The following is a 144,179-nucleotide window of genomic DNA, read 5'->3' as shown; positions in this document are numbered from 1 at the left end:
CTGAATTCTACCAGTAACCTGAATGAACTTGGAAGAGGACCTCCCAGATGAGAACCGCAGCCTCAGTTGACACCTCGATTACAGCCTATGAAGCCTGAGCAGAGGGTCTGGCTAAGCTGTGCCCAAACACTTCACCCATGGAGAATGAGATAGTAAATGCATGTCGCTTCAGCTGCAAAGTTTGTGGTAATTTGTTATGCAGCAATAGAAAACTAAAACAGGACAAATATTGTCAAATTCTGCACAGTGGCTGATTTTTGCTGAGAACTACAAGCATGCCGAGTTAAAAATTTCCATGAGAAGACAGTTTTTAATTATCTGGGTATCCAAAGCATCAGAGTACTTAAACTTCTTTTTTCAGGAGCAATAAAACATTGACTTTTCTCACTCAGAAAACTCAAAAATAGCTGAACAGATTTTCTTTAGAACTTTCCAAAAATAAAGATTTTCTTCTGGGCTGAAATCAGTCTGAGAAATGTTAATCTGGAAGGAAAAAGAAGTTTAAGTAGTGTAAATACAATAGCTCAAAATAGGCTGCATTTTTCTGACCTATGGAGAAAATTGCTCACTGTTTAGAACAGCAGAAATGCTTGATTACTGTAGTTGCATGCAAGGTACCAGAAGAAGCCATATGCTTGGTAATATCTTAGTCACTGCAAAGAGTAGATGTAGGGACAAAGATTGAACCATGAATAAGAGATCATCTTTTCGTCCTTACTAAATGAAATTCCAAAATACACTCACACATCCAGAAGGGATTTTGTAAGGTTGCACAGTCCTTATTTATGGCTTTAAACAAGATTGTGATTAATTCAAAATAACAAGATATACTTTTTTCAAACTCTTCAGAAAGTAAATCAGTTAACTATCCTGGGACCATATTTCCTTGTCTGTAAAACGAATGTTTGGTCTAATCTCCAAGGTTCTTTCCAGCTCTGTGATTCTGTCACAAGCTTCCTCCATCATTTTATCTACCCAGTTTGTTAATGTTGTTACGTGAGGCTGAATAGGAAAAGCATCCAGTACACTGAAAGCACTCAACAAATGGAAATTCTTTTTAGTAAAGTATTAAATCAATGTTGGCTGCTGCTGCAGTTAGTGTTGCAAAACCTTCCTTCGTAAGTCTGATTTTTCCAAAACTTTTCATCACCTTTCCAAAGCATTCCACTTGACTTCTCTTTAATTATGGAGCAATTAAAGACAAAACCAGTCCTCTAAAAAGGATTAGCTATAATAGGAGAATTCCAAAAAGAGTCTTAACCTTGACCTCCACTTATATCTTCCATTCACAGTTCCTTGTAAGTTTCAATGCTATATTGATTCCTGTGCTAGATATCTCTGCCTGGATGACTTGCCTGCTCTTCAAACTCAACTTACCCCAACCTACCCCAAATATATTACTTTTCTTCCCCAATCAGCCCATCCCTGCCAGATTTCCCTATTTTCATGGTGTGTCATTGTCTAAATTACTCAATGGTAAAATATTTGAATCATCTTTTTTTCTTCCTTGTCTGTCATGCTTCTTATCTATACATGCAAAATCCTCCTGACTTTTCCTTTTATTGAAGATCAATAACATTTTAATTTTGTAAAAATGTGTTGAAATCATACCTTTCCAAGTCATTGGGAAAGTGTTTTACACATTTTCCTTTCCAATCTGACTACTGCCACTCTAGCTCGAGCTCTTTATACCGGGGGTATTGCACAGCCCTTCCGCTGCCTCCATTTCCCAATGAAAATATGAATTCTTTGAGAACAGGGACATATTTGCTAACCCAGTGCCCTGCACAGGCAGACATCCTATAAACATTTGTTGCTGTGGATGACAATGACAACAGCAACTCAATTATGAAACAAATATTCTTAGGTAAATTTCAGACTCTAAACGTCAATATGTTGACACTTGATGAATTCTTTTTTTCTTTAAATTTAATTTTATTTATTTTTTTATACAGCAGGTTCTTATTAGTTATCCATTTCATACATATTAGTGTATATATGTCAATCCCAATCCCCATTTCATCACACCACCACCCCTCCACAGCCGCTTTCCCTCCTTGGTGTCCCTATGTTTGTCCTCTACGTATGTGTCTCAATTTCTGCCCTGCAAACTGGTTCATCGGTACCATTTTTCTAGGTTCCACATATATGCATTAATATACAATATTTGTTTTCCTCTTTCTGACTTACTTCACTCTGTATGACAGTCTCTAGATTCATTCACATCTCTACAAATGACCCAATTTTGTTCCGTTTTATGGTTGAGTAATATTCCATTGTATATATGTACCACATCTCCTTTATCCATTTGTCTGTTGATGGGCATTTAGGTTGCTTCCATGACCTGGCTATTGTAAATAGTGCTGTGATGAACATTGGGATGTGTGTGTTTTTTGGAATTACGGTTTTCTCTGGGTATATACCCAGTAGTGGGATTGCTGGATCATATGGTAATTCTATTTTTAGTTTTTTAGGGAACCTCCATGATGTTCTCCATAGCGGCTGTATCAATTTACATTCCCACCAACAGTGAAAGAGAGTTCCCTTTTCTCCACACCCTCTCCAGCATTTGTTATTTGTAGATTTTCTGATGATGCCCATTCTAACTGGTGTGAGGTGATACTTCATTGTAGTTTTGATTTGCATTTCTCTAATAATTAGTGACGTTGAGCAGCTTTTCATGTGTGTCTTGACCACCTGTATGTCTGCTTGGAGAAATGTCTATTTAGATCTTCTTCCCATTTTTGGATTGGGTTGTTTTTTTAATATTGAACTGCATGAGCTGTTTTATATTTTGGAGATTAATCCTTTGTCTGTTGTTTCATTTGCAAAAGTTTTCTCCCATTCTGAGGGTTGTCTTTTCAACTTGTTTGTAGTTTCATTTGCTTTGCAAAAGATTTAAAGTTTCATTAGGTCCCATTTGTTTATTTTTGTTTTTATTTCCATTACACTAGGAGGTAGATCAAAAAAGATCTTGCTGTGATTTATGTCAAAGAGTGTTCTTCCTATGTTTTCCTCTAGGAGGTTTAGAGTGTCCAGTCTTACATTTAGGTCTCTAATCCATTTTGAGTTTATTTTTGTGTATGGTGTTAGGGAGTGTTGTAATTTCATTATTTTACATGTAGCTGTCCAGTTTTCCCAGCACCACTTATTGAAGAGACGGTCTTTTCTCCATTGTATATCCTTGACTTCTTTGTCATAGATTAGTTGACCATAGGAGTGTGGGTTTATCTCTGGGTTTTCTATCCTCTTCCATTGATTTATATTTCTGTTTTTGTGCCAGTACCATATTGTCTTGATTACTGTAGCTTTGTAGTATAGTCTGAACCCAGGGAGTCTGATTCCTCCAGCTCCATTTTTTCCCCTCAAGACTGCTTTGGCTATTTGGGGTTTTTTGTGTCTCCATACAAATTTTAAGATTTTTTATTCTAGTTCTGTAAAAAATGTCACTGGTAATTTGATAGGGATTGCATTGAATCTATAGATTGCTTTGGGTAGTATAGTCATTTTCACAATATTGATTTTTCCAATCCAAGAACTTGGTATATCTCTCCATCTGTTTGTATCATCTTTAATTTCTTTCATCAGTGTCTTACAGATTTCTGCATACAGGTCTTTTGTCTCCCTAGGTAGGTTTATTCTTAGGTATTTTATTTGTTTTGTTGCAAAGGTAAATGGGAGTGTTTCCTTAATTTTTCTTTCAGATTTTTCATCATTAGTGTATAGGAATGCAAGAGATTTCTGTGCATTAATTTTGTATCCTGCAACTTTACCAAATTCATTCATTAGCTCTAGTAGCTTTCTGGTGGCCTCCTTAGGTTTCTCCATTTGTAGTATCATGTCATCTGCAAACAGTGACAGTTTTACTTCTTCTTTTCCAGTTTGTATTCTTTTATTTCTTTTTCTTCTCTGATTGCCATGGCTATGACTTCCAAAACTATGCTGAATAATAATGGTGAGAGTGGACAGCCTGATCTTGTTCCTGATCTTAGAGGAAATGCTTTCAGTTTTTCACCATTGAGAATGATGTTGGCTGTGGGTTTGTTGTATATGGCCTTTATTATGCTGAGGTAGGTTCCCTCTATGCCTACTTTCTGGAGAGTTTTTATCATAAATGGGTGTTGAGTTTTGTCAAAAGCTTTTTCTGCATCTATTGAGATGATCATTTGGTTTTTATTCTTCAGTTTTTTAATATGGTGTATCACATTGATTGATTTGCCTATATTGAAGAATCCTTGCAGCCCTAGGATAAACCTCACTTGATCATGGTGTATGAACCTTTTAATGTGTTGTTGGATTCTGTTTGCTAGTATTTTGTTCGGGATTTTTGTATCTATATTCATTAGTGATATTGTTCTGTAATTTTCTTTTTTTGTAGTATCTTTGTCTGGTTTTGGTATCAGGGTGATGGTGGCCTCATAGAATGAGTTTGGGAGTGTTCCTTCCTCTGCAATTTTTTAGGAGAGTTTGAGAAGGATGGGTGTTAGCTCTTCTCTAAATGTTTCATAGGATTCACCTGTGAAGCCATCTGGTCCTGCACCTTTGTTTGTTGGAAGATTTTTAATAACAGTTTCAATTTCATTGCTTGTGATTGGTCTGTTCATATTTTCTATTTCTTCCTGATTCAGTCGTGGAGGGTTATACCTTTCTAAGAATTTGTCCATTTCTTCCAGGTTGTCCATTTTATTGACATAGAAATGCTTGTAGTAGTCTCTTAGGGTGCTATGTATTTCTGCAGTGTCTGTTATAACTTCTCCTTTATCATTTCTAATTTTATTGATTTGAGTCCTCTCCCTCTTTTTCTTTATGAGTCTGGCTAATGGTTTGTCAATTTTGTTTATCTTCTCACAGAACAAGCTTTCAGTTTTATTGATCTTTGCTACTGTTTTCTTTGTTTCTAATTCATTCATTTCTGCTCTGATCTTTATGATTTCTCTCCTTCTGCTAACTTTGGATCTTGTTTGTTCTGCTTTCTCTAGTTCCTTTAGGTTTAAGGTTAGATTGTTTATTTGAGATTTTTCTTGTCTTGAGGTAAGCTTTTATTGCTATAAACTTCCCTCTTAGAACTGCTTTTGCTGCATCTTTAGATTTTGGATTGTCGTTTGTCTCTAGGTATTTTTTGATTTCCTCTTTGATTTCTTCAGTGCTCTCTTGGTAATTTTGTAACATATTGTTTAGCCTCCATGTGTTTGTGTTTTTTACGTTTTTTCCCCTGTATTTGATTTCTAATCTCATAATGTTGTGGTCAGAACAGATGCTTAATATAATTTCAAGTCTCTTAAATTTACTGAGGCTTGATTTGTGACCCAAGATGTGATCTATCCTGACGAATGTTCCGTGTTCACTTGAGAAGAAAGTGTAATCTGCTGTGTTTGGATGGAATGTCCTATAAATATCAATTAAATCTATCTGGTCTATTGTGTCATTTAAAGCTTGTGTTTCCCTATTAGTTTTCGGTTTGGATGATCTGTCCATTGGTGTAAGTGAGGTGTTAAAGTCTCCCACTATTATTGTGTTACTGTCAATTTCCTCTTTTATAGCTGTTAGCAGTTGCCTTATGTATTGAGGTGCTCCTATGTTGGGTGCGTATATATTTATAATTGTTATATCTTCTTCTTGGAATGGTCCCTTGATCATTATGTAGTGTCTTTCCTTGTCTCTTGTAGCATTGTTTATTTTAAAATCTATTTTATCTGATATGAGTACTGCTACTCCAGCTTTCTTTTGATTTCCATTTGCATGCAATATCTTTTTCCATCCCCTCACTTTCAGTCTGTATGTGTCCCTAGGTCTGAAGTGGGTCCTCTGTAGACAGCATATATATGGGTCTTGTTTTTGTATCCATTCAGCAAGCATGTGTCTTTTGGTTGGAGCAGTTAATCCATTCACGTTTAAGGTAATTATCGATATGTATGTTCCCATTACCATTTTCTTAATTGTTTTGGGTTTGTTTTTGTAGGTCCTTTTTTTCTCTTGTATTTCCCACTTAGAGAATTCCCTTTAGTATTTGTTGTAGAACTGGTTTGGTGGTGCTGAAATTCTCTTAGCTTTTGCTTATCTGTAAAGCTTTTGATTTCTTCATCAAATCTGAAAGAGATCCTTGCTGGGTAGAGTAATATTGGTTGTAGGTTCTTCCCTTTCATCATTTTAAATATGTCATGCCACTCCCTTCTGGCTTGTAGAGTTTCTGCTGAGAAATCAGCTGTTAACCTTATGGGGATTCCCTCGTATGTTATTTGTTGTTTTTTCCTGCTGCTCTTAATATTTTTTCTTTGTATTTAATTTTTGATAGTTTGATTTATATGTGTCTTGGTGTGTTTCTCCTTGGATTTATCCTGTGTGGGACTCTCTGGGCTTCCTGGACTTGGGTGGCTATTTCCTTTCCCATGTTAGGGAATTTTTCCATTATAATCTCTTCAAATATTTTCTCAGGGCTTTCTCTCTCTCTTCTCCTTCTGCGACCCCTATAATGTGAATGTTGTTGCATTTAATATTGTCTCAGAGGTCTCTTAGGCTGTCTTCATTTCTTTTCATTATTTTTTCTTTATTCTGTTCTGCAGCAGTGAATTCCACCATTCTGTCTTCCAGGTCACTTTTACGTTCTTCTGCCTCAGTTATTCTGCTATTGGTTCCTTCTAGTGTATTTTGCATTTCAGTTATTGTATTATTCGTCTCTTTTTGTTTGTTCCTTAATTCTTCTAGGTCTTTTTAAATATTTCTTGCTTCCTCTCGATCTTTGCCTCCATTCTTTTTCCAAGGTCCTGGATCAACTTCACTGTCATTATTCTGAATTCTTTTTCTGGAAGTTTGTCTATCTCCACTTCATTTATTTGGTTTTCTGGGGTTTCATCTTGTTCCTTCATCTGGTACAAAGCCTTCTGCCTTTTCATCTTGTCTTTCTTTCTTTGAATGTGGTTTTTGTTTCACAGGCTACAGGATTTTGGTTCTTCTTGCTTCTGCTGTCCAGCTAATAAGTGGATGAGGCTCTCTAAGAGGCTTGTGCATGTTTCCTGATTGGAGGGAAAGGTTCTGGGTAGAGCTGGCTGTTGCTCTGGTGGCAGAGCTCAGTAAAACTTCAATCTGCTTGTTTGCTGATGTGTGGGGCTGAGTTCCCTCCCTGTTGGTTGTTTGGCCTGAGGCAACCCAACACTGAAGACTACCCAGCTCTTTGGTGGTGCTAATGGCGGACTCTGGGAGGGCTCATACCAAGGATTACTTCCTAGAACTTCTGCTGCCAGTGTCCTTGTCCTCAAGGTTAGTCACAGACACCCCCCGCCTCTGCAGGAGACCCTCCAACACTAGCAAGTAAGTCTGGTTCAGTCTCCTACGGGGTCACTGCTCCTTCCCCTGGGTCCTGATGCACACACTATTTTGAGTGTGCCCTCCAAGAGTGGAGTCTCTGTTTCCCCGAGTCTTGTCAAAGTCCTGCAATCAAATCCCACTAACCTTCAAAGTCTGATTCTCTAGGAATTCCTCCTCCCATTGCCGGACCCCCAGGTTGGGAAGCCTGATGTTGTGCTCAGAACCTTCACTCCAGTGTGTGGACTTCTGTGGTATAAGTGTTCTCCAGTTTGTGAGTCACCCAACCGGCAGTTACGGGATTTGATTTTATTGTGATTGCGCCCCTCCTACCATTTCATTGTGGCTTCTCCTTAGTCTTTGCATGTGGGATATCATTTTAGGTGAGTTCCAGTGTCTTCCTGTCAGTGATTGTTCAGCAGTTAGTTGTGATTCCGATGCTCTTGCAAGGGTTCCAGTGTCTTCCTGTTGATGATTGTTCAGCGGTCAGTTGTGATTCCGATGCTCTCACAAGAGAGAGTGAGATCACGTCCTTCTACTCCACCATCTTGAACCAATCTCGACACTCCTGATGAATTCCTAATTAGCATATTGGCAACTACATTTCAAAGCTGTATTCACAGGGCACTTCACAGTTTTTCATCAGTTTTTGTCAAGATATTCTCAAGCGGTAAGTGATAAAAAAAAATTCCCTATTCTTTTTTTCTAAATTGAGCAAAGCAAAATATTTTTATGAGATATATTAAGAGTATACAGTATATTAATTAACACGAGAAATTAAAATAAATTAGTTTTTTTTGTCCCCTGTACCAATCGCAATAATTCTCTAGCATTTTTTCTATAGGAAAGCAAATAGTGACTTATTTGATTTAATTGAATTGCTGGTAATCCTCGATGATTGGGAGAGTCTCTAGCCTTCCACTCAAACTGATTTTTTTACTTTTATACCCCTCAAAAAGATAATTTTAGTGTGTCTTTAGTGTCTTATTTGGTTTTTGTTTATTGATTTTTCTGATTAAAATAATGCAATTTAAACCCAAAGTAAGTAGTAGGCATGAAATAATAAAAAACAGAAAAAAAAATAGAAAATAGAAAACTAGATAAAAACAATAGTCATTAAAACTGATAAACCTCTAGCCAAACTGATCAGGAAGCAAAAAGAGATACATTTTGATGATATCAACAGGAGAGGAAACATTGCTATACTTCTTATAGACATTAAAAGAATAGTAAGGTTATATAAACAGCTTTATGCCAATAAATTCAATAACTTAGATTAAACTGAAAAAATTCTTTAAAAAAGCAAATAATCCCAGTTCACTCAACAACAAGAAGAGATAACACAAATAACTTTTTATGTATGAAGGAAATTGAATTTATCTTTAAAAATCCTTCCCCAAAGAAAACTCCAGGCCCAGATGATTTCATGGATTAATTCTACAAACTATTTCTTGAAGAAATAAAGTTAATTTTACACAAACTATTACAGAAAATAAAAAGAGGAACACATCTCAACTCCTTTTAAATCTAATACTGTCCCCAAATCAAAACCATTAAAGTAAACTATGAGGAAAAAAAAAAAGTACAGATTGATTGACTTCATAACATAGATGGGAAAATTCTCAGCAACTTTTTAGAAAATCAAATTTCAAAGTATATAAAAATGATAATACATCATGAAAAATTGAATTTAGTGGTCACTTTTATAGTCAAAAGTAATCAATGTAATTTACCATGTTCATAGATAAAAAAGAAAAGTCAAATAAATAATCATCTCAATAGTTTCAGAAAAAGCATTTTATAAAATTCAATACCCCACACATGATAAAAACTCTCGGGAAACAAAGAATAGAAGGGTGCTTCCTCAACGTGATAAAAAGGCATCTACAAAAACCCTTATTTCACTCCATATACAAAAATTAACTTGAAATGGGTCATAGATCTAAATATAAACATTAAAGCTAGAACTATAAAAGTTCTAGAAGAATAGAAAGAAAAAAAATCTTGGTAATTTAGACTTAGGCAAAGATTTCCAAAATAGGACACAGAAAGTATGAACTATAAGAGAAAAAAATTGATAAGTTGGATTTTATCAAAATTTAAGTTTTTCTCTTCAAAAGACACTTCAGAAAATGAAAAGTCACAGACTGGGAAAAATATTTGCAAAATGTATATCCAATAAATAACCTTTTATATATCCAGAATATATAAAGAACACTAACAACAAGAAGAAGAAAACAACCCAATAAATAACAGGGAGATGAGATTTGAATAGACTTCACCAAAGAAGATACACAGATTTCTTAGAAGTGCACAAAAAGATGCTCAACATCATTAGTCATTAGGAAAACATATTAAAACCACATTGAGTTACCACTTCGAACCCACTAGATTGGCTAAAATTAAAACAATTAACAATTCCAAGTGTTGGTGAGGATATGGAACAACTGGAACTCTCATGCATTACAAAAGGAACAGCCACTTTGAAAAAGATTTTGGCAGTTCCTTACAAAGCTTACACTTACCAAATAATCTACTAATTCCATTCCTACATATTTACCCAAGAGAAATGAAAAATATGTCCACACAAAGACTTGTATACAAATGTTCATAGCACCTTTATTCATGATGGTAAGAAACTTGAAACAACTCAAATATCCAATAACTGGTGAATAAAAAACCAAATTGTAATTCATCTGTATAATAGACCACCACTCAGAAACACAAAGAAACAAAGTGACGATACATCCAACAACATAGAATTGCAGAAGTAATTATGCTAGACACAGAAGCCTATACAGTATACAATTTTGTTTACATGAAATGTTAGAAAAGGCAAAACCAAATAGTGACAGAAAGCAAATGGGGGCAGGGAGTTAGAGGAAGGGAATGCAAAGGGGCACAAGGAAATATTTTAGTGTAACCGAAATATTCTATACCTTGGTTGTGGCAGTGGTTACATGGAGATAAACATTTGTTAAATTTCATCAAATTGTACATTTAAAGTGGTGAATTTTATTGTATGTAAATTATACCTCAATAAAGCTTCTAAAAGTAACACATACTGATTACAGATAATATTGTTGTATTTCCCAACTTATAGATATATTTTCTATAGGATTTTAAAAACTAAAAAATATGTAAGCTTTATTTTCTACTTTCTAACTTACTCTCCAATAATAAATATTCCCCATGTTACTAAAAACTTTGGAAACATTTAGTGCATGCATGATAGCCCATTTATAAATATGCCACACTTAATCATTCCCCTATTGGTGGAAATTTAGATTTTTAATTTTTCTGTATACTAATATTCTGATATACTTTGTGTGTATATCCTTGTATATTTTTTGGATTTTTTTCCTGATAATAGATTTTTCAAAGGTACAATTTCTGGTTCAAACTATAAGAACATTTTAAGGATCTTAAACATACTGTTAAATTGTTTTCCAGGAAGACTATACTGATTTAATTCTCACTAGCAGTATATGAAAGGACCAGTTGTACTGCACTCTTGCCAGAACTGAATGTTATTGTGAACTATTATTTGAAATATTTGCTTAAACCTTCCACTTCAGCTTGATACTGGTTTGTAACTCTTCCCTGTACTTTTGTTCATATAGAGTCAGTCCATAATTCACCCTGCTGTGGGTAGGGTTGATTCAGTCCATTCCTGAGGATTTGTGACATTTGCAGACCCTCTGGGTACTGTGGGTCTATTCTGACATCATCTTCCTGATATTCCAGAGCCTGAGTCTGACTGTCTCCGTTTCTTGCCTCTATCTGACTAGTTATCTCTTAATGTGCTTTTGAGTCTTCCATGTTTATATCATCTCTAGTGCTTAAGACTTTAACATGGCATATCTTAGCTACTACACACGGCATCTCTTTTCCTGTGGTGTAGCTCAGCACATAGTATAATTCATCTTCCATGTAGTACAGCTGTGATTTGTTCTTCATTCCTATTTACCACCCCATCCTTATCTTTCCCCTTAGTTCTCCTCTCATCTCTCCCAGCTGGCATCTCTTTCCCAATTACAAGCAATGATCATATAATAGAGACATGAAGATAGATAAAAAATAGAGCTGAGCCTTATCCTTTCTGTGGCTAGGCTGGGTCAAATTTTGGCCCATCTTCCCTACTCCCTTCTCTGCTGGACTTAGTGCTCCCTTCTTCCTCCTGCCAGGTTAATCCTATGCAGGTTCTGAGTTAGTACTGACCACTGCTGGCTCAGTTCCATCAGGCTTCAACTGGCTCTGGAGTTGCTTTGAGGCAGGACAACTTTTTATTTCTGGCTCAACCTGTGAGACTCAGCTTGGGTATCATTTCCTCTGGATTAGAGCTCCCAGCGTGGCTTGATACCCTCCCTGTGTATTCCAGTGGCACCTCTGCTTGCCCCTATTACTATACATATCCCACGTGATTACAATTGCCTGGTTAAAAGGCAATCCAGCCTACCAGAAATGGGAGCTCCAGGAGGTCAGGGACTAGCTCTTTTATCTATATATTCCTGGCAATTTGCACAGTCCCTGGATTTCAGTGCAAGTTCTATATTTCCGCTCTTGTCTTCCAACAGTCTTCTCTTCACACAGCAGTCATGCTGATCTTTTAAAACATAATCATTCTTTCTCTCTAATTTATTAATTTTCAGAGTTAAGTGGTCTGTGTCCTACTTTCCTGCAGTGGCTACCAATGTATAGATTTTTGTTTCGGTTGGTGGTTTGTGATTCTCTGCATGTTTTTTTTGTTTGTTTGTATCATTATGAACTCACAGACTTTTAAAATATGTTCAATATGAGTCAGTCAATTGCAGTTGCTATTGTTTTTGATTCTCAAATTGCCCCATCTTACACCTGTGGGAGCTCCCTCATACTATCTCCTACATCAAATTAGATCTTTATGACACAGCCCTGCCCCCTTTTTTTGATAGATTCTTTTTTTATTGGTACCACAAGGCTTATCATCATCTTGCTTATTTCCAGCCTCAGACTTGGAATCAGCCCTTTCTCCACAAAACCCTGGCTCCTTTGAGGGTATAACGTTACTTACAGGCCGCAACCTGGACATTATGAATATTTCTTGACACTTGTTTGTCATTACTTCTAGAATTTTGGAGTGGACAAAGGTAGGGAATATGCACTTATCTTACCTGTCCTGTATAACTACATTTCAGAATAATCAAAAAAGCCCTAGTTGATGAGACACTTTGTACCTTTAGAGAAGAATTGTAATTATTAAATGTATAAGGATTAATAAAATCAAAACATCACCATTTGCAACCACTAATGAAGTAATTGATTCAGGCAATGAACATCAACAGATGCTAAAGCCATTAGGGGAGGATGATAAGGACCTTCACAGTGAAAGGATCAGGCTACCCCATGTGAACCCACTGATCAATTTTAGCATGTCTTAAAATGAGACAACCAGACATTATGTACTGCATGATGTAATGCAATAAGAAATACACTGCACCACTTATGAAATATTCTTGCCAAAAATGTGAAACCTGAATTTAATCAACACTTAGGTCTAACCTTTAGTTTGCAGAGCAGTAGGAGAACAAATAGACAAATTAAGAATTTGGTACAATTTACAGGACAACTAACCTAGTTTATTAAACAATTCAAAGAGCGGAAAAAAAAAGGGGGGAGGAGTGGGGTCTCTTACAAATTAAAAGAGACTTAAAAGGCATTATAATCAAATGCTGCAATGATTGGACCTCATTTGTGTCCTGATCCAAATAAATCCATGTAAAACTCTTTTTTTAGATAATTGGGGAAATGTTAAAGTACATTTAGAATTAGATGTTACTAATGAATTTTTGTTAATTTTGTCAGGCATGATAACAGAATTGTGGTTATATAGGAAAATACCCCTTTTAAAAAGAATATATAAGCACAGGGAACTCTACACAATACTCTGTAATGGCTTATATGGGAAAAGAATCTAAAAAAGAGTGGATATATGTATATGTAACTGATTCACTTTGCTGCACATCAGAAACTAATACAACATTGTAAATCAACTATACTCCAATAAAAAGTTTTTAAAAATTAAGATGTTTGTATGGCAAAAAAAAAAATCACAGTAAAAAAGTTCAAAAGACAAAAAAAAGATCCTATCTTAATCCCTGCGCACCTAGATCCTGTGCTCTGCAACAAGAGAAGCCACTGCAATGAGAAGCCTGCACACCACAACAAAGAGTAGCCCCCACTCGCTGCAACTAGAGAAAGCCTATGCGCAGCAAAACAGACCCAATGCAGCCAAAAATAAATAAATAAATTTACTTTTAAAAAACCAGATAATCAACAAAGACCTACTGTATAGCACAGGGAACTCTACTCAATATTCTGTAATAACCTATATGGGAAAAGAATATGAAAAAGAATAGATGTATGTATATATATATAACTGAATCACTTTGCTATGCACCTAAAACTAACATAACATTGCAAATCAACTATACTCCAATACAAAATAACAATTTTAAAAATAATTTTAAAATTTAAAAAGTAAAAGGAATATATATTGAAATATATACAGTTAAGATGACGTGAGACAGATTTGTTTTAATAAAGCACCAAAAGGGAAAAAAAATAAGAAAGGAAAGGAATAATAAATTAGGGGAAAAGGAAGGAAGGGAAAGGAAGGATGGAAGGAGGGGAGGAGGGAAGACAGGCAAAAATATTGACTAACTATCAAATCTTGAGGTGGGTACTCAGGAGGGATATTTAAATTGTTCTCTCTATTTTGGTGCATAGTTAACATTTTTCTTTTAAAAGTTTTAAACATACATTATATTAGATCATTTCCCTATTTAATTTCTCAATTAGACACGATTATTATGTGAGTGTATCTACTGGGAGGGGTGGGCAGATAGGAAGGCATTCAGACATATATAAAAAACAAAGAGAAAATCATCCATGGTCACGTTGTCCAGTAATAACCAGCATTGCCATTGGGGTCTATTCTCTTCCAGGCCTCCTTCACATTCATGCCAATGATGGTTACTATTCTATGCTATCAGTTTAAATGGCTCATCCTTGCTGTTTTAGTTGGCATTGCTTTCATTACCAGAGAGACAGAATATCCTCTCATAGGTTCATTGAATATCCTCTCATAGGTTCTATTTATATTTCTTCTTTTATGAATTACCTGTTTTGAGGGACTTATCAGCTATATTACAAACTTCTTTTTCTGCTATTCCTGCATAGTTGAATAGAAATGTGCACCATGCTGTATAACCATTAACAGGAAAAGGTGAAGGAGCCACTGAAGTTTGGCAGCTCTGAAGATTTAAGTGTCCTGTGTCTCAAGACCCAGACCAGCCTCAGTGATTCTCCAGGAAACTGTGTTGCACAACCCAGAGAGCATCATTCACCTAAAGACAATGTGCTACTCTATTCAGAAAGTATAAATAGGGAACTGGTTCAAGAGTCCCAGTTTTTCTTGGATGAAAACCTCTGTAGGAGATAAAATATAAAACAAAGCTGGCAGGGGAAGAGTCAAGATGGCAGAGTAGGAGGATGTGGAGTTCATGTCTCCTCACAACTAGGGCACCTACCAGGCATTGGTGGGGGGCCTCAGACACCTAAGGGGACTGGAGGAATCCCCACACAATGGGGCCAGGGGTCAGGCCTGAGCTCCTGTGGTGGGAGTGCTGAGTCCAAACCACTGGACTAATTGAGAACCTCAGACTCAGGGAAAATTACTCAATGTGGGGTCTCCCAGAGGTCCTCATCTTGGCACCAAGATCCAGCTCCACCCAACTGCATGCAAACTCCAGTGCTGGATGCCTCAGGCCAAACAACCAACAAGATAGGAACACAGCTCCACCCATAAAAAAAATGAGATGAAAAAATTATGTTACAGATGAAGGAACAAGATAAAAACCTACAAGACCAAAAAAATGAAGAGGAAATAGACAACCTACCTGAAAAAGAATTCATAATAATGATAGTAAAGATGATCTAAAATCTTGGAAATAGAATGGAGGCACAGATCAATAAAATACAAGACATGTTTAACAAGGACCTAGAAGAACTAAAGAGCAAACAGACAGTGATAAACATCTCAACAACTGAAATGAAAAATACACTAGAAGGAATCAATAACTGAATAACTGAGACACAAAAACAAATAAGCGACCTGGAAGATACAGTGGTGGAAATAATGGCTGAGGAGCAGAATAAAGAAAAAAGAATGAAAAAAAATAGGACAGTCTCAGAGACCTCTGGGACAACATTATATTCACAAATATTTGCATTATAGGGGGCCCTGAAGAAGAAAAGAAAGAGAAAGGGTCTGAGAAAATACTTGAAGAGATTATAGTCAAAAACTTCCTTAAGATAGGAAAGGAAAAAGTCAAGTCCAGGAAGTGCAGAGACTCCCATTCAGGATAAACCCAAGGAAAAACATGCCGAGACACATGTTAATCAAACTAACAAAAATTAAATTCAAAGAAAAAATATGGATTTCATTTTGATGAAAATATAAAAAGAGCATGTGACAAACCACTATTTCATTATTAAAAGATTTTGCTCCTCCTATTTAAAGAACATTAGTTTCAGAAATGTGGTTAGAGTACAAACAAACTGTCATCAGGTATCACTCAACTTCAGCCAAATGTGGCAGGATCCTTTGCTGCTCTGAGTTTTACTGTTAAGGTGTCTCTTCTACATTCTTGTATTTGTTCTCTTTGTTTTCCATTCCATGATCATGTTCTGCCCTTGTCTCCAAGATTCCATTCTTAAAACCATTCAGTATAAAAGAGATTACCCCCCTCCACTCCTTTTTGTCTTGGATCTTTCTTTTTCTTTTGGTGTTGACTGCTGGAAGTCAAGATTCTAGGAAAGTTAATTGATTTCAGGAAACTGTGATGCATTTCCGTGAGGTTGTGGCAGGTAGAAGATAGAGAACTATAGAGGAGTCAATGGATTAAGATAAAGAAAAGGTCAGCATCTAAGTGCTTGAAAGAAATTGGCACAGGAAAAGAGTTGGGAGAAGCAAGGGTGATTGAGAGAGAGCCAGGAAGAAGAAACTTACTGAGCATCTACTCATGTCATATATCTTATTGACATGACCTCATTTTATCCTCATAAGTCTGGGAGATAGGCATGTTATCCATATTTCACAGAGGAGGGAATGGCAACTCAGAAAAGTTAAGTGCTAAATATCACACAGGTTGTATATGTTGTTAGCAAGAATCAATACCAGTTCTGTCTTGCCTTTAAGGCCATGATCTTCCTAAAATTACACTCACTCCCAAAGAAGAATAGAAAGAGAATATGGGTCATGGAGAAATAATGGATTCTAGGATATCAATTCCTGCAAAGTCATAAAAGTGGCACTTCTTCAAAGATATAGTAAGAGCTCCACAGAATTATCTTTAACTTTTACCATTTTTCCTTGAAAAATAATGATAACAGGGTTTTCCAGACTGTACAAATGGCAAAATTGGGCACATCTTAAGTAAAACCTGCTTGGGTATCCAGGATATAGGATTATTTTAATTCCATAAGATTTCATTTCCAGAATGGTCATAGTCTGGAAAAAAAAAAGAGGAAAAGTAGGAAGTAGGGTATACGTATATGGGTTATAGCTCCTGGGAGATATTGTGCTGAAAAACAATTTAAACCGTGGCAGCTGTTATTGATTTTATCTGAAATGCCCTCACTAATCTTCCTCATCTGCCTGGAGAACTCGTATTGATCCTGAAAAGCCCCACTCAGCTATTACCCACTCCATGCCTCAGAGTTAATCAATCCCTTCTCTATATCATTTCTTTATCTCTTCCACTGTGGCTCATGCAGTGCAGCTATGTCATTCTCCACGCTTTTCATCTATGGAGTCTTCTTACCTCCTGATACAAGAATGTCATCCAATTGATATCTTACAATCTCTTCAGAAGTCCTACATCATCCTGTGTGTATTTCATGTCCATAGGGAAAATCCAGCTCATCCCTAATCTGAACAGCATCTCTTTCTGACCATAATCCTTCCAGCTTTCTCTTTTTAATACACATTCTTCCACCTCAATGAGCCCTCTGATCCTTGCTTAGATTCTGTGATCTAAAACTCTCACTACTCTTTGGTTAATAGTCTCAACTCCCATGCCAATTTATGAATCCATTGCACCTGCCCTGAAAATCATACCACTGGATCAATCCAATCACTCATCACCTCTTTCCTTTGGTAACTCTCTTCTCCTTAGCTTTTTATACATGATTTCCTCATACCTATCTTCCTACTTCTTCTCAATTCCCATTACAGACTTCTAACTATCCCTTAAATACTGCCATTCCCCAAAGTTCCATGCTTAAACTCTATTAACATAGTGCACATTTCTCTTCAGTGCTCACTCACATCCATGGCTTCAGGCCCTTTCTGTATACTGATGATCTTCTAAACTAGACCTTCAACTTGGATTCCTCTTCTACTCTATAGAACTATGCATCCAACTTTCTACTGTACACCTCCACGTGAATGCCCAATATATGCTTTAAATCCAATACATTCAAAACCGTTCACCATTATCCCCTCACCACACCTCAGTGAATGACATCATCTCTACTCATTTGCCCAAGTTAGAAACCTGGAACTTGTTTTGGATTCCTCCCTCTCCCTTGTCTTATCAAATTCAACATCCAAGTTCTACTTGCTTAGCATATCCTGTATCCCTCTCCTTCTCTACACTCTCACTCCCACTGTTATGCCTAAGTTACTAGAACAGACTCTTAAATAGTCTCTCTACATATAATCCTGCCTTCTCTACCACACCACCAATCTATATCTGATACCATCATCTTGAATTACAAATTGGATAATGTGACTCTCTGCCTCTCTTCAAAATCCTTCAATACAGCCACTAGAGGAGTTCAATTACTTTTTAATTATTGAAGTACAATTAGATAAAATAAAAAACAGAAGGGTCAACATGGCTAGAATTTAGCACTGAAGAATAAAATCCAAACTCCTTCGACAGAACACGGGAACTTTTTGAGCTCTCTGACAATCTTTCCAACCACATCTCTTCCCATTTAGCCCCCATATCTATGCCCCAGCCTTGCTGAACTATTTTCAATTGCAGCAGGGTTCCCCATGCCATCTTCTCTCCATGCTAGTGTTCAGGTGTTTCCCTCTACCTAAATGCCTTGTTATCTCCTGCTCATTTTTCATGTCCCACTTTCCAGAAAACTGATTAGTTTTCTCAAGGTGAAGTGATACCACAGGAGCCACACACATTTTTATGGCAGCATACATCATATTGTGTAATATTTTTCTGTTCATTTGTCTGTATCCCTAACTAGGTGCCAAGTTCCTTAAGCAAATACCTTAGGCCTTACAGCTTATATCTCACTCATCTCTGAATCCCGAGCACCTAGCTTTGTACCTGGTTCATAAAGACCTTGCAAAAAGTGGGAAAAAAAAAAGAATGAACTATTCAAAACATTTTTATTTCTGTTCTTGGTATTTATTGCTCTATTACAAAGCATCCTAACATTTAGTCACAGATGTAGAAAACCAACTTACGGTTACCAGGGGATGAGGGCGGGGGATAAATTGGTAGATTGGGATTGACACATACATACTATTATACATAAAATAGATAACTAATAACAACCTGCTGTATAGCACAGGAAACTCTACTCAATACTCTGTAATGGCATATATGGGAAAAGAATCTAAAAAAAAAGAGAGTGGATATATGTATATGTATAACTGATTCACTTTGCTGTACACCTGAAACTAACACAACAGTATAACTGAACTATACTCCAATAAAAATTTTAAAATAAAATAAAATTTAGCAGCTTAAAACAGTTAATTATTATCTCTATGGTTCTATAGGTTGACTGGCTCAACTGGATGATTCTTGCTCAGGGCCTCCCATGCAGGTACATGGTAGCAGGGGCTGGAGTCATCTGAAGGCTCAAATGGGCTCAACAAACAAGATACCTGGATCATATGGCCAGCTATTGGTAGGAAGTTCAGCTAAAACACTGTCTTCTGAAGCTTCCATATGTGGTCTTTCAATGTGGCTTGGACCTTTCACAGTATGGCAGGTGGGTTCCAAGAGCATCCCAAGAAGAGTATTCCATGATACCCAGGTGTAATGCGTAGGAATTTTTATGACCTTAGACATGCTGTGATTTTATTTCTAACTTAGTCTATTGGTCAAATAAGAACTTAATGCCAAGCCCAAATTCAAGGGAGGGCAAATTTGACTATCTTCTGATGTGGAAATGGCACATAGGTGCACAGAAGGAAAGAAATGATGATGGCCATCTTTAAAAGTAACTTAACATGATTTAGAATGAAAAACAACTTTAAATAATGCATTAAAATGTGTTCCTTTCTAAAACTTATATTTTTCTTCAATTTGGTCATTTCACTCTTGAGAAGTATTTCCACTTGTGGGGTAAACAGTATTATGTGAAAAGATAACTATTAATGAAGTACCTAGCACTTCACCAGTTCTATAAAAAGTTTGAACCTGAAGGCTAAAATAAGATTAGGGAATGATTTGTATGTCTCCATTATCATTTCATTCTTAAGTGGCCCTTACAACATGAATATTTGAGAAGTGATATTGTAAGCTATTCAGTTCTCAAGTTTTCTCTTTAATTCCTTTGACTTTACAATTCTGGCATTTTGATCTATAAGAAGATTTACTCCAGAAAACAAGTTTCTTTTGGAATGTTAATTCCTGGAAAACAAGACTCTTTTTTTTTTTTTAACTTAAAGTTACCTTCACTATTGTTAAGAGGTGAATGAGTATCTATTGACTATGATGCAACAAAATAACAGTATTTAAACAGTGATAGAATTCTGTATTCAATAGTACTTATTTTTCATTTAAGGATGAACTTTTTAGTAGTCATTGAAGTCTGCTCCTGGTATGGAACATGACTACTGTTTATACTTTTAGAGTCACGGCTTAGGATGGGAAGTAAAGAATCCATTATCCCTTGTATGAGAGCATATGAACACCCTGATCTAGGGCTGGATTAGATTAGACTGTATTGCAATTTTAAAAGGGAAAAATATAATACTTAAAACAGCCATGATTGCTTTCTAAAAGAAGTGACATAATTCAATATCAATAATTCTTTATAATGCTCCCTTTCCTTTATGGGTACTAGAGAAGAGACGAAGCAAAATAGAAAATTTCAGTCTCTACAGTTTCGGGTACCACTGAAGTGTGAGGCAGGAGTAGCTGGTCGTGGCTGGGCAGACACATTGTAGAGTCCATGGATAGGAGAGCATGGAGCAGAGATGGAGAAGGTGGAGGGCTCCCCCTAATTAAAGGAAGAAAAGGTTCCCTCACTGCTGTGATGTGCCCCAGAATCTGGCCAGTGTTTATTCATCCTTCATGCTTCGTTTCATCCCTTACTTTCTACAATTCTGTTAAGCTTCTCTCTTCTGTGTTAATAGGGTGGGGGCCTGAAAGATGGAGAAATAGGGTATTTACAGAGAGAGGAGGACATGGAATGTACAGTGTAAAACCCCTCCATCATCTCAAACTTTCGATAAAGTCCACTATACAAACAAATGTCTTGTGTGCCTGAAGTTTTCAGGGGCTAAAGGGGTCAGGTCCCACAGCCTGGGCAATATGATGCAGGAACGTTATGTATGGAACAGCAAGATGCAGCCAGAAGTGATGAGAGGGAATGTAAGTGTCATCCTAACCACCCCCCTCCTCCCTTTTCCTTCCTCCACAGACAATTCTTTTGGAAGGATTGGGAGGGACTGAAGGCTATCACTGCTTATAGATTAGGACTGGAAGCAAACTCATTGAATCTTAATGGCCAGGGTAACTCAGCTGACATGTGGTCTACGTGATTACTTATTTAGGTCTAACTCTCTTAGACTCTGCATTCCTTAAAGGCAGAGATTTGGAGATCATTTGTCTCGAATCCCCCATGCCTTGCTTGCTAAAATGTATACACATACGATGCTAAGTTTTGTTGTGGTTGAAAGATGAAGGGAAGGAGGGGAAAACTTCATGATTCTTTGAATAACTAAAGAGTTTTGGCTCCAAAGACCAATTCTTAAGCTCTAAAATACTACTTTAGCATCTTATATGATGGAAACATCTGTGAGAAAAGTTTCCCTAAGTTACTGATGACAAATCTTGATTTTTAAATAGGCAAAAAAAAAAAAAAAAAAATCCGGAAGTTCTCCTTAGCTAGTCAAATTCAGAAGGCATAGATTATGCATGAATATTAACTGGCCTAGAGTTAGAAGAAATCAGCTATGACAAAAATAGAATGTTAACATTAACAAAGACTCCAAACTAAAGCCCATAGTGTCTACATAATACTTATTTACTGCTGTTTCCATAGGGAGATCATTCTTGTGATATTGGAGTAGTTTGAAAAAAATACTATTTGAACTTCCCTCATGGTGCAGTGGTTAAGAATCCACCTGCCAATGTGGAGGACACGGGTTTGAGCCCTGGTCCGGGAAGATCCCACATGCCGCAGAGCAACTAAGCCCATGCACCACAACTACAGAGCCTGCGCTCTAGAACCTGCAAGCCACAACCATTGAGCCCACATGCCACAACTACTGAAGCCCACGCACCTAGAGCCCGTGCTCCACACGGTGCAAGCCCGTGCCCACGCAGAGCAGCGAAGAGTAGCCCCCGCTTGCCGCAACTAGAGAAAGCCAGTGCGCAGCAACAAAGGCCCAGTGCAGCCAAAAATAAATAAATAGATTTAAAGAAAAAATACTATTTTACATGCAAATTATTTTATGACTGGTATGTGTGAACAGGCAGAGGAAGATGTTGATGTTGTACTTGGACCTATCCACAGTGAAGCTATCAGAGCCCTATTTTTTGTCATTATCCTCAGTTGATGAACGACATGACCCCAATGGGATGCCATATACTCAGGAGCACTGTAAAGTGCTTCTAGACTTGCAAATGGTCCCACACATCTCATTCAATTGGACAGTTTGTACTTTAAGCTCAAGGAGGTTAAGAAGAACATGGTTTCCTTGTAATGAATTGATAGAGGCAGCTGATGCCAAAAAAATCCAAGATCCAACTGCCACATGAAACTTTTAATAGCATTATTTTCTGTGGAGACCCTAATGCCAACGAATTGGTCAAAGGCAAGCACATTCCTGTGAAGGTATCAAAGTTACCCTCTTCAGAGTGGTGTCTGTAAAATCAGTTTGAAAAAAGCAAGTTTATAAGCAATTTGGTTATTACCTTTATTGTCAGTGAACCAAAGTCACTCACATAAAGAAATGGAATTGAAAAAATTTTAATCTGTCTACTGTGACTCATGCACATAACTCTACATTTCTTTAGAGCCTAGAAATTCTGGGTTTAGTTCAGAAGGCCTCTGTATCTGAGTTGCCTGTGCTAAATTAAATTATTCATTTTTCTCAGCTGCTCTACGTTCTTTATCTCATTTTATCCTATTAGCCCCCAACACTTCTCTATTTATCTGGGTCCTATTCAACCTTCAAAGAAGGTTCAGTCTTCCAGTTACCTCTACAGAATGACCTCTAACCTTCTCCAACATCTTTACCATTGAGGGATTATTCCCCCCTCTGCCTCCTAGTAACCACAACCACTCATGCAACTCATTAGTCACTGGGCAGGAGGTACCTTGTAGCGTATGGTTCTCAGCTGAAACTTAGGAGATGACCACTGCTCAACTCACTCTAAGGCCATGCCCACTGGGACTGGGAGAATCTGATTACAGTATGGAAGCAAAAAATCCCAAAGTGGCTGTATCTTCTGTGTTACCAAACCCATGCTGTTTTTCTGGCGTGTTGCTAGAAAATAAACTTTGTCTGGCAAACTGCCAACCCCTTGTCTCAGGAGAAGATAAATGAGGGTTTCAGCTACCCATCTTTCATCATTTCTGGTTTTTGTTAAACCCATTATTATACATAACCAAAATTAAGCTCTTAAAAGGCTAGTGTACTTAACATAACTGTTCTTAAGCCTGAATTGTTTCACCATTAACAAGAGTCATATAAGAAGACTCAGTTTAGACCACGAGATCCTAGAGCTTGAAGGGAAGTTAGAGATTTATGTTTCCAAATCTTTGTTTTAATACAAGAGGAAATCAGGGCTCAGAAAGCGTTTAGAATTTACCCCAGATCCCAAACCAGGACCCAGATCCCGGGGTCCTATTTCTAGTCTACCGTACTCCCTTTATACCTTTCTGCCTCTTCTCAACTAGAGAATTCCTCTGACAAATGGATTTCCATTCTTCTATTTTAAGAGAGGATTGTCACGGTTGAAAAGATCTTGAAATTACTCATATCACTTCCTAAGAAATCATTCCTGTTTTCTTTGCTCCACCAGAGGTACTGACAAGGATCACAAAGGAATTCTGGAGGTAATATGATAAAGTGTTCTCCCACCAGGAGAACACAGACTCTGGAGTCAGACAACACTGTGCAGGTCTGCACAGTCCTCTTCAGGGTCAAATGGATTAAATGTGATAATGCAAAGAGCCTTCAACACACTGTAGGTCCATAAATGATAGTTTGCCTTCCCTTCCCCAACACCAGAAACCAATTGTGACAATCAAGTGAGAAAACCAGCAGGACACCACACTGCTGGAATTGAAAAATAATAACAATGGTTAAAATAAAATGTTCTGTTTTTAAATAAGTGTGCATGAACAATAATATAAAAAATTGAAAAATCTAGCTTGGAGACTTGTTTATTCTCTTTGAGCACTAGTCTTTTCTTATTACACTGTAAATTGAGAATGGGTAAATATTTCACCAAGGACACAACTGTATATGCTGAGGATACATTTTCCAACGCTTGAGTTTCCATTAGAGTTTCCATTTCTCAACTTAATGCCTAAGAGAGCAGCTTGACTAATACATTATATCATTTGTGAGTTCACTTTTTAAAGATGAGTTTGAAAGATGGAAAATGAGATTTAGAAGCTAAGAGAATGAAGAGACTTAGAGCAAGAAATCTGTGACTCTGTAGCCCTAGATTATCCTGATGTATTAAATTGACAATTTTTCAAATTTCTAATCTACCTTCTTCTTTGCTCTTCACTGACAAGAAAATCATTTATACAGGAAAACTTTAAAATATTGGTTCTTCATTTGTATATTAATTATTGGGTTGGCAAAAAAGTTCGTTCAGGATTTTCCATAAGAAAAGATGTTACATCTTATGGAAAAACCCGAACGAGCTTGTTGGCCAACCCAATAGTTAAGACAGTAAGGACAAAACTGTAGACTTTCTGGAAGCATAAGAAAACACTAGGTTTTCAAAAAAAAAAAGAAAAAGAAAATACTAGGTTTTCAAACATGGAGAAGTGGAAACAAGAGTGATTTTGAGTACCTACTTTGTGCTAGCTGCTCTACTAGGTAATTTTGAATGTGTCAGTTTTGAGCCATTACCATTGCATGGTAAGTATTATTAACCTATTTCACAGATTGAAACCTTACAGGACCCTATGGTCCTTCTCCCCCATGTCCTCTGCCTGCCTTTTACCTGTGGAAAAAATTTAGCCAAAGAATAAGTTTAATCAGAGAAGTGAGAAAATGCAGAAACAAAGGAAGTCAAAGGAGACCAAATAATAATAGTTTAGTCATTAAGCATAGTCAAGGACATTTAGTTCCTTCTCAAGGGCTACAGATAATATTCTGAGCCATATCCTGTGAGCTGTTTTATAGATACTGAAACCCCCACCAGGCGGAAGAAGTTAACTACATGATGACCAGACTATAGCCAAGATATAAGCTGCCACAATTCTGAGAACTGGCCTCAAGGAAATGGGAACAAACCAACCCTGGAACTGAAGATTAACTGTACCTAAAACAACAAAGATGATGTTGATCAGACCACAGATGACCAATTTCAAGATGACTGTCAGAGCTGACTGTGCTGTTTCTGCATGTAGCTCCCTCCCTTTGTATAGACTTGCCCACTGATTGTCAGTTGGGTGGTTGTGGGGGAGTCTGCCTTTGGACAGGAGTACACCCTCCCCACCAGTTGCCAGCCTCCAAAATAAAACAAACTTTCCTTTCCACCAACCTTGCCTCTTTATTGGCTCTTGAGTGGTGAGCAGCCAGACCCCCAAGTTGGTTACAAGGTGAGATGCAAAAAGTTTGGTTGACTTACCCAAGATTACATGGATGGTAAAGAGTGGAGTCATGAGTCTTACCTGCCACTGTAGAGCCCTGCCTTTCTTACAAGAGGCAATGGAAATGCATTTAGATGTAGAGTCAGAAGATGAGGTTTAGGACCTAGGTCTTTACTTATAAGTATTTAGAGTTTAGTCAAGACATACCACTTAGTGGGGTTTAATTTCTTCATCTATAAAATGAGAATGCTTAGCACCTACCTCAGAGGGTGTTATGATCTGTGGAAGTGATTTTTAAACTGCCAAAAGCCATTGAAGGAGGGGTGTCTGAACAGCAGTGATACCCTCCCTTGCTGCAGTGAGCCAACATCTCCCACCCACTTCTCAGAATTGACATGAGGAGTCATTGGACACTGGATGTCAAAGTCAATGTAAACCCACGCAGCAGCATGAAAACTTTAGTTATCAGCATTCTTAGGAGACTTGCAGAGCTCAAGCACTAAATAAAATAGTTCTTATACATTTGGTTTTTCTAAGGTAATTAGGATAGCTTTTCAGAGTTTCAGAAACCCAGAGAGTATCTTCAGACTGTAGTTTAGGAAATGAAGACACTTGATGATCTAATAGAGCAGAGTCTTTAGTCAAATATACCCTATTAGATCTGTGAGGAACCATGGAGATTATGCAGAATCTAACCTTCATTTTGCAGATGAGGAAATTGAGAAGAAGATACATAGCTAATGTCACAGAGTTGGGACAAGAACTCATGGCACCGGACTCTGAGTTTGTGCTCTTTTCCACTGCATTAATTGTTCCTCTAACTTCATTTAGACTCAGGAATGTCATTGACAACAAAGTTAATGACAAAGTATTAATTATTAAGTCTATGAGTACAGATCTAGATGGGTTTACACTTACTGTGTGACCTTGGGAAAGTTGCTTCATATTTGTGTCTGTGTCCTCATCTGTGAAGTGAGTTATAATAATACTGATTTCAGAGGTTATTGAGAGGATAATACAAGAAAAGTTCTTAGCACAGTGTTCTTACTGTGCCAGTAACTGCTCAACTCTTGTCAGTTATTATATAATCACCAATAATGTACATGCCATAAAACCCATAATATGACTATCTGTGCATCCCCCCAAACAAGCAGGGAGCCTATCAGGACACAGCCTGGAGGTAACGGGCAGACCCATTGGTGGTCAGTCTGCTTATTTCCATTTTATCAAGAATGTCAAGCAATTGTAACATGAGAGGATGAGGCCAGATTTGGAGGGAGTAGAGGAGGTGAAACACTCATTCTGAGCATTTGAGCCCAAGTCCCAGTTTTTTAATCTACAGATGGGGATATTAATACCCATTCATTTTCATTTTGTGGTATTCAGAGCTGTCAACTTCAATAAAAATTGTATTATAAACTATTCATTGTTATATAAATGTAAAGCAGAGAGCAGAAATGATAGTGGTTTTCTCCTTGTGCTAATAAGCCACAGTTTCTCACCTGAGTGGCTTTTCCTTTCTTACACTCAGGCATCCGGGAGATTTGATGTCAGGAATAATGAGTTAGCATTCTATTAATTACATCTGTTCTCATGGCCTCGAACTTGAGTGTTTGCTCGCCTCTAACAAAGAAAAAGCTGTCCTTTCCTTAGAACATGAGATCCTTTCTAAATAAATTACGAAAGTCTTTTCAATAGGCTACTTTTTCTTCTTACGTAGGAGCATAGATCTGGGATTATCTTAAAGCCACAGTAGGCAGCTACCTGCTTTGTGTACTGTCCTAATCATTTACCCTTTGATTTCATGTTTCTTTCAAAAGCGTCAAAGCACTAGGCAAATATTACTCATCAAACTGGTCTGATAATGTCCTTCTACATTTAGCACTTCTTTTTCTTTCTTGGCCCAGTCACATCTATTCTCAGGGCTATGACCCACATGAGCTGGAGGGCTCTGGGCAGAAATGCCACATTCCAGCTTTCAGTGGACAGTTCAAGGACTCCAGAGCTTCTTTTCTGGCTGCCTACACCATTTAGTATTTTCTTTGCCATTGCCTCCTTCTGTTGCCATGGTTTCCTCGTAGTTGTCTTAGAGTAGGTGCCCATCTACATCTCTGCTGGGAGCTTTAATCTTTAAGGACCTGAACTGCAGAGCCCATGAGTCTGTACTGGGTAGGTGTGTTGGTGTCTAACTAATTGAATACAGCTTTTTAGGTTCAACAGGAAGAACCTGTGGCCAGTGTTAACCTCCCTCTCCCCCTAAGCATTTTCCACCAAGCCCACACTTTCCTCCCAACCTCAGCTCTTGAATTCATGCTGGTTGATGTGGATGTATGAGTTATAAGTAGCTGCCCTGTAAGCCACTCCCATTGTCACATTTCAGACTTCCCTACCTTCTCTGCTTTCCCATCCCCCATTCAATCTCCCCCTTCACATATCCACAAATCCCAGTAACTTCTGGGAAGCAGCTGGGGGAGAAATGAGGTAGCAGAGAGGTGCCAACACGGCCCTTGGAGACTGACCAGCTATTTATCCACTCCACACGCATAGTAAGTGTTCTCTGCTGATAATTCTTGCTTCCATTTGACTAAGCGAGAATTGGAGGGTCTAGGAGCTAAAGGGACTGGCTGACTCCAAGATTAGGCCACTTTCAGAAGAAGCAGAAGTCGACTGATCCACAGCTCTAATCACGATACTAATAGTTAATCTAGTAAAAAGCAAATATTTGCCATCCCACAGGTGAAATACCCCTTGCTTAATCTTTTTCTTCCCCTTCCTATTTCCCAATATTTCATTACGGCAAACTTTTCTTAACTCGTAAGATATTCTTGCCTACGGTTTGGTTTTCACTAAGGAAAGTACATTATGATAAAATTTACCTGAAATTAGTATCATAAACACAGCAGCATAATATCACTGTATGGGGCCGCCCCTGAGAGCCTAACCAGTGAGGTATACCTGAGCCTAAGATAGTTGTACACCTCTTCCCTTTTGTGGCTTTATTCACTTTCAGTTCGGCGGCTTACTGGAATAACTGCGATAATTAAACAGAATTTCCAGGCCCTCTAGATTATATGCAGAGAGATGCAAAAGGTCATGCTTGAGTGGGAAAAAGTTTTGCTGATCAGTATGGCTGGGTAACTACACTGCCGCATGCCAAACCTAATGAAATCAGTGCATCTGGTCAAAGACTCACCACTCTCCTCTATCCCATACCCTTTTAAAACCAGTAATACTGATGGCAAAGAGGCAATAGAAAGCATGAGTTTACAATGGCAGACTCAGAGGTTCAAATCCTGGACGGGAGAGGCCACAGCAGTGAGAGGCCCGCGTACAGGAAAAAAAAAAAAACAAAAACAGAGAACAGGAGTATTTATTTATTTACTTACTTACTTTGGGCTGTGTTGGGTCTTCGTTTCTGTGCGAGGGCTTCCTCAAGCGGGGGCCACTCCTCATTGCGGTGCACGGGCCTCTCACTATCGCGGCCTCTCTTGTTGTGGAGCACAGGCTCCAGACGCGCAGGCTCAGCAGTTCTGGCTCACGGGCCTAGTTGCTTCGTGGCATGTGGGACCTTCCCGGACCAGGGCTCGAATCCGTGTCCCCTGCATTAGCAGGCAGATTCTCAACCACTGTGCCACCAGGGAAGCCCCAAGTAGTATTAAAAACAATTACAGGTGACTGCCTGCTACCCAGGGCTGTGCCCTCAGTTAAAAAGAGGACTCCTTAGGTGCCTGAACCTTGCCCTGAATCCCTCAAGGAAGAGCATTTCCTACTTCAGCCGGTCTTCCTCAACTGACAATCACTCCACACATGGAAAGTAATTCTCACCAATTAGCTATCCCAATGCTAGGACTTCAATTCCCTTCATTTAGCTAGGGCTATTTCCAAAGACAAATCTTCCTTTCCCTCATAGAAATCCAACATTTTCCATAATTTCTTCCATTTTTCATTATATCTTTAAGGTGTTACTTTGCTGAACAAGAAAAGTAACTTTGCCCATGACTGAGTCTTTGCTCAGATTTAAATAAGGAATCCTCATTGTTTTATCTTGTCATTGACAGAGGGCTTAAGGATCCTACGCCTTTATATACTACATAAGGGTTTTACACCCTTACCGATTAAAAAAAATCCAAAAGAGATCATAATGTTGAAAATAAAAGTATCGGCACATCTTCATTTACTTTTTCATTCTGCAAATACTTACTGAACATCTAAAATGAACAAGGAACTTGGCAGAGCAAAAGGAATACAGTGAGGATTACGCAGTGGTGAAATGGTCCTTCTCTTTAGACATACAATCTGGTGAAGGAGACAGATAGACAGATGGATAAATTTACAAGTGCTATACATCACTATAGAGTAGGCTATAGTCACATGCAATGATAGCGGGGAGAGAGAGAGATTTGTTCAAGACATAGAAATATCATGTGCAACGGCCCCAAGGTATGAGCGTGCAAAGACCACTACAGAAACTAAAAGGAAAATAATATTGTCTGGCTAAACATCAAATAAAAGCTGACATACGGCAAGAGATGAAACTGGATATGAAAATAGGAGGTTTAACATGCTCCAGGCCTCAGTAGATGGAAGATCTTTTCCAGCTAAAGATGTGTAACAGAGCTTTACCCACTATCACACACAAGTGACCTGAGGACTCTCACCCATACTGCCTAATAGAGGGGCAGCTCTTTTTCATTAATGAATCTGCAGGAATAATACCAACTGATTCAGTGGGGGGGGTTTGTTTGTGGGGTTTTTTTTTTAGTAAGACATTCTTTGCAAATAATTTAATTTCCAACAAGGTATATTACTTCCATATCAAGAAATGGATTTCAGTTCCTTAAGGCAAGAGACTTCTTTCCTGAAAAAACATAAGATATTCAAAGGGAGGAATTAGTTCTTTTCTAGCCTATGAGTAGTTCTGTCATATGTGGTCTATGAGGGCAGGGAGTAGAACAGTGGACATGCCATGAGTAAGATTTTGGAGCAGGCCCACTTCATCCAATGCCATCTGTCCAGCAGGGGATCAATAATATAGATCCAGGAAAAGAAGAGCTAAGCCTACAATGGCCTGTAGCATTCACTCAACTTGTTTTCAAGAATTATATAGCTTTCTTATTAAACTTTTTAGCCACAAATAATAATAATAACAATACTTTTTAAAGCATTTTGTGGATTAGGAAGTGTTTTCACATGCATTATCTTACTCATTCCTAATGAGAACCCAGTGAACTAAGATTTCTCATCCCATTTTTGCAATGGGAAAACTGGTTCTGAACAAGTAAGTGACTCACCATGAGACTCTAGTTGATCAACGATCCATGATGAACCAGGGAATCTTCACCTGTGTTCTGTTGACACGAAAGACTATGAAGACTGACTGGTGTGGTGGTTCTTGCTAAAAGTTTTAAAATAAAAATGAAAATGTAATCATTCTGGCTCTTCTTTGGCATCTGTTCCTCATACATTAAATGTGTTATTTAACCAATGATCTCCACTGCCTCTCAACAGCAGAAAGTTAACCTTTATACAGAGTCTATTTCAATATTTCATGAATCCAGACCTAGCATCGAAAGATGATTTGGTCATCGTTTCATCTAGCACATCCTCATTTTCCCTTACATAAGATGAAAATTAACATGTTAATCATCACATTTACTTGAGTATTTGTTATTTACAAGACACTGTGCTGAGTGCTTTTACATGGATTATCTTGTTTTGTACTTAACACAGCCTTATAAGGTAGGTTCTGACTACTTATCCCATTTTCTAGATAGTGAATATGAGGCTTTGAAAAAGTGAAGACTTGCCCAAGTTTTCATAGCTAACAAAGAGGTTCGGCCAGAAATCAAACCAAGGCACTCCAGGGGGCAAAGAGTGCCTGCGTTCTCAAAGTCCAAAGTCCCCTCCCCAAATGGCAGGGTTCCATGAAAAATAAAGGCAGCCTTTGCAATCAATGCAATTTCAAGGTTATGTGTGCAATTACTGACTCAGGGTTGTGGGCGTAGAACATGGTGCACTTTGCATTTCAGTTAGGACGACAACTTCAGTACATTTCGCAGAGATTTAGATTAGCGCTGGAATTGCTTCTGAGGCTATGCACTATTCAGATTCAAAGAAAGACTCATTGTTGGGTAGACAGATGACTCGTGCTACTTAATCAGTGAGAGAGATGGAATAGCAAATACCCTCCAAGAGTGTCTCGACTAGCCAGCCTGGTGATCAAGGCCCCAGATTTGTGAGATTCAGGAGAGCAATCAGTCAGCAGAGAAAAAAGAGAGTGAAGTGGTCTGTATAGGGATTATATGCACAAGTCTGGCTTCGTTAAGATGTAGCATTAATCAGTCAAGCAAACTCACCAAAACTGCACTGACATCAAGTTTACGTGCAAAAGAGAAAACAGTTACCCAGCAACTCTTAAAATGGAGAGGAAGGTGCTGTTCATTTGCACATTCTATTGTATTGTTTGCCAAATAACATATCAAATTGCCCCAGTATTCAAAGAAGGTCCCCACTGAATGCTGGCAGCACAGGAGGGAGCCCTGAAAGGACCTGGAAAGGAGCCGCCTTGATATCCTCGGGCTTGGCCACTTCCTCAGCATCCACTGCTGAGGCCATTGCCCACAGGACTTTGGATCCTGGGCACTCTGAAAGGGAGAGAGAAAGGGCAAGAGTTTTGACATGATTTTAAAGAAATTATCCAGTTGGGTAGATTTTCAGTTCGGTTGAACATAGGCCGCAGTTTTAGTCAATCTTCTTAACTGTGTTCTTTTCAAAAACTGAAAGTTAAAAATAAACCTTAAAAAAAAAGAATCCCACCATCATTTACACAAAAAGCTTATTTCAATGTGGCTATTGTTTGCCTCCACCAAAGGGCACAAAGCAATTACTCAAAGGGATAATTATGGGGATGGGAGGGACTGAAGACCTGAGCCGTCCTGAAGCCTTCCACCTCCAAATTCTTTCTCTGCTAGAACCTAAGCAATCTGTCTATAATCACCAAACTCAAATAATGAGCAGGATAGGCCCAATGTCATGTTGGAGATAAATGCTGAAAACATCAACAACATAATAAGGTAGAATCTGATTTGTATTAACATAATTGTTTTTTTAAAGGTGCCATAAGCCATTGAGAAATAAGGTGAGATGCATCCATTGGAAAACAGGGAACGGAGCTCTGATGTGATAAACTACACTGTTCTTGGTGCAAGGTTTGAATTCTGAGTTGGAATCCCAGCTGCTGATATCACCTTGTGCCAGGTCACTACTGGGCTCTGAGCCTCAGGACTCCCATCTGTCAAATCCCATTTGTAAAATGGGGTTTTTGTGAGGATGAAATAAGGTAACATAAGAAGTACATAGTAGGGCTTCCCTGGTGGCGCAGTGGTTGAGAGTCCGCCTGCTGATGCAGGGGACACGGGTTTGTGCCCCGGTCCGGGAAGATCCCACATGCCGTGGAGCGGCTGGGCCCATGAGCCATGGCCGCTGAGCCTGCGCGTCCGGAACCTGTGCTCCGCAACAGGAGAGGCCACAACAGTGAGAGGCCCGCGTACTGTTAAAAAAAAAAAAAAAAAAAAAAAAGTACATAGTAGTTGGGAGGCGGTTCTGAGCAGAGAGGACGTTGGGGGAATGAGGAGGCTGCTGGAGAGGGATGGTCCAGGGGCAATTTCAGATCTTAAAGGACCAGATGCAGGATACAGTGCTGTGAGCCGAAATAGGACAGCTGGGAGGGGGCGCTCGTTAGAGGGATAGATTTAGAGATGGTCCCACAGCGTGACTCAAGGCCTCTGGATGCAAAGGTGCCCTGCTAGGTAGTTTTCAACAGGAATCTGTGGATCAGACTAAAGTGTGACCACCAGGAAATGAAGACACGGGACGAGCCCTGGGGCATGAATGTCTAATGTCCGGCATCAGCCCCAGCCAGAGGAGGAGAGTGAGGTTGGTCCCTGCAGGACCGCTAGCCCGCCTCGTCCACAAGCAGCCTCTTGCTGTGAAACAAAAGCAGAGACAGACTGAGGGAACCGAGGAGCGGTTTAATGGAGGAAAAAATAAGGAAACCTCAGGGACTCGCCATTACTCATTGATTTCTAGGTATTGGCTGGCTGCTGGCCTCAGAGGGGCACAGAGAGGCTCCTGGCGGATGCTGTGAGCGGGCAAGGTTGGGGGACCCTAAATGCACAGGTGATGGGCCTTGGAGCTGACTTGCTTCATGAACCAGTAGCTCCTACAGGTGCTGCTGGCCACGTTCGAAGGTGAGCGTGGTTGCGGAGGAATAGGACCTGGCCCGCCAGACTGGCACCAGTGGGAACCCGCGCGGCGCGAGAGGCTGGGCAGGGCCCTCTCTGCGCAGCCGCGGCGGCCCGTGGGAGGAGCTGCCTCTGCCCCACGCCACGTGTCCGCTCCACGTCCCAGGCCCCGCCTCTGCCCCCGAGGGCCGCCCTCCCTGGTGAGGGCCATGGTAGAGGGCCGCCTTGGATGCCTTCACCTCCCAGCCAGGGAAGGGCGGCAGCAGCGGAGGAGGTGCGAGCCGGATGGAAGCCGGGCTGGGATCGGAACGCCCCCCTCCCCCGTCGTCTGGAACCCCACCGCGCAGTTCCACAGTGGCCTCGGAACCCGGAGGGCCCGGGCCTGCGGCTCTGCCACTCAAGGGCTGTGTCACCTTGGAAAAGTTACCTAAACCTCGTTGTGTACCCCAGTCTCCTCCTCTGTCTCATGGTGATCCTGAGTCCTGACCCGACTGGATGGCTGTGAAGTTTAAATGAGGTAATAAGTGCTGAAGGTTCTTTTGAGCGAGGTTTCTTTTACTTAGAAGGATTTTTAAAAATTTGGAAGGCTCTCTAAAAAGAATACTTGAAGTCAGCATCCCTGGGTGCCTGGCATTGCGGGGCGGGGTGGGGGGGAGAGTTCATGAGTGGACATCAGGCATTGCTGGCGCCCCTCCACCACCCCTTCAAAGCTGCGAAGCTTTGTGTCTGTGTGTATAAACCCCGCCCCGCCCCCCCACCACCAGGGACAGGGCCTACTGAGTGAGATACTCAGAGGGACTCAAGAGCGTGGATGCCCAGGGGGGTTCGCGTGAAGTTAGGACTGGCGCTTCTCGGACTCAGCAGTACTGACACCTGTGGCTGGATCATTCTTTGTCATGGTTGGGTTGGGGTACGCTGCCCTGTGCATCGTAGGATGGTTAGCATACCCAGCCCTCGCCATGAGATGCCAGGAGCATCCCCTCCGATTTGTGACAATCAAAAACGTCTCCAGACATTGCCAGATATCCTCAGGGAGGGGAGTTGGAGACAAAACCGTCTCTGGTTGAGAACTACTGCTTTGCGGCGGTCCCTGTGGGGTGAGCCCTCAGAAAGCGGCTGTTAGGTGCTGTGTTGAGCTTAGCGAGATTACTTTTCTGAACCTGGGTGGTCTCTGCCTACTTCTTCTGTGCCCCATCTGGAGGCTCCCATGAAGCCATGGCAAACGTTTTTTCAAAGTTGACGTACACAGACTTTTCAAACCCCAGCCCTTTCAGATATGAATTACTGGTTCCTAAAGCTGGTTGGGCAGCTGGATCGGCTGGAACTCGGTTTTTATTGTGTTTCTTTTCACTCAAACTCAAATATTTTTAGAGCATTGCACGCAGTGCTCTAAGTCACTCAGTCCTTTACTGTTAATTGACACCTGAGCTGCTATTAAAATTAAACAATTCTGTGGCAAAAAAAAAAAAAAAGAAGTACATAGTAGGGCTCCAAAATCATCTTTTTTAATAATTTAAGTGGCCAAGTTACAGAAGTAAAATGCAGGCAACTGAGTCATAGAGTTATAAAGCCACATGCAAAAAAAAAAAAAAGTAGTAACTACTTAATTAGGTAAAACATTTTTATAAATTTAATTTTATTTTTTTATACAGCAAGTTCTTATTAGTTATCCATTTTATACATATTAGAGTATACATGTCAATCCCAATCTCCCAATTCATCACAGCACCACCCCCCCCTTCCACCGCATTCGGCCCTTGTTGTCCGTACATTTGTTCTCTACATCTGTGTCTCAGTTTCTGCCCTGCAAACCGGTTCATCTGTACCATTTTTGTAGGTTCCACATATATGCGTTAATATACGATATTTGTTTTTCTCTTTCTAACTTACTTCATTCTGTATGACAGACTCTAGATCCATCCACGTCTCTACAAATGACCCAATTTCATTCCTGTTTAAGGCTGAGTAATATTCCATTGTATATATGTACCACATCTTCTTTATCCATTCGTCTGTCGATGGGCATTTAGGTTGCTTCCATGACCTGGCTATTGTAAATAGTGCTGCAATAAACATCAGGGTGCATGTGTCTTTTTGAATTACGGTTTTCTTTGGTTATATGCCCGGTAGTGGGATTGCTGGATCATATGGTAATTCTATTTTTGGATTTGTAAGGAACGTCCACACTGTTCTCCATAGTGGCTGTATCAATTTACATTCCCACCAACAGTGCAAGAGGGCTCCCTTTTCTCCACACCCTCTCCAGCATTTGTTGTTAGTAGATTTTCTGATGGTGCCCATTCCAACTGGTCAGAGGTGATATCTCATTGTAGTTTTGATTTGCATTTCTCTAATAATTAGTGATGTTGAGCATTCTTTCATGTGTTTCTTCGCAATCTGTATGTCTTCTTTGGAGAAATGTCTATTTAGGTCTTCTGCCCATTTTTGGATTGGGTTGTTTGTTTTTTTAATATTGAGCTGCAAGAGCTATTTATATATTTTGGAGATTAATCCTTTGTCCGTTGACTCGATTGCAAATATTTTCTCCCATTCTGAGGGTTGTCGCTTCATCTTGTTTGTAGTTTCCTTTGCTTTGCAAAAGCTTTGAAGTTTCATTAGGTCCCATTTGTTTATTTTTAAAAACAAAAATAAACAAATGGGACCTAATGAAATGGTAATTAAAATGGAAATAAAAACATTTCCATTCCTCTAGGAGGTGGATCGAAAAAGATTTTGCTGTATTTATGTCAAAGAGTGTTTTTCCTATGATTTCCTCTAAGAGTTTTAAAGTGTCCGGTCTTACATTTAGGTCTCTAATACATTTTGAGTTTGTTTTTGTGTATGGTCTTAGGGAGAGTTCTAATTTCATTCTTTTACATGTAGCTGTCCAGTTTTCCCAGCACCACTTATTGAAGAGACTGTCTTTTCTCCATTGTATATCCTTGCCTCCTTTGTCGTAGATTAGTTGACCATAGGTACATGGGTTTATCTCTGGGCTTTCTATCCTGTTCCATTGATCTATCTCTGATTTTGGGCCAGTACCATATTGTCTTGATTACTGTAGCTTTGTAGTATAGTCTGAAGTCAGGGAGTCTGATTCCTCCAGCTACGTTTTTTCCCTCAGCACTGCTTTGGCTATTCGGGGTCTTTTGTGTCTCCATACAAATTTTAAGAGTTTTTGTTCTAGTTCCATAATAAAGGCCATTGGTAATTTGATAGGGATTGCATTGAATCTGTAGATTGCTTTGGGTAGTATAGTCATTTTCACAATATTGATTCTTCCCATCCAAGACCATGGTATATCTCTCCATCTGTTGGTATCAATTTTAATTTCTTTCATCAGTATCTTATAGTTTTATGTATACAGGTCTTTTGTCTCCCTAGGTAGGTTTATTCCTAGGTATTTTATTCTTTTTGTTGCAATGGTAAATTGGAGTGTTTCCTTAATTTCTCTTTCAGATTTTTCATCATTAGTGTATAGGAATGCAAGAGATTTCTGTGCATTAATTTTGTATCCTGCAACTTTACCAAATTCATTGATTAGCTCGAGTAGTGTCTGGTGGCATCTTTAGGATTCTCTATGTATCGTATCATGTCATCTGCAAACAGTGACAGGTTTACTTCTTCTTTTCCAATTTGTATTCCCATTATTTCTTTTTCTTCTCTGATTGCCATGGCTAGGACTTCCAAAACTATGTTGAATAATAGTGGTGAGAGTGGACATCCTTGTCTTATTCCTGATTTTAGAGGAAATGCTTTCAGTTTTTCACCATTGAGAATCATGTTTGCTGTGGGTTTGTCGTACATGGCCTTTATTATGTTGAGGAAAGTTCCCTCTATGCCCACTTCCTGGAGAGTTTTTATCATAAATGGGTGTTGAGTTTTGTCAAAAGCTTTTTCTGACTCTATTGAGATGATCATATGGTTTTTATTCTTCAATTTGTTAACCTGGTGTATCACATTGATTGATTTGCGTATATTGAAAAATCCTTGCATCTCTGGGATAAATCCCACTTGATCATGGTGTATGATCCTTTTAATGTGTTGTTGGATTCTGTTTGCTAGTATTTTGTTGAGGATTTTTGCATCTATATTCATCAGTGATATTGTTCTGTAATTTTCTTTTTTTGTAGTATCTTTCTCTGGTATAGGTATCAGGGTGATGGTGGTCTCATAGAATGAGTTTGGGAGTGTTCCTTCCTCTGCAATTTTTTGGAAGAGTTTGAGAAGGATAGGTGTTAGCTCTTCTCTCAATGTTTGATAGAATTCACCTGTGAAGCCATCTGGTCCTGGACTTTTGTTTGTTAGAAGATTTTTAATCACAGTTTCAATTTCATTACTTGTGATTGTTCTGTTCATATTTTCTGTGTCTTCCTGGTTCAGTCTTGGAAGTTTATACCTTTTTAAGAATTTGTCCATTTCTTCCATGTTGTCCATTTTATTGGCATAGACTTGCCTGTAGTAGTCTCTTAGGAGGCTTTGTACTTCTGCGGTGTCTGTTGTAACTTCTCCTTTATCATTTCTAATTTTATTGATTTGAGTCCTCTCCCTCTTTTTCTTCATGAGTCTGGCTAATGGTTTAACAATTTTGTTTATCTTCTCAAAGAACAAAATTTTAGGTTTATAGATCTCTGCTATAGTTTTCTTTGTTTCTATTTCATTTATTTCTGCTCTGATCTTTATGATTTCTCTCCTTGTACTAACTTGGGATTTTGTTTGTTCTTCTTTCTCTAGTTCCTTTAGGTGTAAGGTTAGGTTGTTCATTTGAGATTTTCCTTGTTTCTTGAGGTAGGCTTTTATTGCTATAAACTTCCCTCTTAGAACTGCTTTTTTTGCATCCCATAGATTTTGGATTGTTGTGTTTTCATTGTCATTTGTCTCTAGGTATTTTTTGATTTCCTCTTTGATTTCTTCAGTGATCTCTTGATTATTAAAATATTGTTTAGCCTCCATGTGTTTGTGTTTTTTACGTTTTTTTCCCTGTAATTGATTTCTAATCTCATAGCATTGTGGTCAGAAAATATGCTTGATATGATTTCAATTTTCTTTAATTTACTGAGGCTTCATTTGTGACCCAAGATGTGATCTATCCTGGAGAATGTTCTGTGTGCACTTGAGAAGAAAGTGCAATCTGTTGTTTTTGTATGGAATGTCCTATAACTATCAATTAAATCTATCTGCTCTATTGTGGCATTTAAAGCTTGTGTTTCCTTAGTAATTTTCTGTTTGGATGATCTGTCCATTGGTGTAAGTGAGGTGTTAAAGTCCCCCACTATTATTGTGTTACTGTCGATTTCCTCTTTTATAGCTGTTAGCAGTTGCCTTATGTATTTGGTGCTCCTATGTTGTGTGCATATATATTTATAATTGTTATATCTTCTTCTTGGATTGATCCCTTGATCATTATGTAGTTTCCTTCCTTGTCTCTTGTAACATTCTTTATTTTAAAGTCTATTTTATCTGATATGAGTATAGCTACTCCAGCTTTCTTTTGATTTCCATTTGCATGGAATATCTTTTTCCATCCCCTCACTTTGAGTCTGTTTGTGTCCCTAGGACTGAAGTGGGTCTCTTGTAGACAGTATATATATGGGTCTTGTTTTTGTATCCATTCAGCAAGCCTGTGTCTTTTGGTTGGAGCATTTAATCCATTCATGTTTAAGGTAATTATCGATATGTATGTTCCTGTTACCATTTTCTTAATTATTTTGGGTTTGTTTTCGTAGGTCCTTTTCTTTTTTTTTTTTTTTATGGTACGTGGGCCTCTCCCGTTGCGGAGCACAGGCTCCAGACACGCAGGCTTAGCAACCATGGCTCACAGGCCCAGCTGCTCCGCGGCATGTGGGATCTTCCTGGACCGGGGCACGAACCCGTGTCCCTTGCATTGGCAGACGGACTCTCAACCACTGTGCCACCAGGGAAGCCCTGTAGGTCCTTTTCTTGTCTTGTGTTTCCCAGTTAGAAAAGTCCCTTTAGCTTTTGTTGTAGAGCTGGTTTGGTGGTGCTGAATTCTCTTTGCTTTTGCTTGTGTGTAAAGCTTTTGATTTCTCTATCAAATCTGAATGAGATCCTTGCCAGGTAGAGTAATCTTGGTTGTAGTTTCTTCCCTTTCATCACTTTAAATATGTCATGCCACTCCCTTCTGGCTTGTAGAGTTTCTGCTGAGAAATCAGCTGTTAACCTTATGGGAGTTCCCTTGTATGTTATTTGTCATTTTTCCCTTGCTGCTTTCAGTAATTTTTCTTTGTCTTTAATTTTTGCCAATTTGATTACTGTGTGTCTCGGCATGTTTCTCCTTGGGTTTAACCTGTGTGGGACTCTCTGCACTTCCTGGACTTGGGTGGCTATTTCCTTTGCCATGTTAGGGAAGTTTTCGACTATAATCTCTTCAAATATTTTCTTGGGTCCTTTTTCTCTCTCTTCTTCCTCTTGTACCCCTATAATGCAAATGTTGTTATGTTTAATGTTGTCCCAGAGGTCTCTTAGGCTATCTTCATTTCTTTTCATTCTTTTTTCTTTATTCTGTTCCGCAGCAGTGAATTCCACCATTCTGTCTTCCAGGTCACTTATCAGTTCTTCTGTCTCAGTTATTCTGCTATTGATTCCTTCTAGTATATTTTTCATGTCAGTTTTTGTATTGTTTATTTCTGTTTGTTTGTTCTTTAATTCTTTTAGGTCTTTGTTAAACATTTCTTGCATCTTCTCGATCTTTGCCTCCATTCTTTTTCTGAGGTTCTGGATCGTCTTCACTATCATTTTTCTGAGTTCTTTTTCTGGAAGGTTACCAATCTCCACTTCACTTAGTTGTTTTTCTGGGGTTTTATCTTGTTCCTTCATCTAATGCATAGCCCTCTGCCTTTTTATCTTGTCTGTCTTTCTGTGAATGTGGGTTTTGTTCCACAGGCTGCAGGATTGTATTTCTTCTTGCTTCTGCTCCTTAAGTAGGTAAAACTTGATGTCCTACTTTTATAAGCATCATAAGGCATTTATTTGTTTAAAGAAGATAAATTTTTTGTATAAAATACATAAATGTTCTGGGAAACCTAAACTGTAGACTGTACAAGGAAAATCTATAAGAATGCCAGAATGATTTTACTGCATTATCACAGAAAAGCAAAACAACTCATATAAATGTAGCAAGCAATTTCAAGGAGGCTTCAGGGTACAAATACTGTGCCTTAGGCCAATGCTAAAATCCCATCATGCTTTGCTCTGTGGGCTTGAAAAAACTCTGTGATGTGAATCTCTGAACAACAATGTGTCTTCCTGGGGAGCTTTCTCCCTAAAGTACCACTATGTTAAATCTTTTCATGGAAATGATCATCCTTAGTTTATCTTTTGTGTAAATATAGATCTTCTTGTATCTCATCTGTTCCTGACTACTGATGCCAACCCCCCATTACTCAGGAATCCCGGGAGTGGAAAAGGACATCAACATGAGGCAGGGTCCTGGATAGCAGCCTTAGAATGAGTTGCACTGTCAGACTCAGGCAGACCTATGTTTGAGTCCTGGCTCTGACACTTCTGACATGTACTAGCAATATAAGCTTAGACAAATTACTTAACCAATATAAGTCTCAGTCTCTTCATCTGTAAAATGGGGATAACATTTCAGACCTAATAGTTCATAACTTAGATGAGAGAATGCCTGTAAAGCCCTGAGAACAATAAATGTCAAGAAATGTTAACTCTTGTCATCTTCCTCATCCTGGCCAGCACACAGCCCAAGAGGGAGCTCCTTACATTAGAGCCTCGTGCATCTAACACTTGTATTTTGCTCTTGACAAAGAGCAAAAAGACAAGTTGAGGGTGAGAGTGTGAGAAGAAGGGGAACATATCAGGGTGGAAGTATCAGCACAAGCTAAGGGCCAGAGACATGAGAGAGCCCTGAGATGATTAGTATTGCTGGAGAATAAAGTGGGAGATGAATGAGGAGGAGAAGTGCCGAGAGATGTCTGCAGAGGGCAGGGGCCAAAGTTATGAGAGCCAAGTATGCCTTTTCAAGTGTCTGTATTTGGGATAGAATTTCTCTCCAAGCATGGGCAGTGCACATTTGGCGAGAATGTCACATGTGCTGTAATATCACTCAGGAGCATGAGAATGTGGACAGGCAAGAGAAGAAGGAACACCCAACAATTATGATTTCAATAAAGTAACATTTATCCTTGGTTACAGACAAAAAGAGAATTTGTGGCATTTGTTTTTTTTCTGCCTGATATTAGTTGATTTGTGTCATAAGTCTTAACACTGCCTTAAATGAGTACCGTGCCCTCTAAGTTTCTAAAATTGCAAGGTAAGTGTTTAAGAAAGACAGATAAAAACAGAGGTTTTGTTCTTTTTGTTTTTTCTGAGCTTAACCTTAAGGGTGAAAAATAAATCTTCCTTCACATCTCCACACCCACACAGAACCCTGGGTTCCTACTATTACCAGGGCTGTGCTAATCTGTGTTCTCATTGCAGGATGCAGCACTACATAATATCCTGTGAGTAACTTCACACTGAGGAGTTGTGTTTCAGACTTGGCTCTTGGAGATCAGGAAAATAAAAGCAACTCATAGTCCCAAGCAGGATCTCCAGTTACTGGGAACGAGCAAACCTTGCTGAGAGAGAGGGGGAGGAAGGAGGCATGTGGGTGCCAATCTGTAAGCAGCTCCAAGGTCATGAGATTTCTCATCGCCTCCTCTCCTCTTCCTCCTTCGTCTCCTGCTTCTCATGCATGATCTCAAGGCCCTATTCCATCACATGGTTAAAGGAGCAGCTACAAAACAGGAACAGTCAAACCCTCCTGAATTACTTTGTAAAAATTTTATTTACAAACTGATAAGTTACGTATTATCAGTTCTTATGAAATTTTTCCAAGGGCTCAAAAAATCTGACAAGTGCTCTCTTCTTCCATGGCAAATAGGTGGGAGTGTGTGGCAGATCAATGCCTAAGACATAGTAGTGCCTACTATAAGACTCTAAGCCCTGTTCTCTGTGCTTTATGTAGATGTCTATTTTTAACCATCTTTACAACCCTAAACTACAATCCTGACCATTTTATGGATGAGAAAACTGAGGCACAGAAAAGTAAGAGGCTTTCCCAGGTCTCACAGATGGTAAGTAGTACAACCAAGATTTAAATCTTGGCAGTCTGTTACTAGAACCCGAAAACTTACCACTATTATGAAACCTCCCAGAAGAAATACATCCATGAAATCTCCTAACTGTAGAAAATAGACCAAATTTTATCAAAGCCTCTTGAATGCATATTATTCAAATGGATAAAAGTGGTTTACTATGTCTTCCAGGATTCTTATTGAAACTCACCCTGGTATTTATATAATGTTCAAAATAGATGTGAGAGGTAAGAACAAGTGCCCATATAAGTGATGTGGTTACTGTTCCTATATTACCAGTGCTCCAGCCCTAAATGTCTGAACTACTGGACTATTGTCCACTTTAACTTTGACCTTCCAGCCACTCTTGTTCCTGACCCACCAAACTCCTCATCCTGGCCTGGCAAAATGCACGCTTCCCTGCTGACAAGCATGACCTAGTGTACTAAAAGTGACAATGCTAAATATTCTTCTGTCCCCATTTTTTTCAGCAAACAGATGACTATCAACTGCAGCGTAATGCCCATGAGAAGGTTTGAAATTAAGTGAGGGGAGGCTCTGAAGTGAATGTCAGAGAATTCTATGATACAGCACTGTTTCCAGAGTGCTCAGCATGGCACATTGCCCTGTAGAGCTGGGAATGCAGAAACAAAGGCCTCCAGTGTCGTTTGCATTTGTGAGAAGACTGAATTAGTGTTGCTAGGAAACAAAACCTAAGTTTTTTCTATTAAATTTACTTTCAGCTTATATGTCACACCTCTCCCAGCCTGAGTGAAACACAAGAAAGGAAGAAAACTACAGTTCTTTTATTAAAATGCCTCAGATCATGTATTCCCCAGGTAAAGATTATCCATAAGAGGATAGATCTACACATATCTCATCATAAAAGTGATTCCGCTATACCCAGATTTTAGTATATGGTGGGGAAAACCACATAGGGTGACCATAGGAGCATATGACATAGAAATTGCTCTTGACTCTATTCCTGTGGTCACAGTTGTGACCTAGAAGTCTCAAAGGAAATATATATATATATCAACAACAGAAGAGAGAGGGAAGATTGGAATGAATGTGGTAAGGGAGGAGGTCAGAAAGGTGAGTTGGGAAAGTGGAGAGGAAGAAAGCAAATTGTGGAACCAGCTCAGTAGTTAGGGATGAAACTCAAGACTTTCAAAAGGGAGTTGACCAGTTGACTGACATTGTAAAACAAAAGGAGGAAAGTGATTGCTGGTTGAGTCAAACCAAACCAGGTGTCAAGAGACTATCTGGGGAAGGGATATAAATGTCACTTGGATGAAGCTGGGTTTGCACAAGTATGAGCTCCTCCTCCCTTTGCCAAAAGGCTGCCATCTTAAAAGAAAAAAAAACAAGCAAGCGCTCTGCTGATGGCTCAGATGTGAGTGTGTGCACACTTCTAGTGACTTGTCAAATCCTAGTCTTAATTCATTACCAATCCCAAGCATCTGTGAAGTCATACATGTTTCTCAAATCTCCGCTCAAACCTATTTCCCAGGGACATCTACCCCAACTCTGCAGACTAGATTCAATCCATGTGATACACTCTCGAAGCCTGGCTGTCATTTTCTCCAAATCACTCACAAGAAATTACATAGCCCTATGATTTTTTTCCTGTTTTTCCTTTACTAAGCTGTAAGCTCCTTGAGTGTAAAAAGTATGTTTGTTTCTGCATAGCATTATATTCCCAGTTCCTACATAGAGCCCAGCATACAGTAGGTGTTCACCTTAACTTGTTCAGTGAATGATTGAATGTATCCTAAACAGATATGATCAGAAGGTAAACAAATCAACTCCATGCAGGGTGGGGGGTGGGGAGTAAAGACAGCAAGCCTTCAAGGCCAACAGGAACCCACAGAATCACAAGTCAACTTCTGCCTGAACTTCCTTCCCAAGGAAACATATACTCCCAGACAGCACATCTCAGAAGTTGGACCAGAAAAAACCGGGATCCATGATGAGTTTTTGTCGCAGCCTTATCTTCCACATACAATATCAGGGCTTGGCTTTTCTTGTATGACCATGAGAGGCTTTCAAAATGAGATTCTGAATAACCTCTTAGTGTCTTTTTGTGTACTGACTTCAGCCAAGGATCACTTGTATATCCTGGGACCGGAAAGATTTGGGCCTCATGAATAAACAGCCTCTTGGATCAGGCCCAGAAATCATCACAACAGTACTTGGCAATTTCCTAGCAACTTACAATGGCTGTCTCCGCCAGGATGGAGAGATAGGATACAGTTTCCTCATCGACTTGAAGATTCTATAAATGTTGTTCCTCTTGAAAACAAGTAGCCAGAGGCGGAAAATAGTGACTACACAGGTTCTTCAGCAACTGCAGGAGAATTAAGAATGACATCCAGCTCCAGTGGGGAAGCAGCAGACCATGTTTCAAGACCCATTCCATAGGCTGTTTGAGTCACATTATATTTAATCAAAAGCTGTTTTATTCATTTGTGCTGTTCCATCTGTAATATTAAAGTAAGGTGAGGAAAGTGTCAAGAAAGAAAGGCTGTAAAAGATACCACAGAATACCCAAGAGCAAATTTATAAGACTGTACTAATAACTGTGTCTTCACCAAGATCAGGAAAAGGAGCATGAAGAGAGGACTGCTCTGATGGATTCAGAAGCTATTGGAACTTTCCAAAGTAGAGAGTTTCCTTAGAAGAAGCAGAAGGAAGGTTATGAAATAGAGGAACTCAGACTTGAATACTGGTTTGGCCACTGAGCTGTGTGAACTTGGGCAAGTGACTCCTTCTTTTGGAGTCTCAGTTTGCTTACTTTAGAATTGGAGGTAATAATATCTGCCTTGTACCATTTCAAGGTTAGAATTAATATGCAGAGAGATGCCAGACTAGTGTCTGGCCCATAGGAAGTTCAATAGTTCAAACCTCTCTGAATTGCCCTCCTCATTTTCTCCATTTTTCCTTATCTCTCTGCCACCATCCTGGACCACACCACGTATCTTATATTCACGTTGCTTTTTTTTCATGTAGCCTGCTGAACCTTTTTCTTGATTTTAACTATCTATGACAGTAAGGACTTGAATTTCATATTAGCTCTACTGGTATGGCCCTGTAGAAGGAGGGAACAAGAACAAAAGTGAGGGAGGTAGAGGGGAGGAGAATGAGAGAGCAAATGAGGGCAAGCAAAGTCTGGAGACAGAAACCATATTTGATTATGTGCATTTGTCATAGGCTCTGCCTGGTGCCTCTAAGGCTCAGGGACATGTGATGATCAGGAAGAAATATAGCTGAGATGGCACTCAGACATCTGCTTTCCTCTTGGCCCCTCTTCATGTTCATTCTCATTTTTCTTTCACTCCCCACCGTGTTCCTCCAGATTTATGAGGAGGAACATTTAATCCTCCTCCTTTATGACCCTATAGCCTTTGGGCCTGCCCTAACCCAGCCTTGTTCCACGATCAGCTTGGTGAGCTTTGGTCCCTGGCTTCCATGCTTTTGCTCATCCTCAGTCTAGTAAAGAGTGATTCTCCTGTGTCCCCTGACTCCATCAGACCCTAGGATTTCCTCTGCAGTCTCCTTTCAATCAGGCTCATTTTGGCTTTCAATATCTTCCCTCTCTACCCCTCCTCAAAAGGTTTCCTACATCCAAGACTGTCCCATGTAGTTCTTGGCCTCCATACTTTGTGGCTCTAGTTCTGTCTCCTGACTAGTTTATTCATTTTTCCTGTCTCCTTGAATCAGGAAGACCAGGAAGGTCTCTCGTTAGTGATGTTTGCCTACTACAAGGCTAACTCTAACCCGCCAGAAGCCTGACCAAACGTGAGCCTTGAACTAGACACTGTGGGGGCTATCCAGGTATTAAGACCTGGACTCCTGCCATCAAGGGACTTACATATAATTGGCAGGTAACATAGACATTTTGATGATATAAAGAAAACTGGCTACAAAACGTCCCATATTGAATATAATAATACTGTAGAATAGTGTTTATCTGGGAATGAAAACACCAGAAGTGTTCAACAACAAAATGGTTGAATACGGATTATTCCATATAGATCATTTTTGTGATCACCCACTTTCAAAGTTATGCCAATATAATGAATAAAATATGATTTACTAAAGTACGGTGCATAGGAAAAATAGCATCTGCTTAGCTAAGAATCACCAGTCAGTGATTCCATACGGACCAGACCTGCTTGATACAGACTGAATGATGCCGAATGTAAGGTATAACTGCAAGGACATCATTCAGATCTTATCAGCAGTTGATAAATTCATAGTTCTTTATTTTTTGTCTATTTCAAGAAGAGCACTGAGGCCTTGAGTGTCAAGCAGAACACACCCACACACATATACACACATAAAACATGCTGAAGCATTTTTTTAATCATTGTACTTTTTTAGAGTTAAATATTTAAATTTTCAGAATTATTAGAAACAAATCAAGCTGTTCACATTTTGAATAATGGCACTTTTTTCTGATGTAAAAAACAAGAGCTATTGATGAGCTAAGGAAAGTCATGTTATTCAAATAACTGAACTGGTAAAGTAAGAAAGCACGTCAACCTTGCGTATTAGGTATCTGTAGGTAAGTAGTATTCATAGATCACCTGGCATCTGTGGAGGAGGTTTTCAAAGGGGAATGCTTAATCAGAAATACAGTGACCTCAACGGGGCTCCCAGCTTGAATGGCTCAGGGTTTCTCCTTTTGTATCCTAACTGAAAGCCATGGTGATGAATAAAAATAAAGCCAGATAGTCTGTAACTCTGTTGCCTATTTTTGTTCCCCTAGTTAAAAGTTTCATGCTAGATAATATATTATCTCACATTCTGTACTTATTTTTTTAATTTCTAAGAAAGAGTGTAGAGGCATTCTTAACTTTTTTCTTGATACTAGTCATACCTCCTTTGTGATTATGGTACAAATAAGCAAACGTATGCTATCTTTTCTTTATTTTTGAAATAGAATTGCATAATTAATTGAATTCTAATGCAAAAGGGCCAAATATCGTGGGAGGAAACATTCAGATTTGAAGTGTCTTTCAGGGGACTCAGATGGTTAGAATTACGTAGAAGCATCTGGGATTCTTCATAGCCAGAAGATGATGTCAAAGATGAATGGTGTTCAAATATTTTGTTTAAACCTTGGAATCAAGTGGCATCAAGTCAAATCATACAGAGAAGGACAAAACATAAAACAACTCAAAGCAGAGCTATTGTGATCAAAAGAAAGGATAGATGGCTTGAGGCTGCAGGTACTTCTACCCTCATCGTCCCTAATAGCCCTGGAGGCACCTCTAAAGCAACCCTGGGGCTCCAGGGAACACAAAGTGAAGCCACTGCTTATTATGGATTGCAAATTTTTATATTCATGGAAGGAACACAACTGAGAAAAAACTAAAGAGGATATTACAAAGTGGTAAAACACAGAAAATAAGCTTCAGGGACATTTATTTTAGAATTGGGCTTGATATAATGGAAGTAGTAAATATGAGGTTGACAAAATCTCTTATTATTCTCTGATTCAGAGTCTGTTTTCTGTTATCCTGCCAGAGACTCTGAAATCAACAGATATAGTAACAGTGAGATAGCATATGAGGAAACTTATCTCTAGATATTATACGAAGTTTCACCCTTCCCAGCCCCATAGTCTAGGACCAGAAAAGCATTAGAATACTTATATAACTTTTGAACAAATATTTAAGGAAGGTCTATTATGTATCAGGCACTATTTCAGGCACATGGACTACAAAGGTAAACAAGACAAGGTTCACACTCTCATGGAAACTACATTCTATTGAGGAAGACAGAAAAACATGAACTAAACAAAGAATTTCAGAGAGTGAAATGAGCTTTGAAGGCAATTAAACTGCATAACAGAAAAGAGATACAGGGATGATTGCATCCTTAAGGCCTGCTCTTCTAAGCCTGTTTTCTGTGCTCCTGCTTGTAGAGTCACATTCTTCTTTGAATTGTTTTTTTCTTTTTGTACTGAGGGTAAGACAGACCTGAAGTTACCTCCCTTTCAGAAGAGAATCCTTTACCCTGGGAAGATCTAAAAGAATGCGTTAAGGCAGTTATCCCCTTGACTCTAGGAAGAAACTCTCTCACTTCTGTATTTTTCTTTCTGTCTTGTTTCTCCCCAACAAAATGGTGAGATATCCAGGGTCAAGATTAGGAATTGGGTCCGGGAAAAGACGATGAATGAGGCGACCTATTCTACCTTTAATACATCCTATTGGAGAGGGATAAAATGATTCTAACCTATCTCTCTAGATTGAGTCATAATTTTGCAATTCTTCATTGATTAACTCTCTGTATGACCCACATGTGAACATATGAAGACTACAGGCTCCTGACGGAGACCTTCAGAGTTTAGGAACCCCAAAGGCTTCCTCTTTCTATCATGAAGACATAATTAATATTGTCACTCCTTTTCTTAAAATGTTCCTGGCAGCAGCAGTAAACTCAAGTGTCAGGTCCCACATTTGCATGGGCCCTTCCAAACCCTTGAGAAAGGCCCTAGCAATATGGTCACATGTTACTATTAAATTTATAAAGTAATATGTTTTTGTGTCATTTCCCCAAATTATATTTCAGGCTCCAAAAACCCATGTCTGTCCCTGAGTATTATTAAGCATAGGGCTTATCCATCTACAGTGCCAAGGAGGTTAGAGCTGTTCAGTATCCACTTGTTATATTAAAAATAACATTTAATTTTTACTCTATTGTATTTAAATATAGATTTTTCTCAAAAGAATGGCATTGGTACAACAAACTGTTTTGATGTTTGAACTGTCTACTTATATAATAGTACCAGTTACAATCATCCTCACTTTCCCAAATAAGTAGAAATAGAAATTCGTCCTGTTGTCTTTGTTTCCAAAAGTAAATGAATAAGCCACTGCTTTGAATTCTTAAAATACTTTCTTTTCAACACAGATATAAGTAAAGGTGTGATAAGCTTTCATGTTTGACATTAATACCAGAACAAAATCTCATTTAAAAGTTGGGAGAATATTCATTTGCAATGAGTTAAGTCTATTTCCTCCCCAAGTTGTTTTTTCTTTTAATGATGAAGGCTACCTAAATGATGATGATGTGAAAAGGTGAATCACAAATCATAAAACACAAGGATCACCCATATCATGGGCTTTACTATAAAAAATAAAATTTCACCTTATAAATAAAATGTGACATTTGTGCTGATAATTGGCTAAGAACCTTAAAAGATCAGACCAGCTGCTGGTACCTCAGGATTTCAGAAGTCTTCCTAGAATTACATGGAAGATAAATAATTTTATGGTGTTCCCAAGTAAGTGATAAACTGAGTCTCTACTGAAACTCATTCACAAGACAATGACAATTTGCCACTAAATAATTCCTCAAAGTTACTCTCTGAGGCTGTGTACTTAACTGCTAGGGTAATGAATGAGGTGGCTGCCATATTATTGTAATCTAGATGTGATCAGGGAATTTCTATCTGTGTGGCGTGATTAGAAGGGCAACTAAAATATCTCCTCAGAAATTCAGACTTCTCAGTTCAGTCTCAGTCTTTTCATCTTGAAATAGCTCTTCTTGAAAAAGAAAACAAACTGATCAACCACGCATTAAGCTTCTGTTTGTAACTGTCTTAGATGGGGTCAATTAAACATTATCATAAATGTAGATAAATGTAGGGCATTTAAGACAATGAGATAGATGAATGCCCAAGGCAATGAGGGAAACAGGGAAGAGAGAAGAGAAAGTTCTAAAGACTGAGTCTGAGAAGATGAGGAGAGTCCTTATCTTCAAGGTAATATATTTAATTGGCTATCTTAAAAATAAATTTATTAACCATCTCTGCACATATTATTTCAATAGAACTTTGTTCTGTGGGGAAGAGGAAAGAATAACTTTTTGTTTTTTTAGTGTGATCTTTGGATTTTTCAAAGTATATACTTATCTGGTAAAGAATCATGGGTATGCATCACTGAGGGAAAATTATATCATTATTGTCTGTTCTGCCTCTCTCCGAAAATCATACTTTTTCACCTAAAAGTCAGACTTAAGTCTAACTCTCTCTTTAGATCATAAGCATCTGAGAAACTGAGACCATGTTTTTTCACTGTGGTATTCTCAGCACCTAGCATATTGCCTAGCACAAAAATCGCATGGAATAAATGAAGTTTGGAAAAAATTAAAAGATTAAATAAATTGATAACCAAATGTACTTTAGTAGTTTTAAGGGACAAAAAGAACTAAAATATTTTCAAGGCTCAGAGAGGTACCTTTATGAAAATTATGTTCTATCAGATAAATTACCAAGTTCAAAATATAAAAAATAAATGTAATGCAGCATCATAATCATTTCAGATATTTATGAAAATGGACTTTGAGAAATATATAAACTCCTGTAGCAAAAATTTCCCTTTCTTAGGAAGAGAGCTGGAAGGACAATGATGTATGATGAAGTCTAGATAGAGTGACAATCCAGTTTATTGATACTTTGAGGTCTTTGGATAATTCAGTCATAAGCCCTAATATAGTTCCCCATCAGTTATGAAACATATTGACTGAAAAGAGCAAATATCTCCTCTTTCAACATCCACCTATTTTTGGACAAGCATCTTCTAATTTACCCTTTCCTGCTCAGCCATTTTGCTCACCCCTAAATCAGAAGACACAAACTGGGAATCCCAGGCTGAGGTTAGACTTCAACAATATCCTAGTTAGTCTGCAAATAATTAAATTTATTTTCTCATATTAAAAATTCAGTTTCATTTCTTTTTATGGCTGAGTAATATTCCATTGTATATATGTGCCACATCTTCTTTATCCATTCATCCGATGATGGACACTTAGGTTGTTTCCATCTCCGGGCTATTGTAAATAGAGCTGCAATGAACATTTTGGTACATGACTCTTTTTGAATTATGGTTTTCTGAGGGTATATGCCCAGTAGTGGGATTGCTGGGTCATATGGTAGTTCTATTTGTAGTTTTATAAGGAACCTCCATACTGTTCTCCACAGTGGCTGTATCAATTTACATTCCCATCAACAGTGCAAGAGGGTTCCCTTTTCTCCACACCCTCCCCAGCATTTATTGTTTCTAGATTTTTTGATGATGGCCATTCTGACTGGTGTGAGGCGATACCTCATTGTAGTTTTGATTTGCATTTCTCTAATGATTAGTGATGTTGAGCATTCTTTCATGTGTTTGTTGGCAGTCTGTATATCTTCTTTGGAGAAATGTCTATTTAGGTCTTCTGCTCATTTTTGGATTGGGTTGTTATTTGTAATGAGGTGGATAGACCTAGAGTCTGTCATACAGAGTGAAGTAAGAAAGAGAAAGACAAATACCGTATGCTAACACATATATATGGAATTTAAGGGAAAAAAATGTCATGAAGAACCTAGGGTTAAGACGGGAATAAAGACACAGACCTACTAGAGAATGGACTTGAGGATATGGGGAGGGGGAAGGGTAAGCTGTGACAAAGTGAGAGAGAGGCATGGACATATATACACTACCAAACGTAAGGTAGATAGCTAGTGGGAAGCAGCCGCATGGCACAGGGATATTGGCTCCGTGCTTTGTGACAGCCTGGAGGGGTGGGATGGGGAGGGTGGGAGGGAGGGAGACGCAAGAGGGAAGACATATGGGAACATATGTATATGTATAACTGATTCACTTTGTTATAAAGCAGAAACTAACACACCATTGTAAAGCAATTATACTCCAATAAAGATGTAAAAAAAAAATTCAGATGTCCAACTTTTGTCCATCTTTTCTTGAGAAAAAATACGGTGGAAATGTATGGCCCACATTTTCTCTGCTAACAGGAGTCTGGAGGTGAGGAGTAGCTGCCTCTTTTAGAGCTCTCCAGTTCACCACAGTCCTTACCCAATTTGCTTCATTCATTTATGTTACTGTGTGGCCCTCCTTGTCATCTGAGTTTTTAGCCTCTAAAGAGATCAATGGTTTTCACTTAAAATGAGTTTTTTTAAAATTTCAAATCTCTATTTACTCTAATTGGCTATTACTAACCAGGTATTTAATAACCAGAGTATACTGGTACACAAAGGATCTATTTGTCATCCTTATTAAAAAAACACTTTAATGCAGCATTTGCTCACTCCAGGGGTCCCAAATGTTCCTTGAAAACTTTGGTAAGAAATTACCTCTTGGTCTTCCCTGGTGGCACAGTGGTTGAGAGTCTGCCTGCCGATGCTGGGGACGCGGGTTCGTGCCCCGGTCGGGGAGGATCCCACATGCCGCGGAGCGGCTGGGCCCATGAGCCATGGCCGCTGAGCCTGCGCGTCCGGAGCCTGTGCTCCGCAACGGGAGAGGCCACAGCAGTGAGAGGCCCGCGTACCGCAGAAAAAAAAAAAAAAAGAAATTTACATCAATTTTTGTTGAAGGAAACACTTCTGAAGTTTGTACGGTTTAATAAGTCAGGGTTAGGACACAGAAAGGTGATTGAGCATGTCCAATTCAGAAAAGGTAGACGAGCAATAAGACATGCCCCAGAGCTCAGGCAGGTGGAGGGATGCCATCAACATGTCCTTCTTTGACCTGCAGCCTACTATTCCCTATTAGAATGGTGTACTTCATTAGACTTGGGTCATTCCCCAGCCATGTGGATTGAATTAACGGTATTTGTATGCCTATGTGCTGATTTTAGTGAATACTGTCTGTCCAACATTGTAGTAAAAACTGTATTACAGCACCTCATGAAAATCGCTGACACATAAATAAAACAGTCGTGTTGATGTGGCCTTGCCAGCCGAATGGACCCTGTTGAACTTTTCTCTCGGAAGTTTTTATTATAAAAATAACAGAATCATAGTTTTTAATCCATCAAAAATGACATTTTAATAGTGGTTATCCCTTTTCAAACTGTATGCACTGCCCCAAAGACACTTGAATGCCTTCTGGCGATGGAGAGGATGATAATCAGTCCTTCAGATCGATGCATGGGATGCCACAGATTAGGTGAAGTTAGTTCTCTACGGATTATCATAAGCAGAGCACTTGGTGGACAGACTGCATTTAAATCATTAGTCCCTTGTGTAGTGCTCAGTGAGCGTGAGTCCCCTGAGTGCTCTCAGAACCATTACCGCACACTCTGAGCATTTCTTTCTATCTTTAAGGATAGTCACTGCTGAAAAGAGATATTCAAGGTGGGACAGAGTCATCTTAAGAAAATATACACACAGCTTCCCACAAGACAATACCATTTTAAGAAACAAAACATGGAAGGGCTATTTGATATCCAATTTGAAACTTTATTATGTTAACAACTGCATGAGTGGGGGCTTTTTCAGATTTTTCCATTTGACTTTTCTGGCCATTACATTCAAAATGACCTTCATGCAAATATATATATATAATATCGCAAGCTAATGAAGAGGCAATCCTGAGTAGTCTGGGCAGGAATGAGTGAGACCCAGGCATCATTCAAAAAACTAATTATGCACCTGCTGGGGCATATTTTCTGCCTTCAGTAAATACTGACACATCTTCCTCTCCATTGCTAGAAGATTTATTGGAGTCTGTGTTCTTCCATAGTTTTGTTCTTGTTCTGGGGCTTTTTTTGTTTACTAGAATCAAACAGTTACAAGTCACTGGGATTTCTAGTTAAACCTGAGCAGCTGCCAGTGGACAATAGAATTAAATACAATATTGGTTACAAGGGGTAGGAAGAAGAAATCAGACACCAATCAGCCATTGCCTCAGGCACAAGAGCCAGGAAGGAAAAGATAGTAATTTACCAACTAGGATCTGGGGTGCGTGGAAACATCTATTCTCTTAACAGAGGCCATTGGCAGAGTGATGTGATGGCTGGCTCCGACCAAGATTCTAAAGTCAATCAGACAATGTAAGTACAATTGTTTGCAGGTGGGTGGGGTGGAGAAGCGTGTTGACTCTTGACCTGTGTAAGTAGTCCTTTCCTTTCATCTACAAATACCTCCTGGGGTCACCACACCCAATATTCAATATTTCCTTAAGAATTGGTACTTAGTTAACTCTCTTTTTATCATGCTAAAGTACTGCCATTGCTCAAGAAGACTTTTGTGCCACATAGTCAAGGCTTCCAAATCAGTTTCTTTGTCTCACCATCTGCATGGCCTTCTCCTCCACCCAACTCCAGCTACCCACTCCCACAGGCACATCCTGAACCTTTAGTCCCTTGTCACTCTGTTCTTGAAATCTTCCATTCAGACACACTATTGTCCAGTCATAATCTCCTCTCCTGGTTCTCCCAGTTATTCCCACTTCCTCTGCTCTTATTCCTCACAAGCCTTCCAATCCTCTTCTCCCTTGCAATGACTACTCCAATCTTCACATCTTTCCTTATTCAATCTAGACTCCATATCCCAACACTTGAATCACTATCTTGCCAAAACTTTTGCTACCTTGCCTCAAAATCTTTCCAATTTTCTCATATGGTAGTAGCCTAATATTGAATTAACCCATATCAAATTTTATTTAACTTTCTGTAGTCTATATCAAATCATCCTCCTAAACCCTATCCTGCCTCATTGCCAGATGACCATGCCTTTTACTTGATGGAGAATATAAAAGTCACAAAGTAGGGACTTCTCAGGTGGTCCAGTGGTAAAGGATCTGCCTTGCAGTGCAGGGGACTCAGGTTCGATCCCTGGCCAGGAAACTAAGATCCCACATGCCTGGGGGCAACTAAGCCTGCGCGGCTCAACTAGAGCCCACGTGCTGCAAACCACAGAGCCCACGTGCTCTGGAGCCCAGGCGCCCTGGAGTCTGTGCTCCACAACTAGAGAGAAGCCTGCGTGCTGCAACGAAAAATCGTGCATGCCTCAACAAAGATCTCGCGGGCCACAGCTAAGACCCAGTGCAGCCAAAAATAAATAAATAAATAAATAATCTTTAAAAACAAAGTCACGTGGTGGAAATGACCTCGACTTTTTGCCATCCCACCTGCAATCTTACCTGCGTCAGTCAATACCCATTCTTGTTACCTAATTTCCTCTCCAATGTAGAAGTTGTCTTTCTCTAGTTGAGCATTCCTTCACTAGTGCTTTATATCGCATACCTTCCAGCTTCCATTTAAATGTATTTTTTCACATTAAAATTATTTTTATTTAATAATTTTAAAGTAATTTATTCAATTATGGATGCAGCATCTTTCATTAGTATATTCATAATCAACATGACCCCTTAAAAAGTCCTTTTGTCCAGTTTCTCCAAGGTTCCATTTAACAAGTTTCTGAACACCTATACCAGGTGTTGCACATTAATTAACACCTACCACATAAGGTAGCTGTTATTATTCTCATTCTACAGCTTAGAAAATTGGATCTCAGGCAGAGTTATATGTTACTTAACATAATGTTAAGTAACATATGTTACTTAACATTAACAGTGACTGGCAGATTTGGGATTGGAACCTAGGTCTCCCCACACTGAAGTTTGTCTCTTCTTTTTGCTACTTTGCATTGATCATCATCCCGTGACCTACAATGCATTTTTTTTCCTGTTCCTATCTCTTTACACCTGGAAAAAATCAGATTAAGGCACTGTTGATAGCAGTGGGAAGAACAACTTATCAAGGCAAAGAACTTGTTCAAGAACTCTGAACAGAAGGAATCAGTAATACTCAGACTGACCTCATCCTGCCTTCTCCTTCAGGAATCCAAGGTGAAGGAAAAGGGAAGAACCTTTGTATTCCAAGTTAATCACTAAAGGGATATTGCCTATAAGCTTAAATTATACATAGTTGCCCATCCCTGGGAACCCTGCCTCCCAGGTAATGAGAATTAAGTTAAAGTACCTTTGTTTATCTCATGTGAAACATCCTAACCAGGCCCACCTGTGAATGGCTGCAAGAAAGAAGAAATTAACAAATCCCCTCCGGAGGCTGACCGGAACCAGGAAATGCTTGACTTTACTCCCTCCCCTTTTAGTGTAAAAGAAGCCTAAATTCTAACTCAGGCAAGATGGTTCTTTGTGGGGACGACTCTACCATCTTCTTGGTCTGCTGGCTTTCTGAGTAAAGTCACTATTCCTTCCCCCGACAGCTCCTCTCTCAATTTATTGGCCTGTTGTGCAGCGAGCAGTTTGAGCTTAGACGCGATAACAAATTTAGGCACAACCCACCAGGAGCCTTGCTGCTCATGGCTGCCCGTTCACGTCAAGCCCTAGCAGCTGCTGGGGCCACTTGTCCTGGGACATCTTCCCTTCAAAATTCCCCGAAGCAGCACCGGCTGCCCCAGCGCTTGGCAGTAGGAGCAGGGAATCAGCATTTGGGAGCTGACAGCGCTATACAGTAGGGTAAGTCACTCCAGTATGTACAGCTTGAAACTTTATTCTTCTCCAATTGGGGCTTTTTCTCCAGAATAAGCCAGTTTGTTTGAGGTACCCTGTTGGAGAGAGGAAATAGTTGTATTTCCTCTCCATCTGGAGCTTTTTCTCTGGAATAAGCCAATTTGTTTTGTATTTGGGTGCGGTACCCTCTGGAGAGAGGAGAGAGTTGTTGGACTTTTACCTGACTTGTGAATCGGTTTGTTTCTTTGGATATTTGAGATTGTGTATGCAGTTTGTGTTTTGTTTTCTTGAATTTCTGTCTTTAAAAATGGGGAATGTTTCAACTATCCCTAAAGAAAGTTCTCTGAGGTGCATTTTTTTTTTTTTTAAATATTTATTTATTTATTTAGGCTGTGCCGGGTCTTAGTTGCGGCATGCGGGATCTTTTAGTGGCAGCACGCGGTCTTCTTAGTTGCGGCATGCATGTGGGATCTAGTTCCCCGACCAGGGATCAAACCCGGGCCCCCTGCAGTGGGAGCACGGAGTCCTACCCACTGGACCACCAGGGAAGTCCCTGAGGTGCATTTTTGAATAAGTGATCTGATTACAGCTATGAACCCATGGATGAGAGGGAGATGATATTTTATTGTAACGATGTGTGACCACAGTACCTGTTAGGATCTCCACAAGGGGTTTAGCAGGGTTATCCCGGGACCCTGTGCACCACGTACGGCTACCCTTGCAGTGTTAATGATATCGTTTATGAACTGTGTGGTTGGTATATGTAAAACCCCAAGTCTAAACTTGAGCGTTTATTTAGGATTTTCTGTTTTTCCTATGGGTTTTTTGTTTCATTTCATTCGGTACTCTCTCCATTTACAGCCAAATCAGCTTTGTGATATTTAAAACTTTTACTGATATCAAATGGAGGAAAGGAACAGGAAAAAAACAAACAAACAAACAAAAACCTTGTCTGTTCTTGTCCAAGAATAGGACATTCCCAGGAAGAAGAGAAATGTTCCACTTAGTTCCTAAAATCGCCACAAGCGACAAAAAGATATAGACGTATCTTTTCCATAAACATTAGTATGAATGGTGTAGCCATCTAGACAGTGACCTTGATTTGTCCTGTCTGTCAGAAACATGCTTTGAATCCAACCTCTTTAGCAACTGATGGGTTTTACATTGTTGTAGCTGATTGATGGTTGAAATTTTGGAATGACAACTGTGAGGTCCCTGTTTATGTGTTTGTACATGTGTGGCATTGTCAAAATTAATTTGTAAAAGAGCTTTATTTAATTAACTTAAAGGAAATTAAGTGCTTATATAAATACTCAAATACAAGACTGGCCGGAATGAATTTTGAGTTCACATGGTCTGGGAAATATTCAGTAATTGATTAATATCTGGTATTAAAGTTAGCTTAAGCTTATTGGTCTGATTAATACACATCTTTAGAGTCATCAACATTAAGTATAATACAATAGAAGTATCTAGGTTTGCTAGAAATCAAATAAGACCTTATTATTTCCGTTACTAAGTTTATCAGCAAGGAAAACAACAATATGAGAAAGCTTTTAAGTAAATAAAATAGAGATAAATGCGGTTAGAGTTTTAGGTAAACTCTATAGGAATAGTTATGTTTTGGGAATAGTTATGTTCTAGCAATGTCTATGTAAAATAGTCTCTCCAGGTTTTCATAACTTGAAACTGTTAGTTGAAGAGAATTCGTTGAGTACCTGGGTCATCTCAAATATGATAAAATATTAGAATGCTAATTGCTGGGCAGGTCTAAGTTTACCTATCTTCCTCTCCTAAGAAGAGGAAGACTAAAGCATAAATTTGTCAATTAGGAAATGCTGGTATGACAGACAGTTTACAATTACTTGCTTCTTGGTTTTCACTAGAGATTAAGGTTTTAAGGTTAAGAATTATAAGGGAAACATATCAGTATGCAAAGATGTAGGCTGTGTGTTTTCATCAAAGAAGGTATGAAGAATGAAAATGCATTTTGTTAAAGGGAAAATCGTGGTTTTGTCCTAGAATCGGTTGTCTCTGAATGGAAAAGAAAGTGTGGGACAGATAATATGGATACAGAAAATTATGGAAAGTTTGTGGAGAAGGAAAACTGAAAGTTTTGTGCATGGTCAGGATTGGCTAAGATTAAAGTTAATTAAGAAAATGACTTTTAAAGGTAAAATGGTATACAACCTGAATTTGGTTCTCTAAGAGGACAAAGTTTTCTTAAAATATTAAAGTGCTTTTGGTAATAAATTTTGAGTTTCTTCACGTGATCTGTATTTGCCATTGAGGTCTTTTATTATCACTGGTTAAAACTTTTTGATATTTTTGACAGACTTCCCAAAGATCAAATTCTAAATGAAGTTCATTTGACCTCTAGCTAACTTTGAGGTTTTCCAAAGGGTCCCTGGAACACCTCAAATTATTTGTTTTCTCTCCATATCAGGAATATTAAAGTAATTAGGCTTATTTGGTATGTTAAATTATGTGGGAAGCATTGTCAAATAAATGGTGATTAAAAACTTGTGTCAGGGCTTCCCTGGTGGCGCAGTGGTTGAAAGTCTGCCTGCCGATGCAGGGGACACCGGTTCGTGCCCCGGTCCGGGAAGATCCCACATGCCGCAGAGCTGCTGGGCCCGTGAGCCACGGCCGCTGAGCCTGCGCGTCCGGAGCCTGTGCTCCGCAACGGGAGGGGCCCGCGTACCGCAACAAACAAACAAACTTGTATCATATGTGTAAACATTATTAATATACACACTCTAGAAATTATATGGAACTCCTAAAATTCTGATATATCCTGGTAAATGATATCAGTCATAATTATCTTAAATTGTATGTCACAGCAGTAACCAATTTTCTTTTCAATTGCATTGTAATCCCAGTTGGTCGATGCCAAAGCTAAAAGGCTTCTTTTTAATGGTTAGAGATGATCAATTGATATTCATGGTTTTACAGTGGCTTTTGAATGATTCTGTAGCTATTTTGTGATGAAGCGGGAAAGAATGATGAAATCCTTTATATGCAAGCAAGCATTTGTGCCGTTACATCTGGGAAAATAAGAAAAGGAGAGGAATGAGAGAAGATATGTTGCTTCAAACCTTAACTCCTCCAGCTGAGCTGGCTGTCCCAGCTGAGCTGGCTGTTATGCCAATATATCTACCCCTTCCTTTCCTATCCAGCCCCAATTCCTGACACTGGGACTAAGGACTTCCCCTCTTTCTAGAGATCAATTAGAAAGTCCTGCGTTAGTTTCTGGGGTATAGGGACTTGGTCCAGTATCACCATCTAAGACCCGACAGGACTCCCAATTTGGGCCAGGAGCCACTCCCAGGCCAGGGTAATTTCCACTGCTGTTATCTCATATGGGGCTAAATGCAAATGATCAGCCAGCTGGATTTCTCAGACTTATTTATTTGGAAAGATCACAACCCTCCTTATACGGAGGATCCCCTACACCTGAAGCCCACTTGGCAGCACCCATAGTTGAACCAAACTGGGACCCCAGTGAGAGAGGAATGACCTTGTTACAGCAGTATTTACTGGTGCATCTCAGTAGGGCTTTGAAAAGAGGAAACAAAGCAAAGGAGTTTGAAAAAAATTCAAGAAACTCAGCCAAAAAAAAAAAAAAAAAAAAAAAAAACTGAATTTTTGGAAAGGATTTATCAGGCCTATGGATGTCATCTTAATGCAGATCTTGAGGTCCCTGAAAATATTTAACTTTTGGGAGGGCAAAGTGCCTCAGATATCAGGAGAAAGTTGAAAAATTAGACGGTGCATTTGGAATGAACCCTTCTCAGTTGGTAGATGTTGCTTTTAAAGTGTTCAACAGGGGACAATGACAGAAGAAAGAAGAAGCAAAATGAAATGCCACTTTTCTGGCAGCAGCATTGGATTCTCGCAAGGGGAGTAACCGAAGGAAGGTAAGCCACGATTGGGGAAAGAGCAATGTGCTTACTGTAAGGAGGAAGAACATTGGAAAACAGATTGCCCTAGGCTAAAACATAAGAAAAACAATAAAAAGACAAGAACTGGGCTTCCCTGGTGGCGCAGTGGTTGAGAGTCCGCCTGCCGATGCAGGAGACACGGGTTCGTGCCCCGGTCCGGGAGGATCCCACATGCCGCAGAGCGGCTGGGCCCGTGAGCCATGAATTCCAATTTCTCCACAGGAGCCCCACGTAAAATTGACAGTGGGGAATGAGCTGATTAACTTTCTGATAGACCTCACCCTGAAGTTTTTCACCAGAACAGCTTGATATCAGATTCCCCCCCAGAACACGCTTTAGGCCTACAAATGGCACTTGTAAAAACCCCAGAAGGGGAGAGCTCTTCCCCTTCTCCCCACCTCCTTGGGTCTGTGAAAAGGTAAGACCGGAAATGTGTGCCAGCTGCACCCCAGGGAAGGCCAAAAACATACGGCCGATATGAATCCCATTAAAAAAGTATACTGGGACACCTAATCTAAAACAGTATCCTCTGAGGCAAGGGTATCACTTCTCCCACAGATTGACTGGTCCAAATACCAGCCAGTGTATTCAGAAGAGGACAAAGAGGGCCAAAAAGAGTGGGGCTTCACTTGGATCACACCTCACTGAAAATGTAATGCACAATTGTTTTGATTCCTGGGGTGCTCCTCGACAGCATGCTGCAGCACACTCATAATAATGCCAATTATGGGAGAGGTGCCACTTTACAATGGATTCAAAAATTTCTATAACGGGGCCTAACCTACAAAAGGCCATCCAGCAAGTCACTCAGAATTGCATGACTCGCGCTTAAAATAATTCAGACTGCTGTCAGACTTCCCCAGATGAGGACTCGACACAGGGGAACTTGCCCCACCGAGGACTGGAAAAAAGACTTAAATGCCTCAAGCTGCAGGAAATTTTAGATAACCTGCTAGTGTTTGTAGATACTAGTGTTGATACTTTTTCAGGATGGGTGGAAGCATATCCTACCTGGGCAGAAAATCTGAGGTGGTTAAGGAACTTATCCCCTGATTTGGATTAAAGCATTGAAACTACATTCGTCCTGGAGACCACAATCGATGGGTAAAACCAAGAAAATGAATCAATCATACATTATAAAGGAACATCTCTGAAATATGTCGAGACTAATTTAACTTGGAACAAGACCATTCCAGTTGCCCTGCCATGGATAATAGTGGCTCCCAGAAGCAGGCTTAAATTAAGCCCCTTTAAAATATTGTATCATAGGCCATTCCAGGTATCTGCCCAGGAGGGAGGATCTATAAATGCTCTAAAAGACCGAGCAGTTGCCAATTGTGTTGAAACTTTGGACACTATACCAACCTCTGCTCATGAGTTTGCCTCGAACAGGTCTGCCTATCCAACTGAAGTAAATGGTAATTTTATTGTAGCTAGTGAAGGGTCAACCTATTTTTAATTTTATCCAAATGGCACAGGAATTTAGTATATGTATTGGGAATTGGAAACAACCCCAATTTCAATTGTAAATTAGACGACAATGTGCTAAGTGGTTTCATCAGGTTCAAATAGTTGTAGATTAAAAAAATGTTACTACTGACTAAAGATTCTAAAGAATATTCATTGCCCACCCCCCGCTTTCAGCGTGAAGTAGCCAGAGTGGTCTTTGTCCTTTCCCCACAAGACTGTGGAATGGAGATTGAAAGTGAGGAGTTGTAATAGGGAAGAAACTTTGTATTCTATTACAGGTTAATCACTAAAGGGATGTTGCCTAATAATCTTAAATTATACATAATGGCCCATCTCTGGGCACCCTGCCTCCCAGGTAATGAGCATTATGCTAAAATATCTTTGTTTAGCTCACATGAAACATCCTGACCAGATCCACCTGTGAATGACTGCAGGGAGGAAGAAATTAACACCTCCCTTCTGGAGGCAGATTGGAACCAGGAAATTTTTGACTTTACTCCCTCCCCTTTTAGTATAAAAGAAGCCTGGGTTCTAACTCAGGCAAAATGGTTCTTGGGCATGATTCTGCCATCCTCTTGGTCTGCTGGCTTTCCAAATAAAGTCCCTATTCCTTGCCCTAATAACTTGTCTCCATTTTTGGTTTGTCATGCAGTGAGCAGTACAAACTTCGGCTTGGTAACATAGTTAGTGACCTGTGATGGAGACATCAACTCCTACACCTCACAGTGCTCTCGATATGTGCTTTTAGAGGTGGAGTAACAAGGAATAGGACTGCAAAGTGGCCCAGAACCTCTCAGATTAGCCTCTTTCCTTACAGCAAGTGGAGCTCATAGGTCCCAAGAGATCCTGTGTACTCGGCTACACTACTCACAATCAGGTGTTCTGGTGAGGGTGGACACACTGACAGACCTGTGAGTCCCTCAGTCACTGCTTATTGAGGATCTATTAAGGGGGAAACACTGTACTACAAAGGGAGATCAGATATAAATCTTATCCTCTCCCATTTTATAAAATAGTGGCAGGATAAATTATGTGCACAGTGAATTATAAGTCGAGATAGAAAATAAGTTCCATAGGGGAAGTACAGAGAAAGTATAAAGTGTGTCCAAAGGTGGGAAAGATGACTTCCAACGCATGGCAGGAAGAGCAGCTTTCTTAAAGAGAGAATTTAAACTGAAGCAGATAAGATTTGGATCCATGGAGACAGTTTTAAAGGACAGATCAAGGGATTGTACCAACACAGGCTACAAGCTAGGTATGTGATGGGTGTGTGTGTGAGAGAGAGAGCTGAAGAGAAATCTAAATATGAGTTACTTATGGTAAGGGTCGATCGTTTGAGCTATCTAAAGCATTAAGAAAGGTGTGGCTAGAAGTGGACCATGTTGTTGGAAAAGACCTCTAATTTCTAAGACCACCTCTGTCTTCCCCTCTTCCCGTCTTCAGCCTAGGTTAGGCCCAGTTCATGATGGCTCTTCAGTGCCAGCCTCAGAAATGTTGCTCCTGATAATTAGGGTATGGGGAGAGTCTGAAATGCTTTATGCTTTTCTAACCAGGGATGAGAAACCCAAAGCTGTCCTTTAGGAAGGCTAGTCTGACAGCATTATTTGAAGACATTGGAAGACGAGGGAGTCAGAATCAAGCTCAACATTATTATCAGGGTTCTTTCTACTCAAAATTGTGAAGTTTTACAACAAATCATAATATGAAAGAGTATCTATTAAAAATCCATGTTAGCATACCACTCTGTACAGTTTATACAGCTGGTATTTCAAAGATACATTAATCTCATCTGCTTTTATAAATCTCATAGTTTTATTACAAAATACAATGTAAAAGGACAAAATAGGCTATAAAGCTGAAAAGATATGTAAGTTATCAAGTATAGACTAGGTTCAATGAAAAACCATATACTGCAGCCATGTTTTTAAATATTTACACACTCGTTAAAATCTAGATTACCATGCTCATAAGAGCAAGGTCAGCAAGTTTTTCCATAAAAGGTCATAGAGTAAATAATTTAAGCTTTGGGGGATATTTTGTCTCTGTCACAAATACTAAATTCTGCTGTTGTAGCAAATAAGTAACTACAGACATTACATAAAAACTAGACATGGTTGTGTTTCAATGAAACTTTACAAAAAGCAGTCCACCAGCATTCAATGGAAGCTAAAACTAGTAGCTAAAAGTTTGATAATGAACAAGATATTTGCATAATCTCTAAGTATACTCCCACAAAACACACATACATGCTTAATATGTAGTTATCCACTTCATAGTCGAGAAGCTTGGAAAACAGGTTATTAGCCAAGTGGTAAGATTAACAACACCAGAAATCATGTGTCACCTGAAATAACGCAATGAGAAGAACACAGCATCATTCCGTGATGAGAAAACATGAGACAAACCCAAATTGAAGGATAATCTACAGAGTAACTGATTTGGACTCATCAAATATATCAGTCATAAAAAGAAAAACCTGAGGAAATGGTCCAGCTCAAAAGAGACTAAAGAGATATGACAAGTAAATACATCATTCTCGATTGGATCCTAGACCTTAAAAAGGATATTAATGGGATAATTGGCAATGGATTGCATGTTACTTGTACCATTGTGAATTTCCTGGTTTCCATGGTTATACTATGGTTATTTATAGTGTTCCTGTTTTTAGAAAATACATACTGAAGCATTAAGGTGTAATGGGACATCATATCTCTAACTTACTCATGAATGGTTGAGAAAAACTATGTATAAACATAGGGAGTTAGAGAATGAGAAATCAATGTGGTAAAATATTTGGGCATCTGGGGAAAAGTATACAAGAATTCTTCACACAATTTTTGCCACTTTTCTATAAGCTTGAAATGATTAAAAGTACAAAATTTAAAATGATTTACTATCATATATCAATAAAACATATCAACTAAAGGCAGGAGAAAAACACCCAAATCTCTGGGAATACGTAAAAGGATTTTAAAACAATGAGAGGCTGGTATAACCAATTCATACACTGGGCAGAACATCAATTCATCAGCAATTTCCAGCTAACTTTGAACAGAAACTTCTTAACTTCCAACAACATGTAATTCAATTAAGGAAAAAACACTGGGGCTTAGTCAAGTAGGAAATGCTAATGAAATCATGGTGTACTTCAACATGCCTCAAAATAATTCCATCAGTGTTAAAGGAGCTACACACATAAAATTGAAGGATGGGTCATAAAAAAGCATATCACTGTGATGGCGTGTGTATTACCAATGGCCTAGAGCTGCCATCAGATTTAAACTTAAAAGTTATACTTAAATGGGGCTAATCCAGGTATTACTGGTCCGTAGATTTATGCAATTTACAGACCCCCACTCTAGGAAAAAACAAATACAAAATTATGAATAAAAATAAGGTATGACAGTGAAGATTAAGAAAGAGAAAATAAATCATGAAAAATTACAAATTTTTTAAAGCTGGCAAATACAATAATCCCCCAAAATGTAATATTTTTATTAATTAGATGCTTGGCGTGACTTCATGTTTCCCTAGATTTTGTGACTACGTATTTTTTGATCTTTTCATATGACAAAATTCTGTGATAACATAGTCTATACAGAAATAGGAAGGGACTTACGCTAGCGAGGAGCCCTGAATCCTAAGATTCATTAGCTACAAATAAATCCACTTCTGCCTCAAAATAAGATGTTTCTCAGATGTTACCATGCATACAGAGAACACCGAAACAATGATCTCTGAGCTTTTGAAGGCCTAGATAAATGTAGAAGTCCAGGAGCTCTACCTAACCAACCTAGTATGTTGACCCTTTAATCACCTTATGGATATTTAATCATGAACAGTTTAAAAATAAACTTTTGAGACACGATGGGTCTTGATGGTTATTTATGCACAAGAGTGACATGGGACTAAAAAGTCTGTTGCTAAATAAGTCTAAAAGAGCTCCTTCAGTAAGTATAAATAAAAATTCTAAGTGATAAGAAAGCATCGTGTCATGATTTACTTGACCACACTCTGTGTGTGTGTTACATAAAATATTGGTGTATCTTACAATCAAGTGCCTGTTGGATTCACTAACATAAGACCCATTAATTCTGTTCCCTTGCTTATTATGAGAGAGTTTAGCTCAGAGGTCAGGGGCTTTAGGACAACTAAAAGCATTTACAAAAAATGAAAATTTACAGGATCTAAAACCCATTAGTTTGTGAACTGGGTTGGACCTAATTAGGACAGTTGGGGTCCTGTCTGAGTAGGGTCCCAGCAGCAAGATGGTATAAAAGCAAGCAGGTGCAGAAAGAACCAGAGAACAGACATGAGCTAAAGTCCTATTAAAGGTACAAAGTGAGAAAGCTAATTCTAGAGCAGGAGCAAGAAGGTTAAGAGTGAAAGCAGGTAAAACTTGGAGGACTGCCAAAAACAAGATTCGAGCCTCAGTGTTGCCTCGGTTAAAGTTCATGCTTTCCACTCGTGACTCCTTAAAGAGTTCCAGGAACACAGCTGGAAAACATCTAGCATATCAGGAGTAGTTGAAAGAATTGCACCTGTTTAATCAGCAAAGCCTGAAGAGTTAGAACTGTCCTCACATTAAAGGGATACAGCCATGCAGAAAAGGGAGGAAATTTATTCCATATGTTTCCACATGTAAAATTAAGACCAACATGTGGAATTAACAAGGAGACAGATTCTGAGTGCTGAACACGTGGACTTTGCTAGAATTATTTGCCTCCGTTCACCTGGAAGAGTGCTTGAACTTTCTAAATTATCAATGATATTGGTTACATTAATAGAAATAAGAAAGAACAGCCCAGCAATTATTGTAGTTCAGTCGTGGAATGGAAGCTAATGATCCCTTCTGAGCTTAGGTATTTTAATAGTGTAGTGCTTATTCAGTTTTATGTTACACATATTATTACATTGAATTCTCACTACCACTGTATGAAGTAGGTTGTATCATTTTATAGATGAGGCAACTGAGACACAGAGATTGCATAACTTGCCCAAAGTCATACAAAGATGAGTGGTCAGGCCAGGATTTGAACAGAATGAACCTGGTTCTAGAGTCTCTGTTTCAACCACCACACTTTTCCATCTGGCAGAGAAGAGCTAGAATAGAGTCCAGTAACTTATGAGAGGTGAATTAAGTGCTTTTTTTTTTGCTACATTCTACAAGTCTCAGATCACGCTGGATATTAGTTCAATTTTTGTTTATGTCAGATCACCCACCTTATTTTTGGTTATGTTTAATCTGTGTTAGCAATGCTGACCATTTAGCCTTATTAAACAAAGTGCTTGTAAGTTACCACAATACAAGATATAAGACACTAGGGCTTCCCTGGTGGCGCAGTGGTTGAGAGTCCGCTTGCCGATGCGGGGGACACGGGTTCGTGCCCCGGTCCAGAAAGATCCCACATGCCACTGAGCAGCTGGGCCCGTGAGCCATGGTTGCTGAGCCTGCGCGTCTGGAGCCTGTGCTCCGCAGCGGGAGGGGCCCCAACAGTGAGAGGCCTGCATACCGCCAAAAAAAAAAAAAAAAAGAAAAAAAAGAAAAAAAAAGATATAAGACACTAGATGTATGAAACAACAAATCCTTTTTGACCATATTAAAAATACTAATTAAAAACCAAAACCTCTTTTACTTTTTCTTTTTTTGGCCTTCCTCCAGATTTTCAACATTATCAAAAACTGGCATTTGCTTTCTTTCTTCAGTTTACAAGAACTTTGAAAGTTCAGCAGCCCTAGCTCAGCCCCCATTAGAAATGCTCACTCAGCCGCAGCCACATGCCAAACAACCTTCTGTTTATTCCACTGCAGTTAATTCAAAGTCATGAGAGTGACACAGATGATTAAGTGCAAGAGCTGATGGTGTGTGCAGTGGGGTAGTCAGACTGAGTACATGCCCAAAGAAGAAAAATCACTCCAGTGATCCAGAGTCAGTAATCACACTTAAGAAAATGCACTGTTAAGGAAAGGCAGTTGTCCTGGATAACAGGATATTTTTCTTAGCTAGGAAATCCTATTTCAAATGAAGATATGAAGATGCATTGCTTTGAGATTTCTAAGGAGTGTCAGGAAATGCAACATAGGACTGGTTCCCAGGAAAAGGAATAAAGGTAGTAACAATTACTGTGCAACTACCAGGTATCATAGAATTTACCAGACATTTTAACATTATGATCTGATTCAATCCTCCCAAAGCCAAAGGTCACTAAAGAGTCAGTGGTAGCTACAACTTGAACTCAGTTCATGATTCCAAATCCATGGTCATCCTACTATACTAAACTGTTTAATATATTGAATAATATATTGACAAATTTGCCTTTAATAAGGCATTCTGAGTTTTCTTCCCAGAGTCTAATGCTGTACCAGATATATGATGTGGTTGCTGTAATGAGGTAATACAGGCAAATTAATCTGTGGAAGTGTTAAAGAATGTGTTTAGGGGCTTCCCTCGTGGTGCAGTGGTTGAGAGTCCGCCTGCCGATGTAGGGGACGTGGGTTCGTGCCCCGGTCCGGGAAGATCCCACATGCCGCGGAGCGGCTGGGCCCGTGAGCCATGGCCGCTGAGCCTGCGCGTCCGGAGCCTGTGCTCCGCAACGGGAGAGGCCACAACAGTGAGAGACCCGCGTACTGCAAAAAAAAAAAATGCGTTTAATGGGACTGTCAGCAATTGCTTGGTGGTACCAGAGCTGCAAGTCCATGAACTTTTCAAGAAGAAAGCTGTGGGCAACCCATATTTTCAATCTGGAAATGATGGAGATAGCACTTAGATCTCAGCAACTACACTATAGTGCTTTCCCTGCAGATGGAGATGTGGACCTTACCTACATGATTCACAGGCTGAAACCTGCATATGTCAGGATGTATAAATTTATGTGATGAAAGAACCAAACAAGGAAATGCAACCTCAGCAGAGAACCTGGGGCAGACATGGAGACAGAAATAAGGAGATCTAGGACTGCTATAGAAAGCCAGGTGTAGGTAACAAAACTTCTGAGGAAAGGAGGGCGAAACCTGTGGGTATTAGACCATTAAGGGGAAACAGAAGTTACAAATGAAGAAAAGAGATGCCAGAGGTGCACACAAGCTGTCTTCAAAGTTAAACAGACTCAGAGTTTTAGCCTCTATAGTCCTGGAAATAAAACAAGGACCAATGATTCAGTGCTACAGAAATTTGTGTCTTAGCCCATAGAAGAAACAACTAAAAACCAGATTCAACTTAAAATGGAATGAGTTGTGTGAGGTGGTAGGAAGATTCTTGTTAATGGAGATGCCATCTCACTCAGTAAACACACACAAACACCACAACACTTCTGGGCCACATTGCCATTGCCATGAGTACCATGAAGATATCATGTAATTCATGTGTTCTGTTATTTTCCCTAGTACCTCCCATCTTTCTCTATAGGGAAAGAGCTGCAATATTTGCTTCATGTTCTGAAAATTATCTTTCCTGACTTTTCTCTGCTTAGTACATGCCTCATTACTGTCCAGAGTAACTTGGACCCCGTCATGCTTTTTTTCTAATTACCCTATTTGGACATGTCATTGTTCCCGCATTTGTCACTCTGTAATATTAATACTTCCTCTTTAGCAGCATGTCAGTAGCTCACCTTCAAATGCAACCCATGAGATTTGTTGGGTTCCAACCGTGGGACAGTAAAGTACAAAGATCAAAAGCTAGAAGAGATTATGATGAAATATCCCCCTTGCCAATTATACGTTGTTCTGTCTGAATCAGTATTTCCCTCATCTTTTAATTTATCCATTCTCAGGCCACAGCATATTTTTCTTTGCTTTTCAGGCCCATTTTAAGTTCATTGCATTAGTATTCTCAGGCTAGCTCATTTGGCCTCCATTGTTGTTCCTGGCACTTGATTTTGTTGTATTATCACTTTTGTATTCAAGGAACCATGGAATTATAGAGCTGGAAGAGATCCTAGAAATCATTTACAAGAAATGCCTCATTTTATAAATAGAAAACTATAGCTTCTTAGGAGTGATACGATTTGCCCAAGGTCATAGGAATGGCAGCAGACATGGAACCACTCTTTCAAGGGTATCATCCTGACTTCCTTGTCATAGGAAAATTGCCGATTTTCAGGTAATAATTGCTGATGACAACTGACCTACCCTGACACCTGCCATCTGACCATTCCTCTTACTTAGGCCCCAAGCAGCCAGGCTCTGATTATCTGACTAATTCATCTCTTAAAAACTATTATAGGAAAAAACTATACAGGCTTTTCTTCATCAAAGACAATCACTCCTTTTGATTTAAAAATCATTATAGAGAAGGCACCAGTTCAATAAGAAATCCAGTTATATTTACCTTTGGCAATATTGGGGGGTGTGTGTGTGTGTATGTGTGTGTGTGATAAAGGAGAAGGGGATTTAAAAGATTCATATGAACCAAAATCAAGTGACATAAATAATGTTAATTCTAAGAAGAAGGCATTTTTTCTTGTCCTGTGCCACTACCTAACATGGGGTTGTTTATTTAAAAAGTAGTATAAATTTGAACAAAACCTATCCGTTTTCTAAATCTGAAACAAAACAAAACTGGGATATCAAAAATCTCAGACCACATCTGTGCCATACATTTGTGTCTTTCATTCTGTTTGAGTTCCTAATCAGTGCTAAATTACTACAGATGGCACAGATACTGTCATCCTACAAACATCAATTCATCTAGAGATCAACCGGCCCACAGTCCATCCAGTGGGAGAAAAGAAACTGCTATTTACGGAGCACCAACTATGTGTTCAGCTCTTTCATATGCATTATCTTGTGTTAATGCCCATGACGATCTTGAGGGGTAGATATTGTTATTCCATTTGCCTTTAACAGATGAGGGAACTGAGATCATACACCTTAAAAATGGTAAAGCCAGAACTTGAATGAAGATCTGGTTAATCTCTTTTTTCTCTACACCATACTGCCTGTTCCCAAAGACCACCAGTATACCACAGGATATTCACTGAGCAGGAGTGTGTCCAGCATTAGAAAATGAAGCAAAAGAAGGAGAGGACACTGTGGAAACAGAAGAATGTCCAGGTGGCTCAGCAGTCTGAGCAAGAAGAAGCATCTGCCAGCAGTGGAGGAGAGAGGTCAAGTGGGCTGCTCGAGCGAAGCAGCAAAACAGAGGCTGAGACAAGGTCCTCTTGTCAGTCCTCACCTTGAGCCTGGGCAGAATACCAACACCATCACACATGTTTACGTAGGTGGGCCTTCTTTAGGAGCAAGGGGCAAGATGGGCAATTGATAGTTGGAGAGAAGGGATATAAGTATCCACCAATGCCCTGGATCCACTGCGTTCCTGATGGGGGCACAAGCAGGGTTCTCAAAACTTTTCTTATTAATGGGAGGCATGATTTATGACGGCGAAATCTTACACTATTCCAATCCAAATGTTGCCGTGCATACGGTATGCTAAGGGATTATAGGACTCAGAGACTTATTATTAAAAATGAAAACTATTTTCTAGGGACTGTCACCTGTAGATTTATAGAAACGTTCAGGGCCAGCCTTCTTCTCCCTGCCAAATATACCCAGTTTCAGAGTTGGAAGGGATTTTACATGTTTTCCTTATTTTCTTCCCTCCTTTACATTCTCTTTATCTTTTATTCCTTCCTTTCCTCGATTTTAAATTATTTTTAAAGTACTGTATTTACTGTGTGGTGGGTAATGAGTGAACTCAAAGAAGACAGGGAACCCACCAGAGAGGAGCTAGGGAGATGGGACATAATTATTTAAGCAAATAGCTAGTATTTTTATGGTGGTTCCTAGTATCCATATGTTAGGTCTTCACCTCTTTTCAATATTTGTCGCTTTCTCTCAAATCCTTTTTATCTTTTCATTTCTTTTTGATTTTTAAATTCTTCTACATTTTCACCTTCTGTTTCTCGAATGCATTATATGTTGGTTTTAGCCACTCTTGTGTTCCTTCTAGTTTAGTTTTCATTTCCAAATGATTTTTAAATTTCAAGCTCTTTCCCAAGTTCTGTACCCACGTTTCTGAGTGTATCTAATTTTGATTTAGTCTATGAAAATACAAATCAGAACAGTTGCCTCTGATGAGTAGTTGAGTTTTGACTGGAAAAGAAGCATAAAGGAACTTTCTGGAATGGTAGAAATATTCTGTATCTTGATCTTGGTTACATGAGTGTGACCATTTGTCAAAATTTATTGAGCCTCTATACTTGAGACTTGGACGTTTTATTATATACATAGGTTTTATCTCAAACTACGCACACGCATGTATATGTATTATTTTTAGGAAAAGAGCTTGGCAAAAATCACCCAGGGATGATGCTGGCAGTGTTACCTTAGTCCAAGTCATCTGAGTTCCACTTTTACTAATGTTATTTGCTCCTAAGGATTAGGAACCTGAAGATACTGAATGGGGTTACCATGGAGCTTAGCTAATACCATAGCATCTGGAGCATCAATGGAAATGTCCTTCAAGGACTTATTGGCTAGGGGTGCAGAAGATCCAGTGCTCCTTTTTAACTCTTTCGTGGGGCTCCTTTTCTATTGCCCAATTGAAAATTTTATGGAAACTGGTCAGCACTCATCATCAGAACAAGTCCTTTTCATGTGGCTATTCTGCCTCCGGTTCTGAGGAACAGTCTCTTCCCACGAGGCTAATGGGGCTTTTCTGGGATCGCTGCTCTGTCTGTAGCTTTTAGCATTGTGATTTCAGCCAGCCAAACTCACCTGTTACATAAATCCTGGCTGAGGTATTGGGTGGAGTCCTAGGGATCCAAGGTCCATGATACCTGCTCTCGAGTTGTTCTACCAGTTAAGGAGATCTTTGCAATCTTGAGCAGATGCTTGTGTTGAGAAGTCCAGCTATTTTTCCACAGGCTATGAGTCTACCCACTAGACTCACCGATAGTCTCAGCTGCTTCTTACACTGCTAGCGACAAATTATAGAGAAGCTGTAAGACATGCGTTGGTAGAGATAGTGAAGTTAAAGTGACCAACTTATCCTGGTGTAAACAGGACTTTCCCAGTTTTCACACTGAAAGTTTTGTGATCCAAGAACCCCCTCGTCCCAGGTAAAATAAATGATCAGTCACCCCAGGTGGCATCCTTGGGGCTCCTGATGCTCTAGGAATTGGGTCTACCTAAGCTTAATCTTCTCATTACCCATAGTATCTTAAAATGATCATTGACTTTTTTGTCTGATTATAAAAGTAATACAAACTGCTTGTTGAAAATTTATAAAGAAGAAAAATCACCAATAATACCCCCATTATGCTACATAAATAATTTTTCCCTGTGCTTTTTCATTGAGCAGTATATCATGAAAATTTATCTTTTAAATGTACATCAAAATGTTTTTTAGTGACTACCTGATAACCCATGTAACTAAATGTACTGTCATTTTAACCATTCCTCTTTGATTGAATTTGGTTTTTTTTTCCTGCTCTAGTTCCTTTCTACTTTAAATAAATGCTCTGATCAACATGCTTGTATACAAATCTTCTCTGTAATAGTTGGGCAGTATCTATTGACCCCTACCTTGGATCTGCCTTCTTCTCTTAGTGTAACCAGTTGTCTTGGTTTACTTTGTTCTGAGGAGTTTCCTCGGATGCAGGACTTTCAGTGCCAAAACTGGGATAGTCCTAGGAACATCAGGACAGTTAGTCAGAATACCTTCACCTATCTCTGAGGTCACAGGCATCTTATGGACTCAGTATTAAGGCATATTAATAGCTTCTAGTTCTGAGCTTAATGTCAGGGACTCCATGTTATCTAGAGCAGTGGTCTTTGCACTGTGTCCAGAGAAGTAGTACAGTAACAAGAGCTCTGGACAGACCTGAGATGGGGAAGCTGGTATGAATGGGAAGAGTAGATAAGGGCAAAGCTGGCAGAATTACAGGATTGCAACCTCTGCCTCAACCTCAGCAGCTCTACTTTCACTCAGTTTACGCAAACATTCTCTCTAGCCCTCCCAAGAGCCTTGCCAAGGGGGTATCCTCAATCTTAATCTAAAAAATTTAGGCTCAGAAAGGCAAAGTGACTGCATAAGCCCACCAAGTAAAACTCCCAGGATTCAAGGCCAGGTTTCCTGAGCTCCAAAGCTAGAGGCTTTTCCATTATCCAGTGAAGACTTGATGGAGAATGACATGCTGTCTCACTACATCCTGGATTGGGAGATGGAGTGCTCTGATGTTTCAGGGACACGGTTGTCCTCTAGCTCAATATCTGCGCACTCAGTCTCCTCTGGAGGAGAGAATCAAATGACAAAGTGTAAGCTCTTCAGGAGTCTTGGAAACTTACAATGGCACCCTGCAGATTGGGACCCTGTCCAGCTGGAAGGCAGAGACTATTCAAGAATTCATCAGAGTGAAACTGAGCCAAACCATTTTATTGAAGCTTGGTCTGATGGGATAACTTGGCTTTACAGGTCACATCCCAGTCTGTGTTTGTCAAGGAGGAATATCACATGGCATGGTGATGGAAAAATCTAGTACAGAGTGGAGGTTGGCCTTATAAAAAGTGACTCTAAGGTCCAGGTGTAGGGCGCAAATGGGACACAATAACGTAATTTGTTGAATTCCAGAAACTAACCACATTGAAGTACTCCAGGTTGCAGGTAAGGCAGAGCCACAGCAAGGGGTCAGCCCAGACAGTGGCAACCTTCTACATAGATCTGTCCATGCATAGCGGCCAGCCTCAAGCTGGGGCTATGGTGGAACCATCCAACCCCAAAGAGGTGACTCGTATGAGCAATGCTAGATGTAGCAGGCTGGTGTTCAAGGATAGGAGGAGACCATCCACAAAAGCCCAGGCTTGTGGGTGAGGCTAATGCAGAAGGCCGTATGCAAGGGCTGTGTAAGGGCCCACACACCTGCCCTGACTAAGCACACAGAGCCAGGGGCTGGGTGTCAGGGAAGCAGACTTGTGGAGACAACAGAGGTTCCCAGAAATCTTGGCAGGGCCACTTGAGTTTGGGTTTTAGGGCAAGACTTCATTTACCAGACAGTGCCTGAGGAGACAGGAAGCAAAGGAAAAGGGGGCTAAGCGTTAATAAAGATCTGGACTCAACTCTGTGAGGATTGGCTCAGACTCCAAAGCAGGCAGTGTGACACAGGATGAGCCCGATCATGGTAGTCACCAAGGTTGCAGCTCCACTGCTGGATCTGTGGTTACCTTTTGTCCAGTTAAGATCCATGCCCCAGGCTAACTCACTTCTCTGTTAATGCTGTTTAAATTACAAAAAGAAGACCTGCTCCTTGCAAAAACTTCAAACAGAAGTTCCTAAAGGAAAAAAGTAAAAGTTCACCTTTTCCATAATCCCACTCCACATATAATCAATAAAATCAACCTGGTGTGTACCCTTGCACATATTTTTCATCTATTTTAACAAAAATATAACTCTATACATCGCACTCTACAATTAAATTTTTTTATTTAACATACCAGAGACACCTTTTCTATGTCAGTATGTATAAAGCTAATTTATTATTTCTAACTGAGGCACTCATTTTCATAGTATTGATATAATACATGTAACAGTTTTCCCAACTAGTGAATATTTTTATTTTTAAATTTTTCTTTAATTCTACCAACATCAGCATTCGCCCCAGTCATCCTTTTTCATCATTTTGGCAGGGCCACTCCAAGACAGTAAGACATCTGATTCCCCACCTACCAGGTTTAGAAAATGATGATGGGGACTTCCCTGGTGGTGCAGTGGTTAAAAATCCACCTGCCAATGCAGGGGACATAGGTTCGAGCCCTGGTCCGGGACGCTTCCACATGCCACGGAGCAACTAAGCCCGTGTGCCACAACTACTGAGCCTGCTCTCTAGAGCCCACGAGCCACAACTACTGAAGCCTGCGTGCCTAGAGTCCGTGCTCTGCAGCAAGAGAAGCCGTCGCAATAAGAAGTCCCCGCACCACAATGAAGAATAGCCCCTGCTCACCACAACTAGAGAAAGCCCACGTGCAGCAACGAAGACCCAGTGCAGCCAAAAATAAATTAATTAAATAGATAAATTTATTAAAGAAAAAAGAAAATGATGATGGACCTGATTAACAAAGAATTAATTCTAGCAGAGGGAGGAGAAAGGAGGGAAAGGAGGAGGAAGAGACTGGATACAGGGGCTCTGGGTATTTTCATAGTCAGATTTATTGCACTTAGGGATGGTTTGTTATAGTGGAAAACACATGGGTCTGAAGGGAATTAGGAGACCTGGATCTGGGTTTCTTGTTATCACTTACTGGTTATCTCTGTTGGCCATGAATCGCATCTCATTATCTATTGAAGGAGACTGGATTAGATGACCCCTAACTGTGGTTATTCTATGGATTATTTAATGCACATAGATTAAAATTTAGGTGTTAGAGGTAGATGTGTGTGTGTGCGCAAATGTGCATGCCCATGTATCTGTGAAAAAGAAAGAGTGAAGAAGAATGAGAATATAAAAGGATTAAAGAGAAAGAAACAGTAGCAAAGAACAAATATTTAACAGCTTTCATATCCTGAACTTGAGACTCTGGTTCTTATATAATCAATATTTCTAATGCTCAGAGAAAATGGGTCTGTAAACATCAATTTCCATATTACGACTCAAGACAATAAATATTATGCATATTTTTAAAAAACTGTTGGACAGACTGCTGAGAGGGAGGTAACTTAACACATGTATTTGGATATTGTCAGTCTTGGAGACCTTGTCTCCAGTTTTATGGGAACTGAGAGGATTTAAGAATTAGCGATGAGGAATCTACTTTTAACACCATGTTTAAAGCTTTCCAATAGAATAATAAGGTTAATGAAGACAAGTCTAAGTGAAAAGGAAATTATCACTTGATCCTTCAAGTATGTGTTCTGAATGAAGTTTCACTGGAGTGAAAAGTTGAGATGTCGGGGAAAAAAAACATTTTTTAAAAAAAAATCCATTGCCTGAAAAACCATTGTTCTTCATCAGTGCTGCTCCACTCCCCTTTGACTGTCATACTGAAGAATTGTATTTCTATTTAGTTGTTTTCTTTGACATAATATATGAGAAATAATGGGTTGACACCTCCTAGAGAAATGGAAATAAAAACAAAAATAAACAAATGGGACCTAATGAAACGTAAAAGCTTTTGCACAGCAAAGGAAACCATAAACAAGATGAAAAGACAACCCTCAGAATGGGAGAAAATATTTGCAAATGAAGCAATTTACACAGGATTAATCTCCAAAATTTACAAGCAGCTCATGCAGCTCAATATCAAAAAAAAACAAACAACCTAATCCAAAAATGGGCAGAAGACCACATTTCTCCAAAGAAGATACACAGATTGCCAGATATACATGAAAGGCTGCTCAACATCACTAATGTTAGAGAAATGCAAATGAAAACTACAATGAGGTATCACGCCACACCAGTCAGAATGAACATCAGCAAAAAATCTACAAACAATAAATGCTGGAGAGGTTGTGGAGAAAAGGGAACCCTCTTGCACTGTTGATGGGAATGTAAATTGATACAGCCACTATGGAGAACAGTATGGACGTTCCTTAAAAAACTACAAATAGAACTACCATATGACCCAGCAATCCCACTACTGGGCATACACCCTGAGAAAACCATAATTCGAAAAGAGTCATGTACCACAATGTTCATTGCAGCTCTATTTACAATAGCCAGGACATGGAAGCAACCTAAGTGTCCATCATCGGATGATTGGATAAATAAGATGTGGCACATATATACAATGGAATATTACTCAGCCATAAAAAGAAACGAAATTGAGTTATTTGTAGTGAGGTAGATGGACCTAGAGTCTGTCATACAGAGAGAAGTAAGTCAGAAAGAGAAAAAAAATGCCGCATGTTAACACATATATATGGAATCTAAAAAAAAAAAAAGGTTCTGAAGAACCTAGGGGCAGGACTGGAATAAAGACACAGACATAGAGAATGGACTTGAGGACATGGGGAGGAGGAAGGGTAAGGTGGGATGATGTGAGAGACTGGCATGGACATATATACACTACCAAATGTGAAATAGATAGCTAGTGGGAAGCAGCTGCATAGCACAGGGAGATCACCTCGGTGCTTTGTGACCACCTAGAGGGGTGGGATAGGGAGGGTGGGAGGGAGACGCAAAAGGCAGGAGATGTGGGGATATATGTATATGTATAGCTGATTCACTTTGTTATAAAGCAGAAACTAACACACCGTTGTAAAGCAGTTATACTCTAATAAAGATGTTTTAAAAAAATAAAGATAAGGATACAAAGAAAAAAAAAGAAATAATGGGTCAAGAAACAGAGCCAGTGATGATATTTGTGAGAAGCTTACAAGGATTTTACTGTTTATTGGGTTTCCAGAATAGGTTGCACACTTCACTGAAGGGGTAGCCTTAGCATAAATGTATTCCAGAACCTTCAGTCCAGCTATTCGCCCACCTTATTTCTCTCTTATGGTGCCACTCATCCCCATACCCATTTACCTACTTTCTTTTCTCTCTCCTTTTCTCCAGTCATTCTCTCCTTCCTTCCTTCATCATTTCCTCCACCCATTCATTCATTCTGTTGAATCAATGATTTTTGCTATATCTCAGGCCCCATGCATGGCACTGGGGATGCCAAGGCAGACGAACATGATTCCCACCTTCCAGGAGTTCCCATCCTCTCCTTGACCTCTGCTATACCCTTTTATTTTGGCTTTTGTTATCCTTTCTCTCCACCTCTTTGTAAGTTCAGTGGATTCCTGTTCTCTTCTTCAAGCCCTTCAATCTTCCATAGGTTTGTAACAGGAACAAACACCAATTTATTCTTGCTTCATGTATTAGTTTCTTTTTGCTGCTGTAACAAATTACCAGAAACTTGTCAAACTAATCAACCAACCAGTATGCATTGAGGATATACTTTATTTACAGCACTCTGAGGGACCCTAGGGTGGGATACGCCACCGTGCCTTCTTAAAAAAGGTGCCAGTATGGTTAGGGAATCTGTATATGAACACAAGAAAGATTAAATAATAATAGAAGATATTGGTTCATCACCACTGAAGTCATAATACTCACCCCAATTAATTGCCCTATGACTGGTACTGCCATTCAGGAGGTAAAGGGTGTTGCAGACTGAAGTGAAATTGGATGGTTTCACAGAAGGGAAAGGATTTGAGTGGGGCTTTGAAAAAGAAGAGTTTGATTTAGGCAACCTGTGAGGAGAGAGAGGTGTAGTTTATTCTGAGCAAACCCTTTGAATTCTTCCCCCAGTGACCTTCAGAGATCTTGTTTTCTCTTAGGGAAGTGTTCAGAGCAAGGCAAGCTAAGTCAGCCACAAGAATACAACCAGGAAATACTGCTGTCTCCCACCCGCTCCCCTCTGACAGCCTACCTCCTTGCCAGGCTTTCTCTCCTCCTTCCCATATCTCAACATGATACAAAGCAGCCTTTCTTTTTTCTGAGATTATCTAGAAGCAGTGCCTCATAATTATAGTAATCTTATCTCCTTTGAATTCACCAAAATTACTCTTTTTCTTTATATCAGAACCGTGGCTACATGACAGGCATTATGGTAAGCTTTGTGTAATGGTACAATGTTGTTTTTTTAAAGTGACATCTGCTCACATAGACTAATATTCTAACCTGTCTGACTAATTTGGTGGGAATATATCCAACAGACCCATGTGAATGGGTGGGGGTGGAGGATGCAGGAAGAGGGAAGCATTTGGAAGGATATTTTTCAGTTATTTATTTTTTTAAACATCTTTATTGGAGTATAATTGCTTTACAATGGTGTGTCAGTTTCTGCTTTATAACAAAGTGAATCAGTTTTACATGTACATATGTCCCCATATCTCTTCCCACTTGCCTCTCTCTCCCTCCCACCCTCCCTATCCCACCCCTCTAGGTAGTCACAAAGCACCGAGCTCATCTCCCTGTGCTATGCGGCTGCTTCCCACTAGCTATCTGTTTTATGTTTGGTAGTGTATATATGTCCATGCCACTCTCTCACTTTGTCCCAGCTTACCCTTCCACACCTGCCCCCGTATCCTCAAGTCTATTCTCCAGTAGGTCTGCATCTTTATTCCCGTCTTGCCCCTAGGTTCTTCTGACCATTTTCATTCTTTTTTTTTCTTAGATTCCATATATATGTGTTAGCATATGGTATTTATTTTTCTCTTTCTGACTTTCTTCACTCTGTATGACAGTCTCTAGGTCCATCCACCTCACTACAAATAACTCAGTTTCATTCCTTTTTATAGCTGAGTAATACTCCATTGTATATATGTGCCACATCTTCTTTATCCATTCATCTGTTCATGGACACTTAGGTTGCTTCCATGTCCTGGCTATTGTAAATAGAGCTGCAGTGAACATGTTGGTACATGACTCTTTTTGAATTATAGTTTTCTCGGGTTATATGCCCAGTAGTGGGATTGCTGGGTCATATGGTAGTTCTATTTGCAGTTTTTAAAGGAACCTCCATACTGTTCTCCATAGTGGCTGTATCAACTTACATTCCCACCAACAGTGCAAGAGGGTTCCCTTTTCTCCACAACCTCTCCAGCATTTATTGTTTGTAGATGTTTTGATGGCCATTCAGACTAGTGTGAGATGATACCTCATTGTAGTTTTGACTTACGTTTCTCTAATGATCAGTGATGTTGAGTATTCTTTCACGTTTGTTGACAATCTGTATATCTTTGGAGAAATGTCTATTTAGGTCTTCTGCCCATTTTTAGATTGGGTTGTTTGTTTTTTTAATATTGAGCTGCATGAGTTGCTTGTATGTTTTGGAGATTAATCCTTCGTCAGTTGCTTCATTTGCAAATATTTTCTCCCATTCTGAGGGTTATCTTTTCATCTTCTTTATGGTTTCCTTTGCTGTGCAAAAGCTTTTAACTTTCATTAGGTCCCATTTGTTTATTTTTGTTTTTATTTCCATTACTCTAGGAGGTGGGTCAAAAAGGATCTTGCTGTGATTTATAGCACAGAGTGTTCTGCCTGTGTTTTCCTCTAAGAGTTTGATGGTGTCTTGCCTTAAATTTAGGTCTTTAATCCATTTTGAGTTTATTGTTGTGTATGGTGTTAGGGAGTGTTCTAATTTCATTATTTAAATGTAGCTGTCCAGTTTTCCCAGCACCACTTATTGAAGAGGCTGTCTTTTCTCCACTGTATATGCTTGCCTCCTTTATCAAAGATAAGGTGACCATATGTGCGTGGGTTTATCTCTGGGCTTTCTATCCTGTTTCATTGATCTATATCTCTGTTTTTGGGCCAGTACCATATTGTCTTGATTACTGTAACTTTGTAGTATAGTTTGCAGTCAGGGAGCCTGATTCCTCCAGCTCCATCTTTCTTTCTCAAAATTGCTTTGGCTATTCGGGGTCTTTTATGTTTCCATACAAATTGTGAAATTTTTTGTTCTAGTTCCATGAAAAATGCCAGTGGTAGTTTGATAGGGATTGCATTGAATCTGCAGCTTGCTTTGGGTAGTAGAGTCATTTTCACAATGTTGATTCTTCCAATCCAAGAACATGGTATATCTCTCCATCTATTTGTATCATGTTTAATTTCTTTCATCAGTGTCTTATAATTTTCTGCATACAGGTCTTTTGTCGTCTTAGGTAGGTTTATTCCTAGATATTTTTTTGTTGTTGTTGCAATGGTAAATGGGAGTGTTTTCTTAATGTCACTTTCAGATTTTTTCATCATTAGTGTCTAGGAATTTAAGAGATTTCTGTGCATTAATTTTGTATTGTACTACTTTACGAAATTCATTGATTAGCTCTAGTAGTTTTCTAGTAGCATCTTTAGGATTCTCTATGTATAGTATCATGTCATCTGCAGTGACAGCTTAACTTTTTCTTTTCTGATTTGGATTCCTTTTATTTCTTTTTATTCTCTGATTGCTGTGGCTAAAACTTCCAAAACTATGTTGAATAACAGTGGTGAGAGTAGGCAACCTTGTCTTGTTCCTGATCTTAGTGGAAATAGTTTCACTTTTTCACCATTGAAGATGATGTTGGCTGTGGTTTCGTCATTTTTGGCCTTTATTATGTTGAGGAAAGTTCCCTCTATGCTTACTTTCTGGAGGTTTTTAATCACAAATGGGTGTTGAATTTTGTCAAAAGCTTTCTCTGCATCTATTGAGATGATCATACGGTTTTTCTCCTTCAGTTATTTAATATGGTTTATCACGTTGATTGATTTGCATATATTGAAGAATCCTTGCCTTCCTGGGATAAACCCCACTGGATCATAATTTATGATCCTTTTAATGTGCTGTTGGATTCTGTTTGCTAGTATTTTGTTGAGGATTTTTGCATCTATGTTCATCAGTGATATTGGCCTGAAGTTTTCTTTCTTTGTGACATATTTGGTTTTGGTATCAGAGTGATGGTGGCCTCGTAGAATGAGTTTGGGAGTGTGCCTCCCTCTGCTATATTTTGGAAGAGTTTGAGAAGGATAGGTGTTAGCTCTTCTCTAAATGTTTGATACAATTTGCCTGTGAAGCCATCAGGTCCTGGGCTTCAGTTTGTTGGAAGATTTTTAATCACACTTTCAATTTCAGTGCTTGTGATTGGTCTGTTCATATTTCCTGTTTCTTCCTGGTTCAGTCTTGGCACGTTGTGCATTTCTAAGAATTTGTCCATTTCTTCCAGGTTGTCCATTTTATTGGCATATAGTTGCTTGTAGTAATCTCTCATGATCATTTGTATTTCTGCAGTGTCAGTTGTTACTTATATTTCTGCAGTGTCAGTTGTTACTTATCCTTTTTCATTTCTAATTCTATTGATTTGAGTCTTCTCCTTTTTTTTCTTGATGAGCCTGGCTAATGGTTTATCAATTTTGTTTATCTTCTCAAAGAACCAGCTTTTAGTTTTATTGATCTCTGCTATTGTTTCCCATCATTTCTTTTTCATTTATTTCTGATCTGATCTTTATCATTTCTTTCCTTCTGCTAACTTTGGGGTTTTTTTGTTCTTCTTTCTCTAACTGCTTTAGCTGTAAGTTTAGGTTGTTTATTTGAGATGTTTCTTGTTTCTTCAGGTAGGCTTGTATAGCTATAAACTTCCCTCTTAGTACTGCTTTTGCTTCATCCCATAGGTTTTGGGTCATTGTGTTTTCATTATCATTTGTTTCTAGGTATTTTTTATTTCCTCTTTGATTTCTTCAGTGATCTCTTGGTTATTAAGTAGTGTGTTGTTTAGCCTCCATGTGTTTGTATTTCTTACAGATATTTTCCTGTAATTGATATCTAGCCTCATAGCGTTGTGGTCAGAAAAGATACTTGATACAATTTCAATTTTCTTAAATTTACCAAGGCTTGATTTGTGACCCAAGATATGATCTATCCTGGAGAATGTTCCATGAGCACTTGAGAAGAAAGTGTATTCTGTTGTTTTTGGATGGAATGTCCTATAAATATCAATTAAGTCCATCTTGTTTAATGTATCATTTAAAGCTTGTGTTTCCTTATTTTTTTTCATTGTGATCTGTCCATTGGTGAAAGTGGGGTGTTAAAGTCCCCTACTATGACTCTATTACTGTTGATTTCCCCTTTTATGGCTGTTAGTATTTGCCTTATGTATTGAGGTGCTCCTATATTGGGTGCATAAATATTTACAATTGTTATATCTTCTTCTTGGATTGATCCCTTGATCATTATGTAGTGTCCTTCTTTGTCTCTTGTAATAATCTGTGTTTTAAAGTCTATTTTGTCTGTTATGAGAATTGCTACTCCAGGTTTCTTTTGGTTTCCATTTGCATGGAATATCTTTTTCCATCCCCTTACTTTCAGTCTGTATGTGTCTCTAGGTCTGAAGTGGGTCTCTTGTAGACAGCATATATATGGGTCTTGTTTTTGTATCCATTCAGCCAGTCTGTGTCTTTTGGTTGGAGCATTTAATCCATTTACGTTTAAGGTAATTATCGATGTGTATGTTCCTGTTACCATTTTCTTAATTGTTTTGGGTTTATTATTGTAGGTCTTTTCCTTTCTTGTGTTTCCTGCCTAGAATAGTTCCTTTCGCATTTGTTGTAAAGCTGGTTTTGTGGTGCTGAATTCTCTTAGCTTTTGCTTGTCTGTAAAGCTTTTAATTTCTCCATCAAATTTGAATGAGATTCTTGCTAGGTAGAGTAATCTTGTTTGTAGGGTTTTCTCTTTCATCACTTTAAATATGTCCTGTCACTCCCTTCTGGCTTGCAGAATTTCTGCTGAAAGATCAGCTGTTAACTTTATGGGGATTCCCTTATGTGTTACTTGTTATTTTTCCCTTGCTGCTTTTAATATTTGCTCTTTGTATTTAATTTTTGATAGTTTGATTAATATGTGTCTTGGCATGTTTATCCTTGGAGTTATCCTGTATGGGACTCTCTGTGCTTCCTGGACTGGATTAAGTATTTCCTTTCCCATATTAGGGATGTTTTCAACTATAATCTCTTCAAATATTTTCTCAGTCCCTTTCTTTTTCTCTTCTTCTTCTGGGACCCCTATAATTCAAATGTTGGTGTGTTCAATGTTGTCCCTGAGGTCTCTGAGACTGTCCTCTATTCTTCTCATTCTTTTTTTCTTTAATCTGCTCTGCAGTAGTTATTTCCACTATTTTATTTTCCTGGTCACTTATCCATCCTTCTGCCTCAGTTATTCTGCTATTGATCCCTTATAGAGAATTTAAAATTTCATTTATTGTGTTGTTCATCTCTGTTTGCTCTTTAGTTCTTCTAGGTCCTTGTTAAACATTTCTTGTATTTTCTCCATTCTATTTCTAAGATTTTGGATCATCTTTACTATCATTATTCTGAATTCCTTTTCAGGTAGTCTGCCTATTTCCTCTTCATTTGTTAGGTCTGGTGGGTTTTTGCCTTGCTCCTTCACCTGCTGTGTGTTTCTCTGTCTTCTCATTTTCCTTAACTTTTACTGTGTTTGGGGTCTCTTTTTCACAGGCTGAAGGTTCGTAGTTTCCTTTGTTTTTGGTGTCTCTCCCCAGTGGCTAAGGTTGATTCAGTGGGTTGTGTAGGCTTCCTGGTGGAGGGGACTAGTTCCTGTGTTCTGGTGGATGAGGCTGGATCTTGTCTTTCTGGTGGGCACGTCTACGTCTGGTGGTGTGCTTTGGGGTGTCTGTGGCCTTATTATGATTTTAGGCAGCCTCTGTGGTAATGGATGGGGTTGTGTTCCTGTCTTGCTAGTTGTTTGGCATAGGGTGTCCAGGAGTATAGCTTGCTGGTCATTGAGTGAAGCTGGGTCTTGGTGTTGAGATGGAGAGCTCTGGGAGATTTTTGTCGTTTGATATTACGTGGAGCTGGGAGGTCTCTTGTGGACCAGTGTCCTGAAGTTGGCTCTCCCACCTCAGAGGCACAGCACTGATGCCTGGGCCTGTCATCCGCACAGCTCAGAAGAAAAGGGAGAAAAGAAAGAAAGAAGGAAAGAAGAAGATAAAATAGCATACAGTAAAATAAAATAAAGTTATTAAAATAAGAAATAGTTATTAAGATAAAAAAATTTTTTAAGTAAAAAAAAAAAAACAAAACCGGACAGACAGAACCCTAGGACAAATGGTAAAAACAAAGCTATACACACAAAATCACACACAGAAGCATACACATACACACTCACAAAAAGAGGAAAAGGGGAAAAAATCATAAATCTTGCTCTCAAAGTCCACCTCCTCAATTTGGGATGATTCGTTGTCTATTCATGTGTTCCACAGATGCAGGGTACATCAAGTTGATTGTGGAGCTTTAATCCGCTGCTTCTGAGGCTGCTGGGAGAGATTTCCCTTTCTCTTCTTTGTTCTCACAGCTCCCGGGGTTCAGCCTTGGATTTGGCCCCGCCTCTGCGTGTAGGTCGCTGGAGGGCGTCTGTTCTTCCCTCAGACAGGACGGGGTTAAAGGAGCAGCTGCTTCGGGGGCTCTGGCTCACTCAGGCTGGGGGGAGGGAGGCGTGCGGATGCAGGGCAAGCCTGCAGCGGCAGAGGACATAGTGACGTTGCACCAGCCTGAGGCGCGCCGTGAGTTCTCCCGGGGGAGTTGTCCCTGGATCCCAGGACCCTGGCAGTGGCGGGCTGCACAGGCTCCCAGGAGGGGAGGTTTGGATAGTGACCTGTGCTCGCACACAGGCTTGTTGGTGGTGGCAGTAGCGGCCTAGGCGTCTCATGCTTGTCTCGGGGGTCCGCGTTTTTAGCCGCGGCTCGCGCCCATCTCTGGAGCTCCTTTAAGCACCGCTCTTAATCCACACTCTCCTCGCGCACCAGGAAACAAAGAGGGAAGAAAAAGTCTCTTGCCTCTTCGGCAGGTCCAGACTTTGCCCCGGACTCCCTCCCGGCTAGCCGTGGCGCACTAACCCCCTGCAGCCTGTGTTCACGGTGCCAAGCCCAGTCCTCTCCCTGTGATCCACCTAAGCCCGAGCCTCAGCACCCAGCCCCGCCCGCCCCGGCGGGTGAGCAGACAAGCCTCTCGGGCTGGTGAGTGCCGGTCGGCCCTGATCCTCTGCGCGGGAATCTCTCCACTTTTCCCTCCGCACCCCTGTTGCTGTGCTCTCCTCCGCAGCTCCGTCTCCGAAGCTTTCCCTCCACCACCCCCCCGTCTCCACCCGCGAAGGGGCTTCCTAGTGTGTGGAAGCTTTTCCTCCTTCACAGCTCCCTCCCACTGGTGCAGGTCCCATCCCTATTCTTTTGTCTCTGTTTATTCTTTTTTCTTTTGCCCTACCCAGGCACGTGGGGAGTTTCTTGCCTTTTGGGAGGTCTGAGGTCTTCTGCCAGCATTCAGTAGGTGTTCTGTAGGAGTTTTTCCACATGTAGATGTATTTCTGATGTATCTGTGGGGAGGAAGGTGATATCCACGTCTTACTCTTCCACCATCTTGAAGCTCCCTTTTCTGATTTTCAGTTTTTTAGATCAAGAGTATGAGTATTTCATTTCGTGCAGCAGGGCAGTGCACATTCGTTGTAGTAGTGGTCATGTCTAATTCTCTCCTAATGTCTGAAAGGTACCATGTTTCAGGATGGGTGAAGATGGTCATGCTTCTCAAATACATTTTGATTACCTTGGTGATTCTCATCCATATCCTTGTCCCCCACAACCTGGAGTTTCATCAGTTCATCTCCTCTCCAACTGTGCTCTCTGCAAGTGAATCCCTTTGAGAGTCCATCTGTATATTTCACAATACCTTCCTGCTTTCAAAATCTGTGATTTCATCTGTCTAGTGGCCTTCCTCTTCTCAGGGCACTGAGAAGCACATGGTTCTCTGTCCATTTACTACCTTCAGTGAGGGCATCTATGTGCCAGGCCTTGGGGACACAAGTGTGGGTAAGTCAGAACTTTGTCCCCCAAAGAGCTTACAGTCTTGTAGGGCCATGATCAAGGGAAGCCCCAGGATACTAAAAGACTGACACCCAAAGCAGAGCATCAGAGGGGAGGTGATACTCAGTACAGTGCAATATGTTCATCTGTGTTTATAAACTTCCAACTTCTCTCTATGGCTATTTCATAATATCCTAACTCCCCTGTCTGGATTTCTAGGTCCTGCATAATCTGATCCCACCAGACATAACCACCCCATCTCTCTCCCTGCCATCACAAATCATCTGCTCCTGTTAGGTAACCTATCCCCCTTGCTTTTCCCTGTACACCCTCTTATTCTTAACCCTGGGTCTTTGCTCACATGTTCTGTCTAAATGAACCTTCTACTACCACCTCCACCAATAACACCAGCAACCATTCTCAGACCCATTTCACTCTCTGAGACCAACTCACTTCCTAATTCTTTCTGAAGCTCCCTCCAACCACACCAAACATTCTAGAACTTTTTCTGAACTCTCACAGTACTTGAGCTATAAGTACAACTTAGATAACATATGTGAAAGTAATAGTTATTGGGTTGGCCCAAAAAGTTCATTCGGGCTTTTCCATAACACCTTATGGAAAACTCGAACGAAATTTTGGGCCAACCCAACAAAAATTTGGAAAGCACGATGCAAATGTAAAGAATTGCTGTTATCTTTAACTGGTAGGAGGGCTTTTAATGCCTTCATCAACATTGGCTGTATTTCTTTACGGAAGTTAGTTCTTTATCTGTAATATAGGAAAAACCTATGTTGACATTACAGGGCTGTTATAAGGATTAATCATATATTGGCATGCATGTAAGCTGTCTGACTTGTGATGGGCAGCTCTTGATGGAATGATGATAGCAGTAAGGGTGTTGTTTTTTTCTCAGAGAGGATGTTTTTCCTCGTTCCTTTTATTGTGCAATAGGCCAGGATTGATGTGCCTTTGGAGGTGAGAGGAACAAAATTTGTCTTACGAAAGAAAGGTTATCATAAGGATAAAATTAAATATCCTTCAGAGCTCTGCAACTTTCATCTCAAAATTCAAAGAAGAATTATAATATTGTAATGGTGATGACTCCCCATTTCCTGTGTCACCCCTGCTTGGCAAGAAGACAGTGGTTTGGCCCTGACACTCCCTTAGAGACTAAGGGATCATTGTTCTCTAGTGGACAGTGTTTATCAGAATTGAAGGCACTCACCAGCTGAGGGAAGTGGAGATGAAGGAGAGGGGCAGGGTGGCAGCTGCTCTCTCTGGAAGGTAGTGACTTTCTGACCTTTAGAATTAAAATGTTTTCCAGTGCAGTGCTTAGATGCTGAGCCATCAGCACAGAATAGTGTTTGTAAACTGGAGTGATTTCACCTACAATCCCTAACCCCCACCCCACCAAGGGGCATTTCACAAGATCTGAAGACATTTTTGGTCATCATAACTTGACCAGGACGGGGGTTCTACGGCATCTAATGGGTAGAGGCCAAGGATGCAGCTAAACATCCTGCAGTCCACAAGACAGCACTCCAACTAAAATTATCTGGCCCAAAATGTCAGTAGTGTGGAGCTCAAGAAACCCTGCATTGGAAGCAGTTCTAACCCATAGCTCTGAGTTCCGCTAATCCTGTGCTGAATTATCTGAGCCCCAAACCACTTCTTCCTTTGTGTCTTCCCTACACCCAGGGTCCAGAAAGACCAAACTGGCATTAATTAATAGAAATCAATCAGCAAACCTTGAAGATCCAGAACAAATGTCACTTCCTCTGTGAATTCTCCCCTAGATAGTGTATCCCCTTCTATGCTGGACAGCGTTTGACCACCTTACTTACAACTGGGGGATTTTAATACAAGGAGTTGATTTCAGGAGATGGAAGAGCTTAAAAACCAAACAGGTTGATGAAGCAATCCAGAGGTTAACACCAGCAAGAAGCCATTACCACCAGAGGACTGGAAAGATGAAGAAAGGAGGTAGTGTTTCTAGAGCCGAGGGGCCGTTAGGAGCTGGAACCTCAGACAGACACAGTCATCCTTGGAATCGCTGCATGAAGACAGAAGGAGACAGGAAAAAAATACCTCAGTTGCTCCCTTCCTGCTACCTACTAATCTCTCACCAGTGTTTCCCAATGACTGAATCCAGTGAAAGTCAGCTGGCAAGGGAGCTTGGGAGATACAGCCTCCAAGGGTCAGCCCTTTGTCCAAACAGAGAAAAGCAGAAAAAAGAGGAGGAAAGGGTCTAAGGTCAAAGAGGACCAAGACCAAAACAGCACCCAGTGCAATTTGGATCCACATCTTCTGTGGCTCTGGCCATATTGTCTCGTAGTATTATTTATAGTATTATTCGCTTCCCTTTTCTCTTTTTCTATGGGCTGGAATGCAGATGTAATGACAGTGGCTGGAGCAGCCACCTTGGGCCACAAAATGAATGATGTAGTCTGAGGATGGCAAAGCAACAAAGCAGAAGAAGCCTGGATTCCTCATCATTGTGGAACTACAATGCTGCCCACCTAGACTTCTGTGTGAGAGAGAAATAAACTTTTACTATGATTAATCCATTTCCATTATTACTTGGGATCTCTCTGTTATAGAGCCGAAACAAAATCCTAATTAATACAATGCCCTTTCCTCCTGGATCTTGATATCCAAAGCACATTAGAGATTCTCTTTCATTCACTCATTCTCAGTCCAGAAACTAACAAAAGCAGAGACAGCGCCATGGCAATATCATGTTTTAGGGATGTTTTTTGGGCATGTAAAATTTTATGTAACGTCTCAAATCAACTTGCTTGAGCAGATATTTATTTTTTTATCCCTATATTCAAAAATAAAATCTCAGTCAGTAATAAACAGTAGAGAAAGAAGAAAAATACAAAATGACAAATGGAATAGTGTTTCTCAGACTCTTGGATAGCAATGAAATCACCTGGAGAACTTGTTAAAACAGATTCCTGGACCCTAGACTCAGAGATTCTGATTTAGTATATTTGGGGTGAGGCTGAGATTTCACATTTCTAACAGGCTCCCAAGTGATGCTGCTAGCCCAGCAACTACACTTCCAGTAGCATTATTTTAGAATATAATGCCCAAAGAATGGAGACGAGTTGATGAAAACTGTCCATTGTCCTAGACACAATATAAATGTAGGGCCTTTGAAAATGCCATGAGTGAAACGTGTAAAAAGCTAAGGTTAGCCGTATTCCTGCAGTAGAAAGATCACTAAAGAACCGGTAGGAAAACAGAAATTAAGTGGGTGGCTTGGATAAAGGATCTATGTCACTAGACGAAAGGGAGATTCTCGAACCTACAAAGATCCTGAGAGTGCTGGGGGAATGGCTGCCAGTCTGTGGTCAGCTTATCCACCAGTCCTGTCAGCCAGCTCAGCCACGGAAACAGAGAGGCACTCTTACAGCTTGGCAATTGCCATGGTCTCTTGTGAGAGGTGCCAGGGATGGGGTTGGGGTGGAGATTTGGGAGACTTGGGGACACCTTAGACCCCTTTTCAATCCATCACAAATAAGCAGTAGAATATAAGCTAAAAAAAAAAAAAAAAGTGTTCTCACATTTGAGCAGAGTTTCAATGCAAGTCTCCTAGCCAGCCCTTTTCCAACTACATTACTATCCAGAGTACTTCCTACACAGAAATACTGACATTCCACTGCCAAGGAGCGTGGGTTAAAATCTTCTCTCTCCCCAAACCCCAACCCGCGGTAATCTAATCCACTTCTGTGAAGAGTGTGTGAGATTTCACATAGACAGCAGGGCAGAATAAGTGATCCGGAAATAAATTATTGGCTGTCTAAACATAGACACCAAATTTAGATATTGACAGAGCTTAACATAAAACTTCCTTCCTCCTCCTTTCTTTTCCTATTTCTTCTCCTTCCTCCTTTATTTCTCGTTCTCTGCACATCTGCAACTTCTACCCTCCATCCCCACCCCTTTCAACAATCAGTGAGCTTTTTAGCAGGATTTAACTTCATCCTGAGCACTTCTCTCTCTTCTGGACTAAACTGGCAGAACTCAAAGATGCATACAGCACCCTCCTTCCATAACTGAATCTGTACTGGGCCTTTCTCTTAACGTGGTTGGCCTGGAAGGACTGCGTCATCTGTGCCTCAGGGGCCCCTTCACACCATCCCTGGGTCTGAATGTCCCAATCAGAGGATTCGGACCAGGGACCAGCTTCCTGGCCTGCTTTATCTGTGAGCTGGCTGCCTGAAACATTTCTGCCAGTTCAGAGATTGAGTCTGCACGGTGCCAAACTTACATATCATGCATAAAGATCATTTCTCCTCAACTGCCCCAGAGTAAGACTTTGTAAAGCGTTTATTAGGAGAGCGTTCATGACTTATCTCCACTTCCCCGAAAAACAAAACCCGTCATGGAAAATCTTATCCCTAACTTAGAATTTGGGAATTCTGAGGTCAGGTTTCTGAAATTCCTCTCTTTTTTTTGGTCATACGATCTATGTGCCAAACATGCTGTCATACTTCTGGGCCCAGAGCTCTGTCTGGTATCATCTGGAGACTTCACTGGAATTGCTTAGACAGCTATGTCTCTCTCTCTCTTTCTCTCTCTCTCTCCCTCCCCTCCCTCCCCCTCAGTCCCATGTCTCTTCTCCACGTGGCCTCTCCACATGGACCCTCCAGCAGGAAAGCCAGGCTTCTTACACGACGGCACATGGCTTCCAAAAGTGAGGGTTCCAGCAGTGAGGGCTACAAGTCTTCTTAACGTCTAAGCAGACATAGAACTGGAGCAGAGTCACTTCCACTTCCTTCTATTTGTTAACAGGAGTCCAGCCCTGATTCAATGTGGGAGAGGACCACACAAGAGCATCAAGTATCGGGACGTGTGGTTCACTGGGGGACCTTCCTTAGAGACTAGCTATCACAGCTGAATATTCCAGTATGCCAAAATCTCCTAAACCCTGATGAGGACTACTAGTGTTCACCAATATCTGTGTTCTCCTTGTTTTCCTTGGGCACGCCAAACTTTCCAGCCTCCTTTGAAATCAGGTGTGGCCGCGTCAATGAGTTTGGTCTGATAGGATGCGCATGGAAGTGCCAAAGGCCCCACTTCCAGGCCTGGCCTATCCGAGTGCCCCACTAGGTTTAGTATCCATTACTGGCTCTTGCCTGAACCAATCTTAACTAGGATGCTTGCAGAATGATAGATTTCTAACTCCAGCATTTCCTCCAGTCAGTGCTCAGACTTACTCTAGGCAAGAGCCCTCTCTTCTCACCCATTTATTTATTTGTTTACTTATCTGTTGATTATCAGTGACCTTCTTATTGCCGTTAATTATTTTGGTGTTGACATTGTCCCAGATTTGGTCAGTGAGAGCCCCTTCAAGTAGGATCTGTGTCTTTTTTGTGTGTTTTAACTTCCTTATTTTCTAACATAACAAAATATCTCATTTTCTACCTACCCTATCCCAGCCCTGGGATTTGCCATTTCTCTAAGGAGCCCTGATTCCATTTATTGGGAAGCAGTATTTAGAAACCAAGATGAGCTAATTGCTACAGGTGTTGTTGGGGTGATTTTGCTTCTAGATCCTTGTTGCAGACAAAGCTAGAAAATATAGGAATGTTTATATATATACATATACAAACATGTACATAAATGTGTATATATTTATGCATACATAAACATAATTTAGAAATAACGAGTTCACACAGATAATATGAAATACAATTTATCCCCACAGGGTTTGTTCTTGCCTACTCCCATTCCATATATGTACCTTCTCCATAATGAGATATCTGGACCCCAACAAAATATATATTTATATATTTACTCATTTGCTTAATCCTAGAATACACCTGAAGTAGCTTCAGAATTTCTTTGAAATTCTTTAAGGTTCATATGTTTCAGTTTGCTTTCAGTGTTAGGTTCTTTTCCCCCTTCCCATCCCTGCTGATTTAATTAATGTATATTTTATACCCAGTTGGCCCCCTGTTATCTTCAGATTCCACATTCGTGGATTCAAACAACCACAGATTAAAAATTCAAAACAACTCCGGAAAGTTCCTAAAAGCAAAACTTGAATTTGCCTCATGCTGGAAACTATTAACATAGCATTTACATTGTATTTACAACTATTGATATAGCATTTACATGGTATTAGGTATTATGACGTAATCTAGAGATCATTTAAATTATACAGGAGAATGTACATAGGTTATATGCAAATACTATGCTATTTTGTATAAAGGACTTGAGCATATATGAATTTTGATATCTGCGGGGTGGTCCTGGAACCAGTCTGCTGTGGATAGCAAGGGACAACTGTATATATTTTAAATATGTAGTGCATAAACACGCTTCCAAAAGGCAAATTAAACAGAAAGATATTTTTATTCTCTAAGAATAATTTTATGTAACTCCCTTCCATATCCCTTCCACCTCATTTCCCTTCCACCATCCCTTGTAAGTAGCCAACTTTATCGTTTTCTGGTTTATTCTTCCCGTTTCTTTTTGTAAAAAGAAACTGTATACATATGTTTTTTTTTAAACTTCCTCATCTTTTTTACACAAAGGGTAACATACTATATTTATATGCTCTTTTGTACTTTTTTTTCACTTAATACTGTCCCTTGGCAATCACTACTCAATACTTTCATAGAGACTTTTCTTATTTTTTTTTACAGCCATATAGCATTCTATTATGTGACTGTACCATAATTCACTCAACCAATCTCCTATACTTGGACATTTAGGTAGTTCCAAAATTTTGCAGTATAAACAGTGCTGCAATAAATAACCTTTTGCAGATATGTTTTTTTTATTGTTAGAAGTATATCTTCAAGGTAGGCCCTAGGATCAAAGGGTAAACACTAACATTTACAATGCCTCTAGAGTTTGTAACATTTTACATTTTCATCAGCAATGTATGAAAATGCCTGTTTCCCAACTTCACTAATATAATTTGTCAAGCTTATGAACTTTTGCCACTCTCGATGGATAGAAAATAGCATCTCATCTATGCATATTGTATAATTTTTCTCAGAGTGAAAAGACAACTCACAAAAGAAACAGGAAGACCACCTAAGTGAACTAGAATTCACAGGAGACGATTATAATGCTCAACTAAAAGAGGTTGATTACCAACCAATGATTCTGGCTGGGGTGTGAATTCTAAAACTGCCCATATCCAGAGTCATACTTCTTTGAAAGCTGAGACCTATTCATAATATGCTTTGCCAGTTGGAGATCCTGGCCATTTGCCTTAAATGGGGTTGTTTCCACAAATACACTCTCAAATTTCTAATGATGTTTTTAATTTAATTCTTTAATCATCTATTTTAGCTTTGTTGACTGATTGATGTGGGAAAAAATTCCATATGCTCGTGCAGGTTGATTTACTACCCAACTGGTTCAATTAATAAATCGGCCACTTGACTCCATAGAATTCTTTACACATTCCTCCTCTCTGGAAGGACCATATTTTGCATAGATAGTTAAGTATCTGATTGTGTTCTGCATCTATTTCCTACCTATATCTGGCTCTACAGTCATAGCTGCTAATATCATTCTATGATGTATAAGACTTCACTCTGCCTTTCAAGTCTTCTCTCTCATTTTTCCCACAGAGCTGATACTCTACGTCAGGGGTTTTCAATTGCTTTTATGGTATGAAATTGTTTCAGATGAAGTTCACTATATATGAAAGATTTGTACAAAGGATAGATCAGAAGATGGTCATTTGTTGCACAAAAGATTTCAAAAGAATATTCCTTTATTTTGAACCCTCCCTATATGCATTTCTTTGTATAAAGCCGAATGCAAATTGTCAACTAAATAGAACAATGGAGCGTTCATGATGACGAACACAAAAGTTCAACACAAAAACTAATGATGAACACTTTTTTTTTTTTTTTTTCTGCCGTACGCGGGCCTCTCACTGTTGTGGCCTCTCCCGTTGCAGAGCACCGGCTCCGGACGCGCAGGCTCAGCGGCCATGGCTCACGGGCCCACCCGCTCCGCGGCATGTGGGATCTTCCCAGACCGTGGCACGAACCCGTGTCCCCTGCATCGACAGGCGGACTCTCAACCACTGCGCTACCAGGGAAGCCCGAACACAAAAGTTTTAATTCAGGGGTTATCCATGGTATTTGTATTTTTATATCAGCCTCAGTATAATTTTGTTTTTAACAGCATCCCTTGCAGTCTTAGGCTCTGCTTCAATTACATGGATCCAAATGCTTTAAAGAGGAGTAATAGTGTTTTGCTAGCAATATCTAACAATAGTAGGAACTTCTTATCATGAAGATAAAAGTCAAACAAGTCCAACATAAAATATGCAATGAAAGTATCAGTTATAACACATGATCCCAATGCAATATGTTGCCTATTAGCTTATTACTGAACCATCCACTGTGTTTCTTTGACAGACCATGTGACAAATATAGCTGTGTGTAAGCCTTGCCTGGAATGTCATTGAGCAGAGCACTCAGGCTGCAGTGAATAGCTCACATGGGTAGACATCAACTGGTCTGAATTCCAAAAATTACGAATCATGTACAGATATAACCAACAAGATCACAAAATTCTTGAGGAAAGGAACACTTAATTTTATATCCCTATAGTATTTAGCATGGTAAATCTAGTTGTTGTTTTGTATTATACTGTAAGTCTCTTCAGGTATATGTGATTTGTATCCACAAAAGATTTCAAGCCTCTTGAATGCAGAAACTCTGTGTGTGCATATGCATGTGTACGCATGTATGTGTATGTGTGATGAAATAGTGGCAGGATCCCTAGTCTCTGCCCCTATTGCTACTTACTGTGGCTTACCTTCCTCTACCAGCATGCTGAACCAATAGGATTATGGTGAGACTCCTAGGCTGTAATAGTCTCTTAGGATTACAGCTATCTCCTCTTTCTCATCTTTCCCGACAAGATACATAGTCCCAAACTTCCTAAAGAAGTTCTGCTTCCCTAGTCTGGTCAAGTGCTCAGCTAATCTTTGCTGAGAAGGGCAGGGCTCCTGAGATGTACACTACATATAAGTAAGACAAAGGAGTTAAGTAAATGATACTGGACATGTTATTTAACTTTATCTGTAATATTGGGGTAACTTATTCCAAAAGATCTTTTCAATGACTAAATATGTTATTACATATAAAATGCTTAGAATAGTGCCTGGCAAGTAGGAAGCCCAGAATATGTTAGCTATCATTAATATGTATAGAATGCCTACTGTGTGCCCAGTGCTTTACTGGGTCCTTCGGTACGTTATCTCATTTAACTGAAGTGTATCGCTCCATTACTCAGATTCTCATAAGTGAACAATACTGAAACTAATACTTGCTTAGTGAAGATTTACTGAACATACAAGTGAATGAATGAAGGATGAAGCTGTTCTTCCTAGACCTTCTTCTCTCATTCCCTTTGTTTTCTACACCTTAGATCTGGATGACATGAAAGGACAGGCCAAGGCTTATTTTTGCTTCTTCGAGTGCAAGGTCTTAGAGGTTTTGTTCGTGGGTTTTGTGTCACGGTCAACATTCAGCCATTCACGGTGATGCTTGTTTCACTTCCAATACAGCACCCCTGCCTTGCATATGCTATTTACTCTCCTAGGCAGCAGCCTGAAACACTGAAGCAGATGCTCTGTGTGTAGCTTCACCTAGCTGTGCCAGAGTTTCAGCTCTCAGATTGGAAATAAAATAAAAGTATGCACAAGTTTGGCAGGTGGGAGTGAGGCAAAGAGAGGGAAGGAGAAAGAGGCAGGGAGAAGGGAGAATTCTGGCCTAGCTCTGAAGAGATACGGGGCTTTGTAAGAGCTCACCAACATAAAGAATTGAACAGAATGTTGCCAAAACTAGGCTGCCTGCAAATGCCAAATAATAAGAATCCTTCATCAGGAACACTAGGAACCCTTTCAGGAGAGAAGCATAAAGAATTCCAGGAAGCACATATTCAAAGCCTGTTTCCTAGGCAGCTGAAGCCACCCACCTTCCCTTGAACAAATGGAGCCAAATTCAGTTCTCAAATGTGCCATTTGCCTTGCCTCTCAAAACACTCCCGAGAGTTCAGCTGGTATCTTTTGTTTTCTGAAAGAAGCTGTAAGAGAAGGGTTTGATGCTGCTATCCGGTCATTGGAAATCTTTCAATTCCAAGCCCTGTCTCCCAGCTGCCCCACCTCAGCCCTTAGCCCACCTCTGTAGCAGCCTCAAGCTTAGTTGTCACTCCAGTGAATGTGGAAATAGAACACGTCAGCTGATCTCCCTTGCAGTTCTTTGAAGTTCTGAGATCTGAACACAACCCCACAGTGTTGGCTTCAGCCTGCTCTAAAGGTTAGATGATGCATGCCTATAAAACCCTTAAGATAGGGCTTCCCTGGTGGCGCAGTGGTTGGGAGTCCGCCTAACAATGCAGGGGGCGCGGTTCGTGCCCCGGTCCAGGAGGATCCCACATGCCGCGGAGCGGCTGGGCCCGTGAGCTACGGCCGCTGAGCCTGCGCGTCCGGAGCCTGTGCTCCGCGACGGGAGAGGCCGCAACGGTGAGAGGCCCGCGTACTGCAAAAACAAACAAACAAACAACAACAACCAAAAAAAACCCTTAAGATAGAATCGGGCACAGAGTAAGCACATACCCGGATGTTTGCTACTATAATTAATACTTTTATTATCTTCTCTACAGTATTAGGCTAAATGTTTCCTATGGCTTCCTTCCAAGCAGAGGTTATAAACCCAAAATTTGGGGGTTATGTGAATTAGAGAAACTGCCAGGAAGAAGACTAGGAAGAGGTGGGGCAGCGTCACCTGGGGCACACCTGCGCTCTTGCATCAAAAATAAAGCATTTGAAATCACGCGTTTGGAAAACACTATGAAAAAGTCAAAACCAAACCAAAACAAAATAAAAATTACATCTGACTGGTGGACTGCCAGTTTGCCAGGCTTGCGCTAAACATTTCTTACAATCCCTATCCCACAAGGCACTCTAGTCTCAGCGGGAAAGGATGGTGTTAGGCTGCATGCTTGCTGAGGAGTGCCCCCTGCCAGGCTTCTTGGGAAGCCAGTAGACCCTGGAATGAGCTTTACCTGGGTGGGCTGGCCTCTCCACCCTGGCCCACCCATAGCAACCTCTGGTAAACTCCTTTCCCCTCTTGAGGGCTCTGAACTTTATGACTGGGTAGTGGCTTTGGTCTTGCCCTGTTTGCTGTGTTCTCTAGTGTAAATTAGGGTCTGTGATGACACAATATCATGGAGAGTGGAATTTTTTTTTTGCACCTTCAAGGAGTATTTATTGAGCACTACTAAACTCTATGCTGGGTGCGAAAGGTCCTAACGAGAAACAGGCTCTGTGTGTGTTTATGTGTGTGAAAGAGAGAATTTCTTTCAAATTAAAACTTGCCTTTCCTTGGTTTCTTCCCCTTCCCCATCATCCTTGAATATTCTCGTCTTACATATGAAGAAATTGAAGCCCAGAGTCACTTGCCCTAGTGCTCAAGATGGCAAGTTGCAGAACCTAGATCTGTCTGACCTTCCTAGGGTTAAAATATGACAGGAAAAAAAAAATAAGTTGTAATAAAAAAGGGCTGAACTCTTCCTTTTTATACATGATGTATAAATCATTTATATAGTGGTAGTGATGACTTATCCGGTTGTACCAGCCTGTCTGTCTTTTCATCTCTCTTTCCTTCCCTTCCTCTCATCTAAAGGCTCTTTATTTGGGAAACCTGTGGCCATAGAAAAGGGTTTAATTGAGGAACAAAATATGTTGATAGAAGTCCATAATGGTAGATGTTTCATTCTGTGCAGCCAGCAAAGCTCCTCTGCCATGTCACCATATTGACAAATAAAGCATTTTGCAGCTTAGCTAGATGTTTGGGCATTATTTCCATATATTTGAACCAAATAGTTACATAAAAGCTCAGTCATGGGCTTCCCTGGTGGCGCAGTGGTTGAGAGTCCGCCTGCCGATGCAGGGGACCCGGGTTCGTGCCCCAGTCCGGGAAGATCCCACATGCTGCGGAGCGGCTGGGCCCGTGAGCCATGGCCGCTGAGCCTGCGCGTCCGGAGCCTGTGCTCCGCAACGCAAGAGGCCACAACAGTGAGAGGCCTGTGTACCACACACACACAAAAAAAGCTCAGTCATATATCCATACAACAAATATTTACCGAGACCTATCCTATGCTAAACTCCGTGGTAGCACTCCAGTATATTGTTAGGAACAAGACAGCCTTCTGCAGAGTTATGCCACGGAGAAGTTATTCCTTGAGGCAGTGGTAATGAGGACCACAGTCACTGCTTTTCATAGGTACGTGTGAAGTAGGGGCTCTCACATTTGTCAGGCTCTGCGACAATAGCAAGAGGAGGTTCTCTGCAGGCAATGTTGCAGGTCTGTCCTTTGAGTTCCATCAGCCTTCCTGCTCTAATAGCATTCTTTAAACCTCACACAAAAGCGTAGGCACATCAAGTGAGGACAAACCACAGTCATGCTCCCCTGCAACCTCCTTAAGTTAATTACTTGTTTTCTGTGTTTACACCCAGACCCTTATCATTGTGGTAGACACAAGTATGAGTCGAATGATTAGCTAAAATCCCCAAAGCCAAAGACTCCATTAGAAAGTCACAATAAAACTGAAAAATGGTCTGGTTCCTCCTGTGCTACCATTTACAGCAGGTGCCTTGAGTGTTTTTTTGTTCTTTGTTTTTTCCTCTAAGAACAATAATACATCTTGGGTCCTTCATAGTTTTCTTTTCACTGATGTTTTAAACAAAGAGACAATACAATCAAACACTAGTAACACTTTTAAAACTCTACTGTTTTCAAGGTATTTTACTATGGCATATGCATTCTTATTTAGATAGTGATTACTTATAAATATACATAATATAATTTAATTTTTAAAATTTACTCTTTAAAAATATAGAAAGACAGTTATTGTTGTCATGACTACAGATGAGAAAACTGAAGCTCATAGTTTTTAAGTTACTTGTCTAAACTCATACAGTTCTGTTTGTCTCCACTCTGCAAAGCTAGTGGTTGATAATTTTATTTGAATGTATCTTTTCATTTGCTGTCACTTTTCTTACTTTCATATATATACCATAGGGTATTTTCTTCTATTGTCTATTTTCCATTTTATTCTGCCTCAATTAAAAGAAAAATCAAAGAAAATCTACTTTGTTATTCTCTTAGTATGTAATATCTTGAAATTCATTTATAAGGATCATAACGTTTTCATATTTTCCCCTCTGCTTCCATAATTGAACAAATATAGAAAATGGCCCTCTGTTTCTATTTCAGTGGTCAATATGTTATTTTAATAATTCTTTTGGCTCTTTGGCTGAATTAGTTAAAACATTATGTTGAATCAATATCATGGCTGAAATCTCTAGTCAGCAATTTAAATCAATCTCTTTATTATCAGTAGAAATAATATAACCAATATTTGTATATTGACTGTTTAATATTCAGTTTAAAAGAAAAACGTTTCTTGAAACATTAGTCTGTAAGCTCTATGGAAAACGTGTCTCTTTGGTTTCATGGATTTAAGCGCAGTTCCTGGCACAGTGTAGGCATGACCTTGAGGGTGTCAAAATCCAGAGTAGGAAAAGGTAAGCAATGAATGAAGTGCAGAAGGCTGGCACAGAACACCAAAGGAACAGCAAAGAAAATTAGCTAAAAAGGCTTGGTTGAGAGGAAGGTTAAAATTACTGACCTTTGAAAGAGATTCTATACAATTTCACAACCACACAGCTTTCCGTTTTCTTATACCTCCCTCCTCTATCAAAGTATCTCCAGTGTTCCAGGGTTTATGAATATTCATGAATAACAATGATAGAGAAGCCCTAGGTGAGATGCTAATATCTTTTCAGCTTTACACCAACCTTTAAAATAACCCTGTAGGATTGCATTGTTTTCAGTGAATGTTAGGATAGAAATTGAATGATGCTGATGGATGTAAGGAGATCTGCAGAAGAAATCTCCTGAGTCTAGATGTCTGTTCTTCACAGCTACAACGAAATGGGTTGTTGGCGATGTTTAAATAAACTCAATTAATGAAGCATGAGGATTGGTGCTTCTTAATCCTTTTTTGTGTAGGAGTCCTCTGAGGTCCTTATGAAAACCATGAACCCTCTCTTTCTTTCAAAACAACAAACAAAAACAAAAACATGCTTTTACATATATACCTCCTTGTTTTCAATTTCTCTTGGCTCTCTTACTCCCTGATGGACCCATGGACTTCAAATCTACAGACCCAGGGTAACAATTTCCGGTCTAGATAATTTCTAAGGCCCCTTCTGTATCCAACAGTCTATTTGTCTATGAGTTGACATAGTTGTATTCAGATTTTAACACTGCCAAGGTTTAGCCATATTACCTGGGTTAAGTTTCTTAACATCTCTGAGCCTCTGGTACTTCATTGTAATTGTAAGGATTAAAAGAAATAATGTGTGTAAAAAGCCTGACCTGTCCCCCTTCACCTCTGTGATAGAGCAAATAATGGCCCTCTTCCCAAAGATGTCCACACTCTAATCCCTGGCTCCTATAAATATGTTAAATTATAGGGCAAAAGAGACTGCAGATATAGTTAAGGTAATAGGCTTGAAGACAGGGAGATTATCCTGAATTTCTGATGGGCCCAATTTAATCACTTGAGTCTTAAAAGCAAAGAATTTTTCCAGTTGGAATCAGAGAGATGCAGTGGAAGAAGATGCAGGAGAGATGGGGCAGAGGAGAGATGAGACAGATGTGGAACATGAAGACTCAACCAGCACTGGTGACTTTGAAGATGAAGAGGGAGCCATTAGCCAGGGAATGCAGGCGGCCTCTAGAAGCTGAGAACATTGGCCTATAGTCAACAAGGAAACGGGGACTTTGGTCCTATAACTAAAAAAACTGGATTCTGCCAACAACCTGAGAGGTCCTGGAAGTAGGTCCTCCCCCAGAGCCTCCAGTAAGGATTGCAGTTCCGCCAACACCTTGATCTTGGCCTTGTGAAACCCTGAGCAGAGCCCAGCCAAGCTGCCCAGACTTTTGATCTACAGAACTGTGAGATAATAAATGTGTGTTGTCTTAAGCCACTAAGTTTGATCTAATTTGTTTTCCAGCAATAGAAAACGAGTATCACCTCATTCCACTACTCCTCATGCAACCTCCTCTCGAAGGGTCAGTTAGTTGCACACTAAGGTGAGTTTACACTGAGATGTTGCTGTTCCTAGATTTTTTGGGTTTTGACCTCAAATTATACTCACTCCTCTGCTTATAAGTGAAAGGAATTGTAGGCAGCAACAATCAGGAGCAAGAAGGTGTTCTGAAAACATGATGTTTTTTTCCTGGCATTTCTGAAATTATACCACAGAGGAAGCCACAGGTCCAGTCAGCCTTTTCACAAGCGAGACTTCATGGCTGTCTCTCAGGATCTGTCTAGATGAATTCCTTAGCAGCACCCTGCCCTCCCTACCAGAATGATACCTTTCTTTTTCCTGGACCTCCTACAACTCTCATTTAACTGTTTTCATCAGCCTTACATTGCCTTCTCCATCTGTGCTGGTGAGGGGATTCCTCCAGGGGTGTGGTCTCAGAACTCTACCTGGTTTCCACATGCGAATGATGGCTGTCGGGAAGCCAGGGAACAGCTGGATGAGGACATACAGAACCTCCAGTAAGTCATCTGCTCTGATAGAACTCCTGAGCTACCTTGGAATTCCTCAGAGCATCATAATTGCTGAGAGCCGATGCTGCAGTAGGATTTTTATCAAGTTGCTCCTTTGAAGGGAGTGAGCTCCAGTGTTCTAAACACCCAACCTGCCTGTGTGGGTCAATAAGGTTTACTATCCATCTGTTTCCACATGAAACCAGGTGACTTTGCCTGGACCTACAGGGGATCATACCTAGGGATGCATGTATCTGACATGAAGGATGAACCTGGTCTGGACGGTCCCACACAGCTCGGAAGTCAAGACATGAATGAGCAGACCCCAAATGAGATATGCTCCAGAGGGTCTGCACAGGGGCCCTAGGGCTCATCAAAAAATATAATCACAGGAGCACTGCTTTTAGTGGTACGATGTGAATGACCAACCATATTTACTGGAAGTTTGAAATAACATGGGAAAGAGAGATTTGACATTTTCTAGAGTTTGTAGTCATTGTCAAAGGGACTCAAACCAAAGCATGGGACAGCATTTTCATTGTGTGCATTTCAGAAGATTTCCTAGATAACAGGTGCAGAGCATCTCTGTCTCATCCTCAGGGGATTGGCCTGGCATTTCACGCTGGCTGCATTTCCACTGGCCTCTTTGATCTCTGATTGTTCAGTATGCCCTTGTGCTCAACATTTCTGAGACTTGCAGCCATAGCTTCCTCTCTTCTGCCTTTCTTCCCCTTGTTACAAACAAAGCATTAGATTACCTAGATTATAAATCCCAACTTAATATATGCAACAATTTAGAATGTAATTTGCCTCTCATTAAAATGTCCTGTATGAAGTTTTCTTAATGTTTACACTTTAGAAATGTGCATCAAAATTTATGTGTTGTGGACACAGCTATTTGCCTAAAGTCTATATTCAGGAACATGGGAGCAAAAGGACCCTCAGGATAGAGAAGAAGGAGAACAGAAAGCAAACTTTGGAATCAGAAATTCTGGATTTAAACTCCTGACCACCCTGCAGTAGCCCTGAGTAACTATGAAATTTCTCTTTGAGTGTCTTTAACTTTAAAATCAGGGAAAGGGGATGGGAGAGGTAAATTGGGAATTTGGGATTAACAGGTACACACTACTGTACATAAAACAGATAAACAACAAGAACCTACTGTATAGCACAGGGAACTATAGTCAATATCTTGTAATAACCTATAATGGAAAAGAATCTGAAAAAGAATAGTTATATGTATATTTATTACAACTGAATCTCTTTTCTATATACCTGAAATGTTGTAAATCAACTATACTTCGATTTAAAAAATAGTAAAAAATAAAAAGGTGGGGGGGGGGGTCAGCAAACGTATTTGTTGTGAAGATTCATCTGAAATCTCTGTTCAGACAATGGCCTCCAAGCTGTCTGGACCTCTCACCCAACGCCTTTCCTGTCTTATATTCTACCTTTCTCCCCCTGTGCCCCCTGCTCCAGTCACACTGTTCTACTACATGTTTTTCAAACGCACCCAGCATTCTTTCCCAAGGACATTCGCACTCTCTTCTCTCTTCCTGGAAACTTCTGTCCCCAGATAACCATGTGGTTTGCTTTCCCATGTCCTTGGGAGAGCTGTTTAAATCCGAGACCCAGCTACATCCCAACAGCAATATCCCACTGCCACCCCTGTACCACCCAACCCTGACACTTCTGTCCCTCTTGATTACTTAATTTATACCCACAGAGCTTATCAACCCCCTGACATATTACTTACTTGTTTATTTTGCATATTGTTTGTGCCACCCACCCACCCCTTGTAGGGTTAGGGTTGACCATTTTGTTCACTACTTTATGTGCAGCAATTAGAAATATGCCCAAAACACTCATAAACACAAATGCTGAAAGAGTGGCTGAGGCGACTTATGTAAAGTGCTCATGTCTAGCACAAGAAGGGGCAATAAATCATAGCTAAACACGATATATCTGAGGGGTAGTTGTGGAAAAGAAAGGCTTTCTAGAGTTTTTCTTGGTGATCTAGAACTTGAACTTATTTCACTTGGTGACTTAGAATTTAAACTTTACAGCTTGGAGAGGAAGGAATATCTTGGATCTGGAGGACCTGACTTAAATCACCTTAGAAGTAGCTCTCTATTGCCCCTGTGAGCCACTCTAGGCTGGTTCTGGTATCTAAAGTGCTGATTCCTCACTGAAGAAGTCAGGAATCATATTTTAATGGACTATTCATAACAAGACAGGAAGTTGGAGGGGAAAGGGATATTTAACTCTCTGGAGAAGTGGTCCCATATAGTGGAAATGGCACGGATTTGGGCTCCACAAGATCTGGATTCAGTTGCTGATTCTACCGCTTATCAACTGAGGAAATGAGCAAAATTTACCATTCCTGAGTCTTAGGTTCTCTTCATCTTAATTGGTGGTAAGAATAGATATTATCTCACAATGTTTCTGTTTTACTTGCATGTCTCATTGATGAGAAATTGGGCCATGTATTAAAAGTGCTTTGCAAACTATTAATCACTAAACAGGGATTGGTGGTGGTGATTATTATTTAGTGGGAACGGCAGGCTCTGCAGATTCTCTTGACCTCAAAAAAAAAATGCTACTGAGTTATTTGTACAAGATTTTGACTTTGACATGTTAAGTTATATTTTGCAAGTTTCTTCCCAGTCTGCAACTTTCTTGCTTTGAGCTCTGATAGCTGTCTAGCACATTTACTTTTATATTCAGACAGTACTTTTCTTCAAGAAACTCAAGAGGCTTTGTAGACAATTATTTATTCATTCTTGCATTCTGAGAGAGAAGGAAGAAGAACATTCTTTTGAGTCTGGAAAAATGGAGAGAAGCAGGGTCAGGAAAGCCAAGACAACTTCTCATCCATGTATTGACTCCCATTTCTATGGGTCTGTGGAAGGAGGGTTTTGTGCCCTCTTATCTGGCCTGCTCCTATCTCTACTAGGAGTCTAGGTCAGGATTTCATCCAAGACATGTGGGAAAGAGAGAGGGGCTCTTCCAGAATTTTTTGGTAGGACTTATAGTAGAGAGGAAGTGAGGCAGTTCAACTCCTGTTGGCCATTCCAGGGAAGACCCTGGAGTCCCACTCACATCCTGAAGGTTCATCCACACCATTGCACCAGATACCTCATAGCTAAGGTCATTTGCTTAGGTTCTTGGGTAACAAGAGGCCCACTCTAGTCTCCAGGACACTGTCAGTCAGTCCTAAGATTAGGAAAGTAAAAAGCATATCAAAGAAGCTCTTCATGAGACTGAATTGACTAAAGTCCTCATTATTCTTCATGTTGTGCGGATTTAGGCAGATTCCTACTGGGATCCTCAATGCTAAATTACCTCATCTTTCTTAAATTACAAAACTATCCTTTTAATTGTGTCTTTTTATTGGATACCGAGTTGACTGGAAGAGACTATGGAAACATCATGTTTCACACTCTCTGAGCTGGTGTGTGAAACCCAGAAACAGATTGGTGGGAAAATGCTTCCTGAAAAAGGCTCAGCAAAATCTGGCCCTTATGAGTGAGAGAGAGAGAGAGAGAGAGAGAGAGAGAGAGAGAGGGAGAGAGAGAGAGAGAGAGAGAGAGAGAGTGTGTGTGTGTGTGTGTGTGTGTGTGTGTTCCTAAAAATAGAACTGTTTCTTTTAGGGAAACCCAGAATTCAGAAAGGACAAGAGACACGAGGAAGCAAATACTTCCTATAAATGCTGGATTGTGTTTTTCCATAAACATTTACTTTTGTTCTTTTTGGATTTTCTTTGACCTTGGCTTTCATATAGCAAGTAGCCAGAAGCACGGGCTTTATCAAGGGCCCCAGTGGCCAGAGGAACAACAGGGGTTCTATCCCTGGGAATGTCAGTGCCCTTGGATGTTATTTAAGCTCTCTGGCTGCTCTTCCCAGTCTCTGAAATGAACACACTACTGACCTTATGTAAATTATAGAACTAATGAGAGGCCATGATTTGTAACCTGCATGTAAGATGCAGCTGTAGTGTCCTTAAACTGTCAAATAAAATGGCCTCAAAAATCCCTATTACTTTTGGTGAGAAACTTGTTTTCTCACCTGGTCTTTCTTAGAATTCTTATATTTCTTAAATTTTCTCCTAGTCCATCTGACTCTGAATTTCTGCTTTCACCTAACTATTTTATTTTATAGATCACCCGACCACCCCACACACGTGATTCCTTCTCTATACTATCTCATATTTTGTGAGATAGCACCCCATTTACTTCCAGAAAACCACCAACCCAAGTCTGTGCACTTGTATAAGATATTCACTGAAGTCTTTAAAAAAAAAAAAAAAAGGAAGGTTTTAAAATGGCAGCACTGCAAAATGTAACACAATTAAACAATAGATACCAGAGTTCTTAAAAGTCCTCAGGCTAATCCTTCTCCAGAAATTCCCCATTGGTCTCCACAGCCATGTTTCTCAGCCTCTATCTTACCTTCTCCAAACTCTTTCCATCTCCCTGATTGCATCAACCACAGATTACTGTTCACTTCTTGTGCACAGATGTTTAGCTATCAGTGTTGGCCTCACCTTCCTTCCCAGTATGGGTATCTACTCCAGAGAAGTGTTATACAGCTTGCCAGAAGATTAAAGTGACTACCACTAGTTACGGTTTCTAATAACAGTGTTTATATTCTACTGCATCATATTTGAAAACTCTTATTTTTTCATAAGAAAATATTCCTCAATGAGTTCTTATTAGAGTAAAATCTGATAGAAAACACACGCTTCTTCAGAAATTTTTAGCAGCTGCTATTCTACACATCTAAACCTCGATAACCGACTTTCAAAAAAAGAATTGCAAAACATTACAGAATCCTGAAGCATCTCACCTTGATTGGTTTATGGAGTTGACCGTAGTACATGTTCATGGGAGAAAGGTGTGGGAGGGGGCCTTATAGGAAAGGCTAGAGCATTCCCTTTCTAAATACTCTCTCCTTCTCTTTTCTTTTTCTCTTGCAATCCATTCTCCACAGAGCAGCTGAAGTGATCTTTGATACATGCAAATCAAACCATGTCATTCCCTTGCTTAAAATTCTTCACTGATTTCCCATGTACTTATGTGTCAGCCTCCCCTCTTACTATTCTCCAGACATGAAGGCGTCTCACCTCCTCAAACAGGCTGACATCTTTCCCATATCAGTCCTTTTGCCATCACCCACCCCCTCTCCACTGCCTGGAACAGAACTGCCCCTGCTCTTAGCATAGCTGGACTCTTCTCACCCTTCCCATCTCAGCTTCACTGTCACTTGCACCTGAAAGCATTCTCTGACCACCCCATCCACACAGGTGCTCCTGACATTCTCAATCTTGGCCTCATTTTCCCCTTCATATCACTTGCCACAATCTGTGATTATTTATAATTTGATTATGTGTTTCTTTTCTATCTATCCCACTATTCAGGAATCTGCCAACTTCTCCGGTAAGGGGATAGATAGTAAATATTTCAGGTTTGTGCCATACGATATCTGTTGCAACTACTCAACTCTGCTGCTGCGGTGTAAAAGCAGCCATAAATAATGCACAAATTAGTGTGGTGTGTTTCGGTAAAACTTTATTCTTCTTTTGATTTTTATTACATTTTAAAATGTACAAAAAATGACAGGCTGAATTTGGCCCATGGACTGTAGTTTGCTGACCCAGCAATCGATTGTAAACTCTATGAGGACAGCAATAAGTCTATTTTATTCACCATTGAATCACTAATACCTAGTACAATTCTTGGCACATAATAAGCTGTCAAGAAATACTTATTAAATGGATGGGACAGTGATGCCAGGATCAAGCAAAAGACTTAATGGTAGAAAGGCCAAAGGGAAAACAAAGATAATAGTAAAAATATGAACAAAGAAAACTATCTGAGCAAAAATTGAATATAGGCCACTAAATATTGTGCCCAAATGTCCATGCCCAATGAGTCAGGTTCTCCAGGGAAACAGAGCCAGTAGGAGCTGTGTGTATATATACGTATATAATATATTTAATATATAATTTAATTAACATAATATATCAAGCAATATTGATTAATAATTAGTATATTTAATATATAATTCATTTAATAATCTCCATATACGATATATAATATATATTATATATATGGAGATATATTAAAGCAATTGGCTCACATGTTTATGGAGGCTGAGAAGTCCTGTGATCTGCTGTCTGCAAGCTGAGAACCAAGAAAAGTGGTATAATTCCATCTGATTCCAAAGACCTGAGAATGGAGCAAGTCCCAATCTGAGTCTGAAAGCCTGAGAATTAGGAACATCGATGTCTGAGGGCAGGAGAAGATGCATGTCTCAGCTCAAGCAGAGACAGTGAATTCACCCTTTCTCTGCCTTTTCTTCCTATTCAGGCCCTCAATGTGTTAGATGATGCCCACCTGCTCTGATGAGGATAATCTTCTTTACTCAGTCTACTGATTACTAATTCAAATGCTAATCTCTTCCAGAGACACCCTTACAGATGCACCCAGAAATAGTGATTTTTTACCCACTATCTGGGCATCCCTTAGCCCAGTCAAGTTGACACATAAAATTAACCGTTGGACCCAAATACGTGCTCTCCTGGGCAGTTCGCCATTCCTCCAGGAGTATTCTGAGAGTTCAGCAGATTCAGAGGAGAGTTCAGCATAAGTAACCAGCCTCTTTGAGGTTTAAGCATATATAATGGAATGTGGTGGGGTTTATTACATATATGGTTTTGGGACTGGGGAAATATTAGTGATGGCGGGAGCTGTTGGTATACATGACCCAGTGGGTCCTTTAAGATTTGGGTAGTCAGTATTATGAGAAAAACCTTAAGAGTTTAGCCATTATAAAAGACAATAATTCAAGTTGATTTAATAAGTTATTGATTCAAAAATGTGAATAATTGGGGCTTCCCTGGTGGCGCAGTAGTTGAGAGTCCGCCTGCCGATGCAGAGGACACGGGTTCGTGCCCCGGTCTGGGAGGATCCCACATGCCGCGGAGCGACTAGGCGCATGGGTCATGGCCGCTGGGCCTGCGCATTCGGAGTCTGTGCTCTGCAATGGGAGAGGCCACAACAGTGAGAGGACCGCGTACCGCAAAAAAAAAAAAAAAAAAAAAAGAATAATTTAAGATCTGTTTTCCAAAATAACTGTACCAATTTTCAATTCAAACAGCAGTGAGAATAGTCATATCAGTGCCATTCGGCAGAATTTGTAAGTGTTTGTGTGGGTGCATGTTTTTACCTGACTAGTTTAATAGGCCAAAAAAATTTAATTTCTGCTTCTCTGTTTTGAAGTTGAATTTTTCTTCAGTTTTTTTTATGATCGTCTATCTATTCATCATGCCCATGGCCTGTCCGTCTTTTGGGGCTTTTCCTGTTAATTTGTATGAGGCATTTATATGCTTAATATTTGGGAGAACTTTGAAGTTCCTGACCTCATGTTAGGACGAAGGCACTTCCTTAGAGAAAGGATTCTTCACCTGAAGTCTATCAGGTTTGGCGATAGAAGTAGTAGAGGGTGGGGGAGTGTTGTTTTTGAACTTGAATGGGAAAAAATACATCTTTATTTTTATGAACCCTAACTTGAAATTAGGATTCCTTTAACTAATGTTAGCAGTACCTGTGACTTTGCCACCAATAGAAATCATAGGTATTTTTATATCACATTGCATATATCAAATTATGATTTATCACACCAAAATTATAGTAGTTTTTAGGTCTGCTGTTAGGTCATGATATGTAATGGGGTAATTAAGAAGGGTGTATTTTACTTAACCACAAAAATTGTTAAATATTTGTATAATTTCATTTCAGTACAGTTGGCTTCCTTTATAATTCTATGTATTTTATTAAATGAGTTTAAAATATTATTCTGAAAAGGGAGTCCATAGCCTTCACCAGACTGTGAATGTGGTCCATGGCACCAAACACTTAAAAATTCTTGCCCTGGAGTAACACTCATGGCTTCTTTCCATCCCTTGACTCATCTGACTCATAAGGAGTTAGAGAAGGAACGGAATATTTTCAACGCATCTGTCTGTCTCTCTATCTCTCTTTCTCTGATCTACCTACTCTCTGCCATGAAATACACTGACCAAGAGAAGCTTTGCCCTTGGGGAGTTCTGTAGCCATCCTGTTCTGCCTGTGACAAGGCAAGCAACTTTATTTCTTGGGTAAAGTATTAGGAAATCTGGTACAGCCTCAAATCTAAACTGTAGACTCCAATCGATTTTTTATCACCAATAAGGTGATATTTTGATCTCAGTCTAATTTCTGTGTCTACTACTAAACTGGTTCCAAACTTGAAGGGGAAAGAAAGGAATATTAATTATGAGTCCCCTGAAACCTCAACAATATTTTTCCAAATACTATTTCAAATTTACCTTTCACCTTTTTTTAATACAGAAGCTTTTAATTTTTTAATTAGTCAAATCAGTCTTTTCCTGTGTAATTCCATCCACTGCCTTAAACTTAGAAAATCCTTCTTTATATCAAATAAACAACGTTCTATGTTTTCTTCTAGTTTTTTTAAGATTTAATTTTTTTTTACTTTAAAATATTAATTAACCTGGAATTTCTGTTATTGTATACTATGAGATGATGGCTCTCTGAATGGATTTTCTTTTCAAATTTCAAATAGCCATGTGTGTGTGTGTGTGTGTATATATATATATGTATATATATATGAATCACTTTGCTATATACCTGAAACTAACACAACATTGTAAATCAACTATATGCCAATGAAAAATTATCAAATGATTATTTGTTGAGTAATTGTTCATTCGTCCCTAATTGTACTACACATATTTTTTGCATGCCTACTCTGTACAAGGCCCAGTGCTTTGCATTGGGAATTCAATGGACAACAAGACCCAGTTCCTACTCCTCTGATTTTCAGTACCTTCCTTTTTATGTATTAAACTCTTATGTAATACAAGATCTCATGGAGGGGGAGGGGGAGGGGGGCATTACCTTGGTAAAATGGTCCACAAACACAAGGAGATTGAGAGCAAATGTTTGGGTTTTTTTTGCAAGTTACATCATGTTTTATTTCTCCATTCTGCTGTGTTGATTCCTTTTATCAATGTATTTTTTTGAACACATATACACCATAAAGCAATGCATGAGGGATACCAGCACATTCAAGGTGATGTTGTCTCTAGGAAGGGGAGAACAAGAACTGAGGGGGATGTGAAAGGTATGGCTTTTGTATGTGTATATAATTTTGTTGCTTTATTTAAAAAGCTAAATAAAAAGCCCAGAAGTTGATATGGTAGAGTGTCAACATTTAAAAATTCTAGAATAAGTTGAAGGATGGTTGTATTTCTTAAATTTATAATACTATCTCTGCTGTTCTCATATTATATACTTGGCAGTTTTATAAAGAGAAACAGGTGTACTGGGATGGCAGCTAGCTGTTTCTCTGTGTCTCTACTTTCTCCCCAGTGATTTCATAGCCCATATATAGACATACTGCAGACACACTTCTGTGCAGTGTTGTTTGAAGAAACAGGAATGGACGTAACACCATCCCCACGAAAACCATAAGAATTTAAGTAAATGTCAGAACATTCAGTAACAGTCATCATGTTTGAGAAGGGGCATATCTCTGCTCAGGAGGATAAAGAGTTTTTTTTTTTCTTTAACATCTCTGTTGGAGCATAATTGCTTTACAATGTTGTATTAGTTTCTGCTGTATAACAAAGTGAATCAGCTATATGTATACATATATCCCCATATCCCCTCCCTCTTGTATCTCCCTCCCAACCTCCCTATTCCACCCCTCTAGGTGGTCACAAAGCACTGAGCTGATCTCCCTGTGCTATGCAGCTGCTTCCCACTAGCTATCTGTTTTATAATTGGTAGTGTATATATATCAATGCTACTCTCTCATTTAATCCCAGCTTACCCTTCCCCTTCCCTGTGTCCTCAAGTCCATTCTCTATATCTGCATCTTTATTCCTGTCCTGCCCCTAGGTTCATCAGAAACATTTTTTTTAAGATTCCATATATATGTGTTAGCATACAGTATTTCTTTTCACTTTCTGACTCACTTCACTCTGTATGACAGACTCTATGTCCATCCACCTTGCTACAGATAACTCAATTTCATTTCTTTTTATGGCTGAGTAATATTCTATTGTATATATGTGCCACATCTTTAGCCATTCATCTGTCGATGGACACTTAGGTTGCTTCCATGTCCTGGCTATTGTAAATAGAGCTGCAATGAACATTGTGGTACATGACTCTTTTTGAATGATGGTTTTCTCAGGGTATATGCCCAGTAGTGGGATTGCTGGGTCATATGGTAGTTCTATTTGTAGCTTTTTAAGGAACCTCTGTACTGTTCTCCATAGTGGCTGTATCAGTTTACATTCCCACCAACAGTGCAAGAGGGTTCCCTTTTCTCCAAACCCTCTCCAGCATTTATTGTTTGTAGATTTTTTTGATGATGGCCATTCTGACGAGTGTGAGGTGATACCTCATTGTAGTTTTGATTTGCATTTCTCTAATATTAATGACGTTGAGCATCCACTCATGTGTTTGTTGGCAGTCTGTATATCTTCTTTGGAGAAATGTCTATTTAGGTCTTCTGCCCATTGTTGGATTGGGTGGTTTGTCTTTTGATATTGAGCTGCATGAGCTGCTTGTATATTTTGGAGATTAATCCTTTGTCAGTTGATTCATTTGCAAATATTTGCTCCCATTCTGAGGGTTGTCTTTTCATCTTATTTATGGTTTCCTTTGCTGTGTAAAAGCTTTTAAGTTTCTTTAGGTCCTATTTGTTTATTTTTATATTTATTTCCATTTCTCTACGAGGTGAGTCAAAAAGGATCTTCAGGTGATTTATATCATAGAGTGTTCTGCCTATGTTTTCCTCTAAAAGTTTTATAGTGTCTGGCCTTAATATTTAGGTCTTTAATCCATTTTGAGTTTATTGTTGTGTATGATGTTAGGAAGAGTTCTAATTTCATTCTTTTACATGTACCTGTCCGGTTTTTCCCAGCACCACTTAGTGAAAAGGCTGTCTTTTCTCCATTCTATATTCATGCCTCATTTATCAAAGATAAGGTGACCATATGTGAGTGGGTTTATCTCTGGGCTTTCTATCCTGTTCCATTGATCTATATTTCTGTTTTTGTGCCAGTACCGTGCTGTCTTGACTACTGTAGCTTTGTAGTGTAGTCTGAAGTCAGGGAGCCTGATTCCTCTAGCTCCATCTTTCTTTCTCAAGATTGCTTTGGCTATTCGGGGTCTTTTGTGTTTCCATACAAATTGTGAAATTTTTTATTCTAGTTCTGTGAAAAATACCATTGGTAGTTTGATAGGGATTGGATTGAATCTGTAGATTGCTTTGGGTAGTATAGTCATTTTCACAATGTTGATTCTTCCAATCCAAAAACATGGTATATCTCTCCATTTGTTTGTATCTTCTTTAATATCTTTCATCAGTGTCTTCTAGTTTTGTGCATACAGCTCTTTTGTCTCCTTAGGTAGATTTATTCCTAGGTATTTTATTCTTTTTGTTGCATTGGTAAATGGGAGTGTTTCCTTAATTTCTCTTTCAGATTTTTCATCATTCCTGTATAGGAATGCAAGAGATTTCTGTGCATTGATTTTGAATCCTGCTACTCTACCAAATTTATTGATTAGCTGTAGTAGTTTTCTGGTATCATCTTTAGGATTCTCTGTGTATAGTATCATGTCATTTGCAAGCAGTGACAGTTTTACTTCTTTTTATCCAATTTGTATTCCTTTTATTTATTTTTTTTCTTCTCTGATTGCTGTGGCTAAAACTTCCAAGACTATGTTGAATAATAGTGGTGAGAGTGGGCAACCTTGTCTTATTCCTGATCTTAGAGGAAATGCTTTCAGTTTTTCACCATTGAGAATGATGTTGGCTGTGGGTTCGTCATATATGGCCTTTATTATGTTGAGGAAAGTTCCCTCTCTGCCTGCTTTCTGGAGGTTTTATCATAAATATTGAATAAGGTGAATTTTGTCAAAAGAATTTTCTACATCTGTTGAGACGATCATATGTTTTTCTCCTTCAGTTTGTTAATATGGTGTATCACATTGATTGATTTGCGTATATTGAAGAACCCTTGCATTCCTGGGATAAAACCCACTTGATCGTGGTGTATGATCCTTTTAATGTGCTGTTGGATTCTGTTTGCTAGTATTTTGTTGAGGATTTTTCATCTATGTTCATCAGTGATACTGACCTGTAGTTTTTCTGTGACATCTTTGTCTGGTTTTGGTATCACGGTGATGGTGGCCTCATAGAATGAGTTTGGGAGTGTTCCTCCCTCTGCTGTATTTTGGAAGACTTTAGGAAGGATAGGTGTTAGCTCTTCTCTAAAGGTTTGACAGAATTCGCCTTTGAAGCCATCTGGTCCTGGGCTTTTGTTTGTTGGAAGATTTTTTTTTTTTTTTTTTGCGGTACTTGGGCCTCTCACTGTTGTGGCCTCTCCCGCCGCGGAGCACAGGCTCCGGACGTGCAGGCTCAGCGGCCATGGCTCACGGGCCCAGCCGCTCCGCAGCATGTGGGATCTTCCCAGACTGGGGCACGAACCCGTGTCCCCTGCATCGGCAGGCGGACTCCAAACCACTGCGCCACCAGGGAAGCCCTGTTGGAAGATTTTTAATCACAGTTTCAGTTTCAGCGCATGTGTTTGGTCTGTTTATAGTTTCTATTTCTTCCTGGTTCAGTCTTGGCAAGTTGTGCATTTCTAAGAATTTGTCCATTTCTTCCAGGTTGTCCATTTTATTGGCATATAGTTGCTTGTAGTAATGTCTCATGATCCTTTGTATTTCTGCAGTGTCAGTTGTTACTTCTCCTTTTTCATTTCTAATTCTGTTGATTTGAGTCTTCTCCCTTTTTTACTTGATGAGTCTGGCTAATGGTTTACCAATTTTGTTTATCTTCTCAAAGAACCAGCTTTTAGTTTTATTGATCTTTGCTGTTGTTTCCTTCATTTCTTTTTCATTTATTTCTGATCTGATCTTTATGATTTCTTTCCTTCTGCTAACTTTGGGTTTTTTCTGTTGTTGTTGTTCTTCTTTCTCTAATTACTTTAAGTGTAAGTTTAGGTTGTTTATTTGAGATTTTTCTTGTTTCTTGAGGTAAGATTGTATTGCTATAAACTTCCCTCTTAGAACTGCTTTTGCTGCATCCCATAGGTTTTGGGTTGCCATGTTTTCATTGTCATTTGTTTCTAGGTATTTTTTGATTTCCTCTTTGATTTCTTCAGTGATCTCTTTGTTATTTAGTAACATATTGTTTATCCTCCATGTGTTTGTGTTTTTTACAGTTTTTTTTTTCCTGTAATTGATACCTAGTCTCATAGTGCTGTGGTCAGAAAAGATACTTGATACAATTTCAATTTTCTTAAATTTACCAAGGCTTGATTTTTGACTCACAATATGGTCTATCTGGAGAATGTTCCATGAGCACTTGAGAAGAAAGTGTATTCTGTTATTTTTGGATGGAATGTCCTATAAATGGCAGTTAAGTCCATCTTGTTTAATGTGTCATTTAAAGCTTGTGTTTCTTTATTTATTTTCATTTTGGATGATCTGTCCATTGGTGAAAGTGGGGTGCTAAAATCCCGTATTAATGTGTTGTTATTGATTTCCTCTTTTATGGCTGTTAGCCTTTGCCTTATATATTGAGGTTCTCCTATGTTGGGTGCATAAATATTTACAATTGTTATATCTTCTTCTTGTATTGATCCCTTGATCATTATGTAGTGTCCTTCTTTGTACCTTGTAACATTATTTTAAAGTCTATATTTTCTGATATGAGAATTGCTACTCCAGCTTTCTTTCGATTTCCATTTACATGGAATATCTTTTTCCGTTCCCTCATTTTCAGTCTGTATGGTCTAGGTCTGAAGTGGGTCTCTTGTAGACAGCATATATATGGGTCTTGTTTTTGTATCCATTCAGCCAGTCTGTGCCTTTTGGTTGGAGAATTTAATCCATTTACATTTAAGGTAATTATCAATATGTATGTTCCTATTACCATTTTCTTAATTGTTTTGGGTTTATTTTTGTAGGTCTTTTCCTTCTCTTGTGTTTCCTGCCTAGAGAAGTGCCTTTAGCATTTGTTGTAAAGCTGGTTTGGTGGTGCTGAATTCTCTTAACTTTTCCTTGTCTCTAAAGGTTTTAATTTCTCCATCGAATCTGAGTGAGATCCTTGCTGGGTAGAGTAATCTTGTTTGTAGGATTTTCCCTTTCATCACTTTAAATATTTCCTGCCACTCCCTTCTGGCTTGCAGAATTTCTGCTGAAAGATCAGCTGTTAACCTTATGGGGATTCCCTTGTATGTTATTTGTTGCTTTTCCCTTTTGCTTTTAATATTTTTTCTTTGTATTTAATTTATGATAGTTTGATTAATATGTGTCTTGGCATGTTTCTCCTTGTATTTATCCTGTATGGGACTCTCTGTGCTTCCTGGACTTGACTATTTCCTTTCCCATGTTAGGGAAGTTTTTAACTATAATCTCTTAAAATATTTTCTCAGACCCTTTCTTATTTTCTTCCTCTTCTGGGACCCCTATAATTCGAATGTTGGTGCATTTAATGTTGTCCCAGAGGTCTCTGAGACTGTCCACAATTCTTTTCATTCTTGTTTCTTTATTCTCTTCTGAGGTAGTTATTTCCACTATTTTATCATCCAGGTTTCTTATCCGTTCTTCTGCCTCAATTATTCTGTTATTGATTCCTTCTAGAGAATTTTTAATTTTATTTATTGCATTGTTCATCATTTGTTTACCCTTCAGTTCTTCTGGGTCCTTGTTAAACGTTTCTTGTATTTTGTCTATTTCCAAGATTTTGGATCATCTTTACTATCATTACTCTGAATTCTTTTTTGGGTAGACTGCCTATTTTCGCTTCATTTGTTTGGTCTGGTGGGTTTTTACCTTGATCTTTCATCTGCTGCATATTTCTCTGTCTTCTCATTGTGTTTACCTTACTGTGTTTGGGGTCTCCTTTTCACAGGCTGCAAGTTCGTAGTTTCCATTGTTTTTGATGTCTGTCCCCAGTGGGAGAGGTTGGTTCAGCAGCTTGTGTAGGCTTCCTGGTGGAGGGGACTGGTGCCTGTGTTTTTGCTGGGTTGCGCTGGATCTTGTCTTTCTGGTGGGCAGGTCCACGTCTGGTGGTGTGTTTTGGGGTGGCTGTGACCTTAGCGTGATTTTAGGCAGCCTCTCTGCTATTGGGTGGTGTTGCATTCCTGTCTTGCTAGTTGTTTGGCATGGGGCATCCAGCACTGGAGTTTGCTGGCCTTTGGGTGGAGCTGGGTCATAGCATTTAGATGGAAATCTCTGGGAGAGCTCTCGCTGATTGATATTACATGGGGCCAGGAGGTCTCTGGTGGTCTAATGTCCTGAACTTGGCTCTGCCACCTCAGAGGCTCAGGCCTGACATGAGGCTGGAGCACCAAGACCCTATCAGCCACATGGCTCAGAAGAAAAGGGAGAAGAAAATGAAGGAAAAATAATAATAAATTAAAAAAATTATGAAAATAAAAAATTTAAAAATTAATAATAAAAAAAGAAGAGAGCAACCAAACCAATAAACAAATCCACCAATGATAACAAGCTCTAAACACTAAACTAAGATAAACATAAAAATCAGAAACAAGTCAGTCGCAGACAGCGAACCCCAAGTCTACCGTTGCTCCCAAGGTCCACCGCCACAATTTTGGGATGACTCGTTGCCTATTCAGATATTCCACAGATGCAAGTTTCATCAAGTTGATTGTGGGGATTTAATCCACCACTCCTGAGGCTGCACAGAGAAATTTCCCTTCTCTTCTTTGTTCGCACAGCTCCTGGGGTTCATCTATGGTTTTGGCCCCACCTCTGCATGTAGGTCACCCTAAGGCATCTGTTCCCTGCCTAGACACGAGGGGGTTAAAGCAGTGGCTGATTAGGGGGCTCTTGCTGAATCAGGCCTTTGGAGAGGGAGAGGTATGGTAGTTATCATTGGAATGCAGGGCGAGCCTGCGGTGGCAGAGGCCAGAGTGATGTTGCAACAGCCTGGGGTGCGCCATGTGTTCTCCCAGGGAAGTTGTCCCTAGATTATGGGACCCTGGCAGTGGCAGGCTGTACAGGCTCTCGGGGTGGGGGGGTGGATAATGACCTGTGCTTGCACCCGGGATTCTTGGTGGCTGCAGCAGCAGCCCTAGCATTTCATGCCCATCTCTGGAGTCTGAGCTGATAGCCGCAGCTCGCGCCCATCTCTGAAGTTCATTTAGGTGGTGATCTGAATCCCCTCTCCTTGTGCACCCTTGAAACAGTGGTCTCTTACCTCTTAGGCAGCTCCAGAGTTTTCCCCAGACTCCCTCCCGGCTAGCTGTGGCGCACTAGCCCCTTTCAGGCTGTGTTCACGCAGCCAACCCCAGTCCTCTCTCTGGGATTTGACTTCCGAAGCCCAACCCTCAGCTCCCAGCCCCAACCTGCCCCGTCTGGTGAGCAGACAAGCCTTTCAGGCTGGTGAGTGCTAGTTGACACCAATCCTCTGTCTGGGAATCTCTCCACTTTGCCCTCTGCACCCCTGTTGCTGTGCTCTCCTCCATGGCTCTGAAGCTTCCCCCCCACCTCGCCACACCCCATCTCCGCCAGTGAAGGGGCTTCCTAGTGTGTGGAAACTTTTCCTCATTCACAGCTCCCTCCCAGAGGTGCAGGTCCCGTCCCTATTCTTTTGTCTCTGTTTTCTTCTTTTTTTCTTTTACTACCCAGGTATGTGGGTATTTTCTTGCCTTTTGGGAAGTCTGAGGTCTTCTGCCAGTGTTCAGTAAGTGTTCTGTAGGAGTTGTTCCATGTGTAGATGTGTTTTTGATGTATTTTGGGGGAGGAAGATGATCTCCACGTCTTACTCCTCTGCCATCTTGAAGGTCCCCCAGACCAAATGGTTTTCACGAAAGACAGTTTAGTTATTTTTCTACTCTTCTCAACTGCAGTAACCAGGGCTGAGTGTAACTTTCCTGGGCAAGGATGCAGTGAGTAAGAAAAAGGAATGGTCATTTGGCACTAGTTTATGGTCCAAGAAAAATCATTGGCAGGAAAAGAAGGAAAACTGAGACTAGGGGGAACTGGCATCCGCATCAGTTGATCCTACTTGACTTGAAGTAGGATCAGAGTGATTGTACTGAGGTGAGAGAATTCTAGGTCTTGTGAGGGCTGTAGGACTTAAGTTGGGGACACAGTTCACAAACAAATGGATGTTTGTTCATGGTGACATGTTTGAGAAAGACAAAGAATGATTCGCTCAGAATCAGAGAAGAAGAAGAGGTAGAAACAGGGGCTAAGGTCTTTAGGCAGGATCCTGTACTGCTCTGAGTGTGTCCTTTACCGACAGAGTCTGCTGCCAGCTTTGATCATTCATCTGGCTGCTCCCACAGGACTCACACTGGCAGATGAACAGTGGAGGTAGTCACTCATATTTCGCCGTGGCCCTTCATGCCACATGGGACCTACTTGTGAGGAGCTTTGTGTTACGGCCAGCTTATCCATGCGTCATCTCTCAAGTACCCAAGAAGAAACCAGAGCCAGAGCCTCCTGTCTCCTGCTCCTTCTCCAGTATCACAACCCCGCCATGCCCAACACCATACCTCTCCCTGCAGACACAAGCTTGCTCAGAGTCCCACACAAGCCCTGTCTCATGGGCCTTTGCCCTCAAATGCGACACCTAATAAGAATGACAAAATATCTGTCACCACAGCTTCTGTCAGAGTCCCAATTCAGCCTTTTCCCACTGTCTTTATCCCTTTGTGTCCTCCAACCCCTGATCTGCTCTTCTCTGGGCACAGGGCCAGACCCAATCATTGAAACTCATGACTCCTTTGTGTTCTGTATTAATCAGATGACCTCCATTCAGTACAGTCGGCTTCCTTTCATCTACTTTTTTTTTTTTAATGTTTATATCTTGCTTCTGTCACACCATTTTGTTTTTTAAGGGTTCTCAGTGTGCATGTCTTTAAGCTGAGAATGACTTCTGAGTCTTGGAAATGTATTGCCAGCTGCAGAAGCTTCCTGATAATAAATTCCGGGCAACAATCTGGTATCTGATAATAGGAACCCCAGAGGTATAGAAAATGTTGCCCTCCTCTGGATTTCCCCAGATGTTTGGCAGTGAGGTCCCACCTGGAGTTTGAGAAGGAGGAAAGACTTTTCTGAAAGCACTGCTTGATCCAGTCAGTTCTTGTCTGGCACGAACCCTTTGCATGTCTGTAAACCTACTGTAGGTACTGAGGGGAGGGGAAGGAGAGTGAAGGCCCAGTCTTCTCCCACTTACTTCTCAGTGCTTAACACCTGGCAGCTACTCCACACTGTTTGTGTGCCTCCTCCACTTTGCAGGTGAACACCCAGACTGCAGCCGAGGGTCCGTACAACTGAAGTTGCTTTTCCCAAAGTGAAGAGCCCCCACCTCAGTGGGCTCTCAGCAAGTCTCAGAAATCAACCCAATGCTATGCCAATCTCTCCCGTCATCCAGGGATCCCCTGGCTTTGATACCCACCACAGGCCCTCATACACAGCCTCCTCATCCCTGCCAGCGGTTGTTAAGGCCCAAATACCACCACTGACCACTCCTTCCCTCATCCGCTCCAGGCAATCTCATTCATTTCAGATCACCTCAGTTAAGAAAGGCCAACAAGAGATGAGCACCTGGCTTCTGCCATAGCAACAGGAACTAAACAAACAGGGTGTTGGAGCAGAAGTTCAGTGAGAAGTCTGTCTTTTCCTTCAGGTGTTTGTTGAGGGCAGACCCTGCCAACTCTGAATGCTCAGCCCCCGGCACAGCCCTGGCATTCAGAAGGCTCAAAAAGGTTAACAAGGATCATAACTATAACTTTGAACTTTTGGGTACCATTGCACCTGTCCTGGGTATTAGGTTGTGGAAACCACATTGACTAACTGGATGTCAAATGAGAAAGACTAGGAAGAGAAATGGCCTAGGGACCATATGATATGAGAGAGTGTTGAAGTCTGATTTAGCATATAATGGCCCAAGTTGGGAACAGAGAATATTAAATGGAACATGACAGTTGTTTTCAAACACTTGAGAATGGCCATATACGGGGAGTTCAGTCTTATTTTAGATAGTCCCCAGTGGGGGGGGGGGAGGAGAGAAATAGGACCAATAGGTAAAAGTTATAGGGAAGGAATTTTCAGCTCAATATAAAAACACTTTTCTAACAATTTGAGTGGTTCAAAATGGATCACACTGTGTTATGGATTAGTGACTGTCCCACCACTGGAGATGTTCAAGTTGGCAATAAAACCCACTCTAGAGAGGATTTCTAAATTGATTAGTATAAAGGAGCAGATGATCTCTGAAGTTCCCACTAATTCTAATTTCTTATGATCATCATATCAAGGAAAAAAGGAAAAAAATGGAAGGTGAAGTTCAGTACAGTTGCACATTTGTTGATCCTCCATGATATGCCGTGATTTTGTGGTTATTGGGTCAGGTGCTGGGCAGAGCTGTGGAGTTACAAAGAATAAGATGAGAGTTCTGGATTCATTCATTCATTCCTCCATTGATGTAACAATAAATGGAACTCGATACAAGAAACAAATAGCAATAGTGTCATTAATTCTACCTGAGTAGGTTGGTAAGAACTTTAAAGTTGAGATGGCACCCTGGTAGAGCTTTTTAGAGGTATAAATTATCCCCAGGGAAGTCATTCTAAAGAGATGGGGTTCCCCACGCCAGGCACCAAAAGAGACCGGAAAGGTCTTGTTCTATGTGCAGACGTACCTTCCCACATGTACAGAAAATGCCAGCAGGACAAATGTACACCCGTCACAGGCAAGTTAAGTCAAGTAGCAAAACTGGACCCAAACACCAGAAAATGTAGTGGTGGCGTAAAGAGACATGACCCTGTAAATAATAATTTAAAAAAGTTTTCTCAAATGAGGTCCTGCCAAAGAGAGCCCAAGATTTCTGGGAAGGCTTCCACCTCTTCTCTCCTTCAGCAACCTGTTCCAAGTTCTCTAAGGACTGAGTCTTCTTTCTTCTCTTTATCACCCAGCTCTCCTTGATGAAACGATGAGAACAAAAACCTTAGGCTTTTTCCATTTGAATCACAATATCATGGATGACGTGAGGGGCATGGAGAGGGGACATCTGAAAAGAGATTCTATGCTAGAAGCAGAATTTAAAATATTTCACAGGTTATTACATACTAGTACCCATGAAGTCAAGAAAGTCTGGCTTACACTACCTCTGTGTTAATTTGCTTAGGGTTTTTGTTGTTGTTGTTTTTATTTTTACTTTATCTCCTGCCTTAGTGAGGCCTCTCTGTAAACTGTCTTTTCCATCCAACCTCACATATAATTATTGAGCACCTGTTAATATTTCCACCGTGCTCTATCTATATCTCTCACCGGTCACTCAATCATTCATTCACAAATCGTGGTTAAACCACATACCATGTGCCAAGCACTGTTTAGAACAAATGATATAACAGTGAACAAAACAAGACAAAAACCCCATCCCTCACAGAAATTTCTCTTCTGTGTTCCCTCTGTCACCTTTCTCAGCCCCGAACCTTGAGTACAATACAGAACACATCTTTTGAAACTGCATTCTCCAAGTAGGTCGTCTTCTTGATCTGCCCACTCTGGATAAAACTTTGACTATAATTCTCAGTTAGAGCTCAACAGATTCAGAAAGTTATTTATAATTCTATCTGAAGGGTATTTTAACTAAGGACTTTATGAAAATACCACCGAAGGTGGTTGAACTTCTTAGTATTACATTACAATTTATAGAAAATTAAATTCTTGGTCTCTGCTTCCATAATTGCTATAATTTCCTAGTTTAAGTGTCCTCACCAATTGATTTCTAAAAATACGTCTCTTCTCTCAACTCTACTGAAGACCAGACTCCACTTAATGGCCAGGCAGAAATGCCTTACCTGACAGCTTCCTGTGTCTTTCTGGGACTCTGGCTGCTCTCTTAATGTCTCTGTGTCTCAGTTGCTCATCTGTAAAATAACCTAATAATAGTAACTACCTCATAGGATTAGAGTGATGGTCAAATGAATTAAACTTGCTTTAAACTTGAATGAAAATCCTTTAAAGGGGAAATAATTTTAATAAGTGTTAGCTAATGTTTACTGTTGTTGTTGCTCCCTTGACCCTTTGCCTGTTCTATGGTTTTACTGTTTCAAATCCAAAGGCCACAAAGTATAGTGTTTGGCTATAGCAGACACCAAATAACACATAGAATTAATTAACAAGTTGGTACATGAAACATGAGTCCTGTCCTTAAGAAATTCACAGTCTGTAGGAGAAGCAGACACATACGCAACCCACTATACCAAGAGTCAATCTGTAGAAGATCGTACAACAATAGTATGAGATGCTAAGGGAGGTATTAATTCTTCCTGGAAAGATTAGAGAGGATAACACCAAGGAGACTTGACAGTGAGATCAGACCTAAAGTCTGTATTGTCTGACTCCCTACTGGGGTGTCTCACCTGGCAGATAGTATTTGTTCAACCTCTATTCAGAACAAATGATGAATGCCACGTGGAGAAAGGGAGTCAGAGAAAGGACCCATTCATTCCCTAATGAATGGGACCCAAGCCTCGGACATGAAGATTCCACACAGCAGTTTTCCACCCAAACCCTGAAGGTATCCAAGCTTGCCCCAGCCGTTAAGAATGCAACTGATAAACATCTGTTATTACTGGAGCATGACTCTAAAGTGTGTCACCCTCTTTCCGGGCCACTTACCAAAATAACCTTTCAAACTACACTTTGTACTTTCCCTTATTAAATCCTAACACAAGTCATGGTCTTGTTCCATACACTGCCAGATTTAAAGTTCCCTCTTAATTGAATGCCTCTCAGAGCTGTCACACCCCAAGCACCACATACCCCTATCCCACTGTTATAGAGAGAAAATGGAAGTGCCCATGTCTGGGGGTCATGTCAGGGAGACAGTGATGACTGTGGGCACTCGCTGGGTAAGTACACAGAGTATGCCCGAGGGATGGATCTTCCACACAAGACAGGTTTTCAGGAACTAGGAGAAAACACCACCTCCAACTCATGCAGGACAAGGTTATTTGTGGTTAAGAATTAGTTCACACAAAACCAAATGTCAAAAGTACATATAAGTGCTGCAATGAACATTGGGGTCCATGTGTCCTTTTGAATTATGGTTTTCTCAGGGTATATGCCGAGTAGTGGAATTGCTGGGTCATATGGTAGTTCTATTTTTAGTTTTTTAAGGAACCTCCATACTGTTCTCCACAGTGGCTGTATCAATTTACATTTCCACCAACAGTGCAAGAGGGTTCCCTTTCTCCACACCTGCTCCAGCATTTATTGTTTGTAGATTTTTTATTATGGTCATTCTGACAGGTGTGAAATAATACCTCATTGTAGTTTTGATTTGCATTTCTCTAATAATTAGTGATGTTGAACATTTTTCATGTGCCTCTCGGCCAATTACTCAGCCATAAAAAGGAAAGAAATTGGGTCATTTGTAGAGATGTGGATGGACCTAGAGTCTGTCATACAGAATGAAATAAGTCAGAAAGAGAAAAACAGATATCGTATATTAATGCATATATGTGGACTCTAGAAAAATGGTACAGATGAACCTATTTGCAGTGCAGGAATAGAGACATAGACATAGAGAACGGACATGTGGACACAGTGGGGGAAGGGGAGGGTGGGATGAATTGGGAGGTTAGGATTGAGATGTACACACTACCCTGCATAAAATAGCTAGCAGGAACATGTTGTAAAGCACAGGAATCTCAGCTCGGTGCTCTGTGACGACCTAGATGGGTGGGTTGCAGGGGAGGGAGGTCCAAGAGAGAGGGGATAAAGGTATACATATAGCTGATTAACTTCATTGTATAGCAGAAACTAACACAACATTGTAAAGCAATTATACTCCAATAAAAGGAAAAAAAGTACGTATAAGTAACCTTTAAAGAAATGTGAGAAGAGCACTGAATCCCATACATTAGTCTGTGGAGCAGTCATCAGTGGGCTGTAGAAAACTACCTGAGGAGCTTGGGACAAATACAGGTTTCTAGACCCACCACCTCCAAAGGTTCAGATTCAGAACATTCAGAAATCAGTATGCTTAACAAGACTCCAAAGAGATTCTTCTCTTTTTTTTTTTTTCTTACTGCACTGAGAGACTTGTGGGATCTTAGTTCCCCCACCACGGATTGAACTCAGGCCCACAGCAGTGAAAGTGCCAAGTCCTAACCACTGGACCACCAGGGAACTCACCAAAGAGGTTCTTCTGTGTGGGCATGTTTGGTAGCCCCCCGACCAGAGACATCTGTGCACAGTCATCAAGACAGTCAAGGCCAAGGTGAATTCATCAGCCTCCTCTGGACCTGGCGCTGAGATGGACAGTCTATAATTTCCCCTTAGCCTCAGCTGCAAGCAGCACAGCAGTGACCAGGAAAGCTACCCTGTGTGTGTTTATTTGCAGGCAGTGTGCCACACCATTTGACTGTTTTCAGCAGCATTGCTCCCACAGGCTGGGAGGTCATGACCAATTTTCTTTGACACTTAAGAGATTTTTACTGCTGCTTTTCAAAGAGCTGAGTAAAAGCTGCAAAGGCACAGAGGAAATATGTCTTATCAGAGGTGTGAATGTAGAAATGGTTTCTAGGTAGAGTGGGAGGGGTATCCAGGGTTCAAAGAAGTTTTAAAGATCACACCTTAGAAGAGCCTGTGATTCAGATTCCTCCTCCAAATGTTCTTCTGTGTTGAAATTTTTCATTGTCCTCCCATCTTATTCACTCCAAGATGGTAACATAAGGAAGCAGGCAGGCTAAAGATGAGGCACAGGTGTGGGAAACTTCTGTTTTTGTGACTCCATAAATACAGAGGGAAATATGTAGAGTCTCTCCACCTGTTTTTCCAGGCCTGCCTCCTTCCCCTTTGTAGGGCATGTTCCCACTGGGGGCCCAGTGTAATAAGTTAACTGAAGGGTGTGAGGGTGGAGAAGCAGAGCAGTTTAATGGGGGAAACAGAATGTGAAGTCAAGAGGGATAGGTTGTAATTTTAAGTATGGTGGCCTTACTCATAATGTGACTTTCAGCAAAGGCTCCAAAAGATAAGAATGTGAGCCTTGCAGATACTGGAGGAAAATTGTTCCAGGCAGAAGAAACCACAAGTGCAAAAGCCCTGAGATGGCAAACTAGAGGAACAAGGAACCCCAGTGTGGCTAGAATGGATTGAGGGAAAGAGAGAAGAAAAGAAAATACCTGTGCAGTAATGCAGTGGGCAGGGAGCAGATCATGGAGAGCACCGTAGGACACTCTATGGACTCTAGTTCTTATTGGACAGTTTTTGAGCACAGGTTTAAAATTAATTTATGCTTTAAGTAAATCACTCTGCTGTATTGAGAATAGACTTAAGGGAAGCGAAGACAGAAGCAAGGAGACCAGTTAGGGGGCTACTGAAACAACCCTAGTGAGATGTGATGACAGTGGTGGTGGTGAGAAGTGGTGGAATTCTGCATGTATTTTGAAAATGGAATCAACAAATTTGCTGACAAATTAGAAGTGAAGTATGAGCAGAAAATGAGGAGTCAAGGATGAATCTTGGTTTGAGAACTAGATAAAACAATTTCCCATTATCTGAAATGGAAAAGACATAGGCAGATTTGGGAAGAAATCTCAGGAGCTGAGTTACATACATGTTAACTGTGAGATGACTATTAGATATCCAAGTGGAGATACAGAGAATGCAGACTGATATGTACAGCACTCAAACTATTGCATGGTAAACAACAAATATTAGCTATTATTATGAAGATTTGAGAATTCAAATTCTTTCACCCTTTTATTCTGTTTCCATACACTGTGGATATTATCCAAGAAACATCACTTGAAAATAAGTTCAATCCCCACTTCTTTCCCATGGTCACTACATTAGTTCAAGTTCATGACTTCTTAAACAGTTGCCTCTTAATTTGTTTCCATATTTGCCCTTCCCATCCACTCTCACTACTTTCAAGAATTCCACAGCATTTCTCTAGTCTTTTCACTCTCTTGCCCAGAAGCTTTCAAAGATGCCCCATACTTAATAAATAAAAGGGAAAATACCTTTAACTAGGCATTCAAAATCCTTCATGAATTGGTACTAACCTTCCTTGCAAGCAAGCCTGATTTACTTTCCTACATACACCCTAGGATCCAGTCCAAACTGACCTGTGTGCCTTTTAACATACCCTGTATTTCTTGTTGTGTGGCACTTGATCAACGTTTTCTATCAGTTCTAGAATCACCCTCCTCATGTACTCACAAACCACTTCATTTTCAAATAACCTATCATATAAGATTACCTCAAAACCACAAAGTCTCCTGCATTCTCCCAATTAGAAGCAAAGTCCTCCTATTATAAGAAGATTCAATCATATGTTTCCCACAAAAGTATATGCCATGCCTTTGTGACACTTAATACTTTTTCCTTGCATTGTTATTTTTGTGCATATATTAACTCCAAGATATACTCAAGGATAGAGATAAGGATTTATTTCTCTTTGTAGTACATATATCACAATGCATTATAAAAAGTAAGAATGCCTATTGAATTAAATTCATTTATTAAATACATATTAACTAAATGTCATATCACCAAATCAAAATAAATCAATATAAGTGTCATTATCCTTGATCTTTTGGGCAAAAATACTTAATTCTAAAACATAATCTCCAAATAGAAAAATTTGCAAAAAGCTGCTTTAGGACAATATCTCTCTTAGATAAAGTAAAAGGATTTAACCTACCATCCTGTAACAACCAAAATACCAGTCAATCTTAAAAGGAGTCAGAGAAAAGAGACATATTACACATAGAGAAAAAAGAAGATAAGGATGACAGAAGATTTCCTAATGGAAACAATGAAAGCAACAAGACAATGGAGCAATATCTTTAAAGTACTGAAAAAAAACTGTCAACCTAGAATCCTATACCTAGCAAAAATATCTCTCAAAAAATCATGATGAAATAAAAGCTTTTTGGATATATAAAAAAAAAGTTAAAAGAATTTATAATCAGGAAACTCATGGCATAAGAGATGTTACAAGAAGTCTTTTAATCAGGATGAAAGTGATACGAGAGAAATCAACAGAAGCTTCTAATCACTCTTTTCTTTTTAGATTAATTTGCAAACAACTTTACTGGCGCAGCCCAAAGACTTATTCTGCAATTTGAGTAATGTTAATTATATGAGACTAATAAGCTAGAAAATAGCAAGATCTATGGACCTATTCAGATGGAAACTCCATTTTCAAAATACCATTGCCATTCTGTAGATTCTGTATTGCACCATCTCCCAACACACACACTAGTCTTCAAGACCCTTCTCTAGTTCATTCCTGCTGATAAGACTTCCATCATTATCCCTTTTTCCTTCTTGTGGCTCCTGCTTTCACTCCTGTTTCTCTCTCTACAGACCATAGGTGGTCTGGAAGACCACCTATGTCACATTTGCCAAGCCAACCACCAAAAAGCATAGAGATATAGGTGTATTCAAATGGAGATGAGGAAGGAGAGGGTCGGGTGGAATACCAAAAACGTATGAGATATGAATTCTATCTTCAAGGAGCTTACGATTCAGAAAATCAGTTTAGCATTATCATAAGTTTACATAATAAAGATTGTTTAAATTGAATCCAATTATATGATTCAGGCTCTACATTGTCTTTTTGATAAATATTTGTGGAGTACCTCCTCTCTGTCCAAAACAAAAATCCTACCTTGCCTATATTCCCGTCAAGGGAGACAGACAATTTTAAAAAACATATACAAAATACATAGTAAAACAAATTTGTTACATGCTATGGAGAAAAATTAAGCATGGAAAAGGATATGAAATGTAGTGGTGGCTCACTTTTCAATAGAATATGCAGGACATGAGATTAACAATGTCTTAACTAGGTAGAGAAGACTAAATGGAGAAAATGGGCACCGAAAAGATGGAAAATAAGAAATGATTGGGACAGATATTGCAGATCAGGCTGGGCTAGGCTGTCAATAGATTAGAAATGGCAGCAAAAAAAAAAAAAGGAAGAAGTAAAAATGACTTCCAAGCAGAAGTACTTACAGCAATATCATTATGAAAGATGAGAAATTAGAAGAAGCAGTTCATTTGAGGGGAAAATGACATGACTGAAATCAACTGAGTTCCAAGTGTTGGTGAATCATTTAGAGGAAAAATTGCCCATTAGGAAAAAGGAGCTGTGGGCTTGGAGCTCATTGGATTTGGTCAGAGCTACAGATAGAGATGCAGAGCCATCACGTGAAGTTAAGCAATGAAGCCCTGAGGTTCCTGAAACCAATAACGGAAAAAGACAGTACTTTGAAAAACAATCACGGATGTTTGTTGCTGGGAGGAGATAATGCAATAAGTAAAGGAAAACAGAAAAAAATGCCCTTAGCGTTATATAAAAAGAAATAAATAGTATTAAACAGTGAAAATAAAAAAGTCAAGAAAGAGGAATGAGGTCATAAAGGAGGAGGACTAAAAAAAAAGAGTAGTGACAAAAAGCATTTTATAGGTTGTTATAAGGCTACAAATGGGAGTTGGCAACTAATGATCATAATCATTAATTATAATACTAACAAGAAGTCATTGGGTTTTGTGTTAAAGAATGTTCAGTGATCTCTGAAAGAATTATTTCTGTAGTTGATAGGGGCAGAGGCCATATAAAAGCGTTAGGGGGGAAATGTATGTGAATAGGAGAGAAAATTGATGCAGACTGTTTGCTCTATATATGGAGCAATGATGGGACAGAGGCCGTCTGGGCACAGAGAGAAAAGCAAACACTTTATAATGAATAGTCATGAGCTATTTGAGCATGACAGAGATCATAAAACAAGAGAAGTAAGAGGGTAGGGGAGACCCTGAAACTAATCAGCCTTTAAGTCTAATTTCCAGGCTATAGAAGATACAGGCGATTGAGCACCTAGTTAAATAACACCAAGAAGCAATCAGAAAAATTCAGATTGTGGCACATTTTGTAGAACTGATCTGCTTTCCTCACTAGTCAATAACATGGCAGAAAATAGAAGGGGGCTGGGGAAATGTTTGGATTAGATAAAAATGAAGTGACACAGCACTCAAATATATGTAAGCCCTGTTTGAATCCGAATTTAAACAAACCAATTGTAAAAAGACATTCTGAGACAATGATGGAATTTGCTTCAAGATACGATGCAAAGAGAGAAGGGAAAAAGTGATAAAGTAAGTGGGCAAAAATGTTGATAATTTTTTGAATGTGGGTGAAGGGTATATGAGGGAATCATTCTATTCTCTCTACTTTTGTATATGTTTGGAAAATGTTACAATAAAAGTTTAAAACAAAATTATGAGAGAAATGAAATTATTGAGGAACACAGTCCCAGAGAAGAAGCACAGAGAATGGCTTTGGGATGCAAGAAGGAGTTTTGTCCTTTGAAACAGGAGAAAAATCAACAAAGCCCATGTGAAAAGACTGTGCTGAGGGGCAGAGGAGAGAAGTGAGAGAAAGTAAGGAAGACCTTGCATGGTGACCTCAAGATTCTCAGCAAAGGAAAAGCAAAGTTGTCTCCCCACAATGGAAAAAACATGAGATTGAGGTTGGGGTGGAGGTGGGAGAGATATGACACAGCCTTTCACATCGCCAGAAAGAACAATGGTGGAAAATCAGCACATACTCAAAAAGCACCAAGGGCCTAGGAGAAGCCTAGGTTTTATAGAAGACCTAGTCAGAAATTCTGAGATCTCACCAGCTACAAGACACCCACATTGTTTCTGGGGATTTCAGTGCCTCGCACAAAGAGGCAAATTATTAGGGGACTTTGGAACTTGTCAGGATCAGTTAGAAGTAGTTTTCTTATTGTTTGTTCACATATTTGTTTTTATAATAAGGAGATGTTTATTATGTCTTGGAGAAACCACAGAGATGGCTTTCCCTTTCACCAGTGCCCAAGGCGTGTCCTGCCCATGGTACTTTATTAATCTCCAGAGATCACACTACTCCTCCCAACCTAGCATGTACCATAATAATAAGTATGCAGCCACCTTATCATCTAAATAGGCTAGGTCTCACCAGCACAGTTTCTGGTAGGTATAACCTCACCAATACATTTTGTCCCCTATAGCTCCTAGGATAATTGATAACAATATTAAGTCCTTGGTTCCTGTTCCTGCTTTCTCATCTAGATTGGTCTCTAAAGCAAAAAAAAAAAAAAACAAAAAAAACCCACAAAACTGCTTGTAAACTTTCTTAGTATTGTTCCTAGAGGTCCAAACCTCCTTTGGGCAGTAGGTAACTTTTTCTGTCTCTATTTCTCCCAGAGTCCTTTGGATTCCTTTGTTTTTCTTTTCCAGCCAGACTCCTTAAAACCCCACTGCAATCCCCTTCCACAAGCCCCTAGAATTCAAAGAGATGGTGTCCCAAATACTAGATATAAATTTCTTCAGAGCTTTGAGTGATTACAGTTGGCTAAGAGATGCTCACCTTACAGTGACCTTCACTATTCAGAGAAGTTAGCAAATCAATCTTAGTTATCCTTAAGGAGGACTTTATGGTGAGGGGATTGGAGAGAGGCACGCAGGCTGACTCTTCTCCTTGGGGAAGGAAGAGATATGGAACAGCAAATTAAGAAATCCTGGCACCCGATTGCTTAAGGGCCTGGCACACAGCCATCCAGATAAACTGCTACTTCCCTGCTTCTATTCATGGGCTCCAAGGCCACTGCCATCATGGAAATTTCCTGCACTTGTGGAAAGTCTCCAGGAAAGCAGAACTGCAGAGTCCTATCTGTGCTGGGCTGAAGGATACTGTTCTGGCTATCTGAAAAGGATGAATTTGCTAATTAAATGATGGATGTCAATTAGATTCTCAGGGAATAATTTAAAACAAAAGAGAGAAAAAAACTGCTCTTCACATAATATGGGGTCTATAAAAGACTTTGCATTGAGCCTAGCACATAACAAGTGCTCAAAGCTACTAGTCCTCTTATAAACTGAATTTGGTGAAGAAAAGTAGGCATGTATGGAACTTCTGAGGTTCTAATAATGTTTCTTGATTTAGGGTCTGGTTACACAGGTGTGTTCAGTCTGTAAAAAATCATTGAGTTGTATACATATGATCTCCACACTTTTCCCTACGTAGGTTATACTTAAATTAAAAGTTATTAAAACTTTTTAATGTTGCTTTACAAGTGAGTGATCTATTCACTAAACTAAAGCCAGCTCTACTTGAGTTAATTAAAGCACTTACTTGAAAGATTTAAATTTTAATATCTTTTAAAATGTTCAGTAACTTGAAAATCCCCTCCCATATTTTCATGGGCTTCTTTATCAAATAAGTGCAGGAAGAAAATCAAGAAAGAAGGAGCCCTGTTATATTGGGTTTGGCCAAAAGTTTCGTTCATTTTTTCCCATAAGATGGCTCTAGTAGTGCTTAGTTCTTCGAACTTCATTTGAAACAATTTTGTTAGATTTTATTACAACAGCTGTCATATCAACGTGCATTTTTTTAAAAAAACATCAAAATTCATGAATTTTTGTGTAGCCATTTTAATATTGAAGATGGAAGAAAACATTTTCAGCATATTATGCTTTTTTATTTCAAGAAAGGTAAAAATGCACCTGAAACACAAAGATTTGTGCAGTGTATGGAGAAGGTGTGGTGATTGATCGAACGTGTCAAAAGTGGTTTGGGAAGTTTTGTGCTGGAGATTTCTTGCCGGACAGAGCTCCATGGTCAGGTAGATCAGTTGAAGTTGATAGTGATCAAATTGAGTCATTAACTGAGAACAATCAACATTATACCATGCAGGAGATAGCTGACATACTCAAAATGTCCAAATCAAGCACTGAAAATCATTTACACCAGCTTGGTTATGTTAATCACTTTGAAGTTTGCGTTGCACATAAGTTAAGAGAACAAAAACCTTCTTGACCATATTTCCACATGACATTCTCTACTTAAATGTAACGAAAACGTTCTGTTTTTAAAACAAATTTTGACGGGTGATGAAAAATGGATACTGTACAATACTGTGGAGCAGGAGACATTGCGGGGCAAGCGAAATGAACCACCATCAACCACACCAAAGGCCAGTCTTCATCCAAAGAAGGTGATGTTGTATATATGGTTGAATTGGAAGGGAGTCGTCTATTATGAGCTCCTTCCAGAAAACCAAATGATTAATTCCAACAAGTACTGCTCCCGGTTAGACCAACTGAAAGCAGCACTCGACGAAAAGTGGCCAGACTTAGTCAACAGAAAATGTGTAATCTTCCATCAGGATAACACAAGACTGCATGTTTCTTTGATGACCAGGCAAGAACGATTACAGCTTGGCTGGGAAGTTCTGATTCATCTGCCATATTCACCGGATACGGCACCTTTGGATTTCCATTTATTTCAGTCTTTACAAAATTCTCTTAATGGAAAACATTTCAATTCCCTGGAATACTGCAAAAGGCACCTGGAACAGTTCTTTGCTGAAAAAGATAAAAAGTTTTGGGAAGATGGAATTATGAAGTTGCCTGGAAAATGGCAGAAGGTAGTGGAACAAAAGGGTGAATACATTGTTCAGTAAAGTTCTTGGTGAAAATGAAAAATGTGTCTTTTATTTTTACTTAAAAACCGAAGGCACTGGGCTTCCCTGGTGGCACAGTGGTTAGGAATCCGCCTGCCAATGCAGGAGACATGGGTTCGCGCCCTGGTCTGGGAAGATCCCGCGTGCCGTGGAGCAACTAAACCCTTGCGCTGTAACTACTGAGCCTGCGCTCTAGAGCCCGCGAGCCACAACTGCTGAAGCCCGTGTGCCACAGCTGCTGAGGCCCGTGAGCTTACAGCCCGTGCTCCACAACAAGAGAAGCCACCACAGTGAGAAGCCCGCACACCGCAACAAAGGGTAGCCCCCACTCGCCGCAACTAGAGAAAGCCCGCGTGCAGCAATGAAGACCCAAGACAGCCAAAAATAAAAATAAATTAGTTAATTAAAAAAAAAAAACTGAAGGCACTTTTTGACCAACCCAATATATAACATTACCTTATATTTATCCTTTATAAAACATCATAATTTAAATTATATCATTATTTATGGAAGTTGTGTGATTATTTGCTTAACGTCTGTCTCTCATGCTGGATTGTATGTGTCAAGAGCCAGGAGAACTCTGCCCCTTTTTTCATCATTATATTTCTAGCATCTAGCAAGATGCCTAGTCCATAGTAGATGCTCAATAAATATTTGTTAAATGAGTGAATGAATGATTAGATTAATGAATGAATGTGAAATCTAGCATTAGTTTTAGTTGTGTAAAAAGTTAGATGATACTTTGGCTAAACCCTGGATAAGACATAAAACTGTATCCTTACTGGTTAGAGAATAAATGAGAATACAGAAAAAAAAAATTTAAGGTGGCTCTCAATTTCTTTATTGTGTAAATTATTGAAAATAAATGTCAGATAGCTTTGTTCTTACTTTTATTGTATACAGTGTTTCATCTTATCAGCAATTGCTACATTGGTTTCCCTCATCTTAAGTGTATTAGTGAATCTTCACATTTATATGTAATAAACCTTTATGATAAGGTCACAAAAGACCCAAGGGAAGAATAAATGAAATATAAAAGTCAAAACCTAGGAGAGAGAAAGTACCCGGTATGCACCCAATGAAAAGAGGAGAAGGACTTTATGTCAAAAGAGGCAGAAGCTAGGGAAGATGAAGACATTTTAACAAGAGTTTAAAAGAACTGAGAGAAAAGTTGTGTCTTTAGCTGCCTGGATATGAATATGGGGGTAGAGGGCCAAGCGGGGTCCATTTAGAAAGACATGCCCAGGTGCAAATGTGGCAAAAGACAAGGCTTGAGGCAGAGAGTCTGCCTTAAGATACCCTCCTTTTCCATTTCAGGACATCTCGCCAGCATCCTCCCCTACCACCAAATGCCCATTCTCCTCAGGCTACTGGCTGTCTGCCCTAACCTCCCTAATTAGCCCCTCATCCCTACTTACTCCTGGCCTTTTTCTCCTTTTAGAATCTCTGTCAAAACAGAACAGTCCTATGTCTGTGCCAGGATCCAAGCTCTTTTCTCTTCTTAAAAATTCTTTCATAATGTTCTTTTGAAAAAAAATTAAAACTTTATTGAGATATAATTCACACACCATGCAATTTACCCATTTAAAAGTATATTTCAGTAGTTCTTTTACTATAGTCACAGAGTTGTGTAATAATCACAATCACTTTTTATCATCTTAGAAACAAACCTGGTACCCATTAGCAGTCATCCCCATTTCTCCCCAACCCCTAAGCTGAAGCAACTACTAATCAACTTTCTGTCTATATAGATTCGCCTGTTATGAACATTTTACATGAATGGAATCATACAATATGTGGTCTTTTTTTGTCAGGCTTTTTTCACTTATTATAATGTATTCAAGGTTCATCCATATTGTAGCATATATCAGTACTTCATTCCTTTTTTTTTTTTTTTTTTTTTTTTTCGGTACTGGGCCTCTCACTGTTGTGGCCTCTCCGCTTGTGGAGCACAGGCTCCGGACGCGCAGGCTCAGCGGCCATGGCTCACGGGCCCAGCCGCTCCGCAGCATGTGGGATCTTCCCGGATCGGGGCACAAACCCGTGTCTCCTGCATCGCCAGGCGGACTCTCAACCACTGCGCCACCAGGGAAGCCCTTCATTCCTTTTTATTGCCAAAGAATATTCCATTGAGTGGATATACCACATTTATTTGTCCATTCATTATTCCACCTTTATTTTTGTCCCATTCATTATTTCCACTTTTTTACTTTTATGAATAATGCTGCTATGAACATTTGCAGAGTGTTCTTCCATAGGATGTTAGAACTAGAAGGAAGTTTAGCAATTATCTGGTCTAATCTCCATTAAACTCTTTGGTCACATGATACAGCAAGAGGCAGGTGTAGAAAGGATGTGATAGCATAAGACTGAACCCTGCTTTCTTCACCAGTGCTGTCAAAAGTAACTACATTTAGTGAACTCAGTCATGTGCCATCACTATTTCAGTTCTAAATAGCTTCTTATTTCACCTTGTATTTAAGTAAGTCCTCAGTTGAACCTGCCTGAAACTGACGGTTTTGTTCTGTTATTATTAATACCTCTAGAAGTAGGCTATTTCCACAGGCTTCCTCAGACTCCAGTGCACTCACTCAAATCCAGCATCTACTAAAAATGACTTTCTATCCTTAACTACAAGTGCTGCTGGTACTGCTACTTTTATCACATCTGATGATCTTCTCCATCTTTGTTTCTTTGTATTTTTATGCACGTATTCACTGCATTACACTGCTCAGATGAGAAATTTTTTTCTCCAGCTCCTTGAGAAATCCAAGATTTCACTGTTGTTAGCTGCACTTTGGATACTGTGTTAGTCTGTACCACCTCAAGTTTTTCCTGTTTCACATTAATCTGTTGGCTAGTGTTAGTCTGAGATCCTTTCTCACCTTTTCAGGTAAAAAAGAAAAAACTGATTCTTAAACTCCCTCCCTTTGAGGTCTCTTAACCAGTGGGTGGTTTCCAGCACCCTGATTATCTAAATCAGTGATCTGCAAACTAGAGCACGCATTCACATACGTAAAGAGTTTCCAGGAAGTACATATTAGTGCACAATTTCAACAGGATCAGTTTCTAGATTTTCAATTTCTGTTTAAACTCATTCCTCATTGATATGGGTGACAACATAGTTGCTCAAGCTGAGTTTTCCTGGACCACTAATTATCCCTGTCCAACTTAATGAAAGAAAAACTCACCTCTCATCCATTCTAAACTTACTTCAATGCATTGCCCCAGAGTGTTAAAAAAAAAAAAAAACAGGGCACTAAAAATGCAACAATTAAATATTGTGTTTGTGATAAGAAAGTGAGTGTCTCTAATGAACTAGGGAAAAGAATATTCATAAATCAGGTGGTTTCCAATGCTTTGCTTTCTACAAAATGGAAGATGTTAGTTGATGGCTCATTAAGAATCATTTTTAGTGAACAATAACTATTGACTGCTACTGATATAATCCCCCTTTCAGTTCTGTCCACTTACTTATATGAATGCAGTTTCTCAATATTTATACCTATAAAAAATAAAAACATTAACTTACACTAGCAGTAAGTAATATCCATCCAAGAACACAGAAACAAACAGAAAAAATAAAGTAACCTCATCTGTTTTATCAAGATATGCATTTGCAATAAAATTGTATTCCATTGAATAGCTATAAAAATGTGTAATATACTTGCATTGTTTTGACCAATTCTATAGTAATACTATCGAGAATAATGATTCAATTTAAAATAGACTTTTAACACCTAGAACCTTATGCTAGTACATAAAACAAAAATTTTAAATGGCTGTTTTTACTTTCTTTTTCTTTTTCCTTAAGAGCGAGCGGCCCTTGTGGTGGCAGTTTGGGGTGGGCACCGTCAAGGTGAGGGGGTCTCGCCTCCTGCACGCTGGTAGACTGATTGTTCCATTATAGGTGGAGGGGATGATGGTAACCTTTGTTATCAAAAAGAGGTTTGTGTCTGAGGCAGAATTAGATGAACGGCACAAAAGGAGGCAAGAAGAATGGGAGAAATTTCGAAAAGTTCGAAAACCTGAAGATCCAGGAGAATGCCCGGAGGACGTTTATGATCCTCGGTCTCTGTATGAAAGGCTAACAGGAACAGAAAGATAGGAAGCAGCAAGAGTATGAAGAACAGTTCAAATTGAAAAACATGGTAAGAGGCTTGGACGAAGATGAGACCAACTTCCTTGATGAGGTTTCTCGGCAGCAGGAACTAATAGAAAAGCAGGGAAGAGAAGAACTGAAAGCACTGAAGGAATACAGAAGTAATCTCAACAAGGTTGGAATTTCTCAAGAAAACAAGAAGGAAGTGGAGAAGAAAGTGGCTGTGAAACCCACAGAAACCAAGACCAAGTTCTCCCAGGCAAAGCTGTCGGCAGGAGCTCTGAAGCATAAGAGCTCAGAGAGTGGCAACAGTGTGAAAAGACTGCAATCGGACCCTGACCCAGATGACAAGAATCAATAAGCCCCATCCTGCTTGTCTCGTGGAAGCACATCTCTGAGTGGTCCCTCCCTCCGTCGACTGCCCCTCCGCTGCTGTATGTATCGGCATCCTCCCAGGTTTGGGCGCCTACTCTGGGAGCAGCGACTCTGAGTCCAGCTCAGACAGCGAAGGCACCATCAACGCCACCGGCAAGATCGTCTCCTCCATCTTCCGAGCCAACACCTTCCTCGAGGCCCCCTCGTTCCTCTGTTCTTACCGCAGGGAGCTCCTCCCCAAGAGTAGACTGGACAGTTTATTCTGCCTACAGGCATTACCTCCCACGGAAAAGTCCGTTGCCTGCTCCCCGTGCACGCCATGACATTTTTAACCTCATCTAAAAATGTGCCAGAATCCACTTGTGGCCCGACTTGTGTTTGTTTTCTCTTTCTACTCCAGTACGGATGCCCAAACCTGTCCCACGGCCTCTGTCCTCACTGATGTAGTAGGGCAGAGGTCAGGGCCCAGCAGAAACTCCACTAAAAATGCCCTGGGAATATAGGTACCAAGCGGCTTGCAAAGGGTTTGGGTTCTGTTGCTTTCTTGTTTTTTTGGGTTTTGTTTCTTTTTTTTCCTTTCCCAACACCACAAAGAAGCAAGGACAGTTATTGAACAGGTATCATTTAAACATTCTATTCTAGACGAAGGCGCCGTTTGATTATACTGCGTTGTGGAGTGTGCAGGGGGGAGAGAAGGTCTCAGGTGATGGAATGGCGCACTGCCCTGGAACTAACCTATTCTTGATGTTGTGTGACTAAAGATTCTAAACTACAAAAAAAGAAAAAAAAAAAAGCAAATTTTAAATGTATTTTAAGAGAATTATGATAATAATCAAAATATTTGAACCATATTATTTTATATTTAGATAATATTCTGTGGGACTAGTAAAATGAAATTTTTATTTCAAGGAGAAAAAAATGTAAAATTTATGACCATTAAAAAAGAAATGTTTGTGCAATTTTTTAATATTTAATCACTATAATATTAAAATTCAAATGGATATGGTGAAAAGAATGATATAATAATTTTGTATTTACTGAGACTTTCCTTTATTAAAAACATACGTTGTTTTACTTTATTGAGAATAATTATAATAGCTACTTTAAAATCATTGTCTGTTAGTTCCAACATCCATTTAATCTCAGCATCGGATCCGCTTCATGTTCTTTTCTTTTGAGAATATGCTTTATTTCCTTGTTCCTTCATGTGAAACGTAACTTGGAATTCTATGCCGAACATTATGAATGCCATAGTGTGGAAAATATGGATTCTGTTATTTTTCTCCAAAGAGGAAATTTGTTTTAGCAGGTATTTTTCCGTGGCTGGGCTTGAATTGCAAACTCTGTTTCTTATATGGCAACTTGGGTCTCTTCAGATCTTTTTCATCTTTAGCTGGCTGCTTTGAGTCTGTTCTGCCCATGCGTAGTTCAGGAGTCCTATCAGAGATGTGGATAGATAGCATTTGGGGGTCCCCACTCTGGTTCTTCCCTTCCAGAATTTACCCACGCTCTTTAGTATTAAAGTTAGTAAGTTTCCTAACTTCAATTTTCTTATTCTCCAGGCTTGAAAGATTGCAGGTTTTGTCACGTGTGCTGTTGCCACATGCAGGCTGTACTTAGCCTCAAGCTAAATGCCGCAGAGACAGAAATTTATTTATTTAATTCAGTCTTCCCTCTCCAAACAAGTATGAACTTCCCACCAGAGTTGGTATACTTCTACTTGCTCTCCAGTACCTTCAGATACTGATTTTCTGGTTTTTTGGTTGTTTGGTTTGGTTTGGTGTTAGGTCCAGACTTTGCAGCTATTTTCTACGTGGATGGAAGTTGAGTGGTCATCCAGTAGAGTCTTAGTCATCATACCTGAAACCAGAACCCAATTTTGTTTTAAAATGTTAATCAGCATTTATGATAAGCTAGGAATGCTATCCTTTGCCATTCTTTAAACTAATGACAAAAAAAATTTAGACATCGACCTTATAATGTAAAAGGATGTTCTTTTTTTTTTCAAAATTACTTTAAGGGTGTTATATCAGAAACCTCTTCTGTGCAATTTCAGAGCCTCTCAGCCTCACTTGACTCTTGCTCTAGCCACCACTGTGGCCATCAGTTCTGCCTGGGTTCTGACCAATTTCACACAGGTAAAACCTGACAGTACCTCATCTCATGCCTATGCCAAGTGCCTCTCGCCTCCCATCCCATTGACCATGAGGCATGGGATGGTGTAGGACCCAACATGGGGCCCACACATGCATGACCCAGAGTTTGGGGAAGTTAAGACTCTGTGGGTGGAACTTTTAACAGGTGGTAGATGGAAACCAGTGAATAAATTTTCTTTCTCCCCCAAGAATAACAATCTAGCTTTGAAAAGCCGGTCCAGCAGAATCAAGCACGTACTCATACGGAGTAGAAGATAACTCAGTGACGCATTGTTGTGTTGGCTTTCCCTCTATTCTTGAATCACATCCCTTTCCCCTCACTCCTTTCCCCCCCAAGATAGCATGTAATGCAGCCATAGCATGGAAGCTTTGTTTTCTGGGGTAGCCAAGTTAAGAAAGAAGTACATGAACTTCACCTTTAGTTCCAAGGGCAAAGATTCAATCATCTGCTCATCACATATGATTTCTGGTCTTCTAAACTCTCCTTCCACTCTGACTTACAGCAACTCTAACCAAACTAGTCTCACCCTGCTCTGAAACTCCCTCAAGTTTCAGTGATCCACTTTGCTCATCATGAGAGATTTTATATCTGACCTATGACTTTGGAGGAAACAGAACATCTTCCAGGTCCAGAGCTACTAGAAGGGCTATATCCTAAAGACATAGCGGAGCCTTGAACCCTGACTCCTCAGTCTTTCTTTTTTCCCCTTTTCAAAAATGTTCCGCTTCTATCTTATTTGTGAGACAAAGAATAAAGCATCTGTGGTAAATGTACAAAAAAAGGAAGCTGGCATTCAAACTTCACATGTTCCATCAGACAAGCTCTTTTTAATACCTTAGCAATTTCCTGTTGTTGATCATGTGAGTTTCAATAGCTACATTCAGCTATTTTGTTGAGGAGACAAACAGCAGAACCAGAACCAAAGAGTGAACAATGAAGAGAAGCAAATTATACTCCAGTATAAGGAAGAACTTTCTAATGATTGGTGCAGTTAAACAAGCAGAGCAGAGAGAATGACTGCATTATGGGATGTAAGAGCCACACGGAGAGGTTATATAACTACCTGTTTGGAATGTTTTGGGGCAGTGATACTCAAGCTTGAGCCCCCAGAATTTCTGATGTAATCACTTGAGGTAGCTTGAGAATTTGCAATTCTGACAAGTGTCCAGGTAATGCTAATAATACTGGCCTCGGGACCATACTTTGAGAGCTACTGTAGGGACATTCTGATTAGATAACCCCTAAATTGAGATGCAGGAGAATGTAGCACTTAAGGGCAAAAGCTTTAAAATCAGATTAGACCTAAGTTTGAATTTCAGTTCCTTTATATTCTGGCTGTGGGTATTTAAGCAGGTTTCCTCATCTGTAGACAGGCACACCTCATTTTATTGTGCTTCACTTTATTGCACCTCACATTTATTCCATGTTTTACAAACCGAAGGTTTGTAGCAACCCTGCGTAAAGCAAGTCTATTGATGCTATTTTTCCAACAGCATTTGTTTACTTCATGTCTCTGTATCACATTTTGGTAATTCTCACAATATTTCAGATTCTAAATTATTATTATATTTGTTATGGTGATCTGTGACCATTGATCTTTGATATTACTACTGTAATTGTTTTGGGGCACCACAAATCGTGCCCCTATAAGACAGCCAATTTAAGGGATAAATGTTGTGTGTGTTCTGACTGCTCCACCCACCAGCCTTCCCCTGTCTCTCTCCCGCTTCTTGGGCCTTCCTATTCCCTGAGACACAACAGTATTGAAATTAGGCCAATGAGTAACCCTTGCAATGGCCTCTAAGTGTTCAAGTGAAAGGAAGAGTCACACATCTCGCACTGTAAATCAAAAGGTAGACGTGCTTAAGCTCAGTGAGGAAGACATCTCAAAAGCTGAGACAGACCAAGAGCTAGGTCTCTTGTGCCAATTAGCCAAGTTGTGAATGCGAAGGAAAAGTTCTTGAAGGAAATTAAAAGTGCTACTCCAGTGAACATATGAATGATAAGAAATAAAGAGCCCTGTCGCTGATATGGAGAAAATTTTAGTGTTCTGGATAGAAGGTTAAACCATCCACAATGTTCTCTTAAACCAAAGTCTAATCCAGAGCAAGGTCCCAACTCTCTTCAGTTCTGTGAAGGCTGAGAGAGGTGAGGAAGCAACAGAAGAAAAGTCTGAAGCTAGCAGAGCTTCCTTCAAGGAAACTAGGTTAATGATGAGGATTAAGGAAAGAAGCTGTCTTCATCACATGAAAGTGCTGGGGGGGGCAGCGAGTGCTGATGTACAACCTGCAGCACGTTATCCAGAGGATGTAGCTAACGTAGTTAATGAAGGCGGCTACACTAAACGACAGACTTTCAGTGTGGATGAATTAGCTTTCTATTGGATAGAAGATGCCATCTAAGACTCTCATAGATAGAAGTCAGTGCTTGGCTTCAAAGCTTCAAAGGACAGGCTGACTCTCTTGTTAGGGGCTCATGCAGCTGGTGCCTTTAAGTTGAAGTCAGTGCTCACTTACCATTCTGAAAATCCTAGGGCCCTTAAGAATTATGCTAAATCTCCTCTGCCTGTGCTCTGTAAATGGAGCCACAAAACCTGGATGATAGCACATCTGTTTTATAACATGGTTTACT

The 144,179-nt window shown here is 39.8% G+C and overlaps 1 pseudogene; it reads left to right on the top strand.

Moving 5' to 3' along the window:
- The first annotated feature begins 41,559 nt into the window (after positions 1–41,559).
- On the top strand, positions 41,560–143,950 carry LOC115863122 (uncharacterized; annotated as a pseudogene).
- Positions 143,951–144,179: the final 229 nt, after the last annotated feature.

This window comes from Globicephala melas, chromosome 1 (genome assembly GCF_963455315.2).
Source record: "Globicephala melas chromosome 1, mGloMel1.2, whole genome shotgun sequence".
In the NCBI taxonomy this organism is placed as follows: domain Eukaryota; kingdom Metazoa; phylum Chordata; class Mammalia; order Artiodactyla; family Delphinidae; genus Globicephala; species Globicephala melas.
This window is presented reverse-complemented; position numbering and strand designations above follow the sequence as displayed.